The sequence below is a fragment of the Patella vulgata genome, chromosome 2 (genome assembly GCF_932274485.2).
Source record: "Patella vulgata chromosome 2, xgPatVulg1.2, whole genome shotgun sequence".
Lineage (NCBI taxonomy): Eukaryota > Metazoa > Mollusca > Gastropoda > Patellidae > Patella > Patella vulgata.
In genome coordinates, this window is record NC_065880.2 from 54,625,557 (window position 1) to 54,765,663 (window position 140,107).

At 35.2% G+C, this 140,107-nt stretch overlaps 3 protein-coding genes across 4 annotated transcripts; 2 read left to right on the plus strand and 1 right to left on the minus strand.

Moving 5' to 3' along the window:
* The first annotated feature begins 7,135 nt into the window (after positions 1 to 7,135).
* LOC126809862 (uncharacterized) lies at positions 7,136 to 34,664 on the plus strand. The gene is made up of 5 exons (XM_050534691.2): positions 7,136 to 7,524; positions 19,366 to 19,788; positions 20,976 to 21,230; positions 22,308 to 22,349; positions 33,877 to 34,664. The coding sequence occupies exons 1-5, from the start codon at positions 7,269 to 7,271 to the stop codon at positions 34,137 to 34,139; spliced, it is 1,239 nt and encodes a 412-aa protein (XP_050390648.1). The 5' UTR covers positions 7,136 to 7,268; the 3' UTR covers positions 34,140 to 34,664.
* A 623-nt stretch (positions 34,665 to 35,287) lies between these two features.
* On the minus strand, positions 35,288 to 63,254 carry LOC126809857 (uncharacterized). 2 transcript variants are annotated; one of them, XM_056098620.1, is made up of 15 exons: positions 63,005 to 63,254; positions 47,466 to 47,627; positions 46,872 to 46,959; positions 46,647 to 46,764; positions 46,239 to 46,359; positions 45,933 to 46,073; positions 44,763 to 44,960; positions 44,321 to 44,437; positions 43,973 to 44,140; positions 42,642 to 42,803; positions 41,907 to 42,118; positions 41,090 to 41,210; positions 38,174 to 38,323; positions 37,340 to 37,522; positions 35,288 to 36,891 (listed from the first exon to the last, which is right to left on the minus strand). In XM_056098620.1, exons 1-15 carry the CDS (start codon positions 63,174 to 63,176, stop codon positions 36,512 to 36,514), a joined length of 2,493 nt encoding a protein of 830 aa, XP_055954595.1. In that variant the 5' UTR covers positions 63,177 to 63,254; the 3' UTR covers positions 35,288 to 36,511. The 2 variants fall into 2 exon arrangements, with proteins under 2 accessions (XP_055954595.1, XP_050390636.2); XM_050534679.2 differs by having other exon boundaries at positions 37,340 to 37,525.
* Positions 63,255 to 70,098: 6,844 nt separating this feature from the next.
* On the plus strand, positions 70,099 to 107,592 carry LOC126809854 (uncharacterized). The gene is made up of 6 exons (XM_050534671.2): positions 70,099 to 70,237; positions 80,984 to 81,102; positions 88,760 to 89,662; positions 90,889 to 90,956; positions 94,039 to 94,061; positions 107,333 to 107,592. Exons 2-6 carry the CDS (start codon positions 80,985 to 80,987, stop codon positions 107,505 to 107,507), a joined length of 1,287 nt encoding a protein of 428 aa, XP_050390628.2. The 5' UTR covers positions 70,099 to 70,237; position 80,984; the 3' UTR covers positions 107,508 to 107,592.
* Positions 107,593 to 140,107: the final 32,515 nt, after the last annotated feature.

Consider the following 140,107-nt stretch of genomic DNA (forward strand, 5'->3'; position numbering starts at 1 on the left):
GTAAAGGGGACCGCCACCACACACAAACATTATATAAAAATAAACACACTTATATGGATATACTACTTCTGAATTTTATTAACATGCTACGTTTCGATACACATACAGGTATCGTTATCAAGCAAATAATGATAGTTTACCAAATTGGTAAAATCCAAGATGCCCGACATTCGCGCAATGTTCAAGAAAATCCTATATGTATTATGAACATGAATATGATCTCAAAATGTCAAATGAGCCCATTAAAAGTAGTATGACGTCATTATAGCCCGGCACATCTACGAACTAAAACATTTAAACTCTTGGCTTTATTCCCTGTAAATCTGTATTATGAGGTTATCGAAACATGATACTGAAGTGTCTTTAGAGCATAACAATTACAATATTGACAGTTTGTGATGTACTATTATGCTATGTCTTTCTGTGGTTGTCATCTTATAGCTGTTGTAAAACTGCCCGGGAAATACGGTACTATTTCAGTAACGTACCTCTACCAGTTCCCATGATCGTAGAGACATCAAATTTTCAGGGGGTATTCATGTGGCCTAGCCATGAACTCACACCAAATTTCAGCCGAATCTGGCAATAACTTTTTATTTTACCGTAGTTTAGCTTATAACGAGAGAAAGTTTATCCGATTTTGACGCCATTTTGTTTGTTGGCCAGTTAGACACGAATAACAAGACAGGGTTAGGGTTAGGGCTAGCCCTGTCTACATCTTGAGACTATGACGAAATCTACAGGTCCTAGCTCTTACCCTAACCCACAATCCACATATGACGTCATTCGAGCCTAAATCGTCAACAAACCAAATGGCGTCAAAATCGGATAAACTTATCTCTTATAGAAGCTAAACTGCGGTAAAATAAAAAGTTATTGACCAATTCGGCTGAAATTTGGTGTGAGGCCATGGTTAGTCCCCGTGAACACCCCCTAAAAATATCAAGTCTCTACGATCACAGAAACTGGTATACTATCATGATAGTTCATGAACACAGTTCCTTTGGGGACGAGACGAAGATGCTTCTAGCGCAGCATTATCATTCCCAACTATATATTTATTGACATACATGTAATTCGAAATATTGAGAAGTGCGAACGATCGAAATATACTCGACTGACCTTAGAAGCGGCATCACCAAAAAGAAAACGTATATAAGGAAATAGACTACAATAGACCTAACTTACAAATGACGAAAAGACACCAATTCAATATTTGGATGCAATAGAACTATATTATATTTGGACTACTACATACTACACGTATGTTTATATTATACAAGGGAATAGACAATGGAAGCATCTACTTACGAATTCTAGCAGTGCTATATGTTAATACATTTATTGTATTTGGACTACCACTCCCAATGCTTTGTAAATATTATATTTGGACTACTGTTTGGACTACCAGTGCTTTGTAAATATTATATTTGGACTACTGTTTCTATCTACATGTTTCCTATCTTTTGTTACATATTTTATACAATTTCTATATATAAAAAAAATTTCATTCTTTTTTCTGTTTGTTTTTATATAATCTGTTATACGCTGTAGCCTAGATGGAGTGTTTTATGGAAGAATCTATTTTAGCTATATACATGTAGAACGTATAGAAGTAGGGACCGTATAATCTGTTGTTATAAGCTGTAGTCGAAATGGGACGTATACGAAATGGGAGGGTACCACCTTTAAAATGTCGACATAAGTATCTGCAGATGCTTGTACAACATGTCAACCCCCTTTTAACTCCAATTCATTATTACATTTATAAAGCATCAGCCACATGTATTCATATTCCTGATGCAATGGCCCGAGAAATCCCTCTCTGGCCATTGCTGGATTGGCTTCTGATACTTGAGCTTTTGAGGCAGTGTGTTTATTCTTCCCGTTCAAAAATTTGCTTCCTTTACGGCAGTGTTAAGTGGGATTATCTCTAATCAAACGAAACACTGCGAGGAGTATGTATGTATTGAACTTTGGCCTTTCCTATAGTTTCTACGGATGCATAACAATACACCTGGTGCAAACTATAACGTTGTATAGCCCGGCAAATGGTTATTGACGCGTATTTTAGCAAAAGTTGCTCATTTAATGAAAAGCAACCCCATGTGTGTTAGAAATCATTTAGATGACAGCACTCTTCATTCTATGTAGAGCAAATTGGTAAATGATCCCTTACACATCTATTTGTTTGTCTTGCTTTACCCATTTTCCCCGATATCAGGTTATGGCGGTAGGAGCCTCAAATCATGTACATACCAAATATGTCAGTACGCGATGAAGTACCCCGAAAATGGTATAAGGGACCAGCATACTAAATTTATAGGCTGCCTGTCTACAGTTAGCTTCGCTTGAGAACAGACACTAAGCTAGTTGACCCACATTTTAAGTCCTAATTCGACGATTTTAGTCGAAAATACTAACTAAGTATACTTCGAGAATTTTGAGAACTATTTATTCTGCTTCCATTTAATGGAATTGAATAGATTTATTTAGTTATTGTGTGTATGCCAGATGTGAAACGGAGTAGAATGGCGTTACAAAACAATATACAGTACAATAAATGGATCTTTGTGTGCAGAATGAGGGACCAGTTAACACCACTGAGCATATCCTCAAATGAAATATTGACCCCAAAAAACATTGATTCAGACCAGGGCCCTCACAAGCCTATGTGGCGCCCCAGGGCAAAAGTTTCAGTCGCGCCCCCCCCCCCCCTCCGCATACTGTCACTCTTTGTTCAGTGCCTGCGCTCAGTTGACTTTTTATGATTAAATAAATTTTAAAATAGGCGTACATCTGAAAATATTGTAAGGGACCAGTTAACATCACTGGTATATCTATCTACAAATTAGAGAATGACCAAATTTGCTATTTTATGACGAAACAGTGCAGAGTTTGCCCATTCGTATATGTGGGTTCGCGGGCATAGATATTTAGGGTGTACCCCCGAAAATGGCATAAGGGAGCATCGGACATGAAAACCATTTCGTATGAAAGATTGGCCCTGGACACTCAAGGCCAATTTTCAGTTTCATATGTTTCGCTTAAAAATTGACGACTTTATACTTGTCTGAAGTTTTACCTTTTTAAGGAAAATAACTTTAAAAACTTAGCGTTTACTCTTAAAATTTGGGACTTTCCGGCACTCCGGTTTTGGTAAACTTTTATGATGTCATTCTATACACCCGACTCTACCAGAAACCATAAAAAAACTTTCTTGTATTTGTTTGGGGGTTGACCCCTTTTTTCATAAATTGACTGGACTATATTCAAGGATAAAACCTCATAAGTAACTATTTTTGTGAAATGTAGTAAAAACCCAAGTAAAATTAAATGGCCTATGTAGTAATTAAAGATAGGGATCAAAACATTATTATAAGTGTATGAAAAAATTCAAGTGTATTAATTACAGAGTTAAGGTATAAGTCCTAATTTCGAATTTTCTGGGGTCATGGCGGCTAAGTGGGTAAGACGCTGGCTCGCTAGCCTGGAGGTCGGGTGTTCGATCCCTGCATTGGCCGAGAAAGTTCATTCAGATTTTCCAGCGTTGTTCCCACCTTGTCAGTGATGCAGGGCGGAGGGACTGACAAGGACAGCTGTCTAGTCGTTCGGATGGTACGGAAAACCGAGGTCCCGTGTACATATTGGCGTGCATGTAAAATATCCTTCGACAGTTGGAATTCGATATAAGAGTAGGCCGTATAGTGCCGCTGTCCGGGAAAAATTTCCCTCATAGCACACTGTATGGCGTATGCCCGTCTTCATTAGTCCAGTCGGAGCAGAACAGTAGGACTTTAAACCCCATTTCATTTCATTTCTAATTTTCTATAACCCGGAGAAAACCTAATACGAGAACTTGATTGAATATGAATGTGGACAAGCTCTATCAGTTTATCTTGTTCATGATTTGAAAACCAAGTACAAGACAACTATGTGGACCATGAACCGAGCATGATGTCCTCCATCAATCGATGCGCAATTGTCCAAAGACCAAGCATTCCATGTTTTATGTGGATCGTACTAGAATTGGCGGAGCCTTAGGCTTGTTTCGAAGAGCATCCCCCAGGAAAATAACCAGATGAGTAGCTATTGGGGACCTTTGTTCAGTCCCAAAAACTGCTTCTATAATAGCATTCATTATAAGGGTGCCTTTTCTGTTCAAAACTATACCTAACCTATAATCTAGTTTATGTTGTACTCGTGTATCTGCCTGGGGTAGCTCGTCCAAGTTAAACAATATTGCATCCAAAGCTTACATCATATGGCCTTCTTCTATGGTATTGTTCTGATGATCCATATCGCGATTCGCAAATAAAAATGAATCGCAGGCTTGCAAAAAAAATGTAACATAAACAAGTTGATAATTTCTGATGGATTAAAATATACTAATGCATGGCTGTACTGAAGTTTACATTACTAGACTAAGTGGAATAACTTTACGCTTAAGGAGTTTATCATTTAACAAAATAAAGAAGCCACAGACAGGTTGTGTATATTTTATAAGAGTTGGTTTTAAAGGAAATGGGTTGAAAGCTTATGTACAGTAGACCAGATAAACTGTATATAGATCATGGTAACCTAATTTTTTCTGGTGTATGTTTTTATTCATGTTGATGAGTGAAACATTCAAACATTATTGATAGATGTCAAAGCAGATATAAAACAACAATAAACATTACTGACATAAATATATCAGTCAATGAACTAATGTTACTTCTCCATTTATGATGGTGTAAGATGAAGCTGTCTAGATCTATATCAGTTTTTTGGCTCCTCATAAAATATTTGTGTTCTGGAATCTCTAGCCAGAAGGTGTCAATGGTTTGAATATTCAATGCGTCTGCATTGATATAGCATATAGCATAAACTCTAACATCTACCTTATTTACTTACTTTATCTAATTAAGTCTCATATAGCCAAATGAACTACTCGTTATACATATTCCTGTTTTACATTTTATAAGGTACAAGTTCATAATTCGCGTTAGTTATTATCCAGAATGCCACGCCTAAAGGAGCTATAGATTTATATGTCAAGTAAAACTGCCCTAAGGTCGTGCCCGTGAAGCGCACCTGAAATCGATGCCCGGTGGGAGCAGGGGGGGGGGGGGCGTAATAATAAATAATGTGTGCAACAAAGATAGCCGAATGACAAGTACTGAAATATCCAGATGACAGATGCCGTTAAAGAGTCGGAATAAGGCAACATCCCCTTATCTCACCAGTTACCTTTATTCAGTTAAGGAATATAGCTAACTACAAACGACCTTAACCTGTGATGAGTAATAAGTTGTCTTGTATGTGATGTGGAGAAGCTGTCAAAGAGATGACTGTCATCAGCGTAATCATATGTCGATTCAATGGGTGTAGTATAGAAGCAAAACAGGATTGGTCCAACTACAGGTCCTTGAGTCACCCCACATGTTAGAGTCATTACGATTGAGGCAGTTTTTCCCATAATAACAGCTTGTGACATTCCTGAAAAATGTCAGGAAGACTAACTTAACGCACACCGAACAGATTCCATAATCACTTTCAAGACGATGCAGCAACTGCCCATGGTCAAGCGTGCCAAAGTAGCACCAACATTGACACGTCATCATTGTAAACAGATCGCTTAGTTGCGGCCAACGAGAGTAGTTGCTATGTTGCACTGGAAATTACCACACGGAGATGTCAGAAATGTTAGAGCTTTTAGATTTCCAAATTCCTGTTTAGACCCCCTTCCACATTTTTTCATTCTACAGCTGGAAATCCTGACGTATCTACCTTTGGAAGGCTATAGCCTTCGACAGATCTCTCGAACGACATGTTGATGTCATACTATTACTACTTTTTTCTGTTGAACGTTTTGGGCAAATATACAACAAATATTCCAGCAACGGCAGATGCAAATTTCTGAAATAAAATAATTTCAATTTTAAAACACATTCTGATCCAAGTTAAAGAAACATTATCACTGTCAACAAGAAAAAGATGTAATTGATTTTTTTTTTATAAAATAAACCTATACTCATTATCGGAAATCTAAGCATTGGTCTACTACTTAGAAGAAAACATTAATAAACGAGTGTCAGTTGGAACCATAATATTGACTATCATGTGTACAATCAGCGATATATTGACAGATTTTTTAAAAAGTTGACTGCAATCGAATTTGAATCCCCACCCACATCATGAGTAAAGTTTGCTTATTCTTTCTAGAACACCCAATGCCACTTCTCATTTATTTGTGCTTCGGAATCGTTAGTCATGTTGTACCATACGACCCACTAGACACATTTCTTCTCTGTTCAGCAGTCACACTCCTGATGAGCGGAAGTATAACGGACATTCCAGCCCAGTTCTTGCATTAAGGAAAGGGTGTAAAACCAAATGTTCAATGCATGTCTGTGTTTCTATTATAGATATAACTAGAGCGATACGCCATTAACACATACAATATTTTGGTCATGAATGGCAGCTAGCGTGGCAACAGTCTTGTTAATATATCATGTATCTAATACAAGACGTTCGTCATAACACAAATTCTTTTGTTTATGTTCTTGCAGAGAAGCAATTGACATCATCATTGATACTTTGTCATGTTACCTGATGAAATATGGCTTATTTACTGTAACACCTAGTGGAGTTTCAACACTTTTAAAGTGATAGGGTACTTAGTTCATTTCACTAAACAGAAATATCTCTTTTTAGCATTTACACAGCTGTCAGTGTCTGAAAGGAGAAAAGAAGGAGTCTCCACGGTAAATTCGATCGGCGCGCCTGCTGACATATGGTCTCATCAATACATACTTATTTCAAAAGCCTATTCCAACCGAAATAAACTGGGCCATCTGTGTTCAGCAAAAGCGTTAATAAGAAACGTTTATGGCTGAAACCCTTTGACTAGAGATCATAAGAAAGTTTGGAATGTCCCTTAGTTACATTTTGGCTTAACTCACAATCGCTTTTTTCGACTTTGCTTCAATGAGGTCTTAAAGTATAATATTTCGACCTCTTCTCACATACGCCGACGTACATGTTACGTAGTATCGGTTATCAATAAGATAAGGCGAGGAAATAAACCTTTAATTTCCTAAGGGCGTCAACAGTAATTTACAGAAATATTATACTGTAGCTTCAAAACCTCATCATTTCGTGCTGTATTTTTGACTGGCAGTACCGGTAGTCGATGCCAAAAAAGTTGCTTGAAAATACCATAGTGACCGCATGTACACCAGATAATATTTGTCTTCGCCAGCTTTACTTATTATTGCTCAAATATGTGTGTTCTATTTTGGACAATTTGGTGTGCATTTTTTCTTAATATATGTTTGAGTTGGGACATTAGTGATAGCAAGTTTGCTAGCAATAAACCCAATGTGATAAACGAACGAAAGGGATTAAAAAGGACATCTCCATATGCAATAAGACGATTGAAAAGACAGGCGTACAACAGACGTGATGACAGACGACAAGGTGGACGTGGTAATCACATTGAAAGACCAACAATTCGAGGACATATTGGCAAAAATCAAGGTAAGATGGACATCTCTACAGTATTAAGATTATAATCATAGAGTCTTTCTCTATTAATTTAGTGTTAAACCCGAAAACTTTGGGTTTACTAAAAAGATTAAACGCAATGCCAATAAATTTCGTATTCTTGCAGAGTATTGGGCGTTGGGCTTTTTTGTGGTTTATTTTATTTTATTTTATTTTTTTTCGGGGGGGGGGGGGTGTTTTTCTTCAGAAAAGGGTAAATGGGTTGTTTGTTATAAGTAATAGAGGTTTGGGGTTTTTTAATGTTTTTTTTTTCTTCTTAATTTACTTAGTATTGGGCGTTGGGCTTTTTTGTGGTTTAGTTTATTTTATTTATTTTTTTCTTGTAGATATAATCTTTTGAAGAATATTGTTATTTGCTAGTAAATTCATTTATGGTCAAGTACGTTTAACTTGTGTATACGATACTATCTAAACTATAAAAGTGGTTGGTTTCAAGTGTGGGCTATATAAATATCATATAACATACATTAAGTATATCTGATTCGATGAGTTTTTGTACTTTTCATATTCTGTGAGTGCCACAAGTATATCACAGCTTTTGTTTCCTGTTAAATATGGGAAGGCGTCAATATTATGATTGGCTGTAGGAAAGAAGTAAATGTTAAAGGGGCATACATAAAAGTATCAGATTTTGAACAAAATAATAAAAACCGGTTATTTAAAATCTAATAATTGACCAACTTAAAGTAATGTATCTCTAATAAAGTTAGCGTTTGTTAAACTTCTAATAATTAAAGTTAACATGGCCATAAATGGATTGTCAAATGCACTTTAGAAGTCAGGACAAATCAAATTCTTTTCCAAGCACTAGTGCCCCAATAAATATGTAAACATGCTGAATTATCATTTATATTTAAAAATTCATTCCTGAACACAGATGTTATGAAGTAGGTCGAAACGTTGAAATGAATTATGGATTGCAGAGTTGATCTGGCGAAATCTTTCACTATGTGTCTATGTTCACAATCTCCAGAAATATTTCGACTATAGGGCATAATTTGATCTGAATGCCGGGTTGTCTTTATATTCTCTAGCGAAAATGAAATTCACTGTGATTAAACCGGGCGAAATCTTTCACTATGTGTCCATGTTCACAATCTCCAGAAATATTTCGACTAGGGCATAATTTGATCTGAATGCCGGGTTGTCTTTATGTTCTCTGGCGAAAATGAAATGCACTGTGGTTAAACCGGGCGAAGGACGACGGACATACTCTTTATCGAATTCCAACAGTAAAGGGCGCACGCCAAATGTCCGCGGGGCCACGGGTTTTAGGCCTGGCCCTCCCTCCACTCAGCATCACTGACAATGGGAAATGAAGCTGGAAAATCCCGAGGAATTCCCTGATTAGTGTTCCAGTGCCTTACTCCCGAGGACACCGTGGCTCCCCTTGTTCTATGTTACAAATAATTTGGGGGGTAGCCTTATCTGTCCACCATTACCATTTTGTCTATTTTCACACAGTGATAATGTTATACTTTTCTCTTATGACCATATAGCTTCTATTTCTTATTTGACGACGATTTATCTGGACACAGCAAGAATCGGTTCCATTTTCAGAAAGTTACAAGCAGTCTTCCATCCATATCAGTATAAGACAATTACCTCTTTACGAAAAAACTGTACTCTTTCGACAAAATTTGTGAATGAAGGTATATGGGCTTTAGGTTACAGGCGTGCCGCAACATGGCAAATGGCTGTGTTTTATAACTGTCTATAATTAGTTAGGTTGATAAAAGGTATGCCATATTTATATAAAAGGGCTTACGGAATACGGGAATTTGGGAATTATGCTCTAACTCATTTTTTTTTTACACAAAGTTTATATTAGAACCTGGTTTCTTTTGTAAAACAGAGTTTGGCATACATTTTTCAAATATATTGGCTATTAGCGCTTTAGGTAAACCTTTGAAAAATCGTGACGTATATAGAACATGTTTTGTTATTCTTTACATGTTTTGAGTGTTTCTCATTTATGTTTGTGGATTAAAATGGGGTGTTTCGCATCAAGAACTCTACAAAACACCCAAAATCTTGTAAAATTTCCGAAAGAAAGTTATAGTACGAAATAAAAACAACCACATATTCCTCTAACACTAGTTTTAACAGACACAGCTGTTGTGCTTTGTATATTTCTGAAGAAAATATTTCATCGTCAAAGCTCAATGCAGATGTAAGAACTTATTAGGGGGCGTGGAAGCTTTCGAGGGTTTCTTTTACGGATTATTACCGCTAGAAATCTAATCCGTTTTCTCACTTAAGAAAAATGTAGCCTTGCCGAACAAAGAATATTACAGCTACCAGCAGTTTTGTGAAGGAAACCAAGTACATTAATCGGCCTGACAAAATAACCTGGGACCTGTAGTATTTATGATTCTGTAATAGGGGCAATAAGTTGTGTAAATATATCGCATTTCTCCATGATTCGCCCTGACGACTAACCGAAAAAGCCAAAAAGCTTGTAAAAACATTTTTTTTTAAATAGAATTTTTACAATACATAGTTACAAGGACAATTAGTGAGCGACTGAAAGAGCAATTTCTTTTTAAATTTCCGTGAATTGGGTCCCTGGTAGTAATTCTTTTACTACTGTTCTTGTTCAGAAGTACAGTATTTTGTTCTTCATGTTCAGAAGTACAGTATTTTGTTCTTCAGAGAAACTTTGACTGGTATTGTTTTGTTATATAAGTGTCTAAGATAAGTAATGACACAATGAAATACCTTGTTTCTCTGTAGTGTGTCTTTATACACTTGCTATGATAACATTCACCTATAAATTAGTTACATACTCGCGATTGCAAGATAAAAGATAACATTTACCGTTAGGTCAACAACCATTGGTCGACCATTGGCATCTGAAAACGATAATTTTGTTTGACATTTTTGATACGATCGCTAAAAAGACCTATAGGTGGATGGTAGTAATTATGCTTAAAATAACATTATTATTAGGCGTGGCTCTTTACTTGCGTGTGAGAAGTCATTGAGAGAGTACCGGAATAAAAATGTTATTGGTAAAAATGTTAACATGTCAATGAAATATTTTAGTCGTATTTTAAAACTGCTTCAAAAACAACAAAATTTACGAGACGGCTGTATGGATATTTATTTTTTAAAGATTTCTTAAAAGGAGCACTGGTCTTTTCCATGGTTTTTTTTTGTTATTTCGATAGCCACATGCATGAACTATAGCCGCATGACATTGTAATATACCAAGATGTTTTATCTGGATATCCGGTGTTTTTCTGGATTTATTCGTTTTTTCTCTACATGGGTTTATTTTTTATAGTTTTTTACATGTCCGGGTATTAATTTGCATTGGTAGCCACGTGACCCATTAATAGAAACACGCATGAATAATCTGTAGCTATTCTCACGTATTTAAATTAACTTCTACTTGCTGCAGTGGCGTGATCAGCCTGAAGATAGTGGCAACGCTAAGGAAGTGGGTGTGGCTCGTGGTATTTATGGGAGGTCAAATTATTTCTTAATCTCAGATTAAAATTCTGTTCATGATCTAATATATATGAAGTTTACGGGTCACTGAACCAATCCATAAAATCTCCAAAATATTACAATACACAATTGGGGCGGGTTTTCCAGAAAAGCGACATATGCCTACCTTACGTGACATAGGTGTATGTCAATTCATATTTGTGTTATACAAGAAACGGATGATGCCACATACTTCAGTTTTCAGAAGAAAAATGTCCCAACAACAATCTCCATGATGGTTGATGGCATCCAATGGATGAATGTGAAATATTCCTCTGAACATACCTCTGTTTCATTTGTTGTGTGCACCCATAACTATTCCTGTATCTTTAGTCCGACGTTGACAGCATAATAAGACTGTGTTTGCAAGTGTTTTAAACAGGTCCATAATAAATAATTTAACAGTAAATTGATAATCCTGACTCGAGACGCAGACTATTGGGAAATATACTATTCAAAAAAAGTAGGGGATATTTGATTTTTAAGTGTTATTAAAGTCACCTAATGAAACTGACGAAGAAACAAATGACAAAATGAAATGAAGTTCACATTCATCGATTTATTCCAAATGATCGTTAGACTAAGTAAGGCACAGACTGACCATTATAAGGGTAAAATGATACCCGGGGTCAAACAGCAAAGTTACCACAGCATCACAACCAAGTCAGTAACGGGTAAATCCTCCTCTGTTTGCCAAACAAGCATTGATCCGACGTGGCATACTCCTAATGAGACGTCTAAGGTCATTTTGGTCCAGATTGTCCCATTCCTGTTGCAACGCAGCAGCAAGTTCTTGGACATTGGCAGGACGTTGTTGACGTTGACGTAACCTCTGTCCAAGCATGTCCCAGACATGCTCGATGGGGGAGAGGTCGGGACTCAGTGCTGGCCAAGGTAATGTGGTGATGTTCTGTTGTTGGAGGTAACCTGTAACGATCCTGGCCCTGTGACATCTTGCGTTGTCATCCTGGAAGATGAAACGGCGGCCATGACGTCGTGCGAACGGCACAACATGGACTGCCAAGATGTTGTCCCGGTAGTACTGGCCTGTAACACGCCCTGCAACAACATGTAAAGCCGTTCTTCCAGCAACAGTGATGCCTCCCCACACCATAACAGAACCACCCCCAAATCGATCATGTCTGATGACGTTAACGTCTTGGAAGCGCTCGTTTCGACGACGCCACACCCTCCTACGTCTGTCCAAAAAATCAACAGTGAACCTTGACTCATCTGAAAACATCACATTGCTCCAGCGTCGATTATCCCAGTGTTGACGATCCCTACACCAACGACGTCTTGCCTGAATGTGATGATCTCTCAAACAAGGGATCACGCGAGGACGTCTGGCGCGAAGGTGACCCCTATGCAGTCGATTCCGAATCGTCTGGCCACTCACTCACACCAGTGTCTGAAGACGAGCGCTGATCTGATTTGCTGTGATGACACGATTTCTCAAGGCCAAGGTACGGATAAATCGATCCTGGGCTTGAGTTGTCGCCCTTGGTCGACCTGAGCGTGGTCTGTCCTGTACAGATTGTGTATCACGGTATCTGGACCATAGCCTGCTTATGACAGACTGAGAAACATTCATCGTCCGCGCCACAACCGCCTGTGTTGTGCCGATCTGTAGCATGCCACGGGCACGTAACCTTTCATTTTGGGTAAGCCGACGCATATCAAAATTTGTTTTCTGGTCACTAAAACAATTAAACTGATGTTTCCACCCTGGAATTCAATGCCACAATGACTGTAACATTCAAAGTCAGAGTCGTGCAAATCTTGGGTTGGACCCCCATGATGATCCCAAGCATCACCTGCATTCCATGCGGTAGCTATTGGTGCGTTTGGGCGTCACATGTAACTGGAAATGTTTCTTCTGTTAGGCTCTATAGTGACTTTTTTCGTAGTCATTTGCATATTTTAGTATTATGCCCCCGAAATCAAATACCCCCTATTTGTTTTCTTCGTATCGAATGAAGTAAAAAAAAAAATAGTAATGAATTTTCGTGTAATCAAATTGTTGAACGCCGTGACAATCATTCGGCCAGGTTTTTTTTTAAAATCTGTCTCAGCAGAGGTCATGAAAATGCAGCAACACCGTATCTAGACAAAACAATTAACAGAAGATTTGCTAAAAGTCTGTCAAATTAATGTGCAGTGACGTTTTGGTAGTCTTGGTGAGCCATAGTCCCAAAACAATTTTTCAGGGATATATCTATGTGCCTCCCCGGCTACTGCATACTCGTCCCGAAACCCAACGTAATTTATAATGGACATATCTCCCCAGAGATAATTTGTTTTGTTCTTATTGTCTGATATATTGTACATAAAATAGATAATATAAAAGATCTAGCAGTACGTACGTATTTGTTATTTTATTTACATGTTGTGGCGTCAAACAATCTCCCCGTAGACAAGAAAAAACACTCCAGATATGCCGCCCCGATATGTATACTTGTATAAATTTCTTTGATGATACTTAATATATATGTAATAATTGAGATGTGGTCCGCCCAGTAGCCTTTATAAGTAGGTCTAGATTTTTTTTTATTTAATGGTGCCAATTCACACAGCGAAATGTTTGAATAACGGATTATCTATTTCTCGCGATCTTCATATATTAAAGGAGCTAAGTCGCTAATATTTGAGACCTAGAAATTGACACAAATGGGTCGCAACGCATACAATAATGTAACATGAATGTATATAAATTGATTTACATTCAATCGTTTCTGTTTTTACTGTAATTTCTAATCAGTTAGGTTCGGCGAAATATATACGCCATATTCTCAATCGAATTTCAATCTCTAGCGACTGGTTATTCCAGCCTACGCCGATAGTATTTATTGGGCATGCTCTCCAGATAAGAATATAGCGCCACCGTTTGACATGACTTGTGGAATATGCCTAGCCTCGTTTTTCGAGTCCCTTATTACAAATAGCGCTGAAACGTATTATGGTACACGATCCGTGTACCAACTGTAAAATGTTTATTTTGTCTTAAATATTGGATATCAAAAGGCCATATTTTACCGGTAAGATCACAACATCAATGTTGATTTAAACCGACAAATAAATCGTGTTTTCAATGTCGAAGATTTTATATGATATTGAGTTAGAGTTCGGGCATATTTAAGTGGCCCCGTGGAAGTGAAAGAGAATTCATGCAGAGTTCTGTTTACGATAAAACATGGCAAATTAATAGAATAGAGTTCGAATGGATGATTATTATCAGAGACAAATAAATGATCATTTGATAAATTATTTCTAAGCTGAAGTTGAAACAGAGACAATATAGGCAAGGACTATACGACTATACAGCTTTCGAAATAACTATTTTATAGTAGTTTGATTTAACCTTCGGCCTTAAGTTGAAAATAAGTGCCTCATATCATTAATTGGAAAAAGTATCAATTATGGTATTTGTAATGAGTTGCATGGTTCTTTAACTCGGTACATTTCAAAATCGTTTAACTCGGTACATTTCATATAGTTGACTATGACGCAATCTATCATGTAACTGCTGTTGTGGTAGTCGTGTGGTAAAGGAAGCGATTCCTACGGAAATTGATCAAACGACGGCGAAAACGTTGGCGGCCGCGGAAAAATTCACACGTAATCAGATAAATATATCAATGTGTTTGTGTCTGTCAAAGTAAAATGTCTCAGGTAACGCGTCAAGTAATTCATTTTACGGGCTCGATGAATGTTAGGGGACAGACTCGAAATTCCCGAAAATTCCTGAAGGCGCGGAGCTTACAGTGTAGGGACCTCCCCAAGACAATTTGGAAGATTTGATGTCCGCAAACATGTTTTCCTGCTATTCCAGCCCAACAGCAACTTCAAAGTTAGTGGTCTAACATAACCTAACTTAGGTGGCTGGCTGACCTAACTCCAATCAACCAATCAATCGTTTATAATACAGTTCACAGAGACGCGACCGTCGGGAGAAAATTATGAAAATTTAACTACCGCAAACGTGTTTTCCTGCTATTTCAGCCCATGAATACACCAACTTCAATGTGGTCGAATACAATAGGTGGCTGATCTGAAACCCAAACAACCAACCAATCGTCGCTGGGTATAAGGGTTACGCTCTCCTCGGCAAAATTTAGAAAAATTAACAGCCGCAAATGCGTTTGTCAGCAATTCTAGCTCGTAAGTTAAGCAACTTCAAAGTTGCCCAATCGATTTGAAAACGAAATCTAATCGATGCCCGAAAAATGTCGCACAAAGCAGAGTGGCTTCAAACAAAATGTTTTAATCTATAGCCAATTCAGTACAAATTCATGGTATTCAATTAAAAGAAAAGTAAAATAAAAAAAAATTTCCACTTTACACTCCTGCTCGAAAAGTCAGATTGTCCGCGAGTTAGAGGGTAGCTGCCCCCCCCCCCCCCCCGGCTCGTACGCCTATGCCCCTATGATACAATCCAAATACTTTTTCTTGGGCATGTTATATTTATGGCACGACTTTCATCAGTTAACAGGTTTAACAAGAGGCCGTGAGTTACAGGCCATGGTACACGCTATATTAATTAACAGGGGGTTGGATAGCCAAATGGTTAGCGCTTGCGCATTGCATCATAAGGTCTGTCATTGAGTCAACTGGCGTGGTTTCGATTCCCGTGATGTACGTGACAAGGAGTAGGGTAGCCTGTCCAACCTCGTGGGGTTTTTTCCGGGTGCTCCGGTTTCCTCCCACTGCTAAAGACCTCTACGCGCAAGCGAATTACCCTTATATTTCATAAATCGAACGGGTATCAGAAAAAAAAGTTTGGTAAACAACTGTATTATAATATTTATATAAATTTGGACGTTTATTTATAGATATAGTTTCGTATTACTAACCATGGCTGAATATTTGCTAGATACTGACTGATGTGTAAACTATGAGCATATACATGTACATACATATTGAATTATCTAACTAAATAAACTATCTGCTGTTTTTTAACTATATTATATACAGTAAAAACATATGTTGATAAAAGATATAAGTTAACCATCAAATTTACTCATTTCATACCTGGCCTACTGTTTAAAACGCCTGTATTTTGATTAAATAATACCAGAGACACACCCATTTTGATAACAACAGACATTTATATCTTTACTATGACGTAAATTTGATCATAAATAATCCGTCGTGTTTTAGGCGTTGTTCCTGGCTTATAGATATAAAAATATCTGACTTCTCACAATCTGGGAATTTTTAAATTTCATGTTAAAGGCTCAATACCACTCTTGTTGTAACTGAATAATATGTCCCAATCTTTATTCTGGTCAACAAATTGTACTAATTTAGAATATTTCAATTAATTGATGATACAAATTTCATCTTAACACACCTTATTTAAAAATTTTGAAAAATTCAACATAATGGTTTGAAACGTCTAACGTAAACCTTTTCAAATGAAACTTCGATTTAAAAATATTTTCGAACCCTCTGGACAAGTAAAATAGGATGTAATGGATAATTTACACAACAGGTAGGACACTTAAACATCTAGTACTTTGATAGAGATATTATTTTCTGGAGCTGTCAAGCCAGCAAGAGTGTTAATGTCCCTTTACGAAACAAATTTTTGAAAAAACGAGAAAGGAGAAGAACGCTAAATTATTAATTAGACATTAATTAACCTATCCAGACCATAATCAGTTCTGGATGGCATCGCTAGCCTGCGATCTTTAGTGGATTATGAGCCGATTTACTGCATAACTTTCCTTCGCGATTTAACGATTAATTGGATAATCGAGACTATGCTGTTTATCGTACTGACTTCAGTAATGATGATCAAGGCTAGGCGGAAATTTCAATCGCTTATAGTTCTCGGTTCATAGTGGATCAATTTGAATGAAATTTTCAGCAAATTGCCTTTACACTATCTAGTTTTTAACCATTATAGTGAGAACTGCCAATCTTTAATATATAAATTCCGGTAAGCTCAACTTAAGCAATATTCTTACCAAAATTCATCGAGATCCTTCATTAGAAAAAAATTGGTAAATTAAAAAGGATTTCAGATAAATTATAATTAAAAACACCGGAAGAACCCACAACATTTCTTAAATAAATACAGGATTTGAGATTCCTGTAAATTGATCTCATTCAACTTTAAAATATACATAAATTTGTTACTCCATTTCATGTTCACTTGTCACCTACAGGGGTAAAATAAACATTCTGAATTCTAATTAGGATATTTTATACGCTTTTCGGTCCCTTATGACGTAAGCAACATGTTCATTTGTACGGAATCACACGCTAATCTTTCTCGCGTTCAGCTTTTAGTGAATCAGTTGTAGAAAACATTTTGCATGTAAATCCCTTGCCAAAATAAGATATGCTAAGCATGTAAACACAAACAGGTATACTTATCTAAATATAACAATTACAAATACAGCTGAAAAAATAGACAGGCATTCAGACACACAAATTTTGCATGTACAGTCAGTGGCGGCGCCTGGTCTGCCCTCTGTTTGCCCCCCCCCCCCCCAATAATTTTAGAAAATAAAAAAAGTATTTGTGATACATTTCGGTAATCAATACCTTCTACGGTGAATAAATGCCACATCCCCACTCAGTCATAAACTTGCATGTTGTAGAGCATTTCCGACAGTCTATTTTTCAAAATTTTCTTGGCGAGGTCCACAATGGACTCGCTACTTTGGCGCTCACAAGGGGAATTCGTTGAGGTTCACAAGTCCGTTCGTTTGACATTTTTTTCTCTAGTCGGATAAACTAGTGATCAGGCGACGGACGGTATCTGGTCAGATCTATTTATCTCGACGATCGGTGCCTGGGAATACTGTAAGACAGTATTTCCGGCAGTCTATTTTTCAAAATTTTCTGTCGGAGGACTCCCTACTTTGACGCTCGTGAGTGGGCTTCGTCGTGATTCGCAAGTCCGTTCGTTTGACACTTTACCTCATCGATCAGTGCCTGAAATACTGCCAGGTTGCATTTCCGGCAACCTGTATTTTAAAATTTTCTGGGGGAGGCCCCCTACCCCTAGTTGAAGCTCGTGCCTTTGCCCCCTTAACCTTGGACTTTGCCCTAGCTTTGCCCCTCCAATCACCGACGGCTGGCGCCGCCACTGTGTACAGTAGATGAGAATGTAAACATGTTTCTGCACTTTTGATTAAAAATACCCCAACTGTTTTGTGACGTTGGTGATTTGTATCAGTCGTACACACTCCGTCCCACGTGCCTTTTGTCCTATAATGACATAAAAAAAATGAGGTAATATTGCGTGTGTACTATTCAGTAATATATAACCTCTGTAATGTTGTCGTTGTAAACTAGCACTAGTAATGTTGTCGTCGTAAACTACCACCAGTATGTTGTTGTAAACTGGCACCAGAGATGTTGTCGTTGTAAAGTGGCACCAGTAATGCTGTTATTGTAAACTATCACCGGTAATGTTGTCGTTGTAAACTAGCACCAGTAATGTTGTCGCTGTAAACTAGCACCAGTAATGTTGTCGCTGTAAACTAGCACCATTAATGTTATCGTTGTAAACTAGCACCAGTAATGTTATCGTTGTAAAGTAGCACTAGTAATGTTGCCGTTGTACTATTCAGTAATACTGCCGTTGTGGGCCTATTATTTAGTAATATTTCCGTTGCGAAGGGGAAAGCTAAACCCACAATAATTGACAAAAACATTTTAAGGTTTAATATCGTTTTTCAACGTCTTATTCTGTGGCACGGGATCTGTATTTTGAGTTTTGAGTGTGTGTGTGTGTGTGTGGTGTGTGTGTGTGTGGGGGGGGGGGGGTGTTGACGATTTCTGAATAGTGAGGAAGCTGATTCATCGCGTGAATTAACTACAGGCGTTTGCAAACTTTCAATATATATATATATATATAGGAACCATGTGACCACTGATGAGATGAGCTCATAGGTAGGCCTACATTAGATCCCTCGAAAAATGTGAGATGGCAAACTATACCTGTAAAAACTGGTCGGCTAATGCCAATCGCCAACCGCCAACCCAGCCTACTGGGTTACCGCGCAACTGCTTATTTCGGTCCTGTTTTTAAGGCTTGTATTTTGAAATTTGTGCATCGATATCGCTTATCAGTGAATCATTTATAGAAACTCTCATAGAACAGTCGAAGATCGTTCTTTGGAAGGGTAAATGATTTTAAAAATTATAAATTATCACAAAAAACAGAACCTTTGAATAATGAATAATGACCAACAAAAAAGGCTCTGTATCTTTCTGGCTCTACTCTGGCTGTCAAAAATTCCACGAAAAGAGTCACGTTTTCTTCTTGGTAGTTATGAATTTATGCAAATATCATTACAGATGATGGAGAGGATTCATTTGATTTTCCATTCCTACCTGATTTCAATAGCCAAGGTGGAGGTGATGGTCAGTCAGTGTTTGCAACACCAGATGGGTTTCCAATCAACCCCGAAGATTTTGGTCTCGACTGGGAGACTATATTAAATGAACCATCTATCACAGAAATCCACGAAAATCTAACATCTCTCGAAAAATCCGTAGTAACGGTTAAAGACGAACAATATGAAATTAGGCGAAGTCTTAACCGTGTTTTGGAAGAAATGGGAACTTTAAAAGCGGACATGGATATATTTCAAAAAGTCATGAACGATTCACTGACCAGTGTTATGAAAGCTCTTGTAAAATACGACAGGAGTTTAAAAGAAGGAAAACGTACGAGTGAAAAATTACAACGCCGAGTTAGTATTATAGCTGAAATGCCAGGTATATTTATAATATTTTACACTTTAATATATAGGTTTGCCTGTTAGACGGCTATATACACATTATACACCCCCTGGAAGTATTTTGAGGAATCTCGATTTCTTTTGGCATACTAGGCACTGTCTAGTTTTTTATTGTTACTTCATTTCCTTTCAATATTTCACCCATAGGCGCACGAACTCGATGACTGTTATGGGACAGAGCTCGAAATGCCCGAAAAAATTCGGATTGGGACCCCCCGACCCCACCTCCCCCGCAAAATTATTTTAAAAAATTGGAAAATTTGACGACCACAAACGCGTTTTTCTGCTATTCCAGTCCGTGAATACAGCAACTTCAAAGTGGTCTAATAAGCTTAATTTGGGTGACTTGCTCGAATTCCAATCAACCAATCTTTTACAGTTCACGGAGACGGGACCGTCGGCAGACAATTTTGAAAGTGTAACAGCCGCAAACGCGTTTTCCTGCTATTCCAGTCCATGAATACAGCAACTTCAATGTGGTTCAATATAGCCTACCTTAGGTGGCTGACCCGAATCCCAAACAAACAAACAATCGTCGCGGGGTATGGGGGCCTCACCCTCCTTGAGAACATTTTGAAAATGTAATCGTCGCAAATGCGTTTTTCTGCTATTCTAGCCCGTGAGTTAAATAACGCCAAAGTTGTCCAAGGGTCTTGTAACCGAAATCCCACTATATGCCGACCCGAATTCCAACCATCCAATCGCACTGTTGCATCTGCATTCACAAATAATAATCGATGCCCGAAAATGTTTTAATCCAATTAAATTCGTGGTATTCAATTAAAAGAAAGCTAAAAAAATAGTGTTTTATTAGATTTGGGGCACTTTATTTTGCCAACTAGGAGAAATAATAATTTTTTTTTTTTTTTTTTAATTGTCCCGTCTGCCCGAAAGGTCAGATTGCCCCCTGCCCCGTACGCCTATGGTTTCACCGAACCATGTAATCATAAGAACTAAAGATGTCAATTTATACAGTCAAGGATAATAAGTGACTGTATAAATATTATTGTATAAATATTATTGTCACCTCGTAAGGTCGAGTTCGTGGATATCAATCATCATGGATAGCTCCGCTCATGATTTGGAATTCTGTTGTCGTAGTTCAGAATTAGACGCACGAATCAAATATATTTATTCATTTCTTTTTTTTATTTTCGAATTCAGTAAATAAAGAACAGATATTGTATATGAGAAATGTATCTGATACAACCAAAGACTACACAAAGAAACATATCAAGAAAGTCCGTAAAAAGATGAATTCGTTGGAAGAAAATTTATCAAAACTTCGTTTATCATGGGGTAACAGAATTAGGGATGTTTCTAGTATGGTGAAAGAAGTGCGTGGCGCAGGAAAAGATCACACGGCAGCCATAGCTTATCTTTCATCAAATGTTTCATCTTTAAGAAATGGAGTCAACGGTAAAGGTTATAATTTTCATGATAAAACGAACCATTTTAGCATGTGAATATGTACTATTTAAAATTGAACTGTCATTTACATTAAAGAGTAGAATGATACATTTGTAATAACCCACTGCACCTTTCCTCAGGTAGACCATCTCTTGTCACAACTTGACAGTTTTTGCGAAAGTGATGGTTCTGATACTGAAGCTCTTGTCGTTACATACCAGTGACCGCGGTGTGCTGCGGGAGCTCACAATCGGCCATCAATGTTTCGGGTTGATTCAGGGGAGAGAGAGAAATGGGGTTTAACGTCCACTCGACACAAACTAGGTCATTTCGGGACTAACTTATGTTTATTTGGGTTTTTTTTTATTTAAATAATTCGCTTGCGCGTGGGGGTCTTTAGCAGTGGGGGGGGGGGCGGGGGACCCGGTGAAAACCCACGAGGTTGGACAGGCGACCCTACTCCTTGTCACGTACAACCGGGGATTCGAAACCACGCCAGTTGACTCAATGGCATGGCTTATGATACAGCGCCCACGTGCTAAACTTTCGCGCCCCCCCCCCCCCCCCGGGGTTGATTCGGAGATATTTACTAATATTAAACAGTGGGGAAGTTGAAAAAAACTATAGCAGATTGTTACATAGAGACATAATTCTGACAATAATCATCGGAAATTGTTGAAAATCAATACAAACTGTGTATAAATCGGAAAGGAACTTTGGCCTCTAGAGCGCCCACAAGCAATTGGGACGCCGCACAAGGCAATTTGCCAATCCAAATACCGAGTTCATGGGGTTGTCGATCCAGCGTTGCACGCATGCCCTCTATGGACCTCTCTAGGGTTTCCCAAACTCGCCCTCCACCCCACCCCGACCGCCCACGTTAAAGATCTTTGCTTCCGTGTGTCCATGTGGGACCTGCAGTGACCTTGGAGTAGTAGCATGCTATTTATTAGTGAAATCCTCAAATAGAAGACACGTTATACAATCAACTTTTGCCATTTGAACAATATCGTACGTAGTTTCCACAGTATCGTGCGTGATTAACCAGTTCGCCCATTATAAGCTTTAATTTATTGTCTGTTTCAGTTATAGAAAGAGCTTCCAGTGGTATATCACATACTCGGGCTTGTAAGTATAATTAGAATGCAATAGACCGCATGTCGAAATTATTTTTGGTTGCCTGTAATATTTGTTGGAATTTCGCAAGCAAAATCACTCAAATTAATGTTTCAGTCATGCATCACTCACACTCCTATTTTCTTTCTTTAATTGACAACACAATATAGCTCCTTTATTTTTTAGAACGATTTCATTTGAGTACAACAGGTTATAAGTGCACATTGACCAATTATACGTGCGTTATAACAATATGAATCAAGGGTCATTATATAGCTATATAGTACAAATAGCTTTAAAAGTGGGTGTTAATGTTTAAAATCGGTTGTAATTCTTACGATTTTGTTTAATTTCGGGTGTCTAATATGCAATTTGCCCATTAGGCGGTATATTTGACTGGATTTAAGCCATTAATTAAGGAGGAAACGTCAGTAAAAGATTATATTACTTTTTCCGTTCTCACCATATATCTATATATTAATAGTTCAACATTTTATATATTCGGTGTTACTTCTAAAAGAAACTTTTAGACCACAATATGCCAATAAGGTTTGTCTAACCCTTTGAACAATTGTATTTCCATGGGAATTATCACTGAAACTATTTAATACCAGAAAACATCTAAAGGCATATATAAATGAGTACGTCCGATTAGCAACAGACGGTACCCTACATTTTTAAATAAAAACTGAATCAAGAGAAATAACAAAAATGTAATAATGTTACTACTGTCTGTTCCAGGCGACACTACGACTCGAAAATTGCTTGCTATTTCTTCAATTTTTAATTAAAATTGTTAAAACTTAACGACCTACCTGGAATTGTCATCCCTTTACTTTCTACCGCACGTTAACTAATTTCAGATCAAGCTATATAACATTTCTGTCTTGAAAAATCGTTGTTTATTTACTTCGCGGTATTGAAGACAGCCATGCTTGACCTAGTTATCTGGAATAAACCAAATCCAACAGGGGTGTGGATTTGACTTTGGGTCGTTTCGTCCTACTTGCATGTTTAAATAGTTGTTTCGACCCAGTAGAATATAACTTGCTTTAATGAGCTATTTACGGGAGGTAATATATGAATTTGCTATTTGGTTTCAGACCACACTTGTTTGCTCCACTGCCTTAGATATTAAATTGGCGGCCCCAGTCTGGTGGCTTTCGGAAATTGATATAAACTACATACAAAGTGTGACCTAATATTGTAGTGACACGTCATGGAAATTTAGAAGTATCTAGCTTTGGGATAATAGATATATAACTGTCGCTTTTATTTTGCTTTGTACGACTTTTAATACTATTTTCTTGGGTTTTTTTTTCTTTCTTAAAAGTTTTAATCCAATTGAAAAGGGGGCGCTCCTAAGATATTTTTATAGATAGCCTACTCTATTTCTTGTTTGATTTAGTTTTTTTTTATTTTGTGAAATGCCCCTAACCAATCGATAATATGATAGAAAACGCAACGGGGTAGTAGCCACACAAGGTCAACTCCTGATAGATCAAGGGCACGTAATTCCGTTTTTGTGTTCAGACCACGGGTGTTTTTTTTACATTTAATTTATTCATATTGATTCGTCGTGAACTAAATTAAATTTCTGCCAGTCTACCTGTTAAACAAGAAAACGGAAAATAAATTGTTTTATACAAAATCATTTATTTACACAAACTCACAGAAAATGCTCCAACTATATACAATATAAATTATAGAAGTTGTCTGGCCTACATTCACGCTATCTATCATACAATTTACGCAAACAATCTACACACTTCACCACACTTGCACTTACATCAATCTCTTTCCCTGTACATTTGACATGCATCCACCTTTCACACAAATCACAGCCCACCCAATCCACAATCGCATCCGACTCACTTCCCGGTGGGTTCTCACAATCACATACACTACACACATTTTTATCATCATCACTCGAATCTTCATTCGCAACACCACCGCCATCCATATTCTCAGTAACCTTTTCACTATCACTCTCTCCACTGACATTCTCGCCCAAATCTTCACTCTCACACCCAAACTCGCTGTCAATCCCGAACGAAAATACGGATGGTGGTACTTCCTCATTCAATCTTCCCGCTTCCTAAAACCGATCCTCCACCTTGTCTATGACGTGTTGACATGCCTTAGCCCAGTCTGTAGTTGTCACACTAGCCTTGGCCTAAAGGAACAGACGTTTAACGTCTTTGATTTTGAAAGTGGTATTTTTTCGGGCGACATAGGCCTTTTCTTGTGCTAAAATGAAAATATTTTTGGTTTAATGTGGATAAACTTTAAAATGTTATAAGATGTAGTAAAGGCTTCCATAAATGAATGTTTTAACCCTTTTTAACATCACAGATAAGACAAGATTTATTATCTTTCAATGTCGTCAACTTGACTGCCGTCCAAATTGCAGTGTTAAGTATTACCTTGAATTATCTCTATTGGGTTTAACTCGCAGTGCCTTACTGGTAACCCCGATCAACCGAACCAGCATCTAAGATGATCAGTCTTGATCCCTTACCAGAAGGAATGAATCTATCGCATTCATTGCAGTTTGGAAGAATTATGCCCAATGACCCTATAAATATAATAACATATGATTAAAATATGTCTATCCATAGATACTACATTAAAAATATAAACTTGCATAAGTATACGTAATAAGAAAGCAATTAAAAAAGTCATTACCTTTCCTGTTTTCTGTCCATGTTCCATGGATGGCTTGGTTAGCATTTACCATGTTTCATCCAGGTATATAATTTCATAGCCTTCACTCCTAAAAATATCCAACTTTTGAATAAGTAATTGAGTTATACAATTTTGTTCGACAGACTAATCTAATATTTTCATAAAATAATTATTAAAAACGTGTGAACGTATGGAAAACTTGCCTATACTTGCATAGGTTTCTTAAATAGCTATTTCGGGCAGCAACAATATCAGCAGTTTCTTTCGCGTATCTTTTACCGTGATTTCTGTAGTACTTGAATCCCATTTCATTGATTGCCCGATAAAGAGTTGTTTTTGATAGTTGTTCATCTTTCTCTCTCAAGTGGCGTTGTAAAATGTGTAATGAAACCTTCAATTATATAGACAATTATGTAGACAATTATTACATCAAGGTTATGTAATGCAGAACATGGCATATGTGTAAAAGTCGAAGAGCAATGATGAAACATATTTAAATGAACTGCACTTACATACTGGCCATTGCCGTGTAGTTTATGGATGGTCTCTCTTATTGTCATCAGGTCAAAATTATCTAATTTTGTTGAACATTTGTTGACCTTGCTTTTTTTATTTTCCTGCGTTGTAGATGATTCATTTTTGAAAGCCCCGTACACGGATTTTAAGGGTATATTCAATGCGTAAGCAATCTCTTTTTTGGAACTTTTATAAAATTCATTTTAATCTGTTTCTCAAAATAAGTAAATAAACGATTGATACATTGGTTCACATCTCGCGTAATCTTCATCTTGAAATTGTAAATAACAATAATCACTTACCCAGTATCCACCTTCTTATATACACACATCATCGTGCACTTGCAAATGCATGTGATGAAAGGATGATCCATTATTCAAGGAATTATATTTTCTGCGATTCGTTTTTTTTTTTATCTAATCTACGACAATATCTGAAACAAATCTTGTGTGCCTGTGGAAAGCGAATATAAATAAAAAAATAGATACCGATAATCAAAACTATTTAAGTTCATAAAATTACAAGATATCGTACAATATTTACACTTTATCAGAAAGGTTACCATGCCATCTAATGCTGAAAATAAGTGTTCTGTGAGGAATATTTTAGGAGACATGCAGAACTATGAATATCTCTAAGGAATATTAAATACCGATAAACCTAAACACACACACATATGCACACAATCACACGCACACACACATACACTCGCACTGCCGCAAAACAAACCTGCGAATCCTCCCGCGCTAAGCATTAACCGAATGCACCCGATTTGTGGAATACCTTATACCCCTACATGATATACGAGTGACCCAACTTACGCAAGCGCAGTGATAATGTTTATGTTTTGAGAAATTGATTAGTGTCGAAAAATGTGAAATTACAAGAGAATAAAGGATTTTATCGAACTTATAGGCGTTAAGGCTCGACGAAGAAAGTAACGGGGTGACAATTCCAGGTAGGTCGTTAAGTTTTAACCATTTTAATTAAAAATTGAAGAAATAGTAAGCAATTTTCGAGTCGTAGTGTCGCCTGGAACAGACAGTAGTAACAACAATCGGTAATGAATTACGACTAAATAGCAAATGTAATCAAACAGATTTAAACAACATGGTAATTTAAAAAGTACATTTTATAGAATATATACTATTTTGAGTAACACTAAACATGTTCGCATCGAACCAAAATAATGAAATGAAATGGGGTTTAACGTCCTTCTGTTTTGCTCCGAACTGGGCTAATGAAGAGGTATCAGGCGTATTCAATACCAGGCTAATTCATTACCGATAAAATCGGCGTATTCAAGACCAGTATATTATAGGGTTGGTTGATCGGTATATAAAGGTGCTAAGTAGTACTCTGTCTATGGGTGTTAATTGATCAATTAAGACAAGACAATAGAAGGATTAACAAGGTATTTATTATATATTTTAAATAGTCATAATACAAACAAGAGTTGAAATATTTAATATTCGAAGACAATATTTACATATAAAACATCGTATGCGATTAATAATAGCCATAGTTTCGTATTCAACTTTGAACTGAGTATTGTGTTAACTTGACGTTACTATTAATATTATATATTTTAAATAATCATAATACAAACAAGAGTTGAAATATTTAACATTCGAAGACAATATTTACATATAAAACATCGTATTCAGTTGATGCGATTAATAATAGCCATAGTTTCGTATTCAACTTTGAACTGAGTATTGTGTTGATGTTACTATTAATATTTCTTTATTTATCACATCAAAAATCAATGTTTTCAGCTGATGCGATTAATAATAGTTCGTAAAAAACTGTGAACAGGGTATTGTGTTCATAATTTTTTTTTCTTTTAGTTTTATACTTGAACGGGGTATTGTGTTCATAAATGTGATACACTATTATTAATTTTTTTTTTCTTTTCTTTTATGGTTGATACAACACAAACAACACTACAATACACTTACGACGATGTTTCCGCAGAGGGACCTAGGGGTGATGATTTTCCGTTTCAGAAAATAGCAAATTCCGTTTTAAGTATTTTTAATTCCGTTATTTTCCGTTTCAGAGCTGACCATATTCCGTTTTTTCGAGATAAAATGTTATTTTATGAATAAATGAATAAAACATCTTAAAATGCCTTTTATTACAAAACGGATCATTTTAAACCAATGACAACAAATGTTGAATTGTGAATGACTTGTAATGTTCAATGACTAGTTATTCTTTAAACCTGTTTCCCGAATTAAATGACAGAAAATTACATCTTGTGAGCTCGTTTCATCTTTTTAGCAGACGAACCCATTTTTCTCAGCTGCTAGGTGTAGTCGCGATTTATCCAGACATCTTCGTAGTTACTACCGTTTCTTCGAGAATAAGGGTTGGATTCACAAGGCTACGGTATATTTCTGATTTCACGTGGTTAATGCGGATAAACACGAATGATGCAACGGGGGCCCTCAGCTGCGGGTACATCAAAGCCGGAATATACAAATTCCAAGCTTGCATCGGAATTGGTTTGATGTTTAAAATACAAAATAACAAAGCCGGGATTTACAATCTCAAGCTTAAGATTAAATAATTTGAACAACAACTCAATAATAAAACAAACAATTTTAATACATCAAACACCAATCATTAATTAATAAGTATCGTATAGGCTTCTATCCACACTGATGAGTACTAATTAGCACCTTTATACACCGACCAATCAAAATAACAAAGTCGGGATGTACAATCTCAAGCTTAAGATTAAATAATTTAAACAACAACTCAATAATAAAAAAAAAAACAATTTTAATACATCAAACACCAATCATCAAAATCATCTATAATAATTATCGAATCGGCTTCTATCCACACTGATGAGTACTACTTAGCACCTTTATATACCGATCAACCAACCCTATAATATACTGGTCTTGAATACGCCGATTTTACCGGTAATGAATTAGCCTGGTATTGAATACGCTAGGATTCAATGAAGACGGGCATACGCCATACAGTGTGTTATGAGGGAAATTTTGCCCGGACAGCGGCACTACGGCCTACTCTTATATCGAATTCCAACTGTCAAGGGATCTTTTACGAATGACTAGACAGCTGTCCTTGTCAGGCCCTCTGTCCTGCATCACTGACAAGGGAGAACTACGCCGGAAAATCTGGATGTCGCATCGAACCAATAACACCTAATAACTAGCCAGTGCAATAGGCGTAGGCTGTCCGGCAAAACATTTTTTTTCGAACGATCATCAAAGCTTAAGGGCACTGGCTAAATGATGAAAAAAAAAAAAGTTTGAGTGGATATGAAAGAAAAATGTGAAAACTATTCCATCTCTCAAAATGAAGTGCCCGAAATCCGGGACTTTTACCGACCATTGTGTTAGGTGATGCAATTCCCAAGCGGAGTTCAGATTTTCAGAAAATCACACAATTCTGATTTTGATTCAAGGTGTCTATGTCACACTCAAACTACAGTTCCAGAGAATACGCTCCGCTTGCTTGGCGTTATTTTTCGAGATTTTACTACGATTAATTTCCAGGCTTAAGACATTGCGTAATATTATATTGAAACAACTTGTGTTTTTCAATAAATTACTTAATGTCTCGCTCTCGACCATTAAACCACACATAATTCCAAAACAACACCCAATAACTCCAGAATTCAGACTTTGAAACCACAAATTAATTTAGTTAAAGGGGTGTCACTAGGGACATAACTCGTGTATGTTATTTGTGTTGATCAGAACATAACGTACGCTTTCATTGTTTTTTGGAGCAGAATCGCATAAACTCGCATAAATTACATCACCCTCCCACCTGGTTTTGCCATTTCATACCAGGAAAGGCAGTTAAGTTTAATCGGCTCGGACCATAAGGCTCATTCGGTCCATTATTTGAATGAAAATATTTAAAAATATACATGCTTCTTAATATGACAAAAATTGCACTAAATAGAAAATTAGTAATTGATTACTTCAATAACAATGAGCTAAATCAAGGAAAATGTCCTTTAAATGCGATTGGCGATTTCTTAATATCCCAGTTCACCCAAACTAAACCAATAACCCAATGGTACGCAATATTTCTACATACTACCCAATATTATCAAATGATCACCAAATCAGTGGCTGGTGGATGGAGGGAGAAAGATAGGGCGAAAGCCCCTCGTGAGCGCCAAAGGGGGAATGGGTGGGCCAATAACACGATAACAAATATCTGCATCAGTATAACTGCAACGCACAACTCAATATCATTAAATAGTGGCATACCAGTGTATTTACTGCAACGTATCTGCGACAATTTGCAATAAATGAAGTATAAATAAGGAAAGCAAATTGTTCTTTGTATAATATTTTAATCATTAAATAACCTGTTATGGGTGCGAAATGAATTAATTCTTAAAATGTGTACCGTTTTTTTTATATAAGATGGCCATCAATTTAGGTGTTATTATATATTATACATTACATAACATAAAAGTAGTATACTAAATTAAGATATGGAAATTGAGCCTAGTTCGTGTGAAACAGAAAAGAATAATTCGCAGCTGAAATTTTTAGAGATCTGTAGGCCTAAGTCTTTGAACACGCTGGACTCCAATATTGCTATCTGTGAAATTGTTATCTCAAATTAACATGAAGCCTCGTCTCAATAATTGTCACTGGACTAAACATGAATTTCAGAAGCTTAATTTAAGCAGCAGCTCTTTTTACGTCTACCGCCAGTTTGTTCACAGCAAAATTACAGATTCAGTAAAAACAATGATGGTGAATTATGTTATTTGTAAACGATTTCTAACTACATTTGTTGATTAAGAAACAATATATGATCAGTTGGCCCACATTAAACAATATTTTAAAATATGTTGGTATAGATAAATAAATATTAAACACCACCCCCACTTGTTTGTATATCATAAATTTCGAAATGATTTTGTCCCATTCAAATTACCATAAAGTGGTTTGTTCCAAATTTAGGGAAAAGGGAAATTTAAAATTTTGACCTGTAGCATTACGACTGACGGGCATAATCTCCATTCAAATTCCCTTAACGCTTTATGTTCCAAGTTTAGGAAAATGGAAAATTTAGAGTTTTGTTCTGTAACATGAAATATGGGCGTATAAAAAAAGTAATTATTGTTTAATATAGGCGTATAAAAAAAACCTAAAAAATGTATAATAAATAATTAGGGGAAAGGATTTTCGCAAGTGCCCTATTCAACTGGAAGTGTTTAATCACTATTGATCTTACATATACATTGTATAATACATAATCATGCATATAATATAAATGAACAATTATAACAGTAGACATCAGTCCTACAACTTCATAAGAAAAATACTATTTTGGCAATAACAAGATTATAATTTGTCTTTAACATAAGATATTTTGTTATACATATAAATAATAATAATTAAAAAAATTTTAACGGAAAATACGAATACAAATCAAAAGGTCTTATCTATAAGTATATAATTGATGAAGAAATAATATTCTCTATTTCAAATGATGAATTATTTGAATTTTGACCTAGTTCTATGTCCTTATTATGTTACTCAAAGACAACTGACTATAATATAACCATGTGAATATTTATATTGATCTTTGTAGGCTTTTCTGACAATCTCTAATGTCTGGTATTATCATATTATATACTCATTTGAAACAAAGATGTAGTTATGGGTGGTCAATATTGAGAGCTGGCTACCCAATTCTAACTCCTATTTAGGAAAAGGGGTAGGGTCTGGTAGAATTTCCCCTAAGTGCCCTGATCAACTGCAAGTGTTTACTCATTATTGACAGCATATAATATAAATGAACAATTTTTAACAGTAGACATCAGTCCTACAAATTCATTAGAAAAATATTATTTTGGCAATAACAAGATTATAATTTGTCTAACTTAACATAAGATATTTTATTATAAATAACAAACCAGCGGCCGCCAGGCAGGATACCCCGCCATTTTGCAAGAAATGGATAGAGAACAAGCTAAAAACAAAAACGATTTTTTGTACAATCAGGGGCCATAATCCAGAAAGTTATGGTCTGAAATGCGCAAATATCAAAAGGGACTGGGATGTTTGGAATATAAAGATATGTTTTAAGTTTCATCAAAATTGGATAAAAATTGTGGCCTCTAAAGGGTCCATAACCTTTGTATTACATACTTATACACAATTTGCGTACAAAGAGCAGCCATTTTGTCGGGCAGTGTCATTTCTATGTGGAATGGTGATATATCTAAACGGTTTTTTAAAATCGGATAAAAAATGTGACCTCTAGAGAATCCACAAGCTAAAAATGCGATTTTTCGACCAATCACCCAACCCAAGCCTTTCAAATAACCGAATGCTACGCAATATTACCATACCCAGTATTATCAGATGTGCACCCAATATCTTCAAATACCGGTATAATTACTGCAACGAATAACCTCATATCAAATAGCTGCATATCAGTATATATATATAGTCTTCAAAAAAAGTAGGGGATATCCAGAAACAATACAAAACTGCGGAAATGCACTGCTGTTTTTATTAGAGGTAACCAGTGTATGTTAATAACAGGCCAATTGCCTACACATGAACATAAACAGTTCATATGTGCAGCTTATCTGACGGTCCCATTTCACTCGCAAAGAGATACACCGTCAAAAGTGAAAATGGACGTTTTTGATTTTTGTCTTAATAATGAGTAATTGCTCCATCAATCCTCAGACATTCAGCAGTTCGTCGTGGCATGCTCCTAATCAACCGTCCAATCACGATTTGGGGTAATCTGACCCACTCCCCTTGCAGTGCCATGGCCAATTCTTGCAGTATTGTCTGTTGACGTTGACGTCGACGAACACGTCTCCCGATGAAAATAAACGTAATACATTAAAGCAAAGATACGCTAAACAGTAAATCTTATGCAAGAACCGATAGGAATGCTAACATGGATAGATAAACCAGCACGCGGCAGTTTTCACCAAGCCTTCCTTGAAGTGTCAAATTTGACAATGAACCCCTCCCACGTGTATGGCGCTGTTGCGTGTCGCATGTGCAGCTCAGTGGTTCTGTGAACATACTCTCAAAGCATGTCAAATGTCCATGACTATTTATCATATCACAATCTGCATAGGTGTTTGCATTTCAATATCCCCTACTTTTTTTGAAAAGTATAATTATTATAATAACTGCAACGCTGAACCCTATCATCGAATAGCGCGGCATATAAGAGAGGGAGCCCAGGGGGTTAACCTAGCTGAAAAGTGTACCAATTTTCTCCTATATGGTATCAATGATGCATGTATATCTGGTATCATCAGAATGTAAGTCTGTCGGGTTTCTGGTGGTGGGTGTGGTATTCCACGCCCAAAATGCCATGCCCCCCAACTAGGCTAGATTAGCTCAAAAGTGTACCACATGAAAATCGTACAGCAGTGTACCGTACATCTTCAGGTGTTACAAAAACACTCTAACAGACATTTCTAGTGGTGGGTTACCTCTGACAGAGCTATGTAATTGTCAGACATTAAATTTTGTAGTGGTAGAGTATCCCTGACAAGAGTTTTCTAATTTCCAGACCGCAGCTAGGCTAGATTAGTTGAAATCTGTACCACCTAAAACAGCTTTGGAGTTGTTCAGTACCACTATAGGAATCATGAATGACCACTGCCAGACAGTTTGTGCGGTGGGTTACCCCTAACTGACACGCCCAAAATGCCCCCCCCCCACTACGATAGATTAACCGGCACTGTTCCCGTGGTCAAAAAATTTAAAAATTGTGCCAGGATGCGTAAAATACTAATACCTAGCACGTATGGAAGGGGTGATACTCTGCGGTTTCGGGAACAATTTTTTTTTTTAGCCCCATAAAACGTTTTATGGCCAAAACTCAATTTCTTGTAACCGCAGTTTATCGCCTCTTCCATACGTGCTAGATATTAGTATTCTACGCATCCTGGCTAAAAATTTAATTTTTTAGAACACGGAAACAGTGCCCGCTAATCTAGCCTAGTTGGGGGCGTGGCGTAGAGTGTTTTTGTAACACCCGAAGGTGTAGGTACACTGCTGTACGATTTTCGTGTGGTACACTTTTGAGCTAATCTAGCCTAGTTGGGGGGCATGACATTTTGGGCGTGGAATACCACACCCACCACCGGAAACCCGGCAGACTTACATTCTGATGATACCAGATACGCCCCTGATACATGGTTTTAACTGTAGGATCTGAATACCTATTGCACGTGTAAAAGATATTGTTGTCATAAAAGCCTTTCCGCATGGACTTATTATAAGGTACATACCTTTTATAACTTTATAATAATGAGCTTATCAAATAATATTTTCAGGTGATTCTGGCAGCCTGACCTTTATGAATTATCCATTCAACAGCAATAACTGGCCTCAGACAAGAAAAGTACGATTTAATAGAAAGTTTCCATATACACCAAGTGTAGGTTATGGTGTAACGGCCATGGATACAAGTTACAGATACAATACACGTCTTAGAATACAGGTACAAAGAGTGACGCCAAGTGGTTTTATATTATATTGTAGTGGTTGGCACAATTCTCGTCTTTATCAAGTGGACGTCGCCTGGATGGCTTGTTAAATATTTCTGTGATTGACAGTAATCACGTATTTCAAATAATTTATATAGGACCATATCACTTAATTCATAATACACGTTAATACTACACAAAAAAACAAGTACACGATGAATAACCCTGTTTTCTTCTAAACAATCACTTTTGACTTAAAACAAGAGATTGTCAGTTTCCGGAGGAGATAGGTTTTCGAAACTGTTTTAGAATATCTCACGTCACCAACACGACAAACAATCTGCAAGACGAATTTCCATTTTGATAATGCGAATAGTAAATTGAGAGTTATGTCATACTGGCATTGTATGGTCTATCAGAATTCATTTTTAAAGCAGGATCTTGAATATTTTGGTGGTTCATATTTTAGATTTTATCGACCAAGACAACGTAATTTCTACAGCAAATTGTTCTGGAGTTACTATTATTTATAGAGCTATTATATAGCTGAAATGTAAATATTTTTTGTCAGACTTTTTCTGATTTCTGTAAATTTTGTGATATGTAGTCTCTTACATTAAAACACTTTTAAACAAGTTGCTTTTGTATTAATTATTGCTAATTAAGTGGGTGTCAATTTTCTGGATAGGTTGTTTTCTGGTCATTTGGGTATTTGACCTGTAAACTTGATTTCCAGTGGACTATGAACAGATTCTGCTTTTCTTTGTTACTAACCCTGATCCACCCCCACCGCCCCATTTCTTTCTTTTACTTGGCAAAATCCAGAACATAATAATGCCTTAAAATATTATTTCAACTGGGATGTGTGAAATAACATGCACTTATTTGAGGATTGACAGGTCTGAATACTTTGAATCCAAAATTTTGGGTAAAAGTACTTATAGTCTTAGAAACTCTATAGAGCAAGGGAACTTTGATATTTATATTGGCTCATCAGTGAGTAAGGCTTGTGAACCTGGAGGGTCTATCCCACCGAGAAAGTTTATCAGGACTTTCTGGGATGGTGCTACCATGTCAGTGGTGAAGGAACCTCACAGCTAGTCATTTGAACGAGATGATAAACCCAGGTCCCTTGTACCTGTTGGCATGCTGTAAAAGAACCCTTGACAGTTGGAATTTGAAATAAAAGTAGGCTGTACTGCCACTGTCCAGGCTAAATGTCCCTCGAGGAGCAGTAAAGTAGGACCATAAACCCCATTTAATTTTATTTCATTGACATTTATAACTAATAAATTCAAACTTGACAATAGAACTCGAAATCTAATTCATTAAAATAACAATTTATAATCATAGTGTCCATCTCTAATGACAATATTTTAACAAATTTACATACAACAATTCCATTATCAACATTTATCACATACTTTATAATAAAACCAATAACAATATATTTAATACATTATAAAAATAAAAGTAGTCATAGTATTTTATATTTTTTAAAGTGCTAGTTTGTACTTCATGTAAATAATTCTAATTTTGTAACATGATTTCACAACTCTATCTCATATAGGGTTCATTAAAGAATCATTATGGTTTTCAATATGAAAATAAATGTACTATTTTTTTTTTTCATATGGTACTCACAATAAACATATATTCCGCCAATTATTGAAAATTGAATAATAATTTATGTAACTGATATTTTACAACATTTTATTTTATTATGTACATAAACATTTAAATGATAGCGATTTACTCCTTTTAAATTTTAATGGGTGAAATTATTTATCTTACAAAATGTATTTTAAATTACTGGTACAAAAATATTTTATTATAAATATTACAAATTATTGTGACAATTGCTTTTTATATAAATTCAATGAACCAAAAAAAATCAGAGTTATTAATAAATGCCAATATAACAATAAAGATTCAAATTAAACATCAATTCTAAAACAATAGCTTTATTTTTGTAAATTAATTATGTAAATTATGAACACAAACACGACAGATCACAGTTCAACATGAAAAAACATAAAACTCTGTACAAATAATGGTATATAGTATATCTTTAATAATGGCTGTATAAAAATATAAAATATTTTATAATTATATTTCTTGTATATCATCGCTGGATTTGTTATTATACAACAGTATCACTATGGGCAGATTTCCATTTGTTATTTTACATTATGCATCATTATGGATGGATTTGTTATTATAAAACAATACAAGTATTTTTTGTTTACAGAATAAATTGTGAACAAGATATAAAATCCATGAAGTTTAAATAATGGTAATGAAGTTCGGATTACATTTTTGATTTACATATTTCTACTGTGTCAATGGATGTATTTATAATTGTAAGTCAGTAAGTCACTATGGATGGATTTGCAATTAAACATCACTGTGGGCAGTTCTTATAAACACAAAATATAAGTACATGTATGTATGATTGGACTTGTTATAAAATTAACACAGTTTATAAAATGGTGCAACTCTTGGATTGAACTTCATCTTTATGAATGGAACCTTTAGAATGGGAGCGTTTGTGTTTGGATTTTTTCTTGTTTTTGGGGGTCGATTCCTGAGATTTAGTCTGAGCACTTGAACCATTCGATAATGAACTACTGTCTGATTTAAGTATGGATTTGGATGTATTCTCTGGTGATTTACTTTTTGTTTCTAAATCTTGCAATGATCGGAACAAGTTAAGAGGTTCAATATCAGCACCCTGGGCCAGAAGTTGATCTTCTTTCTCCAATAACTGTAATGCTTCAGTTATCAACAACTCTAACATATCATTAGTAAATGGATGCTCCCTGATAATTGTAGCACTAAAATCTAACTGAATCATATTTACTGAAATAAAAAAAGGACAATATTACTATTTGATAATCATAGAATTCTTCAACTTTCTTTGAGCTTAAGTTCGAAATTGTCTTGTTGGATGTTGAAGTGGGTGGTCCCTGTAGCCAATAGTTGGACTTACTTTTACCATTATAATAATTGTCTGAGCTGTATTCTTGTACATGTAGATTATTCTATATTTTGTCAAGCTTTGTTGCTTAGCTTGATATTTGAGAATGCTAGTTAGTCTGTCCTAAGAAAATATTGAAAAGTTCTGGGTTTGTTTGGGTTTTCTTTTAAAATGTATTTTTGTCCGATCATCTACATTTTTTATGTCATTGCTTTTTAATTCAATTTTGGTTATTTCATGATTTGATAGTAACTAATAAAGCACATTTTCAATATTTCATTGAAATGTTTGTGTTGTTCTATAAATAATAATAATGAATAATATATTTACATGCTGGTGGTAATATTACAATAGGATAAAATCCTCCATCTGGTTGATATATAACACGAGCTAACTGTACATCTCTATTAATAGTTAAATAACATATAACTAATTGTTCATCACTAACATCTATAGATGTATCTAGATATAATAAACCCCATCCAACTCTATCACCTTCTTTAACACTTGTATCTACTGAAATAACACATACATATCATATAACAGATAATCTTTATTGAGATATATTTATGATTTAACATGATTTTTTAAATGATAAGTGAAGCTTCTGGACTGATAACAAGATTTATGGAAATCGTAAAAAAAAAAAATCAATACAGGTCATACTTTTACTAAGCTGAGTAAATGTAATGAAATATGGTTTAACGCCCTGCTTTTATGAACCGAACATACTAATGAATATGGGCATGAGGGAATATTTGCCCGGACACGGCACTATGAATACGAACAGCGGCACTACAGCCTACTTGGAATTTTAACTGTTAAGGGTTTTCTAATATGCAACGTGTACACAGGACCTTGGGTTTCCATTCCATCTGAACGACTAGACACTGTTCCTTGCCACACCATCCATCTGCCAAGAGGAAACCACACCAGAAAACCCAGAGGAACCTTCTCAGTCAACACCAAGCTGAGTAACTTATAAATATTTTGCAGTTATGGCCTTTGGATTAATAAGGATATGTAATCAAAGGAAGTTATATCAGCAATCTTCACATATCAATAATTATCTGTTTTAGGTTTTCTTCATAGCAAAACTTTATTTAACTGTTCATTTTGAATAGGACAAAGTTGGCTTAAATTATAAAACTTTGAATACATTACCATTATTAAATCCTGAAAATCGTATTAAATCCTGTTTAAAGTTTGAAACTGATGGTGGATCAAATGGACTGGGTGTAGTTAATCCTATTATAGGTAGAGCTGTACTGGTGGAAGAAGTATGAGGCATGACAATCTCAAAATGGTTAAATTCTGGAAAAAGAACCAAAAATAATGCCTGAAGAAAAATCATTAACACAGTCAAACAATATTAATGATATAGTTTAAATGTCAGTGCATACCGCAACCATGGCAACATTTCTGTTTTACCAGCGGCTGCCAGGCAGGATACGCCCACATTTTCGAGAGATGGATAGAGAACAAGCTAACACGAAAGTGATTTTTCCTACAATCAAGGGCCATAATTCAGGAAATTACAATTCGATATGCACAAATATCGAAAGGAACTGAGATCTTTGTGTTATAAACTTACATTTCAAGTTTCAACAAAATCGGATAAAAATTGTGACCTCTATAGGGTCCACAACCTTGATATACCATATTTTTACGCTATTTGAAAACGAACGGCAGCCATGTTGTCTGTCAATTTTGGGCCGATTTTCACGAAATTCGAACTCAGTCGTCCTTAGGGTGTAACGGTGATAAAATAATAAGTTTTTTTAAATCGGATAAAAAATATGACCTCTATAGGGTCCCCAAGCTAAAAACGTGATTTTTCGTACAATCAGGGGCCATAATTCAGGAAGTTACGGTCCGATATGCGCGAATATCGAGAGGAACCAAGATCATTAGGTTATAAACTTAAATTTCAAGTTTCAACAAAATTGGATAAAAATTGTGACCTCTATAGGGTCCACAACCTTGATATACCATATTTCTACGCTATTTGAGAACGAACGGCAGCCATTTTGCCTGTCAATTTTAGGGCGATTTTCACGAAATTCGAACTCAGCCGTCCTTAGGGTGTAACGGTGATATAATAATACGTTTATTTAAATCGGATAAAAATTATGACCTCTATAGGGTCCACAAGCTAAAAATTTGATTTTTCGTACCCAGGAAGTTACGATCCGATATGCGTGAATATCGAAAGGATCCGAGATCTTTGGGTTATAAACTTACATTTCAAGTTTCAACAAAATCAGATAAAAATTGTGACCTCTATAGGGTCCACAACCTTGATATACCATATTCTTACGATATTTGAGAACGAACGGCGGCCATTTTGTCTGTCAATTTTGGGCCGATTTTCACGAAATTCGAACTCAAACGTCCTTAGGGTGTAACGGTGATATAATAATACTTTTTTTTAAATCGGATAAAAATTATGACCTCTATAGGGTCCACAAGCTAAAAACGCGATTTTTCGTACAATCAGGGGCCATAATTCAGGAAGTTACGGTCCGATATGTGCGAATATCGAGAGGAACCGAGATCATTGGGTTATAAACATACATTTCAAGTTTCAACAAAATTGGATAAAAATTGTGACCTCTAAAAGGGTCCACAACCTTGATATACCATATTTCTACGCTATTTGAGAACGAACGGCAGCCATTTTGCCTGTCAATTTTAGGGCGATTTTCACGAAATTCGAACTCAGCCGTCCTTAGGGTGTAACGGTGATATAATAATACGTTTTTTTAAATCGGATAAAAATTATGACCTCTATAGGGTCCACAAGCTAAAAATTTGATTTTTCGTACCCAGGAAGTTACGATCCGATATGCGTGAATATCGAAAGGATCCGAGATCTTTGGGTTATAAACTTATATTTCAAGTTTCAACAAAATCAGATAAAAATTGTGACCTCTATAGGGTCCACAACCTTGATATACCACATTCTTACGCTATTTGAGAACAAACGGCGGCCATTTTGTCTGTCAATTTTGGGCCGATTTTCACGAAATTCGAACTCAAACGTCCTTAGGGTGTAACGGTGATATAATAATACTGTTTTTTAAATCGGATAAAAATTATGACCTCTATAGGGTCCACAAGCTAAAAAAGCGATTTTTCGTACAATCAGGGACCATAATTCAGGAAGTTACGGTCCGATATGTGCGAATATCGAAAGGAACCAAGATCTTTGGGTTATAAACTTACATTTCAAGTTTCAACAAAATTGGATAAAAATTGTGACCTCTATAGGTCCACAACCTTGATATACCATATTCTTACGCTATTTGAGAACGAACGGCGGCCATTTTGTCTGTCAATTTTTGGGCCGATTTTCATGAAATTCGAACTCGGTCGTCCTTAGGGTGTAACAGTGATACAATAATAGTTTTTTTTAAATCAGATAAAAATTATGACCTTTATAGGGTCCACAAGCTAAAAACGCGATTTTTCGTACAATCAGGGGCCATAATTCAGGAAGTTACGGTCCGATATGCGCGAATATCGAAAGGAACCGAGATCTTTGGGTTATAAATTTACATTTCAAGTTTCAACAAAATCGGATAAAAATTGTGACCTCTATAGGGTCCACAAGCTAAAAATGTGATTTTTCGTACAAACAGGGGCCATAATCCATGAAGTTTCGATCCGATACATGCCAATATCGAAAGCAGCCGAGATCTTTTGGAGATAAACCTATATTTCAAGTTTCGTTAAAACCGGATAAGAATTGTGACCTGTAGAGTGTCCACAAACAAATTGTGGACGGACGGACGGACAGGGGCGACGGCATAATACGTCCACATGAAAATGTGGGCGTAAAAAAATTAACCATATCATGTATGCAAGGGAGTGAATACAGTAAGAAGTTTCAAACAAATGTACATGTTTGCTACAATAATAGTTCAATGAAGGACTAAATAGACATTTTGGTCATAATGCCTCCCCCTAATAAAGGTCACCTGCGTATAAAAATGTCAGTTTCAACAATTCTCTTGGATGACTTTTATATACAAGTTTAACTGTAGTTCAGTGATTAAGTTTAATTACAGTACTTACCTTGATTTAAACTGACAGGTGATTGAATGGCAACAGGAGAAGAATGATGTTTAACATGTATTATATCTTTATTATAATCTATAACAGATCCAGGTGGAAGACACCAATTCTCTAAATTATCCTGTAGTAATAGTACATAACAAATGTGTATGATGTGGGCACAATCAGCCAAACAAAATCAGTTAATCTTCCATCAGGAATGGTAATTATATGAGCGAAATTGATATAATGAGGGTTTTTTTTTTTACTTTTAATGTAGACAACACTTTTAGATTTGATTATGATCTGCCAGTCATGAGTAGAGCAAGGGGAATGATAGTCTGGCATGTTTCAAACCATTAAATTGTCTCAAATCAATTGCAAGGTGTATTGGTCTTGAAAAACAGCATCGACTGTGTTATATGCAGTGTCAAATTCTTACAATTGGTCATGAGAAAAAACATTCTTTACAGTCTGGATTAATATTCACAGAGGAAGAAGCATTGACCACTTCTGCTGTAGTGATTGATACCATGGGTATGAGTTGTGGATGTACAATACAGAAGGGGAGGTAACTACTACTATAATGTATAAACACAGAACTGATCAATCTGAAATAAAATAATTCCAATTGTCTAAATGTATGTATTTCAAAGATCATTAGGACAACAGATATTTGTCTCTGTTACACAATCTGTTTCTTAGAACTATTCCACAGTCTGGGCATGGGGAACTTGAATATATCCAGATGAAACAAAATAATTGTTATTCTGACTATATAACGTCACTGTAAATAATTGGATTTTGATTGTTTCCTCGTATAATTTCATATACTTACAATAGCTGGTTTTGGTGGAGCTGTATTCTGATTCTGCCAGCAGACATCAACAACAACCTTATAACCATTACCACATAATGTAACAGTAGGAAGAAACTGTGAATGATCAGATTCACTGAGGTAACGACATCCAACAGTTCTGTTATTCTTATTAAATACAACAACAGAAGTATTTTTACCAACATATTCTAATCGTACTTCTGCTGTATCACCTGTAATAACAAATATAATTCCCCTATATGAGGTGGGTTTCAACCAGTCTGCAGTCCATGGTCCCATTTCATAAAGCATGCATGAGGACTCAGGGGAAACCCATGAGGTTAAACCAATCGGCCACCCAACCGCCCAAATTGTTACAGATTGTTACAGAGAGAGAGAGAAATGGAGTTTAATGGCCACCCGACACAAATTAGGTCATTTCGGGACTAACATATGGTTCAATTTTATTTCAATAATTCGCTTGCGCGTAGGGGTCTTTAGCAGTGGGAGGAAACCAGAGGACCCAGAGAAAACCCATGAGGTTGGACAGGCGACCCTACTCCTTGTCACATACAACCGGGATATCGAAACCACGCCAGTTGACTCAATGACAGACCTTATGATACAACACACACATGCTAACCATTTGGCGATCCAACCTCCCAATATTGTTACAGAACTCAAATCCATTTGCAATTCTGCAAAGTATAATATAATGATTGTCAATAAACAATAAATAACTTGATTATGACTGACCTGCAAAATATCTTTCTCCAGTAACATAGCTATCATTTCTACCATTAAAATATAATTTACCATCACGTGACAGCCAACCTACAGAATTCTTTACTTTTCCTGGTTGTTTCTTTAGAGGTAAATTATTGTCTGCTATCCCTATACCTATGAATGAATCTTCATCTGAAAAATTAAACAATGTACTCCAATACTACATTCAACTTGTTGAATATCAGGCAACAGGAATCGTAACCACGATTCATGACTGACACACACATCTTTGTCAAGGCAATAAATCTTTGAAATGAAATATAGTGTATTTGCCAATTTCTGTCAATGTAACCATCAAGGTCACTAACTATACACCAACTTTTTAATGTGGTTGTGCGTTGTGTGTATATCATTATGAAACCAAAATGGCTGTTAATTTTCAATCTTTTTCAAATTTGTATGAGTTGCTTAACTTATTCAAAAGGAAGAATACTATTAACTTCAATAGCTATATCCCTTTGTTATGCAGTTTGTTGTTCATATTGCTTTTTAGGGCACTAACTATAGTTATTCCCCTTTGTACATGGTTATGTTGTACATTCTTTAAAATCTGTCCATTGCCACAGGTATTGACAACCCACTACCATAATAATATGATCCTATATGAATTACTGGCATATAAAACAGACATGTAGATTGGTTATCTTTTGACAATATCTATTTTTGACGATCTAATCCACACTAAAATATACTAAGACTGATTAGTTAACATTTAATTAAGAAAAAAAAAAAAAAATCAGTGGTAGATGTTTTCCCGACATGAATTCAATCTGATTAAAAAGTTTATACCTTATAGGTGGTGAATTTTCAATTTATCATTGAACCATTTTTGGGCTAATATTCCTTTTAGATATTCAACTTTTACAATATTGTATTTTACAAAGGACAGACCAACAGAAATGATGATGTGTACTATGGGCTAAAATCTCAGTGTCCTAACAAGCAAAAATATTTTGCAGCATCTTTGATGTAATCTTAGAAATCAATCTAGTCCCGCCAAAATTCTAAAATTTCCAAATCAATGTGCCCCCACCACATCGCTATAGGGCTGAACAACTTCGTTTATATAAATCTGATAACCAAAAACATACCTACTAAATTTGGTAAAAATTCATTTTTTGGTTCTAGAGAAATTATGTGTAGATGTATACACATTTTTACCTTTTGGGTGACTAGATGACAGAATGATTACCCAAAATGAAATTTTCCATGATTTTGTTATAAATTGTAAGATCCACACTGAAAGATTCTAGATCATTCAACTACTTGATTGAAAGATGACAAAGTAATAGCATACGTACTTAAACATTGGACTTCGATGAAAAAATTACTCTGTACTACTGTAAGTGGCTTTAGGAACTGAATAGCATGAATTCCCATCGTATTGGCTGGAAGAGTGAGTCTACACATGTCTTGTTTAACTTCAATATCTATGCTTTCTGATGTTCTGAACATGCTCCTAGTTATATCTATAATAACAAATTTTATAATCAGCAGATAGCAGTGCAGATTAACTTAGGCTTGATAAAAATATATAATAACTTGTTTAAGCAAACTTTCCAATTATAAGCCTATTTGACAATAATAAATATTAAGTCTTTAATAACCAAAAACAAATAATTTAAAGATGTAATGCTTTGTTAAAATACCTCTAGTCATTTGGTCATTACTTAACGCCTTGGTAGCATCTAAAAGATGATTTTCCATATCATTCATTTTAACCATTGGATATGGATTTGATATAACATCTATACTTGCTTTAGAGGCTGTAAAATAATAAAAAAATCCAGCCTAGTATCATAAACAAATGCCAACAGAAAGAGAAGTGGAGGATTGGGAAACTCTTAAGCAACTGGTACTAAATCAATCAGTGGGGGGAGGGGGGGGGGGATTTCAAGTATGAGAACACAATAGTAAAGGTTTTGTTATTATATATTATTATATTATAAGTTATTATCCATTGGTGATGTTGTTGCCAACCAATGTGTGACAAAAACATAGTAACATGTAGACCAGTGTTTTATTTAATTAAATCATTTTCCGCAGACTCTCTATAGGAATTTCATGTTTAATATTTCACCGAAAACTAACCTGTATTTTTTAATATAACAAGTGGATAAAATCCACCTTCAGGCTGTAATATAATCTGTTTATGAGCTATCATTGTGTTAATAGTTACATAACATAGAACAAGCTGTTGACATAACGGATCAAAATCATCTTTCTCTTTTTCACATGGTAGGTAACATATACCCCAACCTAAATGATGTCCAACTTTCAGATAGCCATCTACAAAAATTAGGAGTAAAGCAAACACAAATTATAGCATTGTGAATGGATTACACCCTTTTCAGTCGTGAAATGGACCGGCTGGGGAACTTACTAGTCATGCTATAAATTTTGAAGAATTTAATCATAAATTACAATAAATACAGTTAAATTAATAGATTGTATGCATAAAAATACTTAAAGATACATTATGGGAGATTTTTACAGAATTGGCCATTCTTGCTATAACAGTTCAAAAGTAGATGATGAAAGAAGAATATTTTGAAAATTTCAGTCAAATTACTTTATTTTGAACATAGTTATCATCGTTGTAAATGTGCCTTCACCGTGGCTGATCGTTTGATTGACAGGCGTTAATTCCACCTACATATCTCGATTATCAAGTAAAGTTTTCAATGACAGGCGGAAACGCTCTACAGCGGCCTCGCTAAGTACACTCTATCATTTAGCCTCGATCTAACTGACGTATTCTCATCAGGATGCGCCATATTTGAATTAATTGATAAGTGAAATCCTATTTAAATCCGAGCTGTAGCCGAGCCATCCGTGGGTCTACAGAGTTGATTTTGGGCTTGTTGTTTAAATAAAGATCTAATTTATAATTTCTATAACATCTGAAGCCTAAATTAAGACTTGCAATAATCAGATTTTGCTCTTGCATAATGTATGTTTAATAATACTTAATAATATATATAACAAATTGGGATAATGTTCAAAACTTGGTAACAATATCTTGTAAACCTCAAGGTAAACAGAATACATCAGAAATTGACAAAAGTTTGAAGACAAAGACCAGGATTATACAGGTACTAAAATGATCTAAACTGTGTTTACATTAAATTAGAAATAGTCTGAAAATAGTGCCCAAATAATCCATTTTTTTTCAGTACTTTTACCAGGTGTTATTTATCCATTCCTGTCAAATTAACAATTTAAGAAATAATTATATATATATATATATAATTCACATACCATTTGCATTCCATCTTAAATAGTCTCTTAGTAAATTGTTTGTTGGTGCTGGTTTGATAGGACTACAACTTGAGATCGCTATTGATGGCACTACACCTTTATCAGAACATTCTCGTATAATGACTTCAAAATGACTTAATGCTGTAAATATAATTAATACAATTCATTTGAAACCCAAGACATAGCTTCATACTTACAACATTACTTGTTAAACAAAAGCAGTAATGAGGGCAAATCTGGAATATATGTGTCTATACTTTATATTTTCTCTGCCACTTTAAACAATAGTTTTTGTATTATAACTACCTGGTGAAAGTGGAACTGGGCTTTGTATTGTTACTTCTTCTTCTACTGATTTCATTATAAACATATTTGAAAAGGGGTCATAGGTTACATCTGAGGACGATATCCAATGGTTCATATCAGTCTTTAAATAAAATATCAAATAAAAATACAATGGTAATGTTCGAACACTTTATTTGTAGATAGAAAAAAGCAAAAAGCTATTAGATTGGTTAAATTTTTTGTTAAATTCTGTATGATTTTGAAAGATATAATTATTTGAGTTTTAAAGAACAGATAAAATTTGTTAACCAAATTTCACTTTCAAATAAAGTTATTAAAGAAATGGATAATGAAAAAACCATAACAATTTTGACCTGAAATTTGCTTTGGACAATCCGATAGTTATTTATTATTGAAAAGAGATCTTACCATATCAAAAACAGGCACATCACTGACTGCATCAGGCCACATCAGACCTAAATCTACAGGGCCATTTTCCAGAGATATTGTTGGTAGCAGATTATTGGGATCACTTTCAAATAAAAACCTAAAAAAAGAATATAATGTAATATTGACTTGCTTCAATTAATTATCACAATGCATTCAGTGATTTATTTAATTTGTACTACAATAAAACTAACAAGTCACACTTACCGTGTTGCAACCGGTCTTCCATTTTTAGAAAACACCACAGTACATTTTGAGCTACCAAAATGTGTCACTTGAACACCAAATATATCTCCTAAAAATAAATCAATATATTATTAACTATTTTTAAACTTGAATACCACCTTATAAAAAAACCTATCATAAAACGTATTTAACTACTGTACAGTTTAATCTGTTTAACTACTGTCAAAATTTTCAGGCCTTTCATTACTTGGCACAAATTAAATAGTTCTGAATTGGGCTGTTTTCTACAATAAAGTATTTGCAAATCTATAACCAGACAGAAGAATTCTTTCTTATCACAAATATAAATTTTTGGTAATAATAATGAAGCTACATCAATGTACAGAATAATCACAGAAAAAAAGGATTCTAGGTGCCACACCATTAGAGTCCTTCATTAGAATATTTATTAGAATATTCCACATGTTTTTTATACCCCAGAAAAAATAACTGTACCAGTACATATATTGTGTTCCAGAAATAGTACATTATGTTTCATTGATGTAATTCAATCACCATTCTAGAGATCTGTAAGGATTTGAAAAATGTCTGGTTAAAAAAATCTATAAAACCTACCTATACCAAAACCTTCTCCCTTTGTATTTGCTATTTCTCTGTGTGATGTATAACATCTTCCACTATCACTGTGATAACCAACTGTGTTATTCCAGTTACCTGGATGAGTACCTTCCAAAATGTCAGGTCCAGCAATACCAAGAGTTATTTTGCTATTGATTGCTGAAATATGTACACCCATCTTTAAGCCCATGTATACATGGAATTGGTTTTAGTACTATTTACAAGATAATGACATTCAGAAAACTTTTAATTACTGGTAGGTTAAGATAAACTACGGTATCCTGTTGGATAATTAATGTGTTATTTCGAACTGGTAAGATTAAAACCAGTAAATTTTCAATTTGGCAGAATATGTCACTGTTAGTCTATTTCCTAATTTCAGGGGCAATAAAAACCTGTCAGAATCGGAATTTCAGTATTTCAACTGGTTTTTAAAAAACTCCAGTAAGTTTATATAAGAAATATCTCGCACTCTGGCCTCTAGAGTAATTACCAGGTTTTGAGGAAAAAGGGTAATAAATCTGCAAACAATTGATTTTGGACACATGAGCAGGGGCGGATTGGGACCCGGAAACCGCCTCGGGCTCCCGTGTCGGGGCGGCCCCTTTTACTAACCGCGGAGCCCGGATGGGGGGGGGGGGGGTCCAGGTGCTCTTCCTCGGGAAAATTTTGAAAAATGAACCCCAAATATGCGATTTGGTGATTATAATCTCTGTCAAATAATATATCTCATAAATCGATTAATTTAACCCAAAACCCCGAACTGCCTGTAATTTACAACCACAAACAGGGTGCAGGTGACTTAATAATTAGTAAATTTGCGGGCGACAGTGTCGGGTGAATCCCATGAAATTTTCGGATGAAATTCGGATTCCCCATTGCAGGATTCCGAATTCCGGCCCACACCCAGCACATCCGGCCCAGAAAGTCTATAATACCAGCCCATTCCAGACTCCAGTGATGGCGTGGCGGCCCGTTAAAGCCACCGACCATATACAACATGATCATCATCGCTCCATGGCCGGTCCAATACCCCCCCCCCCCCCCATATAATGTTCAGCAGAAAAAGGTTTTTTTAGACGAATTTGACAAAATTATTTTTTTCATTTTTTGTCCGACCGGCCCAGAAAGTCTATTATACCAGCCCATTCCAGACTCCAGTTAAAGCCACCGACCATATACAACATGATCATCATCGCTCCATGGCCGGTCCAATAACCCCCTTCCCATATAATGTTCAGCATAAAAAGGTTTTTTAGACGAATTGGACAAAATTATTTTTTTCATTTTTTGTCCGACCGGCCCTTCGGGCGATCGCCCAATGGCCCAATCCGCCCCTGCACATGAGGGTTCACCTCTTCAGCTACTCAAACTAATCCAGCAAGAAGTTTTTTCAAATTTCAAAATCTTTTACTTTAAGGCTATAACAAGAGCAACAACTTTGCTACTGGTTGATATTGTCACCAAGGTCTGGCAAAACCTTATAATTACCTTTAATTATATACACGATTTAATTCAAATCTTGATTGGTTTAATTAATTATTTGGCTACCATACTAATTTGATTGTAAATCTATGTTTTATTGTGTATATATTCCCTATGATTTATGATGTAACATAGGCATTATATTGCCATGGCCTTAGTCATATAGGGTAGGGTATTTCAATATTAAGATTTTGACTTATTTATTACTTATGTATTTGTCATATGATGTTGGCAGCATGGCCTTAATCATATTCAAGGTAGCACAAAAGTTGAAGGATTTAATTAATTATTTTGTTACATCATTTTAGTTGAATATATTATTATGACTTATTGTAAACAGGCATATTTTTTCTTTTATATTATATAGATCATGTTAATGTTGGCTGTATGGCCTTAATCAGGCATATGGCAGTATCCCAGATCTAGATGACATGGACGCCATCTTTTCCGGTGGGAACCATGTCACCACGGTCTGTCAAGACCTTATAATTACAATTCTATGGTTCAATTAATTAGGGGTTACCATAAAATTGATATGACATCTTAGAGCATAGTCCTCTTAAGTAGTGGTCTAATAAGAATGAGACTTAAAGTAGCGAAGTCTCTAACTCAATATCACCCGAAGTCTTACACGTTGAAAACACAAATTATTTGTCAATTCAAATCAACATTGATGTTGTTATCTTACCGGGAAAAGGTGGGCTTCTGATATCCAATATTTGAGACAAAATAAACATTTTACCATTGGTACACGAATCGTGTACCATAGTAGTACGTTTCAGCGTCATTTGTAACAAGTGACCAGAAAGAACAAGGCTAGACATATTCTACAACTCATGTCAAACGGCGACGCCATAACTTATCTGGAGAGCATGCGCAATAGACTGGAATAACCAGATGCTAGAAATTTCTATTCGGTTAATTGAGACTCATGCCGTATTTCGCTGGACATAACTGATTTGAAATTAGAGTAAAAACGGAAACAATTGAATGTAAATCAGTTCATATACAATCAGATTACATTATTATATGCGTTGCGACCCATTTGGCTCAATTTCTAGGCCCCAAATGTTAGCGATTTAGCTCCTTTAATATAGTGTGTTTCAATCAAAATTGTAATATTTTAATCTATGTACAGCTTCAGATTTATAAACCCATTTCCTATGTCTATAATCTTCTTTGTATTTTTTGTTGTGTTTATGTAATTATCATCCGGAGTTTATGGACCTACTAGTCCAACCTTCCACGATAGGTTGTATGTTCAATCTAGTTGGGGGTGTAAGATTGAACATACAATAATTCAACAACTCACTTCTTCTTCGTATAACCTTATATTCGGTAACAATACTTAAACAATAATAAAATATATATATATAGTAGAATAGTTAATTAAAGCTGCTCTTTGGTAATACATAATTGAAATTAAAGATGGCAAAATAAAACTACATTTTTATGCCAATGTTTTCACCGCGATAGAAGCTCTTCTGGCATTTATTAAACAATAGTCTATGACGTCACAATGTCATAGTTACATTATTATACAGGCAAGGGTAGTTTTTTCTTAGCCTACAGACTACAAATATTCAATCCCACCACAGTCTAAATTTTATTTAATTTAATTAAATTATTCTCTTATTTAGATTTAAGTTTCAGGTGGTACTTCTCAATAAAGTAGCTTTCTTTTGCCTCCAAGAGATCGTTGTTTTTGCTATTAATTCTATATAAAGGAAAAACACTAAATTTGCCCCCACCACATACTTCAAGATGCTCACTTAGCGGGATCATCCTGTATTTTGGTTGAAGTATGTGCTGTCGATGGAGGTTCATTCTCAACCTGAACATCATTTGGGTCTTTCCTATATATACCTTCCCTTGCATCCCGGACACGCACATAGTTCGATTGGCAATTCCTTGCCTGTTTGATATAAAATGCATTATCATCATTAATTTTTATGGATGATCCCTCAATGATAATGTCACAGGTTTTACACTTTGAATTACCACATTTTGAAACTACTGGAATTGAAGCAACTGAATCATATTTAGATGTTATAATCCTAGCTAGATTGGAAGGTTGCTTTAGACTGTTGATTATATTTGTTTTTCTCAATATTTTATCCATTGTTTGGCTATTTTTAAGGATATGGATGTAATTTTCAATGATAGATTTCCCATTTTCCTGGGATGGATTGAATGTAGTAACTAAAGCAACGTTCCTTTTATCAGAGTTTATAGGAACTTTAGGTTGTCATAACAGGCTTTGGCCCAGACTCAATGCTCTTTGGTTAGCATCGTCTATTAATTTACCTGGATATTTTTGTTTTAATAAGAAACCTTTTAGTTCCTGTAGTCTCTGAACTTTGACATCTTGATTGGACACAATTGTACAAATTCGTCTGGCTAAGTTATATGGGATGTTTCGTTTCATATGAGGTGGGTGACAAGAATTAAAATTTAGATATTGATGTGTATCGTTTTTTTTGTAATACACATCAGTTTCAATAGAGCCGTTCGCGTGTAGCTTAACTGTCACATCCAGAAAATTTAATGTGGATTGACTGAATACTGTCATCTAAACTATTTAACATTTTATAAAGCTCTGAGATGATTTCTTGAGATACTCTGAGTATCACAGAACAATCATCTAAGAACCGTTTCAATGAAGTCTTAATCAAATCACCAAATTCATTGCCAAACGTTGTTGTCACCCTCTCATACCATATTTCCTCAAGATAACCTAAAGTTAAAGTAGCATAGGTATAATAGGGCCAACTTTCGTACCCATAGCGACTCCCTTGATTAGTGTATAGTATAGGCCATTAAAGAAAAATAGGTTATTTGATATCACAAGATCTAGTGCACCCAGGATAAATGAATTTGAAAACCAGTCTGGTATGAGGTCTGCGTGGTTGTTTAGCCAATATTTGACAGCTTTTAGTCCCAGATCTTTGCGTATATTGTTATATAAATTAAATTAAATTAAGGAAAATATATCCTTGCCTGGATAATAATGTAACTATGACATTGTGACATCATAGACTATTGTTAATTGAATTATTGTTTAATAAATGCCTGAAACGTTAGTATAAAAATGTAGTTTTATTTTGCCATCTTTAATTTCAATTATATATATATATATATATATAAATATATATATACACACACACATACAATAATGACCCATAGGCTAGGTAACTTAATAAGGAACAGCATCTAAAAAATAACTTATCGGAGACCTGCCCTTCAGTATGTTCTGCTGCCTGTCCGTGGTCAACTACCGCCTTCTTCTCAATATCCAATTTTCAGGACTTTTATACCTTTAGCTTTGTTTCTTAAGTAACTCTAACTTTATAATTCTTAATACATTAATGTCTACTGGATTAACTGAACAATAGATAATAATTTATGAAACAATGTCTCTCTAATATAATTACAGAGTTGACTTTGATAAGGCTTCTGGCTAATCTGTAATGGCTGTAGGCCCTCCTTGCAAAAAGTTTTGCCCCACCTGTGACCAGCGGCTGCCAGGCAGGATACGCCCACATTTTCAAGAGATGGATAGAGAACAAGCTCAAGGGCCATAATTCATGAAGTTACAATTCGATATGCGCAAATATCGAAAAGAACCAAGATCTTTGGGTTATAAACATGCATTTCAAGTTTCATCAAAATCGGATTAAAATTGTGACCTCTACAGGGTCCACAACCTTGATATACCATATTTTTACACCTTCCGCGTACAAGCGGCAGCCATTTTGTCCGGCAGTTTTGGTTTGATTTTCAGGAAATTTGAACTCAACCTTTATTATGGTGTTACGGTGATATATTCAAACGATTTTTAAAATCAGATAATAACTGTGACCATCAGGGGGACCACAATCTAAAACCAGCAGCTGTCAGGCAGGTTACGCCTACATTTTCAATAGATGGATAAAGAACAAGCTAAAAAGAAAGTGATTTTTCCTAAAATCAAGGGCCATAATTCATGAAGTTACAATTCGATATGCGCAAATATCAAAAGAAACCAAGATCTTTGGGTTATAAACATGCATTTTAACTTTCATCAAAATCGGATTAAAATTGTGACCTCTACAGTGTCCACAAGCTTGATATACCATATTTTTACACCATTCGCGTACCAGCGGCGGCCATTTTGTCCGGCAGTTATGGTTTCATTTTCAGGAAATTTGAACTCAACCTTTATTACAGTGTAACAGTGATATAATCAAACATTTTTTTAAATTGGATAATAATTGTGACCTCTAGAGGAACCACAAGCTAAAAAAGGCGATTTTTCGTACAATCAGGGTTCATAATTCAGGAAGTTATGATCTGATATGCGCAAATATCGAAAGGAACCAAGATCTTTGGGTTATAAACATGCACTTCAAGTTTCATCAAAATCAGATTAAAATTGTGACCTCTACAAGGTCGACAACCTTGATACACCATATTTTTATACTATTCGCTTACGAGCGGCGACCATTTTGTCCGGCAGTTTTGGTCCAATTTTCACGAAATTCGAAATCAACCTTCATTATGGCGTTACGGTGATATATTCAAACGATTTTTAAAATCAGATAATAACTGTGACCTTCAGAGGTACCACAAACTAAAAAAGGCGATTTTTCGTATAATCAGGGGCCGTAATTCAGGAAGTTACGATCCAATATGCGACAATATTGAAAGGAACCAAGATCTTTGGGTTATAAACAAGCATTTCATTAATAGAACACAATTTTTATGGGAAACAATCACTGGTTTATTCTAAAAGCACGACGTTTCGACAAGTATCCTCTTATCGTTATCAAGCACAATGACATTTCATGATGATGATGGGTTAGTTGTATTTTACGTCCGCTTCCACCGAGGTGATATCGCAGACAAGATTATGACATTTCATAGTAGTAGTAGTTCTTGGTGTTTAACGTCTGCTTCCACATAAGTGATATCGCAGACATGACATTTCATAAACTTCAGATGAATATATAAGAGTGGACATGGTGAAACCATATAATAAGATAAAATAACAATAACAATAAAGATAAAGGATTAAACAAATTAGACATAAGATAAGTAGGGTAGTTAATTAGACAATAAACAACAAATGGAAAACATTTAGCTAATTATGAAGACCATCAAAGGGAGCCGTTGGATGCTGTTATGTTGTTTCAATGAGGTAATAGGGATGAAACCATTTACTAAGATATGGATAACACTTATAATAAATTAATGTAGGCATTGCATAGTCCATTAACAGAAGGCTAAATAAACAGGATAGGTGATAATATGTATGGTAGATGAGCAAGTGGTTATGACAATGAAAAAATTAAGAGTGTGAAAGCTCAAAAAAGAAATGACAAATGAAGTTAATAGCCTAATAAGTTAAACAATCCATAAAAAAGCCATAGGTTGGAAACATATTGTAATAAATGGGGTGATAAAGGGGGGGGGACCATTTTACTTACTATTACATACATACTAATAGTATGTGAACGCTCAAAAAGAAATGACAAATGAAGTTAATAGCCTAATAAATTAAACAGTCCAGAAAAAAGGCCATAGGTTGGAAACATATTGTAATAAATGGGGTGATAAAGGGGGGGGGGGGGCCATTTAACTTACTAATACATACATACTAATAGTAAGAAAGCAAGTACACACTGCCAATTCTCTCAGACTAACTAAACAGTTAAAGTTTGTGATTAATGGGTTGTAACTTAAGTTGAATTGTTCATTTTGATGACCTGATCGTATGCCCTTGAAATATGCAGCCCCGCGTCCCTGTTTAGTTGGGGTGAATAGCGCCTAATGTTAATCGCTTCTAGGATTTTCCTTGTTTTTCTATTCAGTTGGTTGGTTGTTAATATCTGCACCCCATTCCAATCGACTTTGTGCTGCGGGTGGTTCTGTAAGTGCTCCGCTACGGCCGAGTTGTTGGTGGCAGTTTTGGACCGGTGTTCTGATATTCGCTTATCAAGTGGATGTTTAGTTTCGCCAATATATGAAGAATCACACGAACAATTCACTTTGTATACAACTCCTTTAGGCTGAACAGGTAGGGTTGGTTTTTGTTTGCCATTAGCTTTAAGTATCTGTTTCAAGGTTGTGGGAACAGAGAAAGTAGTGTCGATGTTGTACTTCTTAAGTAAATTACTCACTTGATATGTTAGGTTGCCGTGAAATGGCAAGGTTACTCTAATCATCTCTTTTGGTGTTTTTTGTTGACTTCTGTTGATGTTTTTGGATATTTCATTAATTTGCTTATTGACTAGTGATGGAGGGTAATGGTTCAAGTTGCAAAATACATGGCGTAGATGTTCCAATTCTCCCTGCAGGTATTCAGGTTCACAAATGCTAATGGCTCTTCGTGCTAGGGTGGATATCAGAGCTTTTTTGATGTAGTGGGGGTGGCTTGAGTTGAAATTAATGTACTGATCAGTGTGAGTTGGTTTTCGATATATTTTGGTTTTTAATTGATTATTTACCTTAACAACTTGTACATCTAAAAATGGTAGAGTGTCATCTATCTCGGTCTCAATGGTGAATTTGATACTGGGGTGCTGTTTATTGAGGTGATCTAAAAGAGACATTGGTTCATCATTTTCATCCAGAACCACAAAAGTATCATCAACCTTGCGCAGCCATGTAATAGGAGTAACGGGTGAGGTACTAAGGGCACGTTCTTCAAATTGAGTCATAAAAATTTCAGAAATTAAAGTTTATGAAATGTCATTGTGCTTGATAACGATAAGAGGATACTTGTCGAAACGTCGTGCTTTTAGAATAAACCAGTGATTGTTTCCCATAAAAATTGTGTTCTATTAATGTGTTTTCCAATCGCTAAATGCCACTTAAAGATTAAGCATTTCATGTTTCATCAAAATCGAATTAAAATTGTGACCTCTACAGGGTCCACAACCTTGATATACCATATTTTTACACTATTCGCGTACAAGCGACGGCCATTTTGTCCGGCAATTTTGGTCATATTTTCACAAAATTCGAACTCAACCTTCCTTACAGTGTAACGGTGATATAATCAAACGTTTTTTTTAAATCGGACAATAATTGTGACCTTCAGAGGGACCACAAGCTAAACCAGCGGCTACCAGGCAGAATACGCCCACATTTTCGAGAGATGGATAGAGAACAAGCTAAAAAGAAAGTGATTTTTCCTACCATCAAGGGCCATAATTCAGGAAATTACAATTCGATATGCGCAAATATCGAAATATCAAAAGGAACCGAAATCTTTGGGTTATAAACTTACATTTCAAGTTTCAACAAAATCGGATAAAAATTGTGACCTCTATAGGGTCCACAAGCCAAAAAACGTGATTTTTCGTACAAACAAGGGCCAAAATCCATGAAGTTTCGATCTGATACATGCCAATATCGAAAGCAGCCGAGATCTTTTTTTTGGAGAAACACCTATATTTCATTAATTTCAAGTTTCGTTAAAATCGGATAAGAATTGTGACCTGTAGAGTAAGGCTGTGCAAAAATATCGATATAATCGATAATCGGTAGAAGTTATTTAGCGATACGATAATGGATATTGAAATTCAAATATCGATTATCGGTATATTTACCTTCTGACGGCAAGTTACGGTTACTTTCACATGACTGAACTTGCCGTAGTCAGGCATTAGCAGACGAATGAATGAATACACAACGTCAACACAACAACTATTTTTACCCCTTTGCTTACAAACTGGCACATTTTAATATATATATTATTGTAAAAAGCTAAACTTTAAGATTAAATACATTATTTTAATATTTTCGTTGTTTTTGTTGTTATTTCTAGTTGAAACTAAAATAGGTCACGCACTTTCATGACTTTGTGAACAATGACAATCGCATGTAGAATTATCTCCCCTTCTTTGTTCTTGATTGATTTGTAGAGAAATCGTCTGCTTTCACGATAAAACTAATTGTATTATTAATGATCAACTCCGCTTTTATTACTAAATCATGTCAGATACAGCCCATACAAAACACGTTTTTGACTTCCAGGGAAAATATCTATATCTCTCGTAATTTCGAGGAAGAATTCTACTTTGGTTTTCATCTAAATTAACCAATCATAAAAATTCTACTTTGAAAGCCCGTAATTATTTTTTTATTGTCCAATCAATAGACGCCTTCTATTTTATTCTATTATTAGTAACACTGTGTGATCGCCAGTCACCAATCGGCAAACCTCAACAGATTCCAGTACCCTACATCTAATCTCGGCTGTATAACAAAGTCCGCCATTAGAACTACTTTCAAGTTCCCGGATTACAATGGCGTTGTCCATGACGACCAATGACGTGATTGATGACGACGTATTTGAAGAATGTTTTATCTTACAAAATTTTCAAAGTTTGAAGCTGTTTTTCTTTCAAGTTTATCCGATTTTCTTTAGACAAGGACAAATTTGCACTGAAAATTCTACACACTCTTCGAACGACGCATTTTTGAGAACTTCTTTCTAAACGCGTGCAAGTTTCCCTTATAAGTAAACCGGTGCCGCATCGCAAATGTATAGGCTTAGGTACATATCACTTACTGTCACACAGCCGAGGCTAGATGTAGAGTACCGGAATCTGCCGAGGTTTGCCGAGTGCGCCAGTAACTTGCAAAGAGAAACCATGTTTTGTCTTTGTATTTATCGGAGATATTGAAATAAAAAAAGGTTCAAATGAATCAGGAATAAAACTTAGAATAATACTCAAGTTCATGCATTTCAAGTTTCATCAAAATCGAATTAAAATTGTGACCTCTACAGGGTCCACAACCATGATATATCATATTTTTACACTATTCGCGTACAAATGGCGGCCATTTTGTCCAGCAATATTGGTCCGATTTTAACGAAATTGGAACTCATCCTTCCTTACTGTGTAACGGTGATATAATCAAACGTTTTTTTAAATCGGATAATAATTGTGACCTCCAGTGGGACCAGAAGCTAAAAAAAAAGGCAATTTTTCGGAGAATCAGGGGCCATAATTCAGGAAGTTACGTTCCGATGGGCACAAATCTCGAGAGGAACAAAGATCTTTGGGTTATAAACATGCATGTTAAGTTTCATCAAAATCGGATAAAAATTGTGACCTCTAAAGGGTCCACAACCTTGATATACCATATTTTTACGCTATTTGAGAATGAACGGCGGCCATTTTGTCTGTCAGTTTTGGGCCGATTTTCATGAAATTCTAACTCAGTCGTCCTTAGGGTGTAACGGTGATATAATTATACGGTTTTTTAAATCGCATAAAAATTATGACCTCTATAGGGTCCACAAGCTAAAAACGCGATTTTTCGTACAATCAGGGGCCATAATTCAGGAAGTTACTGTCTGATATGCGCGAATATTGAAAAGAACCAAGATCTTTGGGTTATAAACTTATATTTCAAGTTTCAACAAAATCAGATAACCAGCGGCTGCCAGGCAGGATACGCCCACATTTTCGAGAGATGGAGAGAGAACAAGCTAACAAGAAAGTGATTTTTCCTACTATCAAGGGCCATAATTCAGGAAATTACAATGCGCAAATATCAAAAGGAACTGAGATCTTTGTGTTATAAACTTACATTTCAAGTTTCAACAAAATCGGATAAAAATTGTGACCTCTATAGGGTCCACAACCTTGATATACCATATTTTTACTCTATTTGAGAACGAACGGCAGCCATTTTGTCTGTCATTTTTGGTCCGATTTTCACGAAATTCGAACTCAGTTGTCCTTGGGGTGTAACGGTGATATAATAATACTGTCTTTTAAATCGGATAAAAATTATGACCTCTATAGGGTCCACAAGCTAAAAACGCGATTTTTCGTACAATCAGGGGCCATAATTCAGGAAGTTACGGTCCGATATGCGCGAATATCGAAAGGAACCGAGATCTTTCGGTTATAAACTTATATTTCAAGTTTCAACAAAATCGGATAAAAATTGTGACCTCTATAGGGTCCACAACCTTGATATACCATATTTTTACGCTATTTGAGAACGAAGGGCGGCCATTTTGTCTGTCATTTTTGGTCCGATTTTCACGAAATTCGAACTCAGTTGTCCTTGGGGTGTAACGGTGATATAATAATACTGTTTTTTAAATCGGATAAAAATTATGACCTCTATAGGGTCCACAAGCTAAAAACGCGATTTTTGGTACAATCACGGGCCATAATTCAGGAAGTTACGGTCCGATATGCGCGAATATCGAAAGGAACCGAGATCTTTGGGTTATAAACTTATATTTCAAGTTTCAACAAAATCGGATAAAAATTGTGACCTCTATAGGGTCCACAACCTTGATATACCATATTTTTACACTATTTGAGAACGAACGGTGTCCATTTTGTCTGTCAATTTTGGGCCGATTTTCACGAAATTCGAACTCAGCCATCCTTAGGGTGTAACGGTGATATAATTAAACGTTTTTTAAATCAGATAAAAATTATGACCTCTATAGGGTCCACAAGCTAAAAACGTGATTTTTCGTACACTCAGGGGCCATAATTCAGGAAGTTACGGTCCGATATGCGCTAATATTGAAAGGAACCGAGATCTTTGGGTTATAAACTTACATTTCAAGTTTAAAAAAAATCAGATAAAAATTGTGACCTCTATAGGGTCCACAAGCTAAAAACGTGGCTTTTCGTACAATCAGGGGCCATAATCCATGAATTTTCGATCCGATACATGCTAATATCAAAAGCAGCCAAGATCTTTTTGGGATAAACCTATATTTCAAGTTTCTTCAAAATCGGATCGAAAGCAGCCAAGATCTTTTGGGGATAAACCTATATTTCAAGTTTCGTCAAAATCGGACAAGAATTGTGACCTGTAGAGAGTCCACAAACAAATTGTGGACGGACGGACAGGGGCGACGACAATATACGTCAACATGAAAATGTGGGCGTATAAAAAAAATTGTGGACCATAAAAAAAATAGATATATACTTCCCGTCAATTTTACAGCACCCCCAAGAACACTTCCTGCCCCCCTCATTGCTCTGAGCTAGTTACGGCCCTGAATGGCTGGAACCTCAAATATGCTCTAATTCTACCTGGTCATATATGGTCACCTTCCCGCTAGAGCCGACCTCAGCTCTAAATTAAAAGACATCTGCTATTTGTGTAATCATATGAAATACCAGTAATGTTCTTGGTATAAGAGGTAAATTCTCAATACATGTACATCAATATAACTATTTTCATCAAATTCATAAAGTTTAACTTCAACTGATTAGATATATAGATAAGCTTAATGTCCTAATATTGATTTAGCTTACTGTACATTGAAATAATTATCAAATAAGACAATGTACCCTACATACTAGTAAATCCCAAATTACTAATAAATCCATATAATTTGAGAGGTTTTGCAACTTTACATTTACATTTACACTAAGGCAGTTAAACGTCATCAGTTTTTTGGACGTATGACGGCAAGCGCATGTCATAAAAGTGTGTCCAACAGATAGGAGCCCCCATAACGCTAAGTTCACAACACTTAGCTTAACCTTGTTTAATTTCTATAATCCAGTCCATAATTTTTCTCTGAATCGTGGTTTTCACAAACTAAATCCACACAGAAGACCTTCTCCTTCATGTAGAGAAAATAAGAAGAGACTGAGACAAAACATGTGCATACTTTACTAACCTCATCCTTAACAATCTATCTGTGTTAAAGACCTATCGAGATTGTGGACCAAGTTTGTGTCGCTACCTACTAAGTGTAACTGTAAGTGTGAATTTAGCGAAACGAAATAATTTACAGTTTCCATTTACACATCTAAATGTAAGTGTAACTGTTAATTTGCGAAACCCCTCTATTATAAGACTATACATTACATATAGTCTAAACAAAGGGCATTCTATTCAAAGTATAAATCTGATCAAAAAAGTTGTTAACCATCCATAAAAAAACAAGCCAACCTAGTGAGGCTAATGTCCTCCGCCGTAATACCAAAATAAATAGATGACACATATTAATTAATCGCACATTTATTTTTTTCAAAAGTATCAAGCAATCAAACTGATTATTAACTATACACTAGGTTTCATCACTCTCTTCAGATATAATCAAAGTTATCTTGTCCCAAAGCATCGACCAATAAAATTGCTTAGCTCTGTTTAGCTTTAGCTGGAAATGTTAATCATTGAACTCAGTCAAGACATTCATCTAAGGAACATCAACATCAAGTTTAAATATTCTATCTCAATTAAAAGCAGAGTTGTTTTGTTCCAAAGTCTGGACTAATCAAATTGCTTATCGATCCTTAGCCTAAGCAGAAAGAATGGAAATTAGACTTTTCAATATTTGATAAAATTGTTAAAATATTTGGTATGCCAGATATAGATTTATTTTCAACAAGAGTTAATACACAGCTTCCGATATTTGCAAGTTGGAGAGCTGATCCAGACTTAGCTTTCATTAATGCATTTTCTTTTAGTTGGTCACATTATTATTGTTATGCATTTCCACCTTTCAGTTTGGTTGAAAGAGTTCTCCAGAAGATAAGGAAAGACATGAGGGAGTGCGTAATAATTGTTCCATTATGGCCAACGCAGTGCTGGTTTTCACAATTTCTAGAAATGATAGTGAGTGTACCTCTAATTCTGCCAAAATGGCGACATCTGTTGACAATTCCAGGAACCAATCAGACAATCAGAACACACCCGTTAAGTCAAAAACTTGTTCTGATAGCGTGTCATTTATCAACGAATCCATTAAAAAGCTTGAAATTTCGGAGAGATCTACCACAATCATCATGGAGTCTTGTGAATGTTGTCATTGATTTTCTGACAAAATTATTTGATGATGGAGCTGGATATAGTGCTATAAATACAGCTCGGTCATCTTTAAGTGCTATAGGTTTAATTTTTGATGGATTTTTAGCTGGAAAACATCCTTTGGTCATCAGGTTTCTCAAAGGTGTGTTTAATTTGAGACCAAGTGTGTCCCGGAGTGAACGTATTTGGGATGTAAATATTGTTTTACAGTATTTAAAGAAACTATCACCAGTTCATTCAATTTCTTTTAAAAATTTAACGTTAAAATTAGCTATGTTAATTGCTTTAGTTACTGCTGGTAGATCTCAAACACTTCATTTGCTTTCTATTGATAATATTCATAAAGATACAGACAAGTACATACTAAGCATAAATGGGTTTTTAAAACAATCGCGACCAGGGTCAACTAATCAAGAAGTGGAACTACATGCTTATTCACCAGATAGAACATTATGTGTAGTGACATGTTTGAAAGAATACTTACTACGTACATTAGACATTAGAAAGGAGACTCAGTTTTTGTTTATATGTTATGTAAAGCCCCATAATCGTATTTCAAGGGAGACAATTAGTAGGTGGATAAAATGTGTAATGCAATTGGCTGGTATTGATATATCAAAGGCAAAAGAAAATAGAGTTTCTATTTCACATAATTTGCAAATTGCAGGGTGGTCTAGTTCAGGCACTTTTTCGAAGTATTATGATAAAAATGTAAATAAACCTGTTGCTGAGAGTTATCAGAAAGCAGTATTAATTTGTGATCTGCAATCTTCAGATGACTGAATGAGTTGTCGTATTTTTGTATTGTAATTAAAGTTTAAATCACATGCTTAATCAACAAAAGTAGTTGTTTTTTCTTAGAAGATTGTGCACTTGAGCTTTAAAGTCTCATATGGTTCCTTTTAGTGTAGTAACGTAATAAAATTTAAAAAATAAACGAACCTTACCTAGGTTAAGGTGAAGTTTAACACAAAAGGGATCAGATGCCCACCACAAATATAAAGGAGATACTTTATTACCCAACCCTGGAACTTGCTGTCGAGTATATCTAATTATGTGCATCTATAAGTTATTAAATTAACGAGTGCAAAATCTTTCTTTAAAGACTGAAGAACACATACGTGCGCACATTTCATCTGATCCCTTTTGTGTTAAGTGACTCATAAAATTATAAACAAACTTCACCTTAACCAAGGTAAGGTTCGTTTATTTTTTAAATTATAGGCTTCATAAAGGTGCCACCTAGTACTTACCTAGTGATCTTATCTGTGCACAAAAATAAGGATGATCATAACTTAAAGGCTTTAGATACTGTAAAAAGTTACATGTTTCAGACAAATTCTTTAAGATAACACTGCTGATTTGACCAGAATGTGGTACAGAATCATCAAAAACAATATCTCCAGCACATCGATATAATGTCATCCCTGTTTATTAAACGTATTTGGTGATGAAACTATAAGCATATTTCAAACCTAAATTGCCTGAAAAAACAATAGTTATACAAAATAGCACAAATCAGATTCCAGCTTACAGAAAGTGGTTCTATTGTCATAAATATAATATTGACCTTAAAAAATATATTTGAAATATGTATTGAAAACTTTACGGTAATTTTTGAATTTGTAACATCATATGGCAGTCAAGCATGTTCTTACAGCAACATTGCTAAAACAAGTTTCTTTTTGCCAAACAATTTAACTGTTACATTAACAGCTTTTGAAATGACAGCTAGAAGTGCCATTTTTTGTTTAAAATATCCATAAAAATAACTCATAGTTTGCCATGGCAATTCTTTAACTCATTTTGTGTCAAAACTATTGTGTAATTTTAAATGATTAAAGATGCAACATCGCTGGATCCTTCTCTAATCTCATTGCAATGATGCTTCCAGTGGGTCTGGTACTCATGCCCTCTTCAATTACGGCAATGGTGCGTTCTCAGTTTTTAGGTATCAAGCTTGGCATACTGTCCGTCTTCCACAGAACTGTGGGTGTACTGACTCGACCTTTTTAAAAGCAACATTTTATTCCCCATGTCTACACCATAAAACTGCTTTTCTCAACATTCACAATCAGTTGGATTCAATTTTAGGCATACCCGATGAATTTTAGTGGAAAATGCACAGCAAGGGCCAAAAGTGTGAAGCGCACTTTGATATGGTATGGAGGCATCCCCCAGTAAATTTGTAAATTAGACATATGTTTTAAGCTATAGTCCATTCAGTACAAATTCGTTGTATTCAATTAAAAGAAAGTAAAATTAGTGCTTTATTATGATGTAAAAGAAGGCAAAATATTTTTTAAAGAAGAATATATATTAAGTTTGTTTTCACGTTACCCATCTGCTCTAATAATATTGCCCAAATCTTACATGGGAGGCTGTCCACCCTGCTTGTATGGCTATGCCCCTAGGAAGGTTAGCAGACGGAGAGATATAATTTCTGTTTGTCAAGTACCGAGAGAGAGAGAGAGAAATGGAGTTTAACGTACACTCGACACAAACTAGGTCATTTCGGGACTAACATATGGTTTAATTTTATTTCAATAATTCGTTTGCGCGTAGGGGTCTTTAGCAGTGGAAGGAAACCGGAGGACCCGGAGAAAACCCACGAGGTTGGACAGGCGACCAACCGGGGATTCGAAACCACGCCAGTTGACTCAATGACAGACTTTACGATACAGCGTGCACACGCTAACCATTCAGCCACCCAACCCCCCTCAAGTACCGAGAACAAATTGCAAAAGAATTTCTTTCACTGGAATCTAGTAAAGGGATGTCTTAAGGACTCCCAACTCAAAATTGTCCGCTGAAACCCTGTAGCGTTTTTCATAATTAGCATAAATCCAAGATGGCTGCCAATTGGACTTTCTGGCCTCCATATCTTGGAAACGGCTCGTTTTAGAGCAATAAATGTATTATCATTAGATACAAAAGTGATATCAACTAACTGGAAAAAAAGGTTATAACGATGCCAGCAGGTCATGGTATGACATCATGACGGCATTGTGACGTAATGAAGTCACACTGACGTTATTTTGACGTCAAAACGCTTAATTAGTTCTGCAGAACTATGGCTGAACCTGGAAGTTGTACACAAAGATTTTTTTTATGATTGATTTTAGTAGCCTATGGTGTCCTCTTTAAGAATCTGCCGATTGAACCTGGGTCACCCTTGAGTGTTTTGAGAAATTTAAGATGGCGCCCAAGACGGCCGTCATTTCAAATAATCACCTATAACCCCCATACTATTTTGTCTAGGATGATAATTTTGGTGTCTAACCGTATGTTTTTGGGGCCAAGGAATACACCGAAATCATCCATTATGTTGTGGGGTGATTAGATGATAGTAAAATGCAAAATAGCAGACAATACTGCCCTTTAACTTGATAGCGGCGGTTTGGACAATAATTATTTCACTGACCAAACTATATATTTATGGACATAGAAGCATATGATTGATACGATAACACTACATACATGCCTAACAGGGGGTCCAGGGTTACATGGGACGGCCCTGAAAAGAAGGGCACAATCTGTGTTTTGATCATTTAAAAAAGCAAATTCTACCCGCAAAATACGAAAATACCCCCACAAAACTAGGTAATATTCAGTTTAATCCTTTAGTCGTGTGTCTGGTTGCTACAAGCAAGCGTACTATTTGGGGCGTCACTCGTGCGTCCGCATTTGATGAGCCACAGGAGCAATTCGATCGATTGTAATGTTCTCAATTTAGTTTCCTTAACCCAGCAATACAGTTCTGGATCAAGTTCCGGTGGATTGCCATCTTCCAGTGAACGCCACACAATAGCATGGTGGTGACATCGTTTTACTTTCCATACGAATGCATCATTCGTTGGAGCAAGACTACATGGTTTAAATGTGGATGATAACGATATATTTCCAGTTTCGGATGCCTATACCCTCCAGCGTGTTTCAGGCGTCGATTTGCAAGAGCTCTGTCCATAACAAGCTGACAAGAATCACGTCACAATGGAATCACCAATCAAAGAAGAAACAACCGTTGACATGTCAATTATCATTGGAATCTTGTCAGCCCATACTCTTACTCGATATGACACGGTTGCATGCTGCTACAGCTTTGGAAGTGGCGAGAGCTTGATTGTATTCTCTCTCTCACTCGTCAGAGTAGTAGAATCGGTGCTTACATAGGCCACTGTACATGTATTTATGTCAGCTTGTTATGGACAGAGTTCTAGCAAATCGATGCCTGAAACACGCTGGTGGGTATGGAAATCTAAAAGTCATCATCGCCACTCAAACATGGTAGTCTTGCTCAATGAATGATGCATTTACAGGGAACGTAAAAAGAGCTCATCAACAAGCCATTGCTGGGTGAAGGATACTAAATTGATAACACTACAACCGGCCAACTTGCTCCGGGGTCTGTCATGTGTCTCATCAGATGCGGATACAAGAATGACACCTCATGCAGTACCCTTGCTTGTAGATGCACTACGGATGGCTTAGAATGTACAGTATTTTGTGCTTGTACTGTCTTAGGTTGCAGCCAGAAATACGACCAAAGAATTAAACTGAATATTGCCTAGTTTTGTGGGTGTTATTTTCGTGTTTTGTGGGTAGAATTTGTTTGTTTAAATGTTCACAAAACAGCTTGTGTCCCCCTTTTCAGGGCCGGCCCATGTGGCCCTGGAGCCCCTAATAGGCATGTATGTGATTTTATCACATCAATCATACGCTCCTTTATCCAGAAATATGTAGTTTGTCTCTATATATAGTTTGGTTTGGTGAAATAATGGCCCTCAGCCGCAGCTAACGAGTTAATGGGCCATATTGTCTGGCATTTTAGATTTTACTATCATCTAACCACCCCACAACATAATGAATGATTTCAGTTCATTCCTTGACCCGAGTAACATACGTTTAGACCCCAAAATTATCGTCCTAGAATAAATAGTATGGGGGTTATAGGTGATTATTTGAAATGACAACTGTCTTGGGCGCCATAGGCTACTAAAATCAATCCTAAAAAAAACTTTATAGACAATTTCCCGATTCACTCGAAATATTGAGGTTTGATGACCGGACTAACTGCTTTGATATCGAATAAGCGGGTTGGACGGGAGTTTTGGTGTCTTAGAGAATTAAGAATAAGCGGGCTGAGAACTAGTTTGTTTTTGTGACACTGACTGACTGGACTGGAATCCAATCTGGTGAGTGAAATTCAATCTGCATTGTACATGCACATGAGCATTAGGGGTGACCGATATGTCCAATTGGTGAAGCTGAGCAGTCTGATTGATTACATTCGATCCCTTGGTGGTGAGCTTGACAACATCCCCACCATTATTTAGGTTATTGTTGCAAATTATGCACGTATCCATGGCGAAATACGGCTCTTTTCACAAAATTAGCAAAAAAAGTTTCAAATATCTGGGGGAAAGCCCAGACTGGAAATTGCAAGCCAATCACCAGAGCTTAACAACATCCCCACTTTTATTTAGGTTATTGCCGCCACTTATGCACGTATCCATGGCGAAATACAACTCTTTTCACAAAATTAGCAAAAAAAAGTTTCATATATCTGGGGAAAACCCAGACTGGATTCCAAGCCAATCACAAGAGCTTGACAACATCCCCGCCATTACAGGGTTTCAGCTGACAATTTTGAGTTGGGAGTCCTTTAGACATCCCTTTACTAGATTCCAGTGAAAGAAATTTTTTGCCATTTGTTCTCGGTAGTTTTTTATTTCTCTCCGTCTATAGGGGTTTATTTTTTGATTAAAAGCTGATTTATTTATGTATACCAAAATGCTATGACAAAACATTGTCCAAGATTAAATGTTTTATCAACTAGCGCATTTCCAGTCTTCCCCATACAGCACTGCTTTACATCTAACAGTTGTAGTTTAGAATACTAAATAATAGGGGGTTGTTCGTGGCTGATGAAGCTTAATGCCATTAAGAATTTGGGCATGTGCCACTAGCCCATTACATTTCAATGAAATCTTTGATAAACCCTGTAACATGGACCATATTAAACTAAACAAGCCAACAGTGAGGCTGACAAGTTTGTATGAAAATAGGCAATTCTATTACAAATAGTAAAGAGTGGATCACCAAAAGTTACTGAACAGTTTTTCTACATATTCGATCTGACATTTTGTAATTGTGCATTAAGGTTACACATTAATTTTCATGAAAATTATGTTAATCTATGTGTAGTATAGTTTGGATCAGTTTAATTGGAAATTAGGGGGGTTTTGTTTTAAAGTAGCTAAGTCTCTTAACTCAATATCATTCACAGTCTTTGACATTGAAAACACAAATCATTTGTCAATTTAAATCAACATTGATGTTGTGATCTTACCGGGAAAAGATGCTTGAGGTCGGGTGTTCGATCCCTGCATTGGCCGAGAAAGTTCATCCAGATTTTCCAGGGTGGTTCTCCCTTGTCAGTGATGCAGGACGGAGGGGCTGACAAGGAAAGCTGTCTAGTCGTTCGGATGGGACAAAAAACCAAGGTCCCGTGTACACATTGGCGTGCACATAAAAGATCCCTTGGCAGTTGGAATTCGATATAAGAGTAGGCCGTAGTGCCGCTGTCCGGGCAAAATTTCCCTCATAGCACACTGTATGGCGTATGCCCGTCTTCATTAGCCCAGGTTAGGAGCAGAACAGTAGGACGTTAAACTCCATTTCATTTCATTTCATTTCATTACCGGGAAAAGATGAGCTTCTGATATCAAATATTTAAGACAAAATAAACATTTTACCATTGGTACATAAATCGTGTACCAGAATGCGTTTCAGCGCCATTTGTAACAAGGGACTCGAAAAACAAGGCTAGACATATTCCACAAGTCATGTCAAACGGTTACGCCATATTCTTATCCGGAGAGCATGCACAATAAATACTATCGTTGTAGACTGGAATAACCAAACGCTAGAGATTGCTATTCGATTGAGACTTCTGGCGTATTTCGTCGAACATAACTGATTTGAAATTATTGAGTAAAAACGGAAAGGATTGAATGTAAATCAGTGTATATACATTCATATTACATTATTATATATGCGTTGCGACCCATTTATGTCAATTTCTAGGCACGCACCCCGGCCCCCTTTCTGAAAATGCTGGATACGCCCCTGCCGAAGATATTGGTTTAGTGGAACCATTTCTATGTCTAACCTATGCAGAAAATGCTCATGATCGAACCTAGTCAAGGTCTTATGTAATACAATTATCCAAGTTTCATCACTTTTACTAAAATAGAATCCGAGATATCAGTCTAAAAGCCCATCAACAACTCAAAGACATTCACCTGTTTGACGATGACCACGTGGGGCAACCCTACATGTTTAGTGACACATTTGGCATCGTTGCAAGAACCTTTAAATACCAAAGGATAATGTGATATGGGATGAAATATCGGTAGCATGATTTACCCAATTCCACCATTATTTCAACTTAAAGAGGGACAATAACACTCTTGCTGGCTTGACAGCTCCAGAAAATAAAAAATAGCCTTATTCTAAGTACTAGATGTGTTAGTGTCCTACCTGTTGTGTAAATTACCCATTAAATCCAAGTCACATTTGAAAAGCTTTACTTCAGGCTTTTCAAATCATTTAGTTGAATTTTTCCAATTTTTTAAATTTGGTGTGTTAAGATGAAATTTGTATCATCAATTAATTGGAATATTGTAAAATAGTAGCCTACACTTTGTTGACTAGAATAAAGATTGGGACATATTATTCAGTTACAACAAGAGTGGTATTGAGCCTTTATATGAAACACAATGATTTATATCGATAGGCCTATTTGATAATATACCATTCTTTATGCCAAATTGTCATTTTTAATTTACAATCTTATCGTTTTTGTGTCAAAATGCCTCTCAAAATCATGTGTTTTACCTTAACTCATACACTAACAACCTATTAAAATTGTAAATATACCCATTCCTGTTCAGTAACTTACATATACCGCGCAGAATCGAAACTGGTTGTCATAACAAATAATTATGGTTAACCATGTATGAATGATAAAAATGAACACGCGAATATCTTGACTCAATAAATGAGATATAATAATAACGCAGGAAATAATCATTTTATAGGCTAAACTGAAAGTAAGATTGCGTCACTTTGAGATTGACACGTATTTTTTATAATAACACGTTTTGAATGCAAAAACACGTCATAATATCTTTGTAGCGGTACATTTTTATTTGCTATTTCGGAAATATAATGAGCATAAATTAAATAAAAATGAAAAACCAGATGAAGAAAAAGAAGTAGCTTGTCTAGAACAAAGTAGAATTATTGCCCAATCTTTGATGATCTAGACTATAATCACGTGGTCTGGTTTTCCCAGAAAACAATAACGAAAGTAGAGTGACAACTTCGAACCAGAATTGCTGTAGAATTTGATGGAATTTGACAACATTACTGCTTACTAAAAATGTCCGAACCATGTAAATGAGTCGTAATATTTGACAGTAAGTAATGTTCTCAATACTATTATATGTTCGGATTGTCATATCTACTTTTTATACATTTTTCATCCATTTTTTTTTTTTTTTTATGTATTTTTCATCCACTTTATAATGTATTTAGCATGCTGACTGTAATTAGAATTTACATCCTGCCCGAAAAGGGTGTTTTATGTAATAAAATCTATCTATCTATCTATCTATTTGGGCCTACCTGGTTTGTTGGAGTTTTTTTTTTGGAAGCATATGAAATATGAACGAACGTTCATAACTTCATGTTAAATTGTGTGTAGGCCTAGAAGTTTTTCGAAGTTTCGGGAAAATTTATGAATTGGATTCTGGCCATTTACCATTTGTAATCAAAAGAAAATAGTGTTATATGAGCTCAGGCTGGTGATTAGCAATTTTGATGATTAGCTTTTTCTATTGTTTCCTTTCTCATTAATTTTTAGTTTTGCTTTCACTCTCTGAGTATCTATCTCTTAGTATCTATCTCTGCATTTCTTAGAAAAATTACGTGTCCGTTTAGGCTATATAGTCAACTTTTGTTTAATCAATTCGAAAATAAAATTTTAAATTCTGGATAAAAAGTTTCAAGTTATTTTTCAAAATTTTCATTATTTTCTGAGGTTCTTAAAATATTTACATGTTTCCTGGAAGGTTTCTTAAAGGAGCTAAATCGCTAATATTTGGGACCTAGAAATTGACCCAAATGGGTCGCAACACATGACATATAATAATCTAATCTGATTGTATATAAACTGATTTACATTCAATTGTTTCCGTTTTGAATCGTAATTTCAAATCAGTTATGTCCAGCGAAATACAGCATGAGTCTCAACCGACTGGCAATTTTTAGCGTTTGGTTATTCCAGTCTATTGTGCATGCTCTCCAGGTAAGATATGGCATCACTGCTTGACATGAGTTGTGGAATATGTCTAGCCTCGTTCTTCCTCAGTTCCTGGTCACTTGTTACAAATGACGCTGAAACGCACTATGGTATATGGTACACGATTCGTGTACCAATGGTAAAATGTTTATTTTGTCTTAAATATTGGATATCAGAAGCCTACCTTTTCCCGGTAAGATCACAACATCAATGTTGATTTGAATTGACAAATAATTTGTATTTTCAATGTGTAAGACTTTGGATGATAATACTGAGTTAACTAGAGACTTAGCTACTTTAAATGAAATGAAATGGAGTTTACTGTGATACCTTTCTTCTCCACCCGGACTGCAAAAACAAGATACACCATGCAGTATGATTTGAAGAAATTTTTGAAAAGACAGTGGCGCTGTAGCCTACTCTTATTTTGAATTACAACTGTCAAGGGTTCTTTTATGTGCACGCCAATATGTTCACAGGACCTTGTTTTTTTCTTCCCATTCAATCTAATTTTACAGTTGGTTAACTACCCATTCATACAATTATGTTCACAGTGTGTTGGATTTTGACAAGTTGAATGGAACCACCTATGTATTGTTTAAATTGAATAAAACTGTCTTTACTCAATTTTCAGGATTTTGACTAGACAGGGGCATATTTACATACCCTCCTGGCAGCTTGTTCCAAAAGGACTTCAACCATGGCAAAAAAGGGTGGTTGGGGGCTCTTCCTCAGAAAATTTTTAAAATTCCATCGCTGTAGATATGATTAGAGTAGCTAAGTCTCTAACTCAATATCATCCAAAGTCTTACACGTTGAAAATACGAATTATTTGTCAATTCAAATCAACATTGATGTTGTGATCTTACCAGGAAAAGGCAGGCTTCTGATATCCAATTTTTATGACAAAAAAAAACCCATTTTACCATTGGTACACGAATCGTGTACCATAGTGCATTTTAGCGTCATTTGCAACAAGTGACCAGAAAGAACGAGGCTAGACATATTCAACAATTCATGTCAAACGGTGACGCCATATCTTATCTGGAGAGCATGTGCAATAGACTGGAATAACCAGACGCTAGAAATTGCTATTCGGTTGAGACTCATGTCGCATTTCGCTGGACATAACTGATTTGAAATTAGAATCAAAACGGAAACAATTGAATGTAAATCAGTTTATATACAATCAGATTACGTTATTATATGCGTTGCGACCCATTTGGGCCAATTTCTAGGTCCCAAATATTAGCGATTGAGCTCCTTTAAGAGCACAAATTCTTGTTGACTTAGATACAAAGGAACAGATGATTTATTCGTTGGTCAGATCAGGTGAAACCAAATGAAAATGGGTTTAATTTCCTGCTTTTTGCACCAACTGGACTATTAAAGACTGGCATACGTCATTTATGCCTACTCTTCTTCAAGATCCCAGGTTCAGTCCTGATGTTGGTGAGAAAGTCCCTTGTGTTTTTCCGGCGTGTTTTTCACTTGTGCAGGACTGATGATTTGGCAAGGAACAACAGGCATAATTTTTTCTCATCTTTACATGTATTGTAGAAATATTGTCGTTGCGACATTGTTTTCAAATTTATAGACAAGGAATAGAGAAAAATTATGGCATTAAAGATACATTCCTGCGTACAAACTTTGTGAATAGATGATATATTTGGACTAAAAACATATTCAAAGTAACCAATCTATCAAAAATTTGTTTCATTCCCTCTCAAAACTTTGTATTTGTCGGGGATACTTATAGCTATAAGTAAGCTGTTGTTAGACGCAATATCTCCCAACTTAACTTCATTGTGGGAGGGTCCATTTTTATACGCCCACATTGAAATGTGGTCGTATATTGTCGTCACCCCCGTCCGTCCGTCGATCCATTCGTCTGTCGGTCCGGTGTCCAGAATTGATTGTGGACGCTCTAGAGGCTAACGTTAATATCCGATTGACTTTAAATTTATATACAGTGTTTAAGGCGATAAGACGAAGAAGCCTATTGATTTTCAGTGATTTACGATAATTACTGCCAGAGTTATGGCCCTTGATCACTTTGAAAAGTCTTGTGGACGCTCTAGAGGCTAAAGTTAATATCCGATTGACTTTAAATTGATACACAGTGTTTAAGGTCATGAGACGAAGAATCCTATTGATTTTCAACGATTTCCGATAATTTTTGCCAGGGTTATGGCCCTTGATCACTTTGAAAAATCGTGTGGACGCTCTAGAGGCTAAAGTTAATATCCGATTGTCTCATGACATTAAACACTGTGTATAATCCTAAAGTCAATCAGACTTATTATTATTATGTACACTGAACCCCATACTAGTTAACATTTTTATACGCCCACATTTTCATGTGAATCCAAATATATAAAGAGAGAGGAATCCAAAACCATTTGAATAACATAAACTTAGATGGGATCTAAGTCATAATAAACTTGATACGGTGGCCCCTGTTTGTACGAAAAATCACAATTTTAGCTTGTTGAAACTTGAAATGTAAGTTTATAACCCAATGATCTCGGTTCCTTTCGATATTCGCGCATATCGGACCGTAACTTCCTGAATTATGGCCCTTGATTGTATGAAAAATCGCGTTTTTAGCTTGTGGACCCTATAGAGGTCATGATTTTTATCCGATTTAAAAAAACGTATTATTATATCACCGTTACACCCTAAGGACAGCTAAGATCGAATTTCGTGAAAATCGGCCCAAAACTGACAGACAAAATGGCCGCCGTTCGTTCTCAAATAGCGTAAAAATATGGTATATATCAAGGTTGTGGACCCAATAGAGGTTACAATTTTGATCCGATTTTGTTGAAATTTGAAATGTAAGTTTATACCTCAAAGATCTCGGTTCCTTTCGATATTCGCGCATATCGGACTGTAACTTCCTGAATTATGGCCCCTGATTGTACGAAAAATCTCGTTTTAGCTTGTGGACCCTATAGAGGTCATAATTTTTATCCGATTTTAAAAACCTTATTATTATATCACCGTTACACCCGAAGGACGCCTGAGTTCGAATTTCGTGAAAATTGGTCCAAAATTGACAGACAAAATGGCCGCCGTTCCGTCTCAAATAGCGTAAAAATATGGTATATTAAGTTTGCGGACCCTATAGAGGTCACAATTTTTATCCGATTTTGTTGAAACTTGAAATGTAAGTTTATAACCCAAAGATCTCGGTTCCTTTCGATATTCGCGCATATTCGACAGTTTCTTCCTGAATTTTGGCCCCTGATTGTACGAAAAATCACGTTTTTAGCTTGTGGACCCTATAGAGGTCATAATTTTTAATCCGATTTAAAAAAACGTATTATTATATCATCGTTACACCATAAGGACGGCTGAGTTCGAATTTCGTGAAAATCGGCCCAAAACTGTTAGACAAAATTGCGGATCCTATGGAGGTCACAATTTTTATCCGATTTTGTTGAAACTTGAAATGTAAGTTTATAACACAAATGTTCCTTTCGATATTTGCGCATATCGAATTGTAATTTCCTGAATTATGGCCCTTGATTGTAGGAAAAATCACTTTCTTTTTAGCTTGTTCTCTATCCATCTCTCGAAAATGTGGGCGTATCCTGCCTGGCAGCCGCTGGTCAAAAATGTTTAATTTTACAAAACGCTAACAACAATTAAAATTCAAACATTTGCTTTGGGTAATTCTTTTAAATAGATTTAATTTCTCCAAAAAGTAATTGTAGCCCTAAAACAGTGTCTTAATCTGCCCCATCGACTATGGGTCAGGAACGGTCAACTTACTGTGCATATTTATCAATATTTTTGCATATCAGAAATCTGAAAAAAAAATCTTGTTACTTGAATATATACATGTATATGTTGTACGCTCATTTTCCCATAATTTGTAGTGCTAGTGTTGATTAAAAATTGCAGAAATACTGTCCAATTATAATATTCCATCATTTGTATCGAAATTTACTCTTTTTGCACCAAAAGTCTGGCTGATAGAAACTGCTACATCTTTTCCCTTCCAGAACCTGTCTGCTGTCTGACGAATTGTCACAAGTATGATAGTTTTGGACCTTCAATTATCTAAGTGGTCAAATATGATGTAAATAAGTATAGAGATTGGTTAAACAAGCCAAATGATGCAATTGTAATTTTCCTATCACATGTAATACACGATATTCTTATTGTACAAAAAATCCTGTTTGTTTTTAGCTTGTTCTCTATCCATCTCTTGCAAAATGTGGGCGTATCCTGCCTGGCAGCTGCTGGTTTATTAATGTGTTATGAGAGATTTAATTGCACCTGCGTTGACAATTAAATGATAGTAATTGGAATTTTTGGTTGAATTACAGCTAGGAATGTTATTTTTCACCAATAGATAGTTATTATGTAGATTTCAAGGATTTCTAACCTTTTTTTATTGCTGTCGCCCCCATCCGTCTGTCATCCACAATTTCTTATGAACGCTCTAACACCAAAAGTTATGATCTGATGGTTTTTAAATTGATATAATGAATGTTGTTGACATTAGTGAGATGAAGAAGCCTATTTATTTCAATAATTTGTGTTTATTATGTCTAGAGCTATGGCCCTTGTTTCACTTTGTTGGACCTTGTGAACCCTCTAACGACTAAATTTATCATCTGATCTGTATGAAATTTATATGCATCATTTAGATTAGAGAAAGAAGAAAGCCTATTGAATGTCAGCAATTTACAATGAATACTTCTAGAGTTATGGCCCTTGTTTCACTTTGTTAATGCTCGATTGATGAAAGTTATCATCCGATATGTATAAAATTTATATGCATCATTTAAATGTGTGAAACGGAGGTCTATTTCTAGAGTTATGGCCCTTGTTTTACTTTGTGAACCTTGCGAACGTTTGAATGACAAAAGTGATCGTCTGATCTGTATGAAATTTTATATACATTATTTAAATTAGTAAAACAAAAAGCCTGTCAAATTTCAACAATATCTGTAGATTACCTGTAGAGTTGAGACCCTTGTTTCAGTTTGTAGAACCTTGTGAACCCTCAAACGACGAAAATTATAATCTGATCTGTATGAAATTGTCTTGTAAATGCCCCCAATTACTTACAAAAGAATAAATATATGCTCAGACGATTTAGCTTCTGTGGGTGTATGTTGTTTAGTTGCCAAGCAACCTATCTTGTATGTGAGCTAAAACCATTACACTAATACATGAAACAAGCTGACGGTTACCTATTCCATCATAGTGCACAATCTCAACCCACATAATAGTTTTATTCAAATTATCACTGAAGTCACATGACTTGCACCCACATCAAAGGTTAACAGTGTTAGAACCTATTGCTAGGACAGCATAACATCATCTCCACCTATACATTTTAATAACATAACATACTTATAACAATAATCTCGCAATTTCAATGAGTCATTAGTTTTTATACGCCCACATTGAAATGTGGTCATATATTGTCATCGCCCCCGTCCGTCTGTCCAGCGTCCACAAGCAATTGTGGACGCTCTAGAGGCTAAAGTTAATATCTGATTGACTTTAAATTTATACACAGTGTTTAAGACCTTGAGACAAAGAATCCCATTGATTTTCAGCGATTTCCGATAATTACTGCCAGAGTTATGGCCCTTGATCACTTTGAAAAATCTTGTGGACGCTCAAGAGGCCAAAGTTAATATCCAATTGACCTTAAATTTATACACAGTGTTTGAGGTCATGAGACGAAGAAGCCTATTGATTTTCAACGATTTCCGATAATTACTGCCAGAGTTATGGCCCTTGATCACGTCAAAAAATCTTATGGACGCTCTAAAGGCCAAAGTTAATATCCAATTGACCTTAAATTTATACACAGTGTTTAAGGTCATGAGGCGAAGAAGCCTATTGATTTTCAGCGATTTCCGATAATTACTGCCAGAGTTATGGCCCTTGATCACTTCAAAAAATCTTGTGGATGACCTAGAGGCTAAAGTTAACATTCGATTGACATTAAATTTATACACAGTGTTTAAGGTCATAAGATGATGAAGGCTATTGGTTTTCAGCGATTTCTGATAATTACTGCCAGGGTTGTGGCCCTTGATCACTTCAAAAAATCTTGTGGATGCTCTAAAAGCGAAAGTTAATATTCGATTGACTTTAAATTTTTACACAGTGTTTAAGGTCAGGAGACGAAAAATCCTATTGATTTTCAGCGATTTCCAATATTTGCTGCCAGAGTTATGGCCCTTGATCACTTTGAAAAATCTTGTGGACGCTCTAGAGGCCAAAGTTAATATCCGATTGACTTTCAATTTATACACAGTGTTTAAGGTCATGAGACGAAGAAGCCTATTGATTTTCAGCGATTTCCGATAATTACTGCCAGAGTTATGGCCCTTGATCACTTCAAAAAATTTTGTGGATGCTCTAGAGGCTAAAGTTAATATCCGATTGAATTTAAATTTATACACAGTGTTTGAGGTCATGAGACGAAGATTCCTATTGATTTTCAACGATTTCCGATAATTACTGCCAAAGTTATAGCCCTTGATCACTTTGCAAAATCTTGTGACGCTCTAAAGGCTAAAGTTATCATCCGATTGACTTCAGATTGATACACAGAGTTTAAGATCTTAGACGAACAAGTATATTGATTTTCAATGAATTTTTATGACTTGAACAGTTAAATCCATGATATTAAAAGCTTTGCATACAAAACGTTAGCATGGGGCAGAACTTTATAAAAACCAAACAAATTCTAATAGTTTTCTGATAATTACTTCGTGAGTTGTTGCTCTTAATCAGATTTTAGTGTATTATAAATGTTTCTTTACCGAAAAAAGTAAAAATATGCGACAACCCTTGTTGACTGCCCGGACGATTTAGTTGCTGTGGGCGTATGTTTCGTTGCCTGGCAACCTATCTTAGTTTTTCCAGGAATTACTTATTTTATCCTTTCCTTGACTAATATCATAACTTTGATTCTTGGACTAAGTGTCTCAAAATCATATTAGCTCTATACAGAGCCCCGGATTGTACAAAAAATTGCGTTTTTAGGTTGTGGTTCCTCGAGAGATCACAATTATTATCCGATTTAAAATAACGTTTGAATATATCACCATTACACCTTAATGTCGGTTGAGTCTGAATTCCATGAAAATCGGACCAAAACCGACCGACAAAATGGCCACCCCTCGTATGCAAATAGTGTAAACATATGGTATATCAAGGTTGTGGTCCCTCTAGAGGTCATAATTTTTATCTGATTTAATAAACCATGTGAAAATATCACCGATACACCCTAAGGATGGTTGAGTTCGAATTTCGTAAAAATCGGAGTCCCTTTTCATTTTCATACATATTGAATTGTAACTTCCTGAATTATGGCCCCTGATTGTGCGAAAAATTGCCTTTTTGGCTTGTGGTCCCTCTAAGGGTCACAGTTATTATCCGATTTAAAAAAAATGCTGGAATATATCACCGTTACACCCTAATTTTGTCTGAATTTTAATTTCATGAAAATCGGACCAAAACTGCCGACTAAACGGCCGCCACTCGTACGCAATAGTGTAAACATCTGGTACATCAAAGTTGTGGACCCTCTAGAGGCCACAAGGTACAATTTTGATCTGATTTTGATGAAACTTGAAATGCAAGTTTATAACTTGAAATATAGGGTTATCACCATCAGATCTCGGTTCCTTTCGATATTGGCATGTATCGGACTGTGACTTCATGGAGTAAGGCCCCTGATTGTATGAAAAATCACATTACAGGTCCCAATTTTTATCCGATTTCTTTTAAACTTGAACTATATGTTTATAACCCTCAGACATCGGTTCCTTTCGATATTCGCGTGTATCGGATCGTAACTTCCTTAATTATTGCGCCTGATTGTACGAAAATCGCGTTTTTAGCTTGTGGTCCCTCTAGAGGTCACAATTATTATCCAATTTAAAAAAACGTTCGAATATATCACTGTTACACCGCAATGTTTGTTGAGTTGGAATTTCCTTGAAAATCAGACCAAAACTGCCATACAAAATGGACGCCCCCTCGTATGCAAATAGTGTAATCATCTTGTAAATCAAGGTTGTGGACCCTCTAGAGGTCACAATTTTGATCCGATTTCGATGAAACTTGAAATACATGTTTATAACCCAAAGATATTGGTTACTTTCGATGTTTAAGCATATCGGATCATAAACTTTGATTTTAATTGAATGATAGTGGTGAAACTTTGTATAGTTTCATAACATTAGTATCTTAACAAAGTTTGATGCTGAGCAATTTCTGCCTAGGCAAAGTAGAGACTTCAATCTGATTAGTCGAGACTTTGAATCACAATAACTCTCCTTCTGATGGAGGTAGAATGGTCAAAATTGGTGTATGTGTCTATTAGGTGAATGGCTTGACAGAGTTCGATCATGTGCATTTTCCACTAAGGCTAAGTAAAGATAGCAATTTGATTGGTTGAGACTTTGGAACATGATAACTTTGGTTCTAATTGGGTGAGAGCGATTCATTATATCAATACCTTGACTAAGTTCGCTAATGAGAATTTTCTGCTTAAGCTATGTGGCGATAAGCAATTTGATTGATCAAGACTTTGGAACATAACAACTCTGCTTTTAATTGAGGTATAGATGTTCATTAGGGGAATGTCTTGACTGAGTTCAAGGATTGATATTTCCCGCTAAAGCTAAGCAGAACTAACCAATTTTGTTGATCGATGCTTTGGGACAAGATAACTTTGATTCTAACTGGTGGAGAGTGATGAAACTTAATGTATAGTTTCACTACCAGCATGTTCCAGAAGCAACGACCGTGAGTTTTACAACATCTAGACGTTGCAACACTGCTTTGCAATCCGGAACTTATAGCTATGTTATCTCTCTTTACAGCAGACACAGGAACAGTAGCGTCCAATCAGAGGTTGCGACACAAACACACTCAAATCAAACATGGGCGACCTCCACGGAAACCTTGACATTGAACGAACCTTGAACTTTGCACCCGTCTTCATTAGCCGAGTATAGGAGCAGAACAGTAGGACGTTAAACCCCATTTCATTTCATTTCATTTCATTTGAACTTTGCAACTTGATTGTCACGAGTAGATATTTTAGCTTGAAAACGTGAGACTTGGTATTCCTGATGATCGAGGAATCTGATAGGCTCTCAAGCTGGGTCAGTACCCAATCGAAATTCATGAAGAGCTTGATTAGATCTACGGAATTAAAGCGAGATCAAGCCATCTATTGAATATGCATTACCAGATACATTTTATACTAAGATTAAGCATATATAATCAGTTTAATTGCTCGATACTTTTGAAAAAGATAAATGTGCAATTAATTTATGTGTCATCTGTTTATTTTGGGATTTCGGTGGGGGACATCAGCCTCACTGTTGGCTTGTTCAATTATGGAAAAGGGTCTTCACTCCCAATATAGGTAGCAAGTGAACATTTACCACATTGAACACCACAGGAAGTGTTTCTGCATTCCTCAATAACTCCACTCTATACAAACGTCTAGGCCCACCGTCCTGAACAACTGACAAGGGGAAACCATGCTTGGAAGTCCTGAGAGTAGACATTCTCAGCCAAAACACAGATTGAGCAAGGAACTGCCAGGTTAGCGACAGCGTCTTATGCACTGAACCACTCCAGGAAATAATCAATACTCAAAGATAACCTAGTAAAAAGTTCAACTTCATTTCATAGATTAAAACGCTCATTGCGAGATAACAGCATCATTGTTATTTTGTGCATAAACTTCATGAGACTTGGCATCAAAGCATATCCCCCGACAATTCTTTATTTTCTTTTGACTACCCTGATTATTGAACATTTGACCATCATAGATTCTTTCACTAAATTTTTTCAGGATGAATATGAGGTGTAAAAGCTCAGACTGTTGCTATGAGCAGGAGAAAAAATTTAAGTTTTGTCCAGAATGTGGCTGGAAAGCAGAAAATGAAGACATTACAGCATCTGAAGTTGCAGGTAAACAATGAGAGAATAAATGAATAATCTTTCTATTTTCTTCAACTTTTATTGCAGGAAACAATATAAGGCGTATCACATTGCACTCTGGTTCTGACCTTTTGCTTTTCAGCTGCTATGTATTTATACGTAACTGTTTTAAAGTAAGGATGGACCATTTAACATTTATTTAAGAAAACAAATACCAATGCTAGTGTTACAGAATTGGATCTTTATGTTAGGTTCTTGATGACAACACTGGTTTAACTTCATACGATAATTTTATTGTTCTTCAAACATATCATGTACAAAACTTAAGACTCTGTAATTAGCTTGTGTTGAAGAAGCCATGGTCTTAGCTTGGCTTGACACCAGTGATGGGAGTTTAGCCGTATATTCCGGACTTGTCCGAATCTTTTTTCGAAACGCCCAAAATTGTCCGACCGGGAATATGCCCAATCGGACATCAAGACATGGTGAATAATATTCAAATTCCAAAATTAATATAGTGTACTGAGTGTATAACTACCGTGCAACCCGATTATCGTTGATAATAGGCTGGATTGATTAGGTAATTAAGTGATCGACTATTTATCGTGTTATATCGTCTTACACCCCTACCTTGATTAACTACTATTCTGCCTTGATTGTCTAAATTAATTCTTTATCGGACAATTCATCAAATCAATCCTGAACAGAAGTCGTTGCTTCTCCTTTGTCGGGCGATATATCAATCCAATAAGAGTGATTATAAACTTAATCTGATTAACCCGTGATTTCTCCAGACCATTGTCTCACGTTTTAATCTCCTTTGTGTCGGACAATAACACGTAGAAATTAGTCATATATGTCACATATCCTGATAGTATATAACACCTCAAATCAACATACATTGTATCCGATAACTTGTCTGTGATATATTTTCGGTGGAAGCCGAAGTTAAATAAAGATATTTCACACACATGGCGCTTATAGAGTTCAGTAATTAAAATGAAAGTATAAATCTCGCGAGACACGTGAAATTAAGAGATGTATACGTGCTGAATTCAATACGCCTGATGTCCGAGAAAAGATTCTATTTTGATGGCATATTGTCGGATTTATGATCATATTTTGAAGGGGGTTTATGTCTTTAAATAAATAAATAAACACGCTAAGAAATGTTGACGAATATTTCCATTGGAATGACGTAAGTAGTTAATTGTTTTAGACGATAGCGCGTGCTACAGTCGAATGCAATTATTTAACAGTTGGTGTCACTCGCTCATTAGAGCGTCGTTAACTACGGTTTACAGCCAAATAAATTTCGGGATGTCATTTTTTTACCTTCCGTATATAAATCGAAACAGAGTATCAGACGAATGTCGGACTTTGCTGAAAATTGTACCGACGTATGACCCGAAAAATATGGTAATTTTGGGGGAGTTTGAAACAAATCGGCACGCTGCCAATTCTATAGTATTACGATGTCATGTAATTTTGTAGGAATATTATTGACATAAATTTGAATACCGTGCGGGTTTTAAACATGAAATATAACGAGGTGCACCTATTTTTTTTTACATATGAATTTGAATATATTTTGTTGACACGTGATTCTTAATTGTGTTTTGAAAACGTCTGCTTAAATTACGGTAAGAGTTATGCCCCTTTATTTTCGGGAAAAAATGTCCGACATGAAATTTTTTGAAATCCCATCACTGCTTGACACCCTTGGGTGCCAACTCCCAACTAACTGGTTTCAAGTTAACTTCTAGATGCCCTTGCCTAGTCTGAATGTGGGTCATAATCTGATAAGGTGTTAAGTGCCATGTTCCTGAATAATGTAAATTGTGTAACACTAGATAAGCTCCTTGCTTGGATTCAGTCGAATTGTGGTGGGCTCATTACATTGCGAGCAGCATAAATCTATGAAATCCAATTCAATATAATGGAATTGAACCATTTTCGAACCGATATTCCTATTAGAGAATTATCTTTTCACATATTCTAGTTTGCAAAGAATTCTTATTGTACTAAAATGATGCAACTTTTTGCGAATGTAACCTGAATTATATAAAAATGTTTCATGTCATAAATTTTTAAAATAATTAATCTAAATTGTTGTTCATTTAAACATTAGAAAGATATGGATAATTTATATACGCTCTCTCTGTCCCGCTGGGGGGTTGGGTAGTGGAACATTAGAATACTTGAACTTGAGTTAAGTGTAGTGTTTTTGATCTGAAACTTGTATGTGACAAGGAGTAGACTCAGAAATATAAGCTTATGAAATTTAAGCGCCAAAATATGGAGGAATGGAGTATTTTCCTTGTCTCAAAATATCAGCTCAAAATTTCGTCAAAACCACTTATACAGACACGTGACCCTTTTAAGATTTTGTTTCAATTTTTTCATTGGGTGATCTGCTAATCTATTGCCATTGCTTTAGAGGACTTTACAGTGCAAGACCCACATGCTGTACTTGATAATGAAAGGTAAATTTCACGTACACGATATTTTTATAAAATAAAAGTCTGGTTTTATCCAAACACCATATAATACAGCTTGGGACATCGGTCTCCATTGCCAGATCAAGGCTGACAGTTTTTATACGCCCACATTGCAATATGATTAATAGAATACAATATCAAAAAACCATCGTTTTATCCAACGTTTCGTCAGTAAAAATACTAACTTCTTCAGGGATGAAGAACTAAATACAAAATGACTGGAAGTCAGTTATGACATCATAGGAAGTTTTGACATTGTGGGAATGATGACGTCATAGACTTAGATACATAACATGAAAGGTTAGCTTAACTAAAACTTAGGTAAAATTTTACAAGTAAGGACAAATTATGCATGATTATGAATGATTTTGAAACCCCCTGGATTTAACTCATTTAAACCGTTGAGCCAAACTGAATCAAGTCTATGAATCCACAGACTTTATTGAACACAGCAGAAAGTCTGTGGATTCATTAACTTTAAATTAATACACAGTGTTTAAGGTCATGAGACAAAGAATCCTATTGATTTTCAGCAATTTCCGATAATTACTGCCAGAGTTATGGCCTTTGATCACTTCAAAAAAATCTTGTGGACGCTTTAGAGGTCAAAGTTAATATCCGATTGACTTTAAATTTATACAGAGTGTTTAAGATCATGAGACAAAGAAGCCTATTGATTTTCAGCAATTTCTGATAATTACTGCCAAAGTTATGGCCCTTGATCACTTTTAGAGGCTAAAGTTATCATCCGACTGACTTCAGATTGATACAGAGAGTTTAAGGTCTAGAGGCGAACAAGTATATTGATTTTCAATGAATTTTTATGACGTGAACAGTAAGGCTGTGCAAAAATATCAATATAATCGATAATCGGTAGAAGTTATTTAGCGATACGATAATCGATATTGAAATTCAAATATCGATTATCGGTATATTTACCTTCTGACGGCAAGTTACGGTTACTTTCACATGACTGAACTTCCCGTAGTCCGGCATTAGCAGACGAATGAATGAATACACAACGTCAACACAACAACTATTTTTACCGCTTTGCTTACAAACTGGCACATTTTAATATATATATTATTGTAAAAAGCTAAACTTTAAGATTAAATACATTATTTTAATATTTTCGTTGTTTTTGTTGTTATTTCTAGTTGAAACTAAAATAGGTCACGCACTTTGTGAACAATGACAATTGCATGTAGAATTATCTCCCCTTCTTTGTTCTTGATTGATTTGTAGAGAAATCGTCTGCTTTCACGATAAAACTAATTGTATTATTAATGATCAACTCACTTTTATTTCTAAATCATGTCAGATACAGCCCATACAAAACACGTTTTTGACTTCTAGGGAAAATATCTATATCTCTCGTAATTTCGAGGAAGAATTCTACTTTGGTTTTCATCTAAATTAACCAATCATAAAAATTCTACTTTGAAAGCCCGTAATTATTTTTTTATTGTCCAATCAATAGACGCCTTCTATTTTATTCTATTATTAGTAACACTGTGTGATCGCCAGTCACCAATCGGCAAACCTCAACAGATTCCAGTACCCTACATCTAATCTCGGCTGTATAACAAAGTCCGCCATTAGAACTTTCAAGTTCCCGGATTACAATGGCGTTGTCCATGACGACCAATGACGTGATTGATGACGACGTATTTGAAGAATGTTTTATCTTACAAAATTTTCAAAGTTTGAAGCTGTTTTTCTTTCAAGTTTATCCGATTTTCTTAAGACAAGGACAAATTTGCACTGAAAATTCTACACACTCTTCGAACGACGCAATTTTGAGAACTTCTTTCTAAACGCGTGCAAGTTTCCCTTATAAGTAAACCGGTGCCGCATCGCAAATGTATAGGCATAGGTACATATCACTTACTGTCACACAGCCGAGGCTAGATGTAGAGTACCGGAATCTGCCGAGGTTTGCCGAGTGCGCCAGTCACTTGCAAAGAGAAACCATGTATTGTCTTTGTATTTATCAGAGATATTGGAATAAAAAAAGGTTCAAATGAATCAAGAATAAAACTTAGAATAATACTCAAGTTAGTCCTACATTTAGCAACTAATTATTTTACATTAATTGATTTTTTTACATACATCGGCACAGTATTATACTAGGATAACTACTGTAACTCGATCAACACAAATAACAGGTCGGTAAAGTTCGGATTTTTCCAGAAAAATGATAATCGATTATTATCGATAATCGCTGAAAAATTCTTGCCGATAATCGATATTGAAATTTCATATCGATTCCCATCCTTAGTGAACAGCTAAATCCATGATGTTAAAAGTTTAGAGTACTAAACGTTAGCATGGGGCAGTACTTTATAAAAACCAAACAAATTCTAATGGTTTTTTGATAATTACTTAATGAGTTGTTACTCTAAATCACATTTTAATGTATTATAAATGTTTCATTACCGAAAAAAGTAAAAATATGGGACAACTCTGTTGACTGCCCAGACGATTTAGCTGCTGTGGTCTTATTTTTCGTTGCCTGGCAACCTATCCTTAACTATTATAGTGCCAACTCGTTATCTTATCTCACATAATGTATCTTTAATGAGTTGTTACTCTTAATCAGATTTTAGTGTATTATAAATGTTTCATTACTGAAAAAGTAAAAATATGCGACAACTCTTGTTGACTGCCCGGACAATTTAGCTGCTGTGGGCGTATGTTTCGTTGCCTGGCAACCTATCTTTATTTGGTTGAAAACATATCACGTATTGAGTTAATTGCTTGGCCCTAAGGTTGAGGATTTTAAGGGTTTTTAACACAAAATTAAGCAATTTTATTCTCCTAAAAAATAATCGAGATTGGCCCTTTAAAGGTCACCGGAAAAGGTTCATAAATTTTTTAAATAAAGCAGGTAATTATGTCAACATATCCTTTCCATAAGTATAACACGAACCCGAATGTCAATATTACCTGCAACAGGTAAATTTCAACGTTAGCAATTTCCGCCATTCTCCGTGGGTAGTCGTAACTTTCCGTAAATGTGACGTCATTTTAGTCCTTCTGCTCATATTCTAGTCTATATTTCTATGTGCAGAAGGACTAAAATGACGTCACGGATTGCTTATTGACGGAAAGTTCCGACTACCGACGGAGAACGGCGGAAATTACTAATTACATCTAGAGTTATGGCCCTTTTTTCACTTTGTTGTACCCTGTGAATGCTCTAACCACAAAAGTTATTATCCGATCTGCATGAAATTTATACAGATTATTTAAATTTGTAAAATGAAAAAGCCAGTTGAATTTCTGTAAATTATGTCAAGAGTTAAGGCCCTTGTTTAAGTTTGTAGAACCTTGTGAACCCTCAAAGGACAAAAATTATAATCTGATCTGTATGAAATTATCCTGTAAATAAATGCCACCAATTATCTACAAAAGAATAAATGTGTGACAACCCTTGTTGACTGATTGGACGATTTAGCTGCAGTGGGTGTATGTTTCGTTGCCTGGCAACCTATCTTTTATGAATACTCTACAGCAGTGATGGGATTTCAAAAAATTTCTTGTCGGACATTTTTTCCCGAAAATAAAGGGGCCTAACTCTTATCGTAATTTAAGCAGACGTTTTCAAAACACAATTAAGAATCACGTGTCAACAAAATATATTCAAATTCATATGTAAAATAAAATAGGTGCACCTCGTTATATTTCATGTTTAAAACCCGTACGGTATTCAAATTTATGTCAATAATATTCCTACAAAATTACATGACATCGTAATACTGCCGACTGCTGCCGATCTGTTTCAAACTCCCCCAAAATTACCCTATTTTTCGGGTCATACGTCGGTACATTTTCAGCAAAGTCTGACATTCGTCTGATACTCCGTTTCGATTTATATACGGAAGGTAAAAAAATGACATCCCGAAATTTATTTGGCCGTAAATCGTAGTTAACGACGCTCTAATACACCGAGCAAGGGACACCAACTGCTAAATCATTGCATTCGACTGTAGCACGCGCTATCGTCTAAAACAATTAACTACTTACGTCATTCCAATGGAAATATTCGTCAACATTTCTTAGCGTGTTTATTTATTTATTTAAAGACATAAACCCCATTCAAAATATGATCATAAATCCGACAATATGCCATCAAAATAGAATCTTTTCTCGGATATCAGGCGTATTGCATTCGGCACATATACATCTCTTAATTTCACGTGTTTCGCGAGATTTGTACTTTCATTTTCATTACTGAACTATATAAGCGCCATATGCGTGTGTCTGAAATATCTTTATTTAACTTCGGCTGCCACCGAAAATATATGACAGATAAATTATCGGATACAATGTATGTTGATTTGAGGTGTTATATGTTATCAGGATATGTGACATATATGACTAATTTCTACGTGTTGTCCGACACAAAGGAGATTAAAACGTGAGACAATGGATAAATCACGGGTTAATCAGATTAAGTTTATAATCACTCTTATTGGATTGATATATCGTCCGACAAAGGAGAAGCAATGACTTCTGTTCAGGATTGATTTGATGAATTGTCCGATAAAGAATTAAGTCAGCCAATCAAGGCAGATTAAGTAGTTAATCAAGGCAGGTGAATGGGCGGAATATAAAGATAAATACGTTGATCACTTAATTACCTAATCAATCCAGCCTATTATCAACGATAATCGGGTTGAGTAGTTAATCAAGGTAGGTGTGTAGACGAAAAGTAGTTGATCACTTAATTACCTAATCAATCCAGCCTAGTCTCAACGATAATCGGGTTGCACTGTAGTTATACACTCAGTACACTATATTAATTTTGGAATTTCAATATTATTCACCATGTCTTGATGTCCGATTGGGCATATTCCCTCTCGGACAATTTTGGGCGTTTCGAAAAAAGATTCGGACAAGTCAGGAATATACGGGTAAAATCCCATCACTGCTCTACAGACTACATTTGTCATCCAGTCGGATATGTTGTTTCCATCAGTTAAATAAGGAATCTTTGCATGTACCCCAAATTTTAGATGAATTAGTTCAGGTTTAGCTGCAGTTTTAGGGAGGTCATTTCTTGAAATAATTTGATGTTCAAAATACACTGACATTACAACAGGCAAAAAACACACATATTTAAATGATTAATTGATATATATTGAAACCCCCTAATTATTATAGCGTTTTATCTATTCCAGCGGGAGTAACTAAAACTGATGGAGATGTACCAAATGCTGTATTGAGTCAAGCATCATTTGATGAAAATCTACATCTTCACGAAGTTAAAAATATAGCAACTGACAATGATAATCTACACCTTCCTGAAGTTACCATTAGTTCCGCAGAAAAACATGTAGATCAAGACGCTATGGAAGCAACGAACAATGAAGTTACCATCAGTTCTGTTGAAAAACTCATAGAACAAGATGCAAAGAAAGCAACAAACAATGAAGTTGATTTATGCTCATCAACCACAAGAAAAGAAACAAGTTCTTCTAGAATACCAGATAATGGTCATGAAACAGATCTCAGTGGAACCTCAAAGAAAGGAGATAAAAGAAAAGGTACCCTAGAAACAGATGTGGATACTGGTACAACATCTCCTAAAAATCTTAAAACAGAAGAAGTACAAGAGAGTCCTAACAAAGCATTTTTAGGAGAAAAAAGAAACCTGTCTTTAGATGAAAATGCCAACGTAGGGATACAATATGATAATAATCAAGAAATCCCTGTAAACCAAAGTAAAGAAATAAACGTTCATACAAAAGCTTCAAACTCCAGGGAGAGCAAAAATGAAAAGCAAACTGAAACAATTCAAGAGCCATTAAAACATCGTGATGTAAAAGGTAATAAGGCACAATCTGAAATGGAAAATGAAGAAATATCTATAAAAAGAACTGAAACAGATGGAAAGGCAAGTAATGAACATGGAAGCCAGCATTATGGAAAATCTGGAAATGAGAAAATTGATTCTAAGGATACAAGTTTGAACAATTTACCTGATGGTGATGAAGTACAGGATATAAATGAACAAGGTAAAAGTAATGAAAGAAAGAGGAATGCTAAAAAAAAGCAAGATTATGGTAAAAAGCTCAAAATAGGTAATTATAAACTTTTTATTCTGAGAGAATATGTATTTATTTGTTTGCAGATTCCTATGATTTTTTATGTTATATGCCACGATCTGTCATTTGCATTTTCACTTAGGTATCAAATTGATTATTTAACATTTAATTCAGAAAACGAAATCAAAATACCAATGCTAGATAATCTTCCAACTTGGGTTCAGTCGGATTTAAGCTAGGCTCATCAAGTGTCTCCGCTACTCATAAAAGATGGTGGTGTTGTGTTATATCAAGCAGGATAGATTAATGAAATTTCAATTTATTGTAACTTTGTAAAAATTGAACAGACTTGAACCAATTTTGGACTAGTATTCCTATTAGAGATTAGATTTTCACAATATTGTAGTTTGCAAGGGGTTCATATATTGGTAAATGGTAATGATGCAACAAGCCTTTAATGTATGTATGTTATGTTTGTCTCATACGGTAATCGTTGGTGGGTTTGTGGCTTAGGTGGATGATGCTTATTCAGATTTGTTCAATTTATCCCCTTTTTTTTGCAGTTTTTTACACCCACATTGAAATGTGGCTGTTTATTGTCAGCGCCCCCGTCTGACAGTCCGGTGTCAACCATTACTTGTGGACGCTTTATAGGCGAAAACTATATTATCCGATTGACTTTAAATACACATTGTCTAAGAAACCTATTGATTTTTAGCTATCCCTGATAATTACTGCCAGAGTTATAGTCCTTGATCACTTCTATAAATCTTGTGGACACTCTAAGAGGCTAAAGTTATTATCCGATTGACTACAAATTCATACACAGTGGTTAAGGTTGAGACAATGAAGCTTATTGATTTTCAACAATTTCCAATAATTACTGCTAGAGCTATGGCCCTTGACCTCTTTGAAAAATCTTGTGGACTCTCTATAGATGCTAGAGTTCGTATCAAAATTATACAAATTGGGTAGGGTCATGACACGAAAAAGACCTTGACCTCTTTGAAAAATCTTGTTAACAATCTTAAAATCGAGTAATCATCTGATTGACTTTAAATTTATATACAGTGTTTAAGGTCATCAGACAATGAAGCCTAATGATTTTCAACAGTTTTTGATAGTTACTGCCAGAGTTATGGACCTTGATATTTTATTCCCAATCCTCTCTGACTTCTGTTTACAGTCGGTCATAAATTCCTTTGTAAAATGATCTTTTTGAAATCATACTACACAAGTGTTCAATTTACTTAAACTTTCAGATGATAGTACGTCGAAGGACAATGATCAAAAACGTATAGAAAATAAAAAACAAGCACATGCTAAAAGGGTAAGATGATAATTTATAATTACCTATTTCACTCGATTTATTATAGGTAATAATCTTTATTCTAACGATAAGCCTATAATCAACTCTCTAGGACATTGGATGGCCCGAGATGTAAATGGTTTGAAACACGATTGCCATTTAATAAGTTAAGTTAGAAATAGATAATCTTGACTTAGTGAGTACACTACATTCTACATTTATCATCTTATCTTTTCAAAATTTATGCATGTTCACATCAGTGGGACAAAGAAGCTTATTCAATTTCTGAGTTATTTGCTTTGATCTCTTTGTACAGTGCACTCTGTCACATCCGACCTCTGATCACTCCGGCACTCTGTTACTTCCGACACCATTTTCATGTCCCGATTTATTTCCTTATTACTTCCGCCAAAAAATCTCTGGGTAATTCGACCTCTGTACGTTCCGGATTACGACATCAATCAGCCGTCCCGTCATACGATTTCCATTAAATCGACACCATATAATCCGGCCTTCAATCGGTGGGTGTGAAGCAAACACTTACCGATCAATTATCTGCGAGATTAAAACTGGATGGGTGTGAAGCCACAAAAGATTACCAAGCAATCACCAATCAATTATCTGTGAGATTAAAACTCGCTACCATTGGTCTTTGTTGATTACTTTGATAATTTTAATCTTTTGTACGACAGTTGTGACAAATACTCAAGAATATCCACAAATTTTCCCCTGAATTCACAGTCGTAAAAATATTCCTAGCACCTGTTGGAAACATTCGTTGCGCATGCTGATTGAACCTGAATAACCTATAAGTTTGGTCAACCTACGAATCTCTTCGAACCGTGTGACGACGGCCTGGGGATACTCGATTCACAGTCCGGAACGTCCCGAATTGACAGAATTGCAATCGAGTGACGCGGAATTCAGTCCTGTCACAATTCTGTCAGTCCCGTCGACGGAGGTGGTGTAAGTAGAATTGTGATGTAATTAAACACGACGAACGGGTTTCGGCTGCATGGTTGGATGAGATATTTATATATCCAGTCGACGCATGCTTTGTAGCCCGAAGTACCCATTTTCACTCGATTGTCACTATTTTTGACATGAGAGAAATTAATTCCGGAACGTTCAATCGAGTACGCCCATTATGAATGAACACGTGATAGCAAAGGCAAGAGTGCGATCAACTGAAGATGTGGAAGAAGATAAATTAACGACAGACTTGACCTATTCAAAATGCCTACGCATGTTAAATGAAATAAAAATTAATGTAATAAAATTTTGAATGTACAGAAAGGTTTATCATTTTTAAAGGGAATAACATTCTGGTGATTCGAAGTTCTATGTTCGAAGCTACATTATAATAATACTTTTGGTTTTCGAAGTTACACTATTTTCTAGTTTTGAGAAAACTGGGTATTCCGACACTCTGCGTAATCCGACATATTGTAACAATCCCGTACGATGTCGGATGTGACAGAGTGCACTGTACATAATATACCTTACGAATACTGGTATCAATTTTATAGGCCATGAAAATAATGTTTCAACAAGAAGACGTAATAAATATAGAGATTGGCTTGACGATTTTATTTATCAGTTAATGATTTACATATACCAACCGTGGATCTTGAAATAGAGAGATGGGATTTAAGGTCCACTCGACACAAACTAGGCCGCTTCGAGACTAACACATGGTTTAATTTTATTTCAATAATTGAAAAATCTTGTGGATGCTCTCACTGAGAACTACAAAGAGGTGAATCTGTTCATGGCCCTTATAGAAAATTATGTCTGGGGCGTTATCTGTACGTCTATTGAAAGAAAATTAATTTCCTGACTTTTACTCCGTATTACCGCGTTAAAATTGTAAATAAGTTGCGTTAATTAACAAGGGTGAAAAACTGTCTGAGAGGTGAATTAATTAACGCTAGGGATGTAGAGGTGTGTTTATTAACCGACCAGTAAAAAATAAATGTCAATGGTGTGTATTGTTTAATTGGCGTGTTTTCTTGCTAGTTGCAACAACTGCACCAAAAGGAGTATAGTCAAGGACAAACAGGCTTTATCTGACACGTACGTGTTAAATCAAAATTTGGGAAGTAAAACTGTTTTACCGTGCGATTTATCATTCGACCGTGTGTTTTACGCAGGCCTTTGTATAATTAAAGACAGGTCTTTAGAAAGGGGTGTGTACTCGCTATGATCTACGTTTCTCTTATGTGTCTTTTGTATTGCGTACAATATATATATAAAGTTGCATTTAATGAAATAAAAATATGGACCTTAATCTATCCTACGGAAAGGCGAATGTAATGTCATTTTCAAATACCCAGCAGTCAGCGGCCAGTTGGAATATCCACGGGAATATAGAGAGTAAATCCAGCAAAAACTATTTTTCTACGCTCATTGACTGTTTCACATTTATTAAAATTATAAAAACGTGCCAAGATGCACGGTCGAATGATAAGTCGCACGGTAAAACAGTTTTACTTCCCAAATCTTGATTTAACACGTACGTGTCAGATAAAGCCTGTTGGTCCTTGATTATACTCCTTTTGGTGCAGTTATCGCGACTAGCGAGAAAACACGCCAATTAAACAATACACACCATTGACATTCATTTTTTACCGGTCAGTTAATTAACACACATCTACAGAAAATGCACCATCACACAGTTTTTCACCCCTAGCGTTAATTAACTCACCTCTCAGTCTCAGACAGTTTTTCACGCTTGTTAATTAACAGTTTTTCACGCTTGTTAATTAACGCACCTTATTTACAATTTTAACGCGGTAATATCGAGTAATAGTCGGGAAATTAATTTTCTTTTGATAAGCGTACAAATTACGAGCCAAACAGAGATTTCTATAATAGCTGTGCACAGATTCACCTCTTAGTAGTTCTCACTGTCTAGAGGGGAGAGAGAAAGAAATAGAGTTTAATGTCCACTCGACACAAACTAGGTCATTTCCAGACTAACACATGTTTCAATTTTATTTCAATAATTCGCTTGCTAACCATTCTGCCATCCCCCCCTCACCCTCATTAAGTGGTAAATCAAGTTTTGATAATTTTAAAATATAACTCTTTTTGTTTTAAGGGACAAGCTTCTAGCAGAACTGAGTAAGTAATTATATTACAGCTTCCTGATTAATGAGCTATGATATTTTGTCTTTTATTGCTATTTTGGTTGTTAGATGTTCCAGCTGTAGTTAACAATTTTGTTGGGTATTAAAGATACATTAGTTAAGAGTTTTATAAAGAGTTGGCCATTCTTGCTATGATAATTCAAAAATAGATAATAAAAAAAAAGAAAATGTTGAAAATTTCAGTCAAATTACTTTGTTCTGAACGGAATTGTCACTATCGGAAGTTTGGACTAGAAATAGGCATCAATTGTGTCTGCACCGTCTATGAGAATTGGCGATCGTTTGATTGACAGACAATAACTCCATCCACATATTCTCGATTATTAAGTAATAGCTCAATGGCTATGGTAGCCTCGCTTGGCAGGCCTTTCATCGCCCTTTATTGATTTAATTTTAAATGGACGACTGTTTAAATCCAAACTGTATCCAAGACATCTGTGGGTCTACGTAGATGATTTTGAGCTTGTTGTGTAAATAAAGGTCAAATCAGGGCTTGCGCTGTCGTTCGCCAATGTCGCATTAATTTGTGATAAAAATATCAAAGTGGCCATTAAAATTTCATTTTGGCGATAGTTTTGGCGATAACATTTTGCGGCACTGGCTATTCTTTTTGGGGACTGGCGGAAAAAAGTCTTAAAATTCTAATCGTATCCTTGATTAACCATTACATTGAGTGTCAATCACGTGGCGGGTATACTATAAATTAATCAACTCGCTGATAATCTGGATCGTGTCAATGAGTAATACTTACCAATTGTCTCGGATTAATGATTAGTTGATTGATAATTCCCTATTGTAAAACCTATCTCAAGTCATTATTTACTCCTAATGTTTATCCAAGTGTTGATTATTTGATGTTTCGTTTCGTCTTAAAAAAAAAAATTTGTATTATCACCATTGGTTGGAAACAAAAGTTTGAGTCGATGAGCGAAGATGCTCGAGTGAGAAAACAGTCCACCAATTGCTTCATATTATTGCTGCCAAAATGCTCTAAATTGAGCGACGAGTATAATGGAAGCATCTGTTACAAATGAAATTGAAATTTATGTCATTCTATCGGGGATTCAGATTCTGATTCCTTTACGGTACATGAAAATAACAGTAGAACTATTTTACACGCAAAACATGAATTTATAGAAAATTAGCTGTCCTTGGATGAGATTTGACGTGTAAATACTGAAAATATATTGTGCAATATAGTGTGCAAATAGACTAAAGTCACCCCCTGAAAAACTAATCTTAGTAAATTGACTCAAAACTGGGCTTATGTATTATGTAAAGACGAATGTGTTAAGTTGTTAGGGTTTCACACTGCGTAGCTTGTGTGAAACACTATTGTTTTTGTTAAGATTATTCTTATTATTATTATTTTTTTTTTTTTCCACTTGAGCATATCTCAGAAACTACTTGTCGAATCAATTCGATGTCTTCAGTTTTACTGGGAAAGTGGGTGTGACTTAGAGATTAAAGCTATTTCAAACTTTCTGCGACTATGCGAAATGTCCAAAACGCCAAAGTTGTCGTTTTTTGAAATATTGCAGTAATATTAACAATAATCGTCGGATTTTAACATTGGATACATTTTGACATAGCCTGAGACAGGGCACATAGCTACGGTAGTTTAGATTTTTGATTTTCGACGAATCTTCGGAGATATTAGGCGCCAAATTTTGAAAATTTATATTTTGACAAAAAACTTTTTTATTAATGAATAATTTTTTATGGCATTTTACCCAGGGTTAAGAGGTCGTCTGATTTGATAAAAAAATGTGAACATTTTTTGTCTTGATAATTTTTCTTGGCCGCTATTGGCTAATTCAGTTTATCGGTTCTAGGTTAATTATTTATTGCCCGATTTTTATAAAACAAAGTTCATATGCTCCATGGTGCAAATTCTCAATTTTTTTATTACCGGTAAAGTTTTCTATCAGCACCAGATGTGACTCAATTTTGCTAAAAACCCCAATTTTGTCGTGTCGGAACGTCTTTTCACTAGCAAATGTTAATTTTTGCAAATCTGATAGATCAAGATAAATGCCCCTACAAAAGGCGCATAAAATCTCGGACTCACTTTTTTTAATTTTGGTTTTGTATTTGCGCCATTTCGATTTAAAGGTGAAAAAAGGTGTCAAAATGAGCTATTTACAACCCATTCAGGCTTTTCATATTTCAAAATATTTATTCACAACTTTCATAAACTTGTAGCATTAATCCATACGAAGAGAATCTATGTCAAAATTAGTTTGTTATATAAGTATTTGCCGAGAAATGGTCAATTTTGCATGAGTCACTTTTTACGCTATTTTGCCTGTAAAAGAGCCAATTATTATTGGATTTTCATAAAAATGACACCATTTGATGCGTAATGTCAATTTTGACTAGTTCAAACCAATTTAACATTTTCAATGTCACCAGAAATGGCGCCATTTGGACAAAAAATGTATTTATAGCCTTCAAAACAGATATTTTATTCAAATGAGTCTTTTTTGTAATGTTTTCAAAATTATGATATTTGATTCCAATCAACTAATAGTATGATAACATACGATCACATAGATATCACAAAATGTTTTCTAACTTGTTCAGTTGCAGAGAAAAAGGCGATTTTCAGCAAGTCACTTTTCAAGGTTTTTGGTCTATAAAAGTGTCAATTATTATTCGATTTTCATAAAAATTTCACTGTGTGATACCTAATGCCATTTACGATTTCATACAAGTAATTTAGTATTTTCATTATCACTGGAAGTACCGTCACTTTGGCAAAAACTGTATTTTTAGCCTCTAAAACAAGTAATTGTTTGAAGTAAGCAATATTTATTATTGATGTAAAATTATGATATTTGATTCCTATGGACAAATAGTATTAATCAATACGATCATATTGATATCACAAAATTGTTTCTAACATCTTTCCTTGCCGAGAAATAACCAATTTTGTCAGGATCACTTTTTAAGATTTTTCGCATTTTAATTTCAGTGTATGGGTTCTGGGTTAATCATTTATTGCCTGATTTGTGTAAAATAAAAGCCACCTGGTGCAAATTCTCAACTTACTTCTACATATAAAAGTTTCTGTCGGCACTGGAAGTGATGTAATTTTGCCCAAAACTTCAATTTTGACGTGTCGAAAGGTCTTTTAAAAAGCAAATATTTATGTTTACAAATCTAAGGGATCAAGATGAATGCTCATACTAAAGACGCAAAATATGTCTTGCTTTGTGTTGGTTATTTTTATTTCGGTTTGGCATTTGCATCATTTTGATTTATAGCTGAAAAAAGGTGTAAAAATGAGCTATTTAAAATGCATTCAGATTTTTCATATTTTAAAATATTTCTTGACAACTTTCCCGAACCTGTAGCATTAATCCATACGATGACAATTTATGTCAAAATTAGTTTGTAATATTAGCAGTTGCCGAGAAATAGGCAATTTTGCATGAGTCACTTTTCACGTATTTTTGCCTGTAAAAGAGTTAATTGTAATCCGATTTTCTTTTTTTTTTCACCATATGATGCCTTATGCCATTTTTGACTGGGCGGATCCAATTTTACATTTTCAGTGTCACCAGAAATGGCATCATATGGGCAAAAACTGTATTTATAGCCTTCAAAACAGATATTTTATTCAAATGAGTCTGATTTGTAATGTTTTTAAATTAATGACATTTGATTGCAGTCAACAAATAGAATGAACCAATACGATCATACAGATACCACAAAATGGTTCCTAACTTTTACAGTTGCAGAGAAATAGACGATTTTCTACAAGTCACTTTTCAAGGTTTTTGGTCTATAAAAGTGTCAATTATTATTTGATTTTCATTAAATTTTCACCATGTGATGGCTGTTGTCATTTATTATTTCATGGAACTAATTTAACATTTTCATTATCACCAGAAAGTAATGTCGTTTTGACAAAAACTGTATTTTTAGCCTTTAAAACAAATATTTTTTGAAGTGAGTTATGTTTATTATTCGTTTAACATTATGATATTTGATTCCAATGGAGATATAGATTGGATCAATACGATCATATAGATGTCGAGAAATAACCAATTTTCTCAGGATCAATTTTAAAACTTTCTTTTCACATTTTAAGTTCCCATTAGATAGTCAGCTAACTTAGTGGTAAGTTAGTAATAAATTTTGTCAGGATCACATATTTGACATATCTAACGCATGGTAACAAATGTATAAATGGAATTGATATTGCTGGATTTGGTTGATTCTGCGTCCATTTCATAACACATGTGCAATGCTTACGTGGAAATCTGTTTAACGGTTTCATTGGTACCGAATGTGACATAAGTTCAAGGGTAATGAGGCACCGGAAGTGTCATAAGTTCAAGGGTAACGTGGTAACATGGCACCAGTGAATCCCGTCATTACTGCATCGCAGTTTTAGTTGTATATTGTAATTATATCGGTAATTTTTTTTATAATAGGCCTGCCTGAGAATTAAAAATGTTACATGTTGTCTTTTTTTATCACACATTTTTGGCAGATAAAATATTCCAGTTGGCGAAAAAATATATGAACATTTTTATACGCCCACATGGAAATGTGGTCAGATATTGCCGTCGCCCCCGTCCGTCCGTCCGTCCGTCATCCACAATTTCTTGTGAACACTCTACAAACTACGTTTATCATCTGATTGTTTTGAAATTGATATATTTTGTTTGCATTAGTGAGATGAAGAAGCCTATTTAATTTCAGCAATTTCCGTTAATTTCTTCTGATCGGTATGAAATTTATATGCATCATTTAGATTAGTAAAACAAAGAAGCTTATTGAATTTCAGTAATTTCCGTTAATTAAATCTAGAGTTATGGCCCTTGTTTCACTTTGTTGAATCTTGTGAACACTCTAATGACAACAGTTATCATCCGATCTGTTTGAAATTGATATGCATCATTTAAATTAGTGCAACAAAAATGCCTATTCAATTTCAGCAATTTCCGTTAATTACACCGTGAGTTATGGCCCTTGTTTCACTTTGTTGAACCTTGTGAATGCTCTAACGACAAAAGTTATTACACGATATGTATGAAATTTATGTGCATCATTTAGATTAGTAAAACAAAGAAGCTTATTGAATTTCAGCAATTTCCGTTAATTACATCCAGAGTTATGGCCCTTGTTTCACTTTGTTGAATCTTGTGAACGCGCTAATGACAACAGTTATCTTCCGATCGATTTGAAATTGATATGCATCATTTAAATTAGTGCAACGAAGATGCCTATTCAATTTCAGCAATTTCCGTTAATTACACCGTGAGTTATGACCCTTGTTGCACTTTGTTGTACCTTGTGAATGCTTTAACGACAAAAGTTATTATCCGATCTTTATAAAATTTACATGTATCGTTTAAATTAGTAAAACGAACAACCCTATTGAGTTTCAGCAAATTTCCGTTAATTACATCTAGAGTTATGGCCCTTGTGTCACATTGTTGAATCTTGTGAACGCTTGAACAACAAAAGTTATCACCCAATCTGTATGAAATTCATATGCATCATTTAAATTAGTGAAATGAAGAAGCCTGTTGAATGTCAGAAATTTCTGTCAATTACTTCTAGAGTTATGGCCCTTGTTTTACTTTGTTGAACCTTGTGAACGTTCGAACGACAAAAGTTATCTGATCTGTATGAAATTGATATGCATTATTTGAATTAGTAAAACAAAAAAGCCTGTTGAATTTTAACAATTTCTGTGATTACTTCCAGAGTTACAGCCCTTTTTATACGCCCACATTGAAATGTGGACGTATATTGCTGTCGCCCCCGTCTCTCCGTCGGTCGGTCCGTCCACAATTTCTTGTGAACGCTCTAACGCCAAAAGTTATCATCCAATTGTTTAAAATTGATATATGTTGTTTACATTAGTGAGATGAAGAAGCCTATTTTATTTCAATAATTTCCGTTTATTACGTCTAGAGTTATGGCCCTTGTTTCACTTTGTTGAACCTTGTGAACGCTCTAATGCCAAAAGTTAACATACGATCTTTGTGAAATTTATATGCATTATTTAAATTAGTGAAACGAAAAAGCCTATTGAATTTCAGCAATTTCCGTTTATTAAGTCTAAGAGTCATGGCCCATGTTTCACTTTATTGAACCTTGTGAACGCTCTAACACCAAAAATTATCATCCGATCTTTCTGAAGTTTATATGCATTATTTAGATTACTGAAACGAAGAAGCCTATTGAATTTCGGCAATATCCGTTTATTACGTCTAGAGTTATGGCCCTTGTTTCACTTTATTGAACCTTGTGAACGCTCTAACACCAAAAGTTATCATCTGATCTTTCTGAAATTTATATGCATTATTTAGATTACTGAAACGAAGAAACCTATTGAATTTCGGCAATTTCCGTTTATTACGTCTAGAGTTATGGCCCTTGTTTCACTTTATTGATCCCTGTGAAGGTTCTCACGTCAAAAGTTATCATCCGATCTTTCTGAAATTTATATGCATTATTTAGATTGCTGAAACGAAGAAACCTATTGAATTTCAGCAATTCCTGTTTATTACGTCTAGACTTATGGCCCTTGTTTCACTTTATTGATCCTTGTGAACACTCTAACGTCAAAAGTGAACATCCGATCTTTCTGAAATTTATATGCATTATTTAGATTACTGAAACGAAGAAGCCTATTGAATTTCAGCAATTGCCGTTTATTACGTCTAGACTTGAGGCCCTTATTTCACTTTATTGAACCTTGTGAACGCTCCAACGCCAAAAGTTATCATTCGGTCTTTGTGAAATTTATATGCATTATTTAGATTAGTGAAACAGAGAAGCCTATTGAATTTCAGCAATTTCCGTTTATTACATCTAGAGTTATGCCCCTTGTTTCACTTTATTGATCCTTGTTATCACCTGATCTTTGTGAAATTTATATGCATGATTTAAATTAGTGAAACGAAAAAGCCTATTGAATTTCAGCAATTTACAATAATTACTTCTAGAGTTATTTCCCTTGTTTCACTTTGTTAAACCTTGTTAATGCTCGATTGATGATAGTTATCATCCGATATGTATGAAATTTATATGCATCATTTAAATTTGTGAAACAGATCTATTGAATTTTAGCAGTTTCCGTCAATAATTTCTAGAGTTATGGCAATTGTAAACGTTTGAATGACAAAAGTGATCATGTGATCTGTATGAAATTTATATGCATTATTTAAATTAGTAAAACGAAAAAGCCTGTCAAATTTCAACAATTTCTGTAGATTACTTCCATAGTTGAGACCCTTGTTTCAGTTTGCAGAACCTTGTTAACCCTCAAACGACAAAATTAAAATCTGATCTGTATGGAACTGTCTTGTAAGTTGTAAAGGCCCCCAATTACCTACAAAGGAATAAATATGCGACAACCCTCGACGACCGCTCGGACGATTTAGCTGCTGTGGGCGTATGTTTTGTTGCCTGGCAACCTATCTTTTTAGTTTTTAGAACCTTGTGAACCCTCAAACGACGAAAATTAAAATGTCATCTGTATGAAATTGTCTATTAAATGCCCCCTAATTACCTACAAAAGAATAAATATACGACAACTCTTGTCGACCGCCCGGACAATTAAGCTGCTGTGGGCGTATGTTTTGTTGCCTGGCAACCTATCTCTGTAAATTAAAATTATCATCCATTTTAGCGGAAAAAAATTGAAAGCCAGTGTGAGCCCTGGGTCTAATTAATAATTTTTATAACATCTGAAGCCTAAATAAAGGCTTGCAATAGGCAGATAGGCAGATTTAGCTCTTGCATAATGTATGTTTAAATTGAGTTCTTCTGAAACACTTTTTTGAAACACAATGATTGTTTTTCTGCCACAAGGAATTGAATTAAATCTTCATTATCTCAATCACTCGCCTAAGTTCAAACATCAACTATATTCAAACTTAATAACTTTATCTTTTAAATTCTTCTTTCAAGTGAATTGATGATAGAATATGATATCTCTATGAAAGAGAAAGTTTGTTTGTGGGTCCTATAGGCAGGGCTCTATAAAAGTTGAGTGTGCCTGCGCACACACTTGAAAAGGTGCTTGCAGCGTCATACTCAAAAGGAGAGTATTCAATTGCCAGGTATATAGTATGATTTGGGAAGGGGGGCTTAAGAAAGCTTCTTGGGTTGGACTCGGCAGAAGAAGAAATTATAAATAATTTTTAGTACCTTTTTTATTATGGTTTCTAAATTGTATTAATGTATTATAGATGACTTTAATAATAAAGATTATGTTTGATGTGCATATTGTTGTTGTTTGGGGTTGATATAAACATAGAGTAGATGCCTACCGGCTTCAAACAAGTTCATTAAATCCCTTTGGGCAGTCAGGTTGTCATTTATTAAACTTAACTTCCGGTATAATTCGGATACTAACAAGAGTTGTTTCCCTTGACGATGACAAGATATGCATGCACCATAACTAAAATAACTGTTGTTCTGATGAGGCCTAAATTATTTTCCAATATTCCACTTATAGTGTATTTAAATTAAAAACAAATATCTAATTTACCAAGTACCTAATTTACCAAATATCTAATTTACCAAATAAAATAACATCACCACAAACTCGGCAAGAGACTTTGTTCTTTTTTCCACTTGATACTCGATATGAAGCCATCATTATAGAATTATCAGGTGTAAGTGTGATTACTACACGGTACTATTGTTTAGGGGTCGCCGAGGTCACAGAATTGTCACTAAATTAAGCAGAGGTTACAGGTGATAGGTCATAAGTCACAGGTGGAATCGCTAACGTTGCGTGCTGATGTTTTTATCATCGACTAGTTTATTCTAGTAAATTATTATACGGTAATCAAAGTAAACAAAAAAACAAACAAAAAAACAACAACAATAAAAACTAGAACTGCGAAGCAGTAATGACGGGTTTCACCGGTGCCACGTTACCCTTGAACTTATGTTGACTTTCGGTGCCACGTTACCCTTAAACTCATATAACTTCCAGTACCAATGGAACCGAAAAACAGATTTCCACATAAAGATTGCAGACGTGTTATAAAATGGACACAGAGTCAATCAAACCCGGCAATATCAATTCCATTCATACATTTGTTACCATGTGTTACATATGTCAAAAAAGTGATCCTGACAAAATTTGTTATTAACTTACGCTAAGTTAGCTGACTTTCTAATGGGAAATTAAAATGCGAAAAAAATCTTTAAAAGTGATCCTGACAAAATTGTTATTTCTCGACAAGCTATTTTTGGACATCTATATGATCGTATTGATTCAATCTATATGCCCATTGGAGTCAAATATCAAAATCTTAAACGAATAATAAATATAACTCACTTAAAAAAAATCAAATTCGTCGACAATCAAAAATCAAAAGTAGCACAGCTATGTGCCTGGTCTCCGGCTATGTCAAAATGCATCACATGTTAAAATTCGATGATTATTGTTAATACTATGGTATTTTTTTAAAAAATGACAACTTCGGTGATTTCGGACATTTCGCATTGTCACAGAATGCCTAAAATAGCTTTAATCTCTAAGTCACACCCACTTTCTCAATCAAACCAAAGAAATCGTATCGATCCGACATGTAGTTTCTGAGATACAATCAAATTGGAAAAAAAAAAATAATAAGAATAATCTTAAAAACATTAAAACATAGATATGACGTCCCCCTTTGATGTTTTTAACCAGTATATAGGAGAATGTATGCTTTTCTTAATACCAATAATAGAGACATATCTGAAAAATGAACATGTATTTTGAGATAATTTATTCTCTGAACAAATTAAATTACAGAACATGAAATTACTTTAAAACCTCATAGTTACCGAAATGTCACATGACCGAATGTTGATTTCACGAGTTTGTCTACATAAAGAATTCCATTTAAATCCGTCCGTTATGTCACTTGTCTGTTTAATAGTACGTTCGGCACTACATCGATGATACGTTTTTATACGCCTACATTTTCACACCTTCTTTGTGGACACTCTACAGGTCATAACTTGAAATATAGGTATATATCCCAAAGATCTCGGTTCCTTTCGATATTGGTTTGTATGGGACCGTAACTTCGTGAATTATGGCCCCTGACTGTACACACTAGAGGTCAAAATTATTAGCTCATTTTGATGAAACTGAACATGTGTGTTTATAAGCCAAAGATTTCGATTCCTTGCGATATTGGCGCATATCGGACTGTAACTTCCGGGATTAAAGCCCTGATTGAACAAAAAAAAGTCTTTTGAGCCTGTGGAACCTATACAGGTCACAATTTTTATCCCTTTATAAAAAACGTTCAAATATATCACCGTTACACCATAATGCCAGTTGATTTTGAATTTTGTGAATTCGTTTGTGCCTTTGATCCTGTGTTCTGTCACTTATATCAGAGTATATATTAAATTTTAAATCAGAATTTGGACGGCTAGTACCCTCCATATTAACCACAGTACTAAGAATATTATCAATATCTAAACCATTCTCGTGAGCAGCCTTTCCATCATCACTTTGACGGCTTTTATTCCCCCATATCAAGAACATCACAATTTTTACGGCTATTATCTTCCATAACAAGTACATTACCAATGTAATCAGTATCCAAATGCTTATCACATATATTCTCATTATTTATATTTGTTTTCGACTGCGTTATAAACATGTCGTCTCCATGTCGAATATTTTTGACTGTCTGTGTATGCTTGCATTGTATGACTGGAGTGTTTTCTCACATGCATTCATGAGCAAGTGCATGTTGTTTTAAGAATATATCCATTATTTTATGGCTTGTTGTTTTAGAAAACTATCCTTTATTTGTATCTCTGTGCTATGTTTTAAGTTTGATAATAGCCGAAGACTGTCCATTATGTAAATACAAAGAAAAACTTCGGGGACAGTCTTCAGCCATTATCCAGTGTGAAACCCTAATAAATAGTAACCTTTATTTTACATGATTTACGTGACAGTAATAATTTATAAAAATGTGCCTGCAAAAAAGTTTTTTTTAAAGCAAATGTGCCTGCGCACGCCGTGTGCATGTGCGCGGAAATATCGATGCCTGCCTATAGGACACTGATTGGTTGAACTTAAAAATTTGTTAAACTATTTTTATACGCTATATTGAAATGTGTTCGTATATTGTCGCCGCCCTCATCCATAATTGTTTTATGCACTCAACAGGCTAAAGCTATCCTCCGATTTTAAGGTAGCATTTATTTTGATAAGACAAAAAAATCCTATTCATTTTCAGTAGTTTCTGATAATTACAGTCAGTTATCACCTTTGATCAATTCGAAAATCTTGTGGACACTCTTTGATCAATTCGAAAATCTTGTGGACACTCTAGAGTCTAAAATTATCATCCCATTGATTTGAAATTTATATGCATAGTCTTTATGTTAATGAGATGCTTAACAATTTCTATTCAGGTATTGCCCTTGACTAGTTTTAAAAATCTTGTGGGTCAAACTAAAATATTATGAATTGAAAATTTATGATCATTCAGCATTCTCTGCAGACTGCAGATGATAAAAACTGGATGTATTCAAAACAGACGTAAACCGATACGGCCAAAATTCAAAACAACCATTAATGTGGTCAAAATTTATCTAAAGTATCAATAATGTGGTCAAAATTTATCTAAACTTCCAGTAATGTCAAAATTTATCTGAACTACCAATAATGTGATCAACATATATCTAAACTACTAACAATGTGATTAACATTTATCTAAATATATAAAATTGGATTCTTTGATTGTCTTGATAATTTGTATGGTCATTTTGACTAAAAGTTATGTCATTTTTGATACAATTTTGCTGAACTTTTTTGAATGGCTACTTTTTATGCGCCCACATTTTCATGTGGACGTATCTTATCGTTGCACCTGCCCGTCTGTTTGTTCGGACATCAGTCCTTCCACAATTTGTTTGTGGACACACTACTGGTCACAGTTTTTATACCCGATTTTGATGGAACATAGGTCTATCTCCCAAAGATCTTGGTCCTTTCGATATTGGCATGTATCGAACTGTAACTTCCTGGATTATGGCCTTTGACTGTAAGAGAAATCATGGTTTTAGCTTGTGATCGAATTTTGTGAAGATAGGACTAAAACTTCTGTCAAAAATAGCTTAAAAGTATGTAATACCAAGGTTGTGGACCCTGTAGAGGTCACAATGTTTATCCGATTTTGATGAAACTTAAAATATATGTCTAGATCCTAAAAATCTTGGTTCACGTATCGGACCATAACTCTCTGAATTATGGTCTCTGATTGTTCGCCAACATTTTCCGATTTGGCCGAAACTTGGAATATAGGGTTGTCTCCCAAAGATCTCAGTTCCTTTCGATATTGGCATGTATCGGATTGTAACTTAGTGGATTACGAAAAATCACGTTTTTAGATTGTAGAATGTGTACCCTCTAGAGGACACTATTTTTAACCGATTTTGATGAAACTTGAAATATATGTTTATAACCCAACAATCTCAGTTCCTGGTGATATTCCCCCATATTAGACTGTAACTTCCTGAATTATGCCCCCTGATGGATTGTGGTCCCTGATTGTACGAAAAATCACGTTTTTAGCTTGTGGTTCCTCTAGAGGTCACAATTATTATCCGATTTAAAAAAAACTGCCGGACAAAATGGCCGCCCCTCGTGTGCAAGTAGTGTAAATGGTTGTGGACCCTCGACAGGCCATAATTTTGATCCGATTGTGATGAAACTTTATATTTATATTTATATCACAAAGATGTCAATAATCATGCATATCCAAACGTAACTTCCTGGATTATGGACCTTGATTTTTGGCTTTTGGACCCGCAAGAAGTCACAATTTGTATTCAATTTTAAAAAACGTTTCAAATATATCCCCGTTAAACTGACGAACAAAATGTCCGCTCCTTGTACGCAAATTGTGTAAAAGTATGTAATACAAAGGTTGTGGACTCTCTTAGAGGTCACAATTTTTGTCCGATTTTGATGAAACTTCAAATATATCTTTATATCCCAAAGATCTCAGCCCCTTTCGATATTCGCGCATTTCAGACCATAACTTCTTGGATTATGGCCCCTGATTGTATGATTTATCGCAGGTTTTTTTACCTTGTTCTCTATCCATCTACTGTAAAATTTAGGCGTATTTTGCCTGGCAACCGCATGTTCAAGCTATGGTTAACCAGCAAAGAACTATATAACTTTATTTTGTCATGTTTTTAGCGATAAAATACTCCATGAATTTTCTTTTGCAGGGAGAAAGTAAAAGTTGTATTTCATGTTTTGGTATCAAAAAGTTTTCACCTAGACCCGAAAAAACATGATGTGTATATTTTATGTGAGCCACAAGCCTTAGGTGGATGGAATCAGTTAAAAAATAAGATGACCCTGAAGAACAAATGGTACGTGGCCAGTGACCACTATCACTGAGATTTTTATATTTCTGTCACTATATTGTCACATACAGATTAGATAAAAGATTGTCTAAATTTGCTCCTGTGTAAAATTCAACCAAAATGCCATTTTTTAGACACCCACATGTAAATGTAGTATACATGCATTACTATTACTACAGCCCCCATATGTTGGTCCGTTGTCCACACAATCAACAGACTATGCATATCATCTGATTAGTCTTGAGGCTCAGCGCGGTGGGGGGGTGTCACTAAAAAGGGCACAAAACCAGACCCAACTTTTCTGAGTAAAATTTTGCGTAGAAGTAGAATACGATGCCGAGTGGTAATCAGTCTGCCGCTTTCGAGATATTCATGGTCAAAAGTCAAATAAGTTCATTTGAACTGAAAGTGAATGCACAGTCATTCTTGTATTATGAAAAGAAGCTGAAAATGATCAAAAGTAATCACACTTTCTATAAAAATGTAAACTTGCTAAATTCACCTTTAGTCTTAGTGACCCTGGAGGTCAAAAGGTGAAATTTACCGTTTTTGCACAAGGAAGATTTAAAGCAATAAAATGTCAACGTAAAATATAAAAACTAAAGCGAAATCTGTTCTAATTAATAATAGGAACATTTATAATTTATCTTATGGGGGTCTTAGCACCGAACTTTTACTTTGGAACCTCGAAAATGATCTTGCATAACAGAACCAACACACTTTGAAACCTGTTTCAAAAATATGTAAAAACTGTCAAATCGAAATCTCTCCGATTTATTTTCACAACGATTGTTATACATAATGATACTAGTTATATAATCTGAAGATAGGTTGCTAGGCAACAAAACATACGCCCACAGCAGCTAAATTGTCTGATTTTGTATGTAATTGGGGGCCTTTACAAGAGTTCCATACAGATCAGATTATAAGCTTCTACAAACTGAAACAAAGGTCTCAACTCTGGAAGCATTTATACACAGTGTTTAAGGTTGTGAGAGGAAGAAGACCAATGATTTTCAATGATTGATCACTTTGAAAAATCTTGTGGATGCTCTAGAGACGAAAGTTATCATCCGATTGACTTTAGATTGATAAACAGGGATTAAGGTCTTGGGACGGACAAGTATATTGATATTCAATGAATTTTGATAACTTGAACAGCTCAATTCATGATATTAAATGTTTCGTATACTAAACATTAGCATGGGGCAGAACTAAAAGTCAAACAAATTCTAATGATTTTCTGATAATTACTTAATGAGTTGTTACTCCAAATCAGATTTTAGTGTATTATAAATGTTTCATTACCGACAATAGAAAAAATATGCGACAACTCTTGTTGACTGCACGGACGACTTAGCTGCTGTGGGAGTTTGTTTCATTGCCTGGCAACCTATCTTTAATTGAAGTATAATGTTTAAATGTGGTGTAGATGTTCATTAGGTGAATGTCTTGACTGAGTTCAATGATTAACATTTTCTGCTAAAGCTAAACAGAGCTAAGCAATTTTATTGGACAGGTATCGATTGGGAACATTTTCTTCTTAGACTAAGTATAGATAATCAGTTTAATTGCTTGATACTTTTCAGAAACATAAATGTGCAATTAATTAATATGAGTGATCTATTTATTTTGGGATTGCGGACGGGGACATCAGACTCACTGTTGGCTTGTTCAAATGGTTTTGGATTCCTCTCTCTTTTCATGTGGACGTATATTGTCGTTGCCCCTTTCATCCGTCCATCCATCCATCAACAACATTTTGTTTATGGACACTCTACTGGTCACATTTTTTTTTACGCCACATTGAAATGTGATCGTATATTGTCATCGCCCCTGCCCGTCCGTCCGGCAGACGTCCACAATTGATTTTCAGCGATTTCCAATAATTACTGCCAGAGTTATGGCCCTTGATCACTTTGAAAAATCTTGTGGACGCTCTAGAGGCCAAAGTTAATATCAGATAATTACTGATAATTACTGATTTCCGATAATTACTGCCAGAGTTATGGCCCTTGATCACTTTGAAAAATCTTGTGGACTCTCTAGAGGCCAAAGTTAATATCTGATTGACTTTAAATTTATACACAGTGTTAAAGGTCATGAGACGAAGAAGCCTATTGATTTCAGCGATTTCTGATAATTACTGCCAGAGTTATGGCCCTTGATCACTTTGAAAAATCTTGTGGACGCTCTAGAGGCCAAAGTTAATATCTGATTCGATTGACTTTAAATTTATACACAGTGTTTAAGGTCATGAGACGAAGAAACCTATTGATTTTCAACGATTTCCAATAATTACTGCCAGAGTTATGGCCCTTGATCACTTCAAAAAATCTTGTGGATGCTCTAGAGATTATCCGATTGACTTTAAATTTATACACAGTGTTTGAGGTCATGAAACGAAGAAGCCTATTGATTTTCCGATAATTACTGCCAGAGTTATGGCCCTTGATCACTTCAAGAAATCTTGTGGACGCTCTAGAGGCCAAAGTTAATATCCGATTGACCTTAAATTTATACACAATGTTTAAGGTCATGAGACGAAGAATCCTATTGATTTTCAACGATTTCTGATAATAATTGCCAAAGTTATAGCCCTTGATCACTTTGTGATGCCCTAAAGGCTAAAGTTATCATCCGATTGACTTCAGATTGCTACACAGAGTTTAAAATATTAAGACAACAAGTAAATTAATTTTCAATGAATTTTTATGACTTGAACAGCTATTAAAAGTTTTGTATACAGAACTTTATAAAAACCTAACAAATTCTAAAGGTTTTCTGATAATTACTTCATGAGTTGTTGCTCTTAATCAGAATTTAGCGTATTAAAAATGTTTTATTACTGAAAAAAGTAAAGATATGCGACAACTCTTGTTGACTGCTCGGAGGATTTAGCTGCAGTGGGCGTATGTTTCGTTGCCTGGCAACCTTCCTTTATTCAATTTTAATGAAGGTTAAAATATATATTTATATCCCAAAGATCTGGTTTCCTTTCGATATATTTGCTTGTATCGGACCCTTACTTCCTGGATTATGGACCCCGACTGTCCGAAAAAATCAACTTTATTTAGCTCATTCTCTGTCCATCTCTTGCAAAATAAGAGCGTATCTGGCATGACAACCGCTTGTTTCAAATTTGATTTGAAGCAATGACTATCGATATTCATAATCCACAGCCTTCCGTTCCTGAGTTATCTCCCTTTTGCTGAAAATTGTGCAAACCAGATAGAAGCTATACGTTTTAACAAACTTTTTTCAAATTTGGTTGAAAGCAATTGGTCATAAGAGGATGAAACCTAGAGATTAAATTTCTCCAAGGATCCTAGTTAAGGTTTCACACTGTGTAGTTTGTGTGAAACACTATTGTTTTAGTTTGGTTCATTATTAAGATATCATATGAAAGCTTATTATCCCATGCCATATTGAAATGGGGTCCGTCCTTCCATCCGTCCGTCCCGATTTCATAAACCGTTCAAGATATCTTTCTGAAACTTTGTACACACATCAACCTATTACAGTTGTTGTGCCTTTTGCTATTTAGGAATTTCTGGGATTTATATTTTTTGTGTTTCCATGGAAACAAATTTGACTTAGTTTTGATACGCCCACATGGAAATGTGGTCGTATATTGCCGTTATCCCCATCCGTCCGTCCGTCTGTCTATCGTCCACAATTTCTTCTGAACACTCTACTTACTACATTTATCATCTGATTGTTTTGAAATTGATATAATATGTCATTTGCATTAGTGAGATGATGAATTTAATTTCAAGAACTTCCGTTAATTTCTTCTGGAGTTATGGCCCTTGTTTCACTTTGTTGCACCTTGTGAACGCTCTAACTACAAAAGTTATCAACCAATCTGTATGAAATTTATGCACGTCATTTAAATTAGTAAAACAAAGAAGCCTATTGAATTGCAGCAATTTCCGTTAATTACATCTAGAGTTATGGCCCTTGTTTCACTTTGTTGAATCTTGTGAACGCTCTAATACCAACAGTTATCATCCGATCTGTTTGAAATTGATATGCATCATTTAAATTAGTGAAACGAAGAAGCCTATTGAATTTCAGCGATTTCTGTTAATTACATCTAGAGTTATGTCCCTTGTTTCACTTTGTTGTACCTTGTGAATGCTCTTACGTCAAGTTATTATCCGATCTGTATGATATTTATATGCATCATTTAAATTAGTAAAACAAAGAAGCCTATTGAGTTTCAGCAAATTGTCGTTAATTACATCTAGAGTTATGGGCATTGTTTCACTTTGTTGAATCTTGTAAACGCTCTAATGACAACAGTTATCATCCGATCTGTTTGAAATTAATATGCATCATTTAAATTAGTGCAACGAAGTAGCCTATTGAATTTCAGCGATTTCCGTTATTTACATGTAGAGTTATGGCCCTTGTTTCACTTTGTTGTACCTTGTGAATGCTCTTAACGACAAAAGTTATTATCTGATCTTTATAAAATTTACATGTATCGTTTAAATTATTAAAACGAACAAGCCTGTTGAGTTTGAGCAAATTGTCGTTAATTACATCTAGAGTTATGGCCCTTGTTTCACTGAATTTAATTTCAAGAACTTCCGTTAATTTCTTCTGGAGTTATGGCCCTTGTTTCACTTTGTTGCACCTTGTGAACGCTCTAACTACAAAAGTTATCAACCAATCTGTATGAAATTTATGCACGTCATTTAAATTAGTAAAACAAAGAAGCCTTTTGAATTTCAGCAATTTCCGTTTATTACCTCTAGAGTTTTGGCCCTTGTTTCACTTTATTGCACCTTGTGAACGCTCTCACGCCAAAAGTTATCATCCGATCCTTCTGAAATTAATATGCATTATTTAGATTACTGAAACGAAGAAGCCTATTGAATTTCGGCAATTTCCGTTTATTACGTCTAGAGTTATGGCCCTTGTTTCACTTTATTGATCCATGTGAACGCTCTAACGCAAAAAGTTATCACTTGATCTTTGTGAAATTTATATGGATGATTTAAATTAGTGAAACGAAAAAGCCTATTGAATTTCAGCAATTTACAATAATTACTTCTAGAGTTATTGCCCTTGTATGAAATTTATATGTATCATTTAAATTTGTGAAACAGGTCTATTGAATTTCAGCAATTTCTGTCAATAATTTCTAGAGTTATTGTGATTGTGAACGTTTGAATGACAAAAGTGATCATGTGATCTGTATGAAATTTATATGCATTATTTAAACATACATTATGCAAAAGCTAAATCTGATTATTGCAAGTCTTTGACTTTATTTAGGCTTCAGATGTCATAGAAATTATAAATTAGATCTTTATTTACACAACAAGCACAAAATCAACTCTGTAGACCCACCGATGGCTTGGATTCCACTTGGATTTAAACAGGATTGATTAATTAATTGATTAATTAATTGATTGATTAAATTTTTAAATGGCGTCGTAAGCGGAGATTAACCGTTACGTTGACGTCATACTCCCGGAAATAATTTGAGATCGAGGCTAAATGATAGATTGTACGAAGCGAGGCCGCTGTTGAGTGAGCCCGCATGTCAGTCAATTTGACTGAAAGTTTGATATATACGGCCTTGATATTATGTTTAGTTGTGGTTAAAATGAAGTTTGGATGTCGGTATTATACGCTCTTTTGTCACTTGCGTTTACAGAAAAATTATAGAAATTGATAAACATCGCAGCTAACATCACCCCAGTTGAATTGCAGCTCCATTGGATCACTGTTCGGGAGTTACGTACAATGTAGGCCTACCAGTTACAGTACAAGAAAGAGTACATGAAGTCGGCTATAATTATGCCTCATTGATTTGGTCCATTCATTTCAAACTTTCGCTTCTTATCTATATATGAAAAGTCTTATTTTTAATTTGTAGTAAAAATAAATGTGATACGAATTGAATTGCAACCCCGTCTCAAACCACAGCCATTGAAAACGTTACTTGATAATCAAGATTATCTAGGTGGAGTTAACGCCTGTCAATCAAATGATTGTATTTTCTCGGAGACGGTGAAGGGGGAGTGGACTCCTATTTCTAGTCAAAAATTACAATAGTGATAACTTTGTTCAGAATAAAGTAATTTGACTGAAATTTTCAATATATTCTTCTTTCATCATCTATTTTTGAACTGTTATAGCAAGAATGGCCAACTCTCTATTAAAATCTCCCATAAAGTATCGTTAAATTAGTAAAATGAAAAAGCCTGTCAAATTTCAACAATTTCTGTAGATTACTTCCAGAGTTGAGATCCTTGTTTCAGTTTGTAGAACCTTGTAAACCCTCAAACGGCAAAAATTATAATCTTATCTGCATGGAACTGTCTTGTAAATAAGGAATAAATATGCGATGACCCTTGTCAACCACTCTGACTATTTAGCTGCTGTGGGCGTATGTTTCGTTGCCTGGCAACCTATCTTTCTTTGAGTACCTTGAAATATTTGTTTCAAATCTGCTATTTTCGAATTTCGAAAATTACGTCATTGACATTTCGTCCTGGAAGTAAAACCAAACTAACAACTTCTTTAATATTGGTATGATTTTCATGAAATTTGGAATGTATGTAGATCTCATTGACCCAACTTCAATGTTACCATTAGATATGTCCTAACTTATCTCCCCTTGGAGAAATTAAGGCGCAAAATTTTCAAAAAAATCGATAAAATATAGGTCAGATTGCCTTGAAATTTTTTTTCTTTACTAGCTGACGAATTCCTGATGCATACACAAAATATAAAGTCTATCGATAGAATTGGAAGTGCCACCATCTTGAAACGTGAACAATCCCTAAGGCTTTTGCGATATTATACTTACAGACATGGGAGTTATATTTTCTGAATCCTAGAAGGATTGCCTAAAAAAAGTTCAGAGCAGAATTTTGATATAGGTCAACTGATGGGTCACCATTTTGAAGTGAATATGAAAAATAGTTAAAAATTTACATTAACAGACTTGTAAATAAACACAATAGGCCATAGTATGTTCAATGCGTCTCCTATTTCTGAAGTTAATACATTTCAGGATAGCCGAGATCAGTGTCGAATTTTGGGTGTTTGAAAACTTCAAACTTTCGAATTTCACCTTTGACCTTTTACGTGCTGACAAAGTTGTTTACAGGACAATTTATGTCTTTAATTTTCAAAATTTACAAAATTTACAAATTTAACCTGGCTCATGGTCGAATTTTGGGTATTTGAATATTTCAAAAATTTGAATTTCACCCTTGACGTTTTTCGTATCGACAAAGTTGTTTAGAAGTGAAAAATTCCCATTAACAGCTTGAAAATAATTGAAATCGACCAGTGTTTCGTGAATTCATCTCCTATTTCCGAAATTAATACATTTCTGGCTAGTCTCCTTCCAAGAATGGGTGGTGGCTTTGGAATAAATATATTTTCAAAACCTTTTACGAATCTGAAATTTACTGATGAAAAAATTGACCTACACAGCTGTAACTTTGTGATTTTGTGATCTATTTTACTAATTCTTTTTTCTTTGAGTACCTTAAAACATTTACTTTAAATCTGCTATTTTAGAAATTAAAATATTACGTCCTTGATAGCTCATCCCTAATGTAAAACCAACATGATTACTTCTTGAATATTAGTACAATTTTCATGAAATTAGGGATGTAAGTAGACCTGGTTGATCCAACTTCAACAAAATCATTAGAAAATTTCGAAATTATTTCCCCTTTGAGAAAATAAGGATGAAATTTTTAAAAAAAAATCTAGGCCAGATTGCCTTGTAAATTTTTTTCTATACTAGATAAGAATATTGATTTCGGTCAACTGATGGTCTCCATTTTGGATTGAAAATGAAAAACAGTGAAAAATCCACTTTAACAGACGTGAAAATAAACACAATAGGCCGTTATTTGTTCAATGCGTCTCCTATTTCTGAAATTAATACATTTCAGGATAGCCGAGATCAGTGTCGAATTTTGGGTGTTTGAAAATTTTAAACTTTCGAATTTCGCCTTTGACCTTTTATGTGCTGACAAAGTTGTTTACAGGACAATTTATGTCTTTAATTTTCAAAATTTACAAAATTTACAAATTTAACCTAAATATTCGAACAGCTGAGGTCAATCTGATTCCAAAAATATTAGTTTCATTCAAAGTTATCTCATTTAATTTTTATGAAATGTGGTCGTATATTGTCGTCACCCCCGTCCGTCCGGCCGGCGTCCACAATTGCTTGTGGACGCTCTAGAGGCTAAAGTTAATATCTGATTGACTTTAAATTTATACACAGTGTTTACGGTCATGAGACGAAGAAGCCTATTGATTTTCAGCGATTTTCGATAATTACTGCCAGAGTTATGGCCCTTGATCACTTCAAAAAATCTTGTGGACGCTCTAGAGGCTAAAGTTAATATCTGATTGACTTTAAATTTATATACAGTGTTTAAGGCCATGAGACGAAGAATCCTATTGATTTTCTGCAAATTCCAATAATTACTGTCAGAGTTATGGCCCTTGATAACTTCAAAAAATCTTGTGGACGCTCTAGAGGCTAAAGTTAATATCCGATTGACTTTAAATTTATACACAGTGTTTAATGTCATGAGACGAAGAAGCCTATTAATTTTCAGCAATTTCCAATAATTACTGCCAGAGTTATGGCCCTTGATCACTTCAAAAAATCTTGTGGACGCTCTAGAGGCTAAAGTTAATATCCGATTTACTTTAAATTTATACACATACACAGTGTTTAAGGTCATGAGACGAAGAAGCGTATTGATTTTCAGCGATGTCTGATAATTACTGCCAGAGGTATGGCCCTTGATCACTTCAAAAAATCTTGTGGACGCTCTAGAGGCTAAAGTTAATATCCGATTTACTTTAAATTTATACACAGTGTTTAAGGTCATGAGACGAAGAAGCCTATTGATTTTCAGCGATTTCAAATAATTACTGCCAGAGTTATGGTCCTTGATCAGTTTCAAAAATCTTGTGGACGCTCTAGAAGCCAAAGTTAATATCCGATTGACTTTAAATTAATACACAGTGTTTAAGGTCATGAGATGAAGAAGCCTATTGATTTTTAGCAATTTCCGATAATTACTGCCAGAGTTATGGCCCTTGATCACTTCAAAAAATCTTGTGGACGCTCTAGAGGCCAAAGTTAATATCCAATTGACTTTAAATTTATACACAGTGTTTAAGGTCATGAGACGAAGAAGCCTATTGACTTTTAGCAATTTCCGATAATTACTGCCAGAGTTATGGGCCTTGATCACTTTGAAAAATCTTGTGGACGCTCTAGAGGCCAAAGTTAATATCCGATTGACTTTTAATTTATACACAGTATTTAAGGTTATGCGACGGAGAATCCTGTTGATTTTCAGCGATTTACGATAATTAATGCCAGAGTTATGGCCCTTGATCACTTTGAAAAATCTTGTGGACGCTCTAAAGGCCAAAGTTAATATCCGATTGACTTTAAATTTATACACACTGTTTAATGTCATGAGACGAAGAATCCTATTGATTTTTAGCAATTTCCGATAATAACTGCCAGAGTTATGGCCCTTAATCACTTTGAAAAATCTTGTGGATGCTCTAGAGGCCAAAGTTAATATCTGATTGACCTTAAATTTATACACAGTGTTTAGGATCATGAGACGAAGAATCCTATTGATTTTCAACGATTTCCGATAATTACTGCCAAAGTTATGGCCCTTGATCACTTTGCAAAATCTTGTGACGCTCTAAAGGCTAAAGTTATCATCCGATTGACTTCAGATTGATACACAGAGTTTAAGATCTTGAGAGGAACAAGTATTGTTGATTTTCAATGAATTTTTATGACTTGGAACAGCTAAATCCATGATATTAAAAGTTTTGTATACAAAACGTTAGCATGGGGTAGAAGTTTATAAAAACCAAACAAATTCTAATGGTTTTCTCAGTTGTTGCTCTTAATCAGATTTTAGTGTATTATAAATGTTTCATTACCGAAAAAAGTAAAAATATGCGACAACTCTTGTTGACTGCCCGGACGATTTAGCTGCTGTGGGCGTATGTTTTGTTGCCTGGCAACCTATCTTTTATTTTCGATGAATCTTTGGAGAGAGAGAGAGATGGGGTTTAATGTCCACTCGACACAAAGTAGGTCATTTCGGGACTAACACATGGTTCGATTTTATTTCAATAATTCGCTTGCGCATAGGGGTCTTTAGCAGTGGGAGGAAACCTGAGGACCTTGTGAATGATCTAACGACAAAAGTTATCATCCGATCTGAATGGAATTTATATGCATCATTTAAATTAGTGACACGAAAAATCCTATTGAATTTCAGCAATTTCCTTTAATTACTTCTAGAGTTATGGCCCTTGTTTCACTTTGTTGAACCTTGTGAACGCTCCCACGACAAAAGTTATCATCTGATCTGTTTAGAATTTATGTGCATCATTTAAATTAGTGAAACTAAAAAGCCTAATGAATTTCAGCAATTCCCTTTAATTACGTCAGGAGTTATGGCCCTTGTTTCACTTTGTTGAACCTTGTGAACGCTCCAACGACAAAAGGTACCATCTGACCTGTATGGAATTTATATGCATCATTTAAATTAGTGGAACGAAAAAGCCTATTGAATTTCAGCAATTACATCTAGAGTTATGACCCTTATTTCACTTTATTGAACCTTGTGAACGCTCCAACAACAAAAGTTCTTATTAGATCTGTATGAAATTTATATGCATCATTTATATTAGTAATACAAAGAATCACATTGAATTTCAGCAATTTCTTTTAATTTCTTCTGAAGTTATGGCCCTTGTTTCACTATGTTGCGCCTTGTAAATGCTCTAACGACAATAGTTATCGTCCAATCTGTATAAAATTTACACAGATCATTTAAATTAGTGACACGAAGACTCCTCAGCAATTTCCAATAATAACGACTAGAGTTATAGCCCATGTTTAACTTTGCTGAACCTTGTGAACATTCGAAGGACGAAAGTTATCATCTGATCTGTATGAAATTTATATGCATCAGTTTTAAAATTAGTGAAACGAAGAATCTTATTGAATTTCAGCATTTTCAAATAATTACTTGTAAAGTTATGGCCCTTGTTGAACCTTGTGAATGCTCAAATGATGAAAGTTATCATCCGATCTGTATGAAATTGATATGCATTATTCAAATTACAGTACGGAGATCGTGAAAGTTTGACCAAACACGATTATTGTGTCGTTTATTGTTGAAAATTGCCACGATAAATAACTCGGTGTAGCAGCCGCTATCGTGTGCCACGATAGACCTCGGTGTAATTTGATATGTAAAATTAACAATATTTATCAGTCATAAACAATTGATGTCAAAAAGATATACTGCCACGATGTTAACAAACTGCCACGATATTTGAAATGTTGAATAGTTTTATCAATAATCTTGACACGAAAAGCTACGCTGTATAGAAAGAATGTACATATGCAGTTATATTTCAACGGAGTCATGTAAAGCAGCATGTCTAGCGAAGGACACGTATGGGCAGTGTATAAAATTCGTCAAGAAAAGTTGTAGGCCAATAGGACCTGCTGGTAGACGCCATTCATGAAAGTTGTAGGTGCAAACATTAAGTTGTTGGCCCAATAAATATTAACAAAACACACGTACACTACCCCACCCCAAATGCCTTTATTTCTAAGTTCTAACCATTTGGGACAGGTTTAAAAGTTAAAATATGTATTCAATATTGATTGACTGTACACAATACAATTTTAACTTTTGAAGGATTTAAAGGAGCTAAATTGCTAACATTTGGGACCTAGAAATTGACAAAAGTGGGTCGCAACGCATATGATACTGTTATATGAATGTATATAAACTGATTTACATTCAATGGTATCTGTTTTTACTCCAATTTCAAATCAGTTATGTTCGGCGAAATAAGCCAGCAGTCTCAAGCTAGTGCAAATTTCTAGCGTCTAGTTATTCAAGTCTACATACGCTGTTTGATTTAGCTCAATGTGTCTAGCCTCGTCCCTCGAGTCTCTTGATACAACTGGGGCTGAAGCGCATTATGGTACACGATTCGTGTACCAATGGTAAAATGTTTATTTTGTCTTAAATATTGGATATCAAAAGCCCATCTTTTTCCAGTAAGATCACAACATGAATGTTGATTTAATTTGACAAATAAATCGTGTTTTCAATGTTGAAGGTTTTGGATGATATTGAGTTAGAGACTTAGCTACTTTAAGTTAATACTTCGTGTATAGAAAGATAAAAATCATTCCACCCCTATTTAACCCCAGACTTGATATTTATTTTTTCTGTAATAAATAAATATTTACTTGTAGTTGTAATTATCTTAATGATTATATATAGGTCTACTAGTACTGACAATATAATATCTTGAAATTCCATTCACATAGAAATCTGAAGATTACGGATTAAAATGGCCCTTTACACTCTCCGAGAATTAACAGAAAATATTGTTCATTTAAATGAAATGAAAAAAACTGGCATTCAGGTCCTTCCAGACATAGATTAATGTCTTACATTTCAATAAACATGTTAAAGCAACAATCATTTTATTTGTTTCATTCTTCATGATGTGTGGAACTGTGATATGAAAGACTGTGACCTCTTTCAAAATGAAAGTAAACTATCACTGCTGTTTGGCAGACAACACATCATTTTTTATCATTATTAAACTGACCTGATGTCACACGTTGGGATAGTCCATATTTATGAAACCATAAACTCTTTGTTATTCTTTCTATATATGACATATTGTACGTGCCTGTTTTCGAAGACATGGGTCTCCATTACGGTAGTGAAATCGTCATTAAAGAAATAGACTTGATAATCAAGTCTGCTAGTAAATCACGAGATTTAGAAAGAATGGGGGGAAAGGCCACTCGTTTTTATACGCCCATATTTTCATGTGGACGTATTATGCCGTCGCCCCTGTCCATCCGTCCGTCCAAAATTGTTTGTGGACTCTCTACAGGTCACAATTCTTATCCGATTTCGACGAAACTTGAAATATAGGTTTATCCCCAAAAGATCTCGGCTGCTTTCGATATTGGCATGTATCGGATCGAAAAATCAAGTTTTTAACTTGTGGACCCTATAGAGGTCACAATTTTTATCCGATTTTGTTGAAACTTGAAATGTAAGTTTATAATCCAAAGATCTTGGTTCCTTTCGATATTCGTGCATATCGGACCGTAACTTCCTGAATGATGGCCCCTGATTGTACGAAAAATCATGTTTTTAGCTTGTGGACCTTATAGAAGTCATAATTTTTATCCGATTTAAAAAAACGTATTATTATATCACCGTTACACCCTAAGGACGACTGAGTTTGAATTTCGTGAAAATCGGCCCAAAATTGACAGACAAAATGGCCGCCGTTCATTCTCAAATAGCGTAAAAATATGGTATATCAAGGTTGTGGACCCTATAGAGGTCACAATTTTAATCCGATTTTGTTGAAACTTGAAATGTAAGTTTATAACCCAAAGATCTCAGTTCCTTTCGATATTCGCGCATATTGGACGGTAACTTCCTGAATTACGGCCCCTGATTGTATGAAAAATCGTGTTTTTAGCTTGTGGACCCTATAGAGGTAATAATTTTTATCCGATTTATAAAACCGTATCATTATATCACCGTTACACCCTAAGGACAGCTGAGTTCGAATTTCGTGAAAATCGGCCCAAAATTGACAGACAAAATGGCCGCCGTTCGTTCTCAAATAGCGTAAAAATATGGTATATCAAGGTCGTGGACCCTATAGAGGTCACAATTTTTATCCGATTTTGTTGAAACTTTAAATGTAAGTTTATAACCCAAAGATCTCGGTTCCTTTCGATATTCGCGCATATCGGATCGTAACTTCAGAAATTATTGGCCTGATTGTACGAAAAATCGTGTTTTTAACTTGTGGACCCTATAGAGGTCATAATTTTTATCCGATTTAAAAAACCATATTATTATATTACCGTTCCACCCTAAGGACAGTTGAGTTTGAATTTTGTGAAAATCGCCCCAAAATTGACAGACAAAATGGCCGCCGTTCGTTCTCAATTAGCGTAAAAATTGTGGTATATCAAGGTTGTGGACCCTATAGAGGTCACAATTTTTATCCAATTTTGTTGAAACTTGAAATGTAAGTTTATAATCCAATTCGTCATGAACTTTTTGTTTATAAATTGTACGCCGAATACATTCGTGCATGTTACAGTTGGTCTTTTCTGCGCTTTGATACAATTTGCATGGGATACATTAGCATGAAACCATTTTACTGTTTATGCGATTCACCAAATGATGGTAGTATTGGTACATTGTTTATCCAGATCACAGAACATGTTGTTACAACTCGTGTTATCACAAAGGAAAGGAAATCAATTTGATTGAATATCTCAGAATCACAATACTCAGGAATATACTTTTCCGGTGTGATTGACCCTTTTGTGGGGTTTGCCGCATGCGCTTGTGTACATACTTAATTGTACTCAATCAGTGAAGTTACTTTTTAACCTTTGTTGATCATCTTGTCTAAACTAATATATAACACATCTCAAATGATCAGCTCTTCCTGAATTATTTCAACATGGCAACAAGGAAATTAACTCGAGAGAGTATGCACTTTTTAGTGCAGTTCCAGGTCGACGATACAACTATGGTAGTTTCGAGATCAAAGGTATTTACTGAAGGGAGAGTGAGAGTGGGTGGTGTATATATGGTTCAGTATGGGGAGAAGAAAGAGGATAGCTTTAATGCTGAAATTTTGGACGAAGGGCCATCGATAGAGCTTCAGAAGAAAATGTCCAGGAAAGCAACCACACCAGTGACCGTAAAACCACCGACCGTTATTAAGCCAACTAAAAGAAGGGCACCTTCTACTAAGGAACCCGCAAGAAAAAAATTGAAAAGTGGAGTAAGTGCTTTATTACAGTTAATATATCAAATAATATTGGATCAGGATTCTTTATCAAATGTAAACAATAAATTTTCTATTTACAGAAAAAAATTTTTTCAAAAGTTATCATATGACCATTTTTAATGAGCCAAACATTTCTCTATATAGAAATAAACAATACATAATATAAAGTATAATGTTTTTCAAACCTTCTATTGGTATCGTCAGGCGGTTGGAATAATAAAACGTTATAAAAGATGTCCCCACTATTGTAATTATGAAATTCAAAGATATAACGAAATAATTACTCTGTAAAGGAACTCAAAATAACTGCAAAACATTCTACACATAAAAGCGGTATGTAAGAGGCACTTGGCGTTTAATTTTAATTCTTTTACAAGCGAATATTTTACTAAAACATACACAAATAAAATATTTTACTAAAACATACACATACAAAATATTTTACTAAAACATACACATACAAAATATTTTACTAAAATATACACATTTAAAAATATCTCATAAATCATGCAAATAAAACCATCTTAAAATAAACTGTAATGCGAGTTCTTATCAATTCTTACCTCGGTTTACAAGATTCTAATTTTTTAGCAATTTCTGGTTTTTTTTAATAAATTTGAAAAATGCTTAATACTTTTTCCCCTGGAACATTCCCGAAAAACAACATTAGGTATATCCCCAGAAGCGCGCGCGCCCACCCACAGAAATTATAATTGGTACAACTTTATAAATATGTTCATTAAAAGAGATACATTTATCTTGTGTTAGGTCGTTTGTCCAAAATTCATTACAATAGTTTACCAATTCCTCTTTTGTTGTCGGATTTCTTTTTGATATTCTTCTTTTGAGCATATTCCAAACCTCTATGGGGTTGAGGTCACAACTTTCTGTAAAATATAAGTAAATACATGTATATCGGTAATCGTTCTACAATATAGTTCAACACATCATGCGTAATGGGACAAGTCTATTACATGTATCATATATTTCGACCTGATTCTGTCATGGCAAGTGAATTGGTTGCCGAGGGAGGGTTAGGGTGCAGCGAGCATTGCGAGTCATCACTTCCCATTTTGCAAACAATGATATATGAAGAGTCCAGTGGAAGAACGATCTAAGTCACATTTTTGTCTTTTCGCATATAAGGCCAAACAGATTTTGGACGAGGATGTTTGACGCGAACAGAACAACGAGTGGGTTTAGTTACAACTTCAAAATGATGTTTAACATGAACCATAATTACTAGTACAACTGATCTCAACTTTTCAGACAAATTAAGTTTAAATAAAGGGTACAATAGACATGTATTTGTCCGGGAGGCCATTGCAGAAGGGCCTTGGTTCGATGTGACTTCAATTGTTTTTACCTGAAATTGATTGTTCCACAAAAAACTTATACAATTTGCTACCAGATGGTGCCATTAACTGGGATTCGTGGAAAAAGTGACTTAGATCGTTCTTCCCCTGGACTCTTCATATGTTTAAATAATGAGTTTTACCTGATGGCCATTCCTTTATCCAATCGATATCATTGTTATCGATGAACTCTTGGGCCTTCTTCGATTTATGCTTTGGATCATTATCTTGCACAAAACGATGGCCATCCGGGAATTTATTCTGTACAAAGGGCAGAAGCGAGTCTCTCAAAACATGATCCCTGTAAAATTCTGCATCCATGATACCATCAAAAATCAAAAGGCCTGTCGGTCAGCGTTTGCTGATCCCACCCCATAGATGGACTTTAAGGGGATGCTTCGGGCGACAATGATGGGGGGCTACTTGTTCCTTTTGTCTATAAGCTACCGTCTTGTTGTCATGTAGTTGTATGCTGCACTCGTCAGTGAAAATCACGTTGTCAAACTTGTCGTTACTGCTTAGTAATGATTTGCAAGATTCAACACGTTTAATTTTGTTCGCGTCGAGAATGAGCTGACAAAAACATGGTTTGGAGGCTGTGTATCCTGAAACTGATATAGCTTTTAACACTGTTTTCTTACAAACGTTTGTCCCGGAATCTGCTAATATTTTCCTTATGTCAGTGGCACTACGGTTACAGTCTTCACTTAGAGAATTTCTCACAATATTAATATCCATGTTTTTTAGAGTTTTAAACACGGGTGGCCTGGCTTCTACTTTTCTAATCGATCTACTCTTTCCGGTCTGATGCACCTCAATCACTTTCTTAACAGCTGGCCAGGTCACATATATACTAAATTCTTTCACAAGTTCCCTGCGTATCGCAAATGGCCTCCAACCGTCTTCGCTTAATTTAATTATCCTCAATTTCTGTTCATGCGATATCTTAGTTCCTGGCATAGTAAACAATTATCACAAAAACGTAAGTAAGTATAAAATGAACGTTAAGTTGGACACGAACGATATATATACCAATCAAGAGCCAGGTTCATGTGGATTTTCCCACAGGTCTTCTTTCATTACAATGCCATCTGCATTCAAGTCCATAATAACCACTAATCAACAATGTGTTTACAGACACAGTGGCGACGTGTCACTAATACACATGTACGTTTTGAATTATATTATTATTGATTTGTAAAATGTAAGGCATTTCTATCTTGAAAATAATAAGAAATATTTTCTATTTTTCAGAAAGTCGCCGCAAGAATAATAACTTTCATAGAAGCGCCCACAACCCCAAGCGTTGAATCCGCAAGCCCCGAATCGGAAGTGCCCATAATTCCTGAATCCTCACACCCAGTAAGTCCTGAATCCCCACCCCTAGCCAGTCCTGAATCCCCACCCCCAGCCCGTCCCGAACCCCACACTTCCAGTCAGTCCTGAATCCCCACCCCCAGTCAGTCCTGAATCCCCACCTCCAGTCAGTCCTGAATCCCCACCCCCCGTCAGTCCCGCATATCGGACGCCCACAGATAACATGACACCGACACATATGCTTGGAAATGAAACAATGCATGAACTGTTCAACTATATTGAAAGTGATGAGCCGCCGATTCAGCAATTGAGACCCTTAATCCCCGAAAATGATATAGAAAACACTCAAATTTTACAAAGCCTGGACACAAAAATAGAAGTGTTCAACAGACACAGTATGCAAATATTGAAAAACCAAAAAAAACTACTAGAAAATCAGGCGTATATTATTCAGCTTCTTGGCAGGGGGGTTGGATTGCTGAATTGTTAGCGTGCGCGCGCTGTATCATAAAGTCTGTCATTGAGTCGACTGGCGTGGTTTTGAATCCCCGGTTGTACGTGACAAGGAGTAGGGTCGCCTGTCCAACCTCGTGGGTTTTCTCCGGGTCCTCCGGTTTCCTCCCACTACTAAAGACCCCTACGCGCAAGCGAATTATTGAAATAAAATCAAAACCATATGTTAGTCCCGAAATGACCTAGTTTGTGTCGAGTGGATGTTAAACCCCATTTCTCTCTCTCTCTCTCTCAGCTTCTTGGCGCAAGGGGTTCGCAAGATATTGTTGAAGATCGTGTACAGATAACAACAACCTGCACAGAATCCACAGACTTCAGCGATATTCCTGATCCCTACAAAATTAATGACCAAGAAATGGCCAAACTAGTAGCGTCATCTAGAACAGTAACCCATTTTTCATGCTCTATTCTGAGACGATTATATCTGGATCTTTTTGGCCCAGACAACCACAGATTTACTCATTCTTACAATGAGGGGTCCAAGAAAAATAAAACAGAAATAAAAAGGGAAAAAAAACAATTACGTGCAACGCTATATTATTCACAGATAGCAGACCCGAGCCTTTACAAAACGACAGTAGTATCAGCAATTAACGAATGCTTACGGAGACCAGAAAAAAAGAAGAAATAAAACAAGCGTTTTATGTATTGACTAAATGTGGCATAGATTGTTTATTATACTGCAAATGTACTTTGGTCAAATGTTGGCTATCCATTTTTCTAGAATGTTGTGAAATATGTGAACAGTTTAAATTGAACATGTATATACTGTACAAGAAACTATAGAAAACAATACTGGTGTACTGATTATAAACTGTTAATTGTTAATTTTTTAATTACGAATTTTATGGAAATTATTGAGTTGCATATTTAGCTCCATTGACTTGAAACAAAAATTGAGTGCTTTTATTTTTATCTTTTGTTACACAATTTATATGTATCTGATTATTTTTATATGATTAAACATTATGAAACGAAACATGTTGTATCACTGCCTTGCACAACATTTACCGCCTCCAGTTTGACATCAAACGTTTATAGTCCGGGAAAGCATATTGACCCTGTGTGTGTGTGTGTTAGTTGTATTTTACGTACGCTTCTACCGTGGTGATATCGCAGACAATATTGACCCTAAGAAAAAGGGAAAATTATTGACCCTAAGAAAAAGGTGAAATTATAAGGTTTCCAACCAATAAATTTAATGCCCTGATCCTGCAATAAAGTATATACCCAGGTCGCATATAAAAAAACGAACCCGTGGCCAAAATGCCATTGCATCAGGGATCCGCCTATTATGCTAATCAAAATATAAATCGCTTAATGACACGTGATGTGTATTTGGTTTTTTAACGTTATAAACAACAACTTCAAATATTCGCAGGTGGACGTCTGCGATAAGTTATAATGCAGCAGACATTAATACATGATCAAATCCACTGTGTGGTTTATAATAGCATTGGTTAAACAAGGCGCCATCATGGCTGGTTGGGAGATGACATGTCTACGCATCATAGAACATTGTCTTGAAAAAATCGTGCAGCCAGGCTTGTTGGCTATTTTTTTTTACATTTGTAATACCGAGAGTTCAAAGAATGATTGGCAACTTAGGTTCTTTTGAAGCCAATCACATACAAATTACTTGTGTTCTGTACTAACAACTCTCAGCAATGTAAATTATGTGAGTTGATATTAACCATCGCCAAACATTTTAAGTCATGAGATAACGTCAATCAACAAGTGGTTACTTTTGACGTCACGTGCCAATTCACATTATGAAACCTTGATTGACAGTATGCATTCCCTAGACTCTTTGGTGCGGAAATGAAAAAGTCAGCATAATATTATCGCCTTTATGGGACTGGACTGATACAAGTCCATGCATTCAGCAAAGTGTGCTTCATATCAGGTGACGAAGACTTTTAATTCATTTGTGATTTAAACTAGAAAAGATATATTAGTTAAGGTGTGATTTACCAATAATGTATGCACCGTGTGACTTATTTGTCAATATGTGAATTACTATTTGGATGGATAAAACTACAACCCGGTAAGACCAGAATCAATTTGTGCTCATTTTTATCATTTTTCCGTAATATGAATGAATTTGTAATAGTCGATTGGCGCAAGTATTAAAAATATGGAACATGTTAATTAAGTAATAACGTATTGGTATCTTTAGGCATATTCTGTTTAGAAGAAGAATGAATAGTACCCGGGGTGTCCCGAAAAATGTGTTTATTCCTGCTCCGATTTTGAACTAGCCATCAAATATTCGTGATTAACGGGAAAATGCCAACGTAGTAACTGATCTATAAAAATTAAAGTCCTACACGTATTTTACCTAAAATAAACGACGAGAGGCATGTTTTAATTAAAACACCGAGTCATACCGTGTTTTCAACACCGAGGCAGTGCTATCATGTCGCTCGATATTCACTCGGTAAATCATGGAATTCCACGATAGAAAACATGGTAATATTGTGTTTGGTCAAACTTTCACGATCTCCGTACTGTAGTAAAATGAAAAAGCTGGTCAAATTTCAACATTACTTTCAGAGTTAAGGCCCTTATTTCAGTTTGTAGGATCTTGTGAAACCTCAAACGACAAAAATCATAATCTGATCTGAATAAATGTGCGACAACCCTTGTTGACCGCTCGGACGATTTAGCTGTGGTGGGCGTATGTTTCGTTGCCTAGCAACCTATCTTTTTTTTGTTACTGATAAAGTTTCCTGTCGCCACCGGAAGTGACATAATTTTAACAAAAACTATTATATTGACAGTTCGGTACCACTTTTTGAAAGCAAATATTATTTTTTTAATTTAAAATTTGATATTACCAAAAGGTTGCACCATGCAAAGGCGCACAAAACATCAAACTCAGTTTTTCTAATTTCGATTCCGTTTTCAGGCTATTTCGATTAAAAGGTGAAAAAAGGTGTAAAATCAACCCTTAACCGGTCATTGTCGACTATAATCACCACAGCTAAGTGGTCACGGTCGACTAAAGTTGACCACAGCAAGAACCTTTTTTGTAAGCCGCATTTGAGTATTTAGTTCGTATTTAATTGATATCGCCACACATGCGTGTCAGACAGGAACTTGTCTTGTCAAGGGCATTGAGAAAAACATGTCTTTGTTCAACATGTTTTGACAAAAAACGTAATTTAACGATGTCAGGAAGGTTAAAGACTCCCTAAGTGGTTGAAATGCTTATGAATGATTCTGACTCAGATTATATCGATGATGATATTTCTGATGAAAATGATTTAGAATGATTTGCAAATTATAGATCAATATATCCCCGTCAACTTTTTTATTGGTGTCAAGAGTCTATCACTTAAATTATCCGGCAGTAGTCGATTGAAATAGGCATACAAAATATTTCACTTTGGCCTTCATTTAGCCTGACCACTTGATGTCATGACGTCAAAACGACGTCGACCGGTTAAGGGTTAAGCTATTTACAATCCGTTCTGTGTCTTCATATTTTAAAATATTTCTTCGTAACTTTCAAAAACTCGTAGCAATAATCCATACAAAGAGAATGTATATGAAAATTAGTTTGTGATATGAGCAGTTGCCGAGAAATAGGCATTTTTGCATGCGTCACTTTTCACGTTATTTTGCCTTTAAAGGAGTTAATTATTATTCAATTTTTTTTTACCATTTGATGCCTTATGCCAATTTTGACTAGGTCAAACCAATTTAACATTTTCATTGTCACCGGCGGAAATGACATCATTTGGGCAAAAACTGTATTTTTAGCCTTCAAATGATTCTTATTTGTAATGTTTTTGAATTATGATATTTGATTCAAATCAACAAATAGAATAAACTCATACGATCATACAGATACCACAAATTGGTTTTTAACTTGTACAGTTGTAGAGAAATAGACGACTTTCTACAAGTCACTTTTCATGGTTTTTGGTCCATAAAAGTGCTAATTATTATCCAATTTTCATCAAATTTTCACCATGTGATGCCTTATGCCATTTATGATTGCATAGAACTACTTTAACATTTTCATTATCAACGGAAGTAATGTCATTTTGGCAAGAACTGTATTTTTAGCCTTCAAAACAAATATTTTTTTGAAGTGAGTCATGTTTATTATTTGTCTAACTTCGAATTTAATGAAAATCGGACAGAAACTGCCCAACAAAATGGCCACGCCTTGTACACAAATACTGTAAACATATGTAATATAGCAATGTTGTTGCCCCTCTAGAGGTTTATATACCAAATATCTCGGTTTCTGTCGATATTCCCGCATATTGGACCGTAACTTCCCAGATTATGGCCCCTGATTGTACGAAAAATTGCTTCTTTTTTTTTTAGCTTATTCTCTGTCCATCTCTTGCAAACATGGCAACGGTTTGTCTTTTCAAATTGAAACATTGGGACAATAAGATGATATGCCCTGTATATTTTCCTAGTTCTCCGTCCATCTATTGCAGAATGTTGGTGTATCTTGTATTGCAATCATTTGTACATTTCAGTGAAGATAATGACTCTTTAGAGTACGAAATTGAGATGATGATTCCAAAGAACTTAGAAGTGAATGGTTTCCTATACAAATATATGATACATAAAAATAAAAGATGGGAATATGAGTTTGTAAACTATTTAGCTTTAAAGACATCAACTGATGGAGATCCAAATAGAAGATTCTGGATATCTAAAGATTTGAAAAAGGAAATAAAAGGTACATTTCATTGCATATGTCAAATTTAATGTGCAAACTTGCAGATTATTCATAACATGTCCAAATAAATTGTCTTTGTGAGGATCGGGCACATGGCAAATGCAGCTGTACATGTGAACAAATGTATTCTTTCAAATGTGTACTCTCTATTTTTATAACCACAAGTTAACGTAAACTTTTTGGAACGAAAGAACTCTGCTTCTAATTGAGCTAAAATATTCAAACTTAGTGTAGGTTTTTATACGCCCACATGGAAATGTGGTCGTATATTGCCGTCGCCCCCGTCCGTCTGTCGGTCCGTCCGTCGTCCACAATTTCTTGTGAACACTCTACAGACTACATTTATCATCTGATTGTTTGCAAATTGATATATATTGTTTGCATTAGTGAGATGAAGAAGCCTATTTAATTTCGATAACTTCCGTTAATTTCTTCTGGAGTTATGGCCCTTGGTTCACTTTATTGCACCTTGTGAACGGTCTAACGACAAAAGTTATCAACTGATCTGTATGAAATTTATATGCATCATTTAAATTGGTAAAACAAAGAAGCCTATTGAATTTCAACAATTTCCGTTAATTACATCTAGAGTTATGGCCCTTGTTTCACTTTGTTGAATCTTGTGAACGCTCTAATGACAACAGTTATCATCCGATCTGTTTGAAATTGATATTCATCATTTAAATTAGTGAAAAGAAGAAGCCTATTGAATTTGAGCAATTTCCGTTAATTACACCATGAGTTGTGGCCCTTGTTTCACTTTGTTGTACCTTGTGAATGCTCTAACGACAAAAAGTTATTATCCGATCTGTATGAAATTTATATGCATCATTTAGATTAGTAAAACAAAGAAGCTTATTGAATTTCAGCAATTTCCGTTAATTACATCTAGAGTTATGGCCCTTGTTTCACTTGGTTGAATCTTGTGAACACTCTAATGACAACAGTTATCATCCGATCTGTTTGAAATTGATATGCATCATTTAGATTAGTGCAACGAAGATGCCTATTCAATTTCAGCAATTTCCGTTAATTACACCGTGAGTTATGGCCCTTGTTTCATTTTGTTGTACCTTGTGAATGCTTTAACGACAAAAGTTATTATCCGATCTGTATGAAATTTATAGGTATCGTTTAAATTAGTAAAACGAACAAGCCTATTGAGTTTCAGCAAATTTCCGTTAATTACATCTAGAGTTATGGCCCTTGTTTCACATTGTTGAATCTTGTGAACGCTTTAACGACAAAAGTTATCACCCAATCTGTATGAAATTCATATGCATCATTTAAATTAGTGAAATGAAGAAGCCTATTGAATGTCAGCAATTTCTGTCATTTACTTCTAGAGTTATGGCCCTTGTTTTACTTTGTTGAAGCTTGTGAACGTTCGAACGACAGAAGTTACCATCTGATCTGTATGAAATTGATATGCATTATTTGAATTAGTAAAACGAAAAAGCCTGTCGAATTTCAACAATTTCTGCAGATTACTTCCAGAGTTACAGCCCTTGTTTTAGTTTTTATAAGCCCACATGGAAATGTGGTCGTATATTGCCGTCGCCCCTGTCCGTCTGTCCGTCCGTCCGTTTGTCGTCCACAATTTTTTGTGAACACTCTACAGACTACATTTATCATCTGATTGTTTTGACATGGATATATGTTGTTTACATTAGTGAGATGAAGAATCCTATTTAATTTCAATAATTTCTGTTAATTTCTTCTTGGGTTTATGACCCTTGTTTCACTTTGTTGCACCTTGTGAACGATCTAACAACAAAAGTTATCATCCAATCTGTATGAAATTTATATGCGTCATTTGAATTAGTGAACCGAAGAAGCCTAATGAATTTCAGCAAATTTCGTTAATTACATCAAAAGTTATGGCCCTTGTTTCACTTTGTTAAAACTTGTGAACGCTTTAACAACAAAAGTTATCATTCTATATCTATGAAATGTATCTGCATCATTTAAATTAGTGAAACAAAGAAGCCTTTTGAATTTGAGCAATTTCTGTTAATTACTTCTAGAGTTAGAGCATTTGCAAGGTTCCACAAAGTGACACTAGAACCATGGCATAACTCTAGATATAATTAACGGAAATTGCTGAAATTTTTAGTATACTCATCATTGAAACGAAGAAGCCAATTAAATTTCAGCAATTTTTGTTAATTACTTTTAGAGTTATTGCCCTTGTTTCATTTGATTTGTGTGATATTTCTGTGCATTATTTAAATTAGTGATACATTAAAACATATTCAATTTTAACAATTTGTTTAAATAACTACAAGAACTATGGTCCTTATTTCTCTTATGAATGGTCTAACAACCTGATTTATAAACCAATGGATTGATATTCAATTTATATGTGTTATCTAAGTTAGTAAATTGAAGCTATGGCACTTGTTTCACTTTGTAGAACCTTTAAATGTGTGTACAGTATTTGACAATAACTATTAGGCTCTGTTTCAAACACAAAAGTTACCATTGTAAAGGATAGATTTTGGCATGGGTAATAAATAACACTAAATGTCTCCACTCTTGTTAATATTTCACATGTATAATTTAATGTCACTTTTATAGCCCGTTCAGACGCTTATTTTTAAACCAGTTCATAATCGCTGGGGTTTTTAAGACAGCATCGTGTTGCGTTCACACGTACCATAAGCCAAACCAGTTTAACTATTCTGACCTCTTCGGTCGGAGGTTGAGTTAACTGCGCATGGGTAGCTTCATATTCTTTATTCGGTTCTCGCACGCTTTCGATAACATTGGCACTGTCTGACCCCAATATTTCCACAGGAATGTAACTAACTGCGTACTGCGCATGCTCAAAGCAAGCTGGAGCTGGGGTTTTTAAGTCAACCCGTTCAGACGGCTAAGATGAACCAGTTTAAAATAAAAAGCCTTCTCGAAGACAGGTCGCGAGCAGGGGTTTTTAAACTGGTTTATTTGCCCCACATCTGCGTTCAGACGCTTAAATTAAACTGGTTTAACGATCCCCGGGGTTTTTAAACCAGTTCAACTTAAGCGTCTGAACGGGCTATAAGATTTGAAACTGTGATTTTTTATGTCTGTCAGTAAGGAGATCTTTGATTAGGGCCAAATGTCTAGAAATGGAATTTTAACTTGTCGGTATCAAATATAGAGATGCCTAATGTGTAGTATAGTGTAAACAAGTGAGTAGTTTGACATGTTTAATGTATAGGGGTTCTGTATATAAACACAAAGTTTTACACACTTCATTATTTATGATTGAGAATTGCTATTGTATGGATAGATTTGTGTAACTGTGAAGGAATTGCATTCTGTTTGTATTATATGTAGCCTTGTGAATAAGGAAAAGGTTTTGGATAGTGTACATAGATAAGTTGAACTTTCATAATTATTCAGTATTGGCAGGTTGAATTGATGGTAAGTTTTAAAATATTAATTATTATGTATAAAATTTTTGTCTGAAATTAATTTAAAAAAACAACCCCAAAAATGCTTAAAAATATCTACACTCTAGGCTTTTAATTTAAGTCACATCTTACCCTTCATAAGATAATCAAATTGCTGTTATTTAGAAATTTTAATTTCTTTAAGGATCTTTCATCAGTAGTAACAAATTAAGATTTATGAATGATTATATTTTTTGTTTAAAAAAGCCCAACTCATTAAAACAGAAATGTATTGATTCAAAGTACCTGTCCTTGCCAGTTGGGGATGTATAGTACAACTGGCTACTATATACTGTAGTTCCTTTAGGAATAGTTTCTGATCGGACGCTGTCCGCTGACTGTTCCTATCCGTCCCTGTAATAGTGTCTAGCTGCAATATGAAAATACTGCTTTCCTCACTGCTGTTTTAAAGCTATTTTGGAATCCTTACCAACTATTTTTCACTGTGATTCTTCTTTGTTGCCAATAGGAATCATTTCTGGCCACATCTGACACAAAGTTATAATTCAACACTATTTTCAAGTAGAATTTTGCGATAAAAGAATAAAACCATTTATAGAAAAGAAGCAACTTGTCAGAAGATAGAAATAAGAATTCATATATTTTTATTTAAGGGATTGAGTAGATTGCAATCAAATTTTTACATCTGACCCCCATAGACAGATTCCTCACCCCGCCCTGTATGGAAAATATTTAATATAATGAATGTATTGTCAAATCTTTTGATCTGTGAAAGGGTAATAAACATACCAGTACTTAAAACTTAGTGTATAGTTTCATTACACCAATATCTTCACTAAGTTTGATAATGAACATTTTCTGGATAAGTTATGCAGAGTTATAACTATTTGATTGCTAGATGCTTTATAAAATTGACAAGTAATTAAAGGACAATATTGGTGCCAGTCATTATCACATATGTGTTAGAGCTGGTTAAACACATTCCAAATATACTTTTAACACAGAGATCATTGCTACGATAGCTGAGTAATACAGGTTTCCCCGTATCGGAAGTGACGAACGCCAAAGGAAAACACGAGTCACCGCTCTATATAACTGACTGAAGCGACGAGTGATAACAGATACACAGCCGAATTTCTGCTCACTAATAATTCCTTTGAAGACCAACAGTTGTTGTGTGAGACTGTGAGAGGATATCTGACAATTCATAAAAAGAATTGACTGCCACTAGATAAGAGAACAAGATAAGAGGGGACTGTTAAAATGGGTTGGTCCAACCGTCACATATTTTGGAATGAGCTTCAATGTTCAGACTTGATGTAGGTGTCTATTAGGTGAATGTCTTGAGGGAAAAGGTAAATGACCATTCTCTGCTTGGGTTAAGTAGAGGTAAGCAATTTGATTGGTTGAGGCAGTTTGATTACGCAATGCTTTTTATAAAGACAAATATCAATTAATTAATATGTGTCATATATTTATTTAGGGATTTTTGCAGGGGATGTCAGCCTCACTGTCGGCTTGTTCAGTTATTTATTCACATTACAAGCCCATAATGAACTCTCTAGAGCATCTGATGGTCGAGATATTATAACACACATACCATGCATTAAAATGAATAATCAATCATTTTTATACGCCCACATGGAAATGTGGTCGTATATTGCCGTCGCCCCCGTCCGTCCGTCCGTCCGTCTGTACGTCCATCATCCACAATTTCTTGTGAACACTCTACAGACTACATTTATCAACCAATTGTTTTGAAATTGATATATGTTGTTTGCAGTAGTGAGATGAAGAAGCTTATTTAATTTCAATAACTTCCGTTAATTTCTTCTGGAGTTATGGCCCTGGTTTCACTTTGTTGCCCCTTGTGAACGCTCTAATGACAAAAGTTATCAACTGATCTGTATGAAATTTATATGCATCATTCAAATTAGTAAAACAAAGAAGCCTATTGAATTTCAGCAAAATCCGTTAATTACATCTAGAGTTATGGCCCTTGTTTCACTTTGTTGAATCTTGTGAATGCTCTAATGACAAAAGTTATCAACCGATCTCTATGAAATTGATATGCATCATTTAAATTAGTGAAATGAAGAAGCCTATTGAATTTCAGCAATTTCCGTTAATTTCTTCAGGAGTTATGGCCCTTGTTTCACTTTGTTGCACCTTGTGAATGCTCTAACGACAAAAGTTATCAACCAATCTGTATGAAATTTATATGCATCATTTAAATTACTAAAACGAAGAAGCCTATTGAATTTCAGCAATTTCCGTTAATTACATCTAGAGTTATGGCCCTTGTTTCACTTTGTTGAATCTTGTGAACGCTCTAATGACAAAAGTTATCAACCGATCTCTATGAAATTGATATGCATCATTTAAATTAGTGAAATGAAGAAGCCTTTTGAATTTCAGCAATTTCCGTTAATTTCTTCTTGAGTTATGGCCCTTGTTTCACTTTGTTGCACCTTGTGAACGCTCTAACGACAAAAGTTATATACCGATCTGTATGAAATTTATATGCATCAAAAAAATTAGTAAAACAAAGAATCCTATTGAATTTCAGCAATTTCCGTTAATTACATCTAGAGTTATGGCCCTTGTTTCACTTTGTTGAATCTTGTGAACGCTCTAATGACAACAGTTATCATCCGATCTGTTTGAAATTGATATGCATCATTTAAATTAGTGAAATGAAGAACCCTATTGAATTTCAGCAATTTCGGTTAATTTCTTCTGGAGTTATGGCCCTTGTTTCACTTTGTTGAATGTTGTGAACGCTCTAATGACAACAGTTATCATCAGATCTGTTTGAAATTGATATTGAATTGATATTTCAGCAATTTCTGTTAATTACGCCATGAGTTATGGCCCTTGTTTCACTTTGTTGTACCTGGTAAATGCTCTAACGACAAAAGTTATTATCCGATCTGTATGAAATTTATATGTAGCCTATCATTTAAATTAGTAAAACGAACAAGCCTATTGAGTTTCAGTTATCACCTAAATTAGCCTATTGAATGTCAGAAATTTCTGTCAATTACGTCTAGAGCTATGGCCCTTGATTTACTTTGTTGAACTTTGTGAACTTTCAAACAACAAAAGTTATCATCCGATCTGTATGAAATTTATATGCATTATTTGAATTAGTAAAACGAAAAAAGCCTGTCGAATTTCTGTAGATTGCTTCCAGAGTTACGGCCCTTGTTTTAGTTTTAGAACCTTGCGTGAACCTTCAAACAACGAAAATTATAATATCATCTGTATGAAATTGTCTATTAAATTCTCCTAATTACCTACAAAAGAATAAATATGTGACAACCCTTGTCAACTGCTCAGACGATTTAGCTGCTGTGGGCGTATGTTTTGTTGCCTGGCAACCTATCTTTATTAGGTGGATGTCTTGATGGAGTATGAAGATTACATTTTCTGCTTAGGCTAAGCTTAAATTTGCAGTTTGCTTGGTCAATGCTTCGGAATGCGAGTCACGAATGCGAGTGATAAAACTTGGTAGATAGTTTTATTACATCAATACCTTGATAAACAATTTGATTGGTCGATGCTTTAGAACAAGATAACTTTGGATTCTAATTGAGTTAGAGTAATGGAACTTAGTAAATATTTGGCCCCCACCTTTTGAAGAAAGCAGGAGACTATTAAAAAGGGTGTGTTCGTCTATCTGTCTGTCTGTCTGTCACACTTTTTGGGACACAATAACTTTTGTTCTAATTGAGCTAGAATGTTCAAACGTAATCTTCAAACTAAGCAGTTTAATTTGTCGATGCTTCTGGATGTGAGTCACGAATGAGAGTGATAAAACTTGGAAAATAGTTTTATTACATCAATACATTGATAAACAATTTGATTGGTCGATGCTTTAGAACATGATAACTATTGATTTTAATTGAGTGAGAGTGGTGGAACTTGGTGTAGGCATTGATTAGGTGAATGCCTTGATGGAGTTCGAAGATGATCATTTTCTACTTGGGTAAGCAGAGATAAGCAATTTGATCGGTTGATGCTTTGGGACACGATAACTGTAGTTCTAATTAAATAAGAGTGATGAAACTTGATGTATAGTTTCATTACATCAATACCTTGACTAATTTTGATAATGAGCAATTCCACTAATATTAACTGTTAACGCCTTGTAATTTGAATGAAAGTAGATGGATTTATTAAACCATCAAGGCCATTTTCTTATTTTATCAACAGCTCTTTCAGTTTCAAACAAATGTAATGGACTATAATCAGCCGATTAAGATCCCTGGTTTTAAATCTTTTAGTGTGACATTACTGAACACAGAAATAATAGTTTCCAATATATAGACTTGTGAAAGCAATATGATTGACAGACTTTGATTAAGTTTGATAATGAGCACTTTCTTCTCTAGGTAAGCAGACCGATAAGCAATGCGATTGGTCGAAAACTTTTATTCTAATTGAGTGATAGTGGTGAAACTTTGTGTATTGTTTCATTACATCAATAACTTAACAAAGTTCAATGCTGAGCATTTTCTGCTTAGGTAAAGTAGAGACTTCCATCTGATTGGTCGAGATTTTGGAACACAATAACTCTCCTTTTAATTGAGGTAATAGAACGTTAAACTCCATTTCATTTTTATACGCCCACATTGAAATGTGGACGTATATTACCGTCGCCCCCGTCCTTCGGTCCGTCTGTCCGTCCATCATCCACAATTTCTTGTGAACGCTCTATCGCCAAAAGTTATCATCCAATTGTTTTAAAATTGATATATGTTTACATTAGTGAGATGAAGAAGCCTATTGAATTTCAATAATTTGTGTTTATTGCGTCTAGAGTTATGGCCCTTGTTTCACTTTGTTGAAACTTGTGAACGCTCTAATGACAAAAGTTAATATACGATCTTTGTGAGATTTATATGCAATATCTAAGTTAGTGAAATGAAGAAGCCTATTGAATTTCAACAACTTAGAGTTATGGCCCTTGTTTCACTTTTTTCAACCTTGTGAACGCTCTAATTCCAAAAGTTATCATCCGATCTTTCTGAAATTTACATGCATTATTTAAATTAGTGATACGAAAAAGCCTACTGAATTTCAGCAATTTCCGTTTATTACGTCTAGAGTTATGGCCCTTGTTTCACTTTATTGAACCTTGTGAACGCTCTTACGTCAAAAGTTATCATCCGATCTTTCTGAAATTTATATGCATTATTAAGATTGCTGAAACAAAAAAGCCTATTGAATTTCAGCAATTCCCGTTTATTACATCTAGAGTTATGGCCCTTGTTTCACTTTATTGAACCTTGTGAACACTCTCACGTCAAAAGTTATCATCCGATCTTTCTGAAATTTATATGCATTATTTAGATTGCTGAAACAAAGAAGCCTATTGAATTTCAGCAATTCCCGTTTATTACATCTAGAGTTATGGCCCTTGTTTCACTTTATTGATCCTTGCGAACACTCTAACGTCAAAAGTTATCATTCGCTCTTTCTGAAAATTATATGCATTATTTAAATTAGTGAGACGAAGAATCCTATTAAATTTCAGCAATTTCTGTTTATTACGTCTAGAGTTATGGCCCTTGTTTCACTTTATTGAACCTTGTGAACGCTCTAACTCCAAAAGTTATCATCCAATCTTTCTGAAATTTACATGCATTATTTAAATTGGTGAAACGAAGAAGCCTATTGAATTTCAGCAATTTCCGTTTATAACATCTAGAGTTATGGCCCTTGTTTCACTTTATTGAACCTTGTGAACGCTCCAACTCCAAAAGTAGTCATCCGATCCTTCTGAAATTTACTTGCATTATTTAAATTGGTGAAATGAAAAAGCCTATTGAATTTCAGCAATTTCCGTTTATTACATCTAGAGTTATGGCACTTGTTTCACTTTATTGAACCTTGTGAACGCCCCAACGCCAAAAGTTATCACCCGATTATTGTGAAATTTATATACATGATTTAAATTAGTGAAACGAAAAAGCCTATTGAATTTCAGCAATTTACAATAATTACTTCTAGAGTTATTGCCCTTGTTTCACTTTGTTAAACCTTGTTAATGCTCGATTGATGATAGTTATCATCCGATATGTATGAAATTTATATGCATCATTTAATTTTGGGAAACAGGTGTATTGAATTTCAGCAATTTCCGTCGATAATTTCTAGAGTTATGGCAATTGTGAACGTTTGAATGACAAAAGTGAACATGTGATCTGTATGAAATTTATATGCATTATTTAAATTAGTAAAACGAAAAAGCCTGTCAAATTTCAACAATTTCTGTAGATTACTTCCAGAGTTGAGACTCTTGTTTCAGTTTGTAGAACCTTGTAAACCTTCAAACGACAAAATTTATTATCTGATCTGTATGGAACTGTCTTGTAAAGGCCCCAAATTACCTGCAAAGGAA

Excerpts from the sequence above, each read along its gene's own strand:
- LOC126809862 (XM_050534691.2), top strand. The coding sequence starts at position 7,269 with ATGTGTGTTCTATTTTGGACAATTTGGTGTGCATTTTTTCTTAATATA. Across the intron at positions 21,231-22,307 it reads TTTAAGAAATGGAGTCAACG|TTATAGAAAGAGCTTCCAGT; the intron begins GTAAAGGTTATA and ends TGTCTGTTTCAG. Across the intron at positions 22,350-33,876 it reads TATATCACATACTCGGGCTT|GTGATTCTGGCAGCCTGACC; the intron begins GTAAGTATAATT and ends TAATATTTTCAG.
- LOC126809857 (XM_050534679.2), bottom strand. The coding sequence starts at position 63,176 with ATGACATTATATCGATGTGCTGGAGATATTGTTTTTGATGATTCTGTA. Across the intron at positions 46,360-46,646 it reads ATGTGCCTGTTTTTGATATG|ACTGATATGAACCATTGGAT; the intron begins GTAAGATCTCTT and ends TTTTATTTAAAG. Across the intron at positions 36,892-37,339 it reads TGTAATATTACCACCAGCAT|TAAATATGATTCAGTTAGAT; the intron begins GTAAATATATTA and ends TTTTTATTTCAG.
- LOC126809854 (XM_050534671.2), top strand. The coding sequence starts at position 80,985 with ATGAATATGAGGTGTAAAAGCTCAGACTGTTGCTATGAGCAGGAGAAA. Across the intron at positions 81,103-88,759 it reads TACAGCATCTGAAGTTGCAG|CGGGAGTAACTAAAACTGAT; the intron begins GTAAACAATGAG and ends TATCTATTCCAG. Across the intron at positions 90,957-94,038 it reads AACAAGCACATGCTAAAAGG|GGACAAGCTTCTAGCAGAAC; the intron begins GTAAGATGATAA and ends TTTTGTTTTAAG.